Source organism: Lissotriton helveticus, chromosome 9, assembly GCF_964261635.1.
Source record: "Lissotriton helveticus chromosome 9, aLisHel1.1, whole genome shotgun sequence".
In the NCBI taxonomy this organism is placed as follows: Eukaryota; Metazoa; Chordata; class Amphibia; order Caudata; family Salamandridae; genus Lissotriton; species Lissotriton helveticus.
Genome location: NC_136070.1, coordinates 775449964 through 775594142, shown reverse-complemented (window position 1 = coordinate 775594142; position 144179 = coordinate 775449964). Strand labels below are relative to the sequence as shown.

The window sequence follows — 144179 nt, the reverse complement described above, 5'->3', positions numbered from 1 at the left end:
TTCACTGTATTACTGTGTATATTCACAAATGCTTAACACACTGCCTCTGAGATAAGCCTGTCTGCTCGTGCCAAGCTACCAAGGGGGTGAGCAGGGGTTATCCGGTAGTGTAATCCCCTTGTCCTGACTTAGAAGCAAGGGTCCCTATTTCGGCAAAGGTGAATACCATTGCCACTAGAGACCCCCAGATCTAACAATATGACACTGTAATGCAAGGAAAATGTGTGACTTTAGTCATATTTTGAGGTTTTCAGGCCATTGTGGGTAATAACAATATCTAGAATTGGTAGATTTTTCCTAGAGACAATGTACACCTTGTCAGAGAAATACAGAAAAGATAAATGTCTCTGCCTATCTATATATTCCTCAACTACACACTACATACTGGTTGGATTTGGCAAGAGGGTGAGTGAAAGGTTCAAAATGTATATTTTATTACAAAGAAATTTCACAAAAATGAAATACACTGTTAATAACTGAAATTTGAAAAAACTGAACCAATGACTCACAGCTCATGAGCTGTAAATCCGCATCAAGGCACTAACCACTTTACAGACCATTCACACACCTTTCACACGTGACACACATAAGACCATTCACACTCCAGCTGCAGGACCAAGACATTACAACACTCACATCAACTTACAATGTAGAGACAATGTACACCGGGCAGAGCAAGACAGAGAAGACAAATATTACTTCACAACCATCTATTCCTCAAGTACGAACACATACTGGTTGGATTTGGCACAAGAGTGAGTAAAGGTTCAGAACATAACATTTTATTAACAAGAGATTTTACAAAAATGAAATGCACTGTAAATAATTTAAAGGTCAAAAACCTGAACCAATGACTCACAGCTTGTGAGCTGTGAAGCTGTAAGAAGCACCAACTGCTTTACAAGTCTTTTGCACACCTTTCATACGGGACACACAGAAGACCATTCACACTGCCAGCCATGGGCCCAGCTCATTACAACACTCCCATCAACAGATAGCACCATGCAAGGGGCCCATCACTTTCATATGTCCACATGACTGACACAGCAGTCACAGCGGATAATGACTAATGGAGTGTGTGCACTGGTGTTTTGCTAGCAGTGTGTGTAGTGACCAGCAGCAAGTCACTACTTACACACCACTGGCCAAGTGCCAGCTCACACACACTGCCAGCCAAATGCCAGCTCACACACACCACCAGCCAAATTTCAGTCCACACAAACTACCAGCCAGACACCAGTCCATTCACACCGCTATCCAGACGCTAGTCCACACACACTGCCAGCCAAAAGCCAGTCTATGCAAACTGCCAGCCAAATGCCAGTCCATGCACACTGCCATCACATTTTTTTCAACAAAAAAGAAAACACAAACCAATTGAAAGTAGATACAAAACTATAGCTACAAACACAACAGTTCTAACTGAATACTTCACACTAATGACAATCAAGAAATCTGAACAAAAAATATAAAATGATACGGACCAGTTAGTTTGCTTTTACGCTCACGGTTGTAACCAAAAACTCTTTTGGGTGTGGTACAATTTAAAACATGTGGGCACACACAGCCCAGGATTGGTAGGACAATTGTGGCAGTACATACGACTCTCCTTTAGGGGTAGGCGGTGGACTCTGGTCCACCGGTGGACTTTGCAGAGTTTTGCTACTCTGCACTTCGCGCTCTATTGAAGAGTTCAGCAAAAACTCTGACTCCGCAGCATGGCAGTGTTTACTGGCGCCCACGGCCCCTCTAATTTGAATCTGGGTTTTCACAATTCCTTCCTCTGCAACAACAGCAAACAAGCATTGGCATAGCCAATAGGTCTCGCCTTTGGGACCTTATCAGTGTTTAGCCATGCAACAGTTTATGTTGTTGCACCAAGGATATTATGCTGCATAACTAGATACTTATTAGGTCCCAAAAGCGAGACCTATTGGCTATGCCAATGCTTGTTTTGGTGTTTGAGTTCAGGAATAGCCAGGCGGTTGTACATTAAGAAGAATTTCCCTTTATGTTTAACATTTTTGCTCTTTCTGAAGTTGGAATACATTCTGTATGTTTTAGGCAAATATAAAGCTCATTATGCAAAGTTCCGCGTTGCTTGTGCACACAGATCTCAATGTTTGTGCTTTCCCTATGAAAACAGCAGCCTCGTATGAGATCAGCCGTGGAAGTTTCAGCTAACTCCTGTGGCCTTCAGGAGCTAAGAAATATGGCATTCATTGTCTTTTTACAACCGTACCTTTTGTGAGTCTTACTGAGACACCAATCCTCGAGGAAGGAAAACCAGGGCCAAAGAATCTCCTCCTTATTCAGCCCTTTTGAAAAGCAGCAATTTTTTCTAATTAATATGTTGAACTTTCAACATTTGACAGCCTTTAAGCAGAAGCAGGTCCGGCTACATTGTCCCTTTCCTCCTTTCTACGTGGGCGAGGATTCAATAGCCCCTTCTTAGAGTTTGAACGTGCTTGGAAGAGTAGCATCTATTGAAAATAAATAAATTTCATGGTGCCGAATGAGGCCGCCGAGCGTGCAGATTTGGTGCAGGGGCAGCTGGGGTGGCACGTGGCCTTGTGGACTCAATTTGTGTGTGACCCTGCAAGCATAAACACATTTGCTGTTAATGGTCAACTCAGTCTGAAAACACTATATTGAAAATATGCACCAGTGAGCACAAGATATTTAAGCATCCACGACTAAAAAGAAGGATTTGGTACCATGGAGAAACTTTTCTATTGCTACATTTACTCTTGTTCGAATCACGGCGTACCCATGGTCTGGGTCTGAGTAAAGAAAGGAGGCCAATGAAAGACAATAAACAGGTTTGTTACACATTCTTTCTGGCCGGGTGCTTATAAGGCAGCAATAAGTGCTGGCATCATGCGCTGTAATTGAAACGGAGCAGATAGAGATAAATAAAAGTAACTGCGCCCCTAACTGTGACATGTGATCTCGTCTTTGTATGAACAGCAAATGCCATGAGATAAGAATTACAGCCCTGTTTACTCAAAGTTCAAAGGAGTGAAACCACAGCGGCTCACTCCCGTGAACGGCTATTTGACACTGAAAAAAGCCTTGTGCTAAAAGTGGGAGGGGTGGGGGGAGTGTGGCCCAGAGCACACAAATCGTTTCCCTTGCGGGAGCCAGCCAGGGGCAATATGTGTTTGTAAGCTAATTACAAACATATGGTGTCAAGCTCGCTCCCGCAAGTGAATCGCCAAACGTGCATGCGTTGCCTTTAAAGGCAATGGAATGCGTGCACGTTTGTAGGGCAAAAACTGCATCGATGGCTAAAGGTCTTTTTCCAACAGCGCATGCGCGCTGCTAGGCGAGACCTAAAAAGTTGATGGGATGAAAGCAGCAAGCCCCAGCGGTCACCGCTGTGTGGAGAATGAGCTACAATAAATCTAGGCAGCCGATTATTTCATCCAGAATTATACGTCATTCAGATTAATTTGGCACATACAATACCTCACACAAGAGCTATCAGTGCAGGGAGAGCATGGAACTCACAGAGCTGTGCAAGAGACCTTATGAGCGCCCACTGATCACCTTCTTAAAGTGTGATTATACAAGTCAGTGCCCCTGTTACACATGCAGATGTAGGAGGTTAAAACGTGCAGCGATGCACATCATTATTTTTTCCAAGGAAACCCCCAAATACAATAGATTATCAAACCCAAATCTATGTGGTCAAGAAACGGAACATTACGCTCATTTGTGCTCCTACCTATTTTTAAAGAGGGCGACAGGACTAGTTGTGTGTGCTATTTCCTAATATCTTTGCTTGATTCTACAATTAAAATCATTGGTAGGGTTATCCTAAACAGGTTGCACCTATGGGCAGAGCAGCACAAGATTATTAGCGACCTACAATATGGTTTTAGAGAAGGAGTTGGGACCATAGATCAATGTCTCAATCTTTTTATTCTCCTCGAGAAATATACTAAGGCTAAGGGAGGCCGGATGTATTTAACCTTTATGGATTTGACATCCGCCTTTGATTGTGTTACTCACAGCAAATTGTGGCTAATTTTAGTTTGGTTGGGTGTTGACGACAACATTATTCAATACCTTAGAGAGTTGTACAATGGTGCCAGGGCCACGATTAGATACAGCAAAAAAGGGGAATGCACTAGAATATTCAACATTGCGAGGGGAGTGAGACAAGGATGTGTCCTTGCCCATTTTTTATTTAACATCTATATTAATGATCTGGAGAAAACCTTGCTGCAGGACTATCAAGATATGCCTATTGCATCAAATCGTCAAATTCCAGCACTTATTTATGCAGGCGATGCTGTCCTGATGGCAAGGACCCCTGTAGCAATGCAAACTATGATTTCATCTTTTTCCACTTTCATGACTAACCTGGACCTGAAGGTTAACAGTGTTAAAACCTTTTGTATGAACTGTGGCAGAGGAGCAAACCAGAAAAGTAGAACCATGTTTATTGGCTCCAAACCTTTAGATCATACCTCAACTTTCCCTTATTTGGGAATACTGTTTGATAGCTCAGGACAGTGGGGTAGTGCAGTGAAAAGTAGAAACCTGTTATTTGCCAAGTCAATTATGGCCCTCAAATTATTTAGCAAAAAGCTGGGGAAGAAACCAGTCAAGGAACTTTTGTGCATATATAAAGCTAGTTGTTTTGCGGTCGCAACTATGGGGCGGGAATTTGGGGGGATGCAAATGTCTCAACCCTACAGCTAACCGAAAATGGCTTCTTGCGATATCTTTTATCTATTCCTGAGAGCATGTCCACCCATAATTGTCACACTGAACTCGGCTTGTCCTATTTAGAAGATGTCATCAAGGTACAGCCTGTGCTTTTGTGGCATAGGTTTTGGACAACTGATGAATGTCATTTGAACCGGCTCATTCTGGGGGATGCCCTGAAATTGGACTGTGTCCCTCGGGTGAAGTGGTTGAGATATATTAAGTCATTTTTTGTTAACATCGATCATCTTGACTATTATGATGACCCCCTATCAATGATTCATTACCAGAGAAAAGTGCTGAAAAGGCTATGCATACCGTATTTAGAGAACCGCAGGGAAAATACTGAGTTCACTAAAAAATCGGTGATCGCCCATCAGTTGATACTAACACCGCCGGTTATTCAACCTTACCTAACCCTGCAGATGAAAGACCATGCTAGGTTTCTACTTATTAGATTTAGATTCGGGATTTTATTTAGGCTACTAAGCTTTCCCGTTACTAATGACTGGTCAAGTGGTATTAGCAAAGGCCCCTGTGATGATTTGTCCACCCAATCTGATATACAAATTTTATTCTTTTGTAAATTTTATTTAATACCAATGAAAAGGTGGAGTATACCCATATTAAGGTGTTTGAACCTTAGACAGTGCCGACCAGCCTTTATAGCAATACAGAAGCTTGATGATATATTTTCTGTGGCGTCTGTCTCAGCTTTTCTTAATAATGTTTTTTATTCACGAAAATCCATAACCATTTAAACTTTTTTACTTGTACTGAATCAAATATGCTTATTTGCTTGTTTTTATCTGTATTAATTGTGTAATTATCTTGAATGTTATATATGCTGTGATTATATGAACTTTTATGGTTATTTATTTGACATAACCGAATAAAGTCTTTTGAGCTTGAAGTCAATCTTAAGTACATTATTGTGGATTTTTGTCGTTTGTGGTCTTGTGTTAAGTCTATATAAAGAATACTTATTTTTAAAAAAACCTGTGTGGTGTCCATTTGTAGTGTTTTCACTGTATTACTGTGTATATTCACAAATGCTTAACACACTGCCTCTGAGAGAAGCCTGTCTGCTCGTGCCAAGCTACCAAGGGGGTGAGCAGGGGTTATCCTATAGTGTAATCCCCTTATCCTGACTTAGAAGCAAGGGTCCCTATTTCGGCAAAGGTGAATACCATTGCCACTAGAGTCCCCCAGATCTAACAATATGACACTGTAATGCAAGGAAAATGTGTGACTTTAGTCATATTTTGAGGTTTTCAGGCCATTGTGGGTAATAACAATATCTAGAATTGGTAGATTTTTCCTAGAGACAATGTACACCTTGTCAGAGAAATACAGAAAAGATAAATGTCTCTGCCTATCTATATATTCCTCAACTACACACTACATACTGGTTGGATTTGGCAAGAGGGTGAGTGAAAGGTTCAAAATGTATATTTTATTACAAAGAAATTTCACAAAAATGAAATACACTGTTAATAACTGAAATTTGAAAAAACTGAACCAATGACTCACAGCTCATGAGCTGTAAATCTGCATCAAGGCACTAACCACTTTACAGACCATTCACACACCTTTCATACATGACACACATAAGACCATTCACACTCCAGCTGCAGGACCAAGACATTACAACACTCACATCAACTTACAATGTAGAGACAATGTACACCCGGGCAGAGCAAGACAGAGAAGACAATATTACTTCACAACCATCTATTCCTCAAGTACGAACACATACTGGTTGGATTTAGCACAAGAGTGAGTAAAGGTTCAGAACATAACATTTTATTAACAAGAGATTTTACAAAAATGAAATGCACTGTAAATAATTTAAAGGTCAAAAACCTGAACCAATGACTCACAGCTTGTGAGCTGTGAAGCTGTAAGAAGCACCAACTGCTTTACAAGTCTTTTGCACACCTTTCATACGGGACACACAGAAGACCATTCACACTGCCAGCCATGGGCCCAGCTCATTACAACACTCCCATCAACAGATAGCACCATGCAAGGGGCCCATCACTTTCATATGTACACATGACTGACACAGCAGTCACAGCGGATAATGACTAATGGAGTGTGTGCACTGGTGTTTTGCTAGCAGTGTGTGTAGTGACCAGCAGCAAGTCACTACTTACACACCACTGGCCAAGTGCCAGCTCACACACACTGCCAGCCAAATGCCAGCTCACACACACCACCAGCCAAATTTCAGTCCACACAAACTACCAGCCAGACACCAGTCCATTCACACCGCTATCCAGACGCTAGTCCACACACACTGCCAGCCAAAAGCCAGTCTATGCAAACTGCCAGCCAAATGCCAGTCCATGCACACTGCCATCACATTTTTTTCAACAAAAAAGAAAACACAAACCAATTGGAAGTAGATACAAAACTATAGCTACAAACACAACAGTTCTAACTGAATACTTCACACTAATGACAATCAAGAAATCTGAACAAAAAATATAAAATGAAACGGACCAGTTAGTTTGCTTTTACGCTCACGGTTGTAACCAAAAACTCTTTTGGGTGTGGTACAATTTAAAACATGTGGGCACACACAGCCCAGGATTGGTAGGACAATTGTGGCAGTACTTACGACTCTCCTTTAGGGGTAGGCGGTGGACTCTGGTCCACCGGTGGACTTTGCAGAGTTTTGCTACTCTGCACTTCGCGCTCTATTGAAGAGTTCAGCAAAAACTCTGACTCCGCAGCATGGCAGTGTTTACTGGCGCCCACGGCCCCTCTAATTTGAATCTGGGTATTCACAATTCCTTCCTCTGCAACAACATAAAACAAGCATTGGCATAGCCAATAGGTCTCGCCTTTGGGACCTTATCAGTGTTTAGCCATGCAACAGTTTATGTTGTTGCACCAAGGATATTATGCTGCATAACTAGATACTTATTAGGTCCCAAAAGCGAGACCTACTGGCTATGCCAATGCTTGTTTTGGTGTTTGAGTTCAGGAATAGCCAGGCGGTTGTACATTAAGAAGAATTTCCCTTTATGTTTAACATTTTTGCTCTTTCTGAAGTTGGAATACATTCTGTATGTTTTAGGCAAATATAAAGCTCATTATGCAAAGTTCCGCGTTGCTTGTGCACACAGATCTCAATGTTTGTGTTTTCCCTATGAAAACAGCAGCCTCGTATGAGATCAGCCGTGGAAGTTTCAGCTAACTCCTGTGGCCTTCAGGAGCTAAGAAATATGGCATTCATTGTCTTTTTACAACCGTACCTTTTGTGAGTCTTACTGAGACACCAATCCTCGAGGAAGGAAAACCAGGGCCAAAGAATCTCCTCCTTATTCAGCCCTTTTGAAAAGCAGCAATTGTTTCTAATTAATATGTTGAACTTTCAACATTTGACAGCCTTTAAGCAGAAGCAGGTCCGGCTACATTGTCCCTTTCCTGCTTTCTACGTGGGCGAGGATTCAATAGCCCCTTCTTAGAGTTTGAACGTGCTTGGAAGAGTAGCATCTATTGAAAATAAATAAATTTCATGGTGCCGAATGAGGCCGCCGAGCGTGCAGATTTGGTGCAGGGGCAGCTGGGGTGGCACGTGGCCTTGTGGACTCAATTTGTGTGTGACCCTGCAAGCATAAACACATTTGCTGTTAATGGTCAACTCAGTCTGAAGACACTATAATGAAAACATGCACCAGTGAGCACAAGATATTTAAGCATCCACGACTAAAAAGAAGGATTTGGTACCATGGAGAAACTTTTCTATTGCTACATTTACTCTTGTTCGCATCACGGCGTACCCATGGTCTGGGTCTGAGTAAAGAAAGGAGGCCCATGAAAGACAATAAACAGGTTTGTTACACATTCTTTCTGGCAGGGTGCTTATAAGGCAGCAATAAGTGCTGGCATCATGCGCTGTAATTGAAACGGAGCAGATAGAGATAAATAAAAGTAACTGCGCCCCTAACTGTGACATGTGATCTCGTCTTTGTATGAACAGCAAATGCCATGAGATAAGAATTACAGCCCTGCTTACTCAAAGTTCAAAGGAGTGAAACCACAGCGGCTCACTCCCGTGAACGGCTATTTGACACTGAAAAAAGCCTTGTGCTAAAAGTGGGAGGGGTGGGGGGAGTGTGGCCCAGAGCACACAAATCGTTTCCCTTGTGGGAGCCAGCCAGGGGCAATATGTGTTTGTAAGCTAATTACAAACATATGGTGTCAAGCTCGATCCCGCAAGTGAATCGCCAAAAGTGCATGCGTTGCCTTTAAAGGCAATGGAACGCGTGCACGTTTGTAGGGCAAAAACTGCATCGATGGCTAAAGGTCTTTTTCCAACAGCGCATGCGCGCTGCTAGGCGAGACCTAAAAAGTTGATGGGATGAAAGCAGCAAGCCCCAGCGGTCACCGCTGTGTGGAAAATGAGCTACAATACATCTAGGCAGCCGATTATTTCATCCAGAATTATACGTCATTCAGATTAATTTGGCACATACAATACCTCACACCAGAGCTATCAGTGCAGGGAGAGCATGGAACTCACAGAGCTGTGCAAGAGACCTTATGAGCGCCCACTGATCACCTTCTTAAAGTGTGATTATACAAGTCAGTGCCCCTGTTACACATGCAGATGTAGGAGGTTAAAACGTGCAGCGATGCACATCATTACTTTCCAAGGAAACCCCCAAATACAATAGATAATCAAACCCAAATCTATGTGGTCAAGAAACAGAACATTACGCTCATTTGTGCTCCTCACTGTGGAAATACACGTGTGCCACTGAAAACTGCTCTATTTCTCCACCTGAATGATATGCACCCACTGTTGTGGGCCCAATTAGAAGGCATAATAAGTCAATCATGCTGAAGCAATCCAAAAAGCCGAAGTTGTGTGATACCAGAAAATATCTAATTTATATGAGGGATACCAAGCGAGTCCTGTAGACGCTGACATTACGTTTCCCAGCATTCTTCCATGATTGCGCTGAGGATATTTTCAGCAAGCATTTGCAGGGCCTCACATAAGTAGGGGCACACAGGGGGAGCCGCTGTCCTTGGTTCTTGGTGACTTGGTGAGCAGCAGACTTCACAAGGGCCACAGACAGCACAAGTAAGTGCCAGACTTCCACATAATATTTTACACTTTCCGCGTCTGGGTTGGGGGTGGGGTACAGAAGGATGCAGACAGAGCTGGTGTTATTGTGGCAGCAGTCTCGGCATGAGGAAGCGAGGAGTGAACATTCAGGCAGCTTGCAGTGCCAAAACAGTACATCTCACAAGTTTGTACCCTAACTCAGGGCTCGAGTCGGGGAACCACGCGGGTGGACTGCGTCCCCCCACTTATTTTACTGGGGGGATGCCATCCCCCCTGCCAAACAGTTGGGCTTCGCTCTTTGGCCTCTCTGGGACGAGGAGCTCGGCACCTTTCGTGAGGTCACTTCCTGTCACGACGTCACTTCCGGTGACAGCGTCCCCCCACTTCTTTTTTTACGACTAGTGCCCTGCCCTAACTCGTAACTGTGGGACATTGTAAACAGTATACACACCTATTTAATTAGGGAACACAGACGATTGATACAACTCCGCCCGCTCACAGAACTCCACAAAATTTGCTTGAGTTTTTCAGTAACTCTGCCAAATGCCGTGGAGTGAAACTCTGCGAGCTCACCCCATGCCTACTCTCCTTCCGCATAACTCTTCGGGCACAAACTCTACATTTCTTAGCAGGAAAGTTAACCAATCAATATATTATTTATTCCATTTTAAGAATAAAATTATAAAAGACAAGCACAGTTTAAAACAGAGCACAAAAATCAGAATGGGCACAAGTTAAAAAGTATGCATGCTTTAAAACCCTAGAAAGATAACGTGAAAGAAAAAAACACACTGTGGGTGTGTTTAAAAACTGTAAATGCAATAGTGCTAGTCTAACCTGGGTAAAATTCATGGGCTTTAAGAGTGGGTGTATAAATTTAAATCGCAAATGATTAAATTTCATACAAATCATGAAAATATGTAAAGTGTCATTGACTGAAACATCATCACAATCACACGGGGTCACCATTGAATCCTTGAAACACACATGATTGAAAGGCAATAATCGCTGAAATCAATTGAGCCTAAAACATGTCAATAAACGTCGCTGATGGCGAGACAAGTACCAGGTCAAATTGGGTTCCAGACCGCTGACAGTTTTCACTAGTTTCGCGTGTCGCACTGAATGTTTGGGTAGTGCTATGTCCTCGCGCACAACTGGCATCTTGTCTCTGAATGCTTCAATGACCCATCTGGAGTCGGGTTTAGCTAAGCTACTAGGATTGGTATAGAGTTCAGGTCTCCCTAAAGATTCCATATTAAAGGAGATATAAGCCAAACAAGGAATCAAGGAAGGCGTATCCATATTTATGCAGTCTTGTATGATTAATGTTAAGACCAAGGGCGTCCGCAGGGGGGGGGGCAAGGAGGGGCGCTTGCCCCCCCCTGGAGCGTCTCTCCTTGCCCACCCCGCGCAAGTCCATCTGTACAAATGCATCCAGGAGCGAGGCCTGACGCCGGGGCTTTTAAGCATTGCAGGGAACAGAGCTGTTCCCCTGCAAAAGGCCTCAGCTCCCTGATGGGGCGCCTCGCACTCCTCTGAGCACAAGAGCAGCCCCACCCCGCCCATTATCATTCTGCGTGGGGCTGATTGCCACATACAGAATGACAATGGGTCAGTCTGGGATGGCACATCATGTGGTGGCCTGATCCAGCCTCGGTCCAGGGCAGGGCATTCTGTCACATGAAAGTGCAAAAACGCCCATGCTGCTGCTAGGTGAGAATCCAGTTAGCCAAAGGAAGGCGGTGAAAGAAGTTGAAAGGAAAGGATTATAGTTTTAGTACAGCAACCATGGCCATGGTTGCTGCTTTTTTATTTTATTCAACTAATAACCATTGACAAAGCCAATAGTTCTGGCTTGTTGTAGGTGTAACGTTACTTGTTCTAAGTGTAACGTTACTTGTATAATATATCTGGATGCAATGACAGAAACAACAAAAATACCAGTCAGGCGGCACATTATATTAAGCACAGAATTTTAGCTTATGTGTTTTAAGGCACGCATTTTGTTACATCAAACACCCTTTTGAAGAGACCCCCTAGTTTTCTCATCCCACTTAAAGCTCTGGAAACAACACCATGTCACAGTCGCCCCACGTCAAGGCCCTGCGCATCATGCATGACTCATGCCTTCCACTTTTTCAGATTGCCTATGTGCAGGGGCATAGTGAACCCTGCTCCACCCCACCCCTTACTTTAGGAACTACAGCGAGGGTGGAGTCCTTGATGGGTCTCATAATTAACCCCTTGCACGCTCATGACGAGCTCAGCTTGTCATGAGTTACGCCTGTCGTACGCTCATGACGAGCTGAGCTCGTCATGAACCGCGGCTTTTCGCAAAAGTCAGCGCACAGCGGGAAAACCCGCAGCGCGCATGGGGTTAATGTGAAAAGGTGAGTGAGTAAGTAAGTTAAGGGATGAGTGGATGGATGGATGGCTGGATAGATGAGTGAAATGATGGATGGATGGATGAGTGAAAGGGTGGATGACGGGCGAGTGAATGGGTGGATGGATGAGTGAAATGATGGATGGATTGATGAATTGATAAGTGAAAAGGTGGATTAATGAATTGATAAGTGAAAAGGTGAATGGATGGACGGATGAGTGAAAGGGTGGTGTAAGAATGGATGAGTGAGTGAAAGGGCGGGTAGATGGACAAAAGGATGGATAGATGAGTGAAGGAGTGAAAGGGTGGATGGATGAGAGAAAGGATAGATGAATGATAGGTTCAATGGATGGGTTCATGAGTGGATGAGTAGATGGATGGGTGGGTGGATGGAAGGATGGATGGCTAAGTGAAAGGGGAATTGAAAGAGGAAGGGGGATGTGAAAATGGATGACTGAACAGGTGAATGGCTGGATGGATGAGTTAATGGATGGATGTGTGGAAGAGTGGATGGATAGTGTACAGATGGATGGAAGGAAACGTGATGGATAGGTTTGTAAATGGATGAATATGGACATGGATCGGCACACATATGGAAGGACAGAATGAATCGTGAAAGACTGAATGATGGATGAAAGTATGATTACACATTGTAAGCCCCATTATCTTAAGCAACATTTCCTATATATTGACTTTCTCATTTATATGAGTGATTGTCTCTATATAATATGTGTGTGTTGTAACACACTCCAAAACTCTGCCCCACATATTTGGGATGAGTAGCACTATACAAGAAGTTAAATACACATGAGAGAGGGTCTATGTGAAGATGAGGGGCATCAGGCGTTTTCTCTGGGAGCTGGAAAGGTGGGGCCGGTTTTGTTACCATAAAAAGACCTGCACATTTGCTTAAAGCTGCGCGTATACTGACAAACCATGAAGTGCACAATTGTCTCCACCTAATATAAACTTATTTTCACTTGTACTTTAGTGGTTGTCTATTTACTTACTTATATACTATTGCGCAACCTTCTCTGATGTGTCTTTAAACCTTACCTTTTGTCCTGAATTTTGACCTCCTGTCTTGAATTTTTGTCCTGAATTTTGACCCTTTGTCCTGAATTTTTACACTCACTCTCCTGAATTTGCACCCATGCCAGTTGGTCACTCTAGGCATCACAGCGACCCCTCCAGGTGCCGGTGGTTGGGGGGGCGGTGATCCTTGGCTTTCAGATGGAGGGGGCTACCAATGACAGAGGCGACAAGTGCAGGCGCCCTGCAGCCCACTCATCTCCACCACATGAAGGAAGAAAATAACCCGATCAGCTCGTCGACCCAACTTCCTGAAAAAAACTTTCAGTCACCATGGAAAGGCAGCAGCATTTGCTGTCTGCCAGTATGTCAAATTAGATTTGTACAATAAACCTATTTGTAAAGGAAACTGCATTAAATGTCTGCCCCATCACGGTCACCACTCAGTGTCTTCAATCCCTTGTTCACCCCTCTTTTAAACCTCACGTCAACTCCTCTCCCTCAAATTTCGGGAGGGGGGGGCTAATTCATCCAGCCAAAGCCCTGTGCAGAGTGGAAATGCAGGGGCTCTAAGTAGGGATGAAAACACAACAAAGCCTCATTACCAAGTAAATGGTCTTTTAAAGACCTGTGTGAAATACTTGGGTGCGTCTGTGTGTGTGTGTGGTGTGCCGGGAAGCTGTCTCAGCCGGGCACACACATTCTTATAACATTCACACCCCTCAGAATGACAAATCACCACTTCTAGCTGCCTGGTCATGGCGTGGGAGTGGGAAGATGTGCACAGCAAGGGGAAAGGGATGGTGACGCTTTTCTTTTGTATAGGAATTTCTGCTGGCATCATAGCCCAGGGTTTGCTGTCTATGCACTTGTATAGGTGTGTATCCATACAAGTGCACAGACAGCAAACCATGGGCTATGACGCCAGCAGGAATGACTTTACAAAGGAAAGCGTCACCTGCACTGCCATCCCTTTCTCCCTGATGTCTGTGCACTTGTATGGAATACACATCCATGGTGCTGCTCACCAGATAAATGGTGAACAGGGCCATGGATCTGTCACTTTTTGCATCCAAGGGCATAGACGAAGAAGCAGAGGAGGCCCAGGCAAGGAGAATCCAGGAGACATTTGACCGACACCTATCTAGAAAGTGAGACCTTCGGGAGGGGCTGGATGCCAGGATGACAGTGCCGCTGATCAGCCCGACTCCACCGAATAGTATCAGAAGAGCAGGCAGCAGTTTTTAAGTAAGTTCCAGTAACTTTAATGCATTCTGCAGCATCACCAGCATTACCTACTGGCTGCATATCTAGGTTACAGTGTTTTAGACTTACATGCATGGAAACCTCAAGGAGGACAGTCCCCTCCGAATATGCGAATGTAGTGTAAGCTTGTAGGGGTAGATTTACAAGCCCCTTGGGCCACTTTTGCGACACTTTTCCCATGTTAATAGTGACGCAAAAGTGGCGCAGGGGCTTGTAAATCTGCCCCATAGCGTTCAGCTTTTGGCATGCCAGTGGGGTAATTTTAGGGTTTAGGGTGGGTATGGGTTTTGGGAGTGGCAGGGATAATTTTAGGGTTCAAGGTGGGTATGAGTTTTGTGGTGCCAGGGATAATTTGAGGGTTCAGGTCGAGTATGGGGTTTGGGGTGCTAGGGGAAATGTTAGGGTTCAGGGTGGATATGGGTTTTGGGGTGCCAGGGGTAATGTTAGGGTTCAGGGCAGGTATGAGTTTTGGGGGGGCATGGGTAATTTTAGGGTTCAGGGTGGGTATGGGTTTTGGGGTACCAGGGGGTAATTTTAGGGTTCAGGGTGGGTATGGGTTTTGGGTTGCAAGGGGGAACATTTTAGGGTTCAGGGCGGGTATAGGTTTTGGGGTACCAGGAGGACAATTTTAGGGGTCAGGGCGGGTATGGGTTATGGGTTTTGGGGTGCCAGGTGGATAATTTCAGGGATTAGGGAATGTATGAGATCTAAGGGGGCAGGGTGTAATATTAGGGTTCATATGTGTGCTCTAATTGTTGTCCAGTTTCAAATGCAGAATTCACCACTTTTTTTTTCTCAGCTTGGCCTGAGCATTACCCGATCCTGATTGTCTGCCATTTTAGCCCCGACCCTATTGATTAACATTAGCCACGCCCCTTCATTTGCAAGGTTAGCGCCCCCCCCTGGAAAAATTTCTGCGGATGCCCATGCTCCTCCTTTGTCCAAATTGAAAGCCATAGTTTTACCAGACAGAGTCAGAACTGGTCGGTGATACCAGGACCAACTCTTCATGCATGATTTCACACGGTACTCTTTGTGGCACTCCTAATAGCCCCCGAAGAAATGTGTTTTCAGCTATTTGAATTGGAGTTACAGGCCCATAACCCCAAATGCCACATCCATAGCTGGCTATTGGGATGCACTTGGCATTGAACATTTCCAAGGCTGATTTTATGTGGGTGCGCCCAAGTCGACGTGAGAAATTACATATACTAAACATAGCTCTATTAAATGCTGTGCAATATGTCTAAAGACATTGACAAAGCCAATAGGCGTTGCCACTGCTTGTTTTTCAACGTGAGGAATATTCCTGAGTCCAATTGTCACACTGGGTATTGATGGAGCGAGATAGAAAACAAAATTTTGTTTAAACTCGTGAAGTCACATTTCCATAACATGAATAATAATATTAATGATTTGTGATATGTTGTTCTAATACAACTTAGATTAAACTTTACACATGGGGGGACTAACATGTGTGCTCATAAACGTGCATAATTGTTGCATCTTTTTGTTCGTGCAAAATAATAAAATAAATTATTGTTTTCGTTTTTGTCATTACTAACTGCTGCAAACTTAAAAGAAGCATGTGCTTGATTTGCTTTTCCTTGTCTGTGTGATGTCATTTCCACTATTCTAGGTGCATATAAGTCTCATGGATTATCGGAGACTGGTAGATATAAACGCTGCTTTATTTGTTTGCATTGGCTAGGTAACATTTGATTAATCGGGTGGGTTAATTAATTAGTAAATCTTGGGGTGGATACAGAATCTACATTATTTCTTACATTAATACTTTTCTTGTGTTTGTTTTATACTAGAAAGCATAAGTTGCCTGCTTTTGGGCCTAGCCTGCTCGAGCTACAAAAAAGTTGAATTTTATTTCTGCAAAAGTCACGAGACGCCCATTCTGAAATAAAATGTTCGTCAAAAGCTGCGTTCACAAAGCAAAAGCTGACGTGCTATCATCATTCTGTCGGACATGGCCAAGGTCGAAAAAGAACATTTTGTCAGTCCTTAACTTGGCATCCGCGGAAGTCAATTGGAAGCAATGAGACATTTGTAGCAAACCTAGGAAGCTCCTGGTTGCACACAGAAAAGACAATGGTCCTTAAGAAAAGTGACCTAATGGAACATTTGAAATGTGGGTGACATGTCACTTGTCACTCTCAGCCAATGGGACGTCGAAGATTTCTGAAAACTTTCCTTTGCGTAGTTTAGTTAGCGTAGAAAGGTATAAAAAGTCATGCCCCTAGGGATGGGCTGGCTGCTGCTTTCTGACTTTCCGATGAGGGCGAAGTGCTGTCGGACTTTGCGTGGAGCACGTAAGAATCCTCAAAGAACTTTACTTTAATTTCTATTATTTTAGCTCAGCTAGAGACATAGGTTTTAGAAATGCTAAACTTTTAATAATTCTCTTAAACTTTGATTTAAATGCATAAACTGCCTTTTTATGATTCCTTGCAAACATGCTTGCTTTATTGCTAATAAAATTCATTTATAAAACTATCAACTTATATACCATAATTTAGTAAATAAAATCTTACTTTTGACAAAAAAAAAAAAAACAAAAAAAAAAAACTGTTTAGTTGAAGAAAACTTATGTATGACATAAGGTCGAAGAAATCTTGTTTAGGGTTTTAAAAAAAAAAAAAAAAAAAAAAATATATATTTTAAAAGGGGGGTGTAAATATAATTTAGAATTTTAAAATTTATTTTTATTTTTTTTGAGGCTAAAATCAAAAATGCCTTATGTTAAGGAGAGCACTTCAAAGTGTTCTGTTTTTAAAAGATGCTGTAAGATGACTCTGGTGTGTCTGCTCATTTTAATTCTGCTCTGGTTGATTCTAGCTGGGATTATCCCTTTAGAGATGAATAGAGAATTACACAAAATTAACATAACAAGCAAAGCTCTGGTTAGCCAAACTAAACATAGTGCGTCCGCAAAAGTTATTGATCATCAGCCTAACATTCATCAAGATAAATCAATTAGTGATTTTTCAAGTAATACATTCACAAAGCTATTGAGTGAATATGTTAAGGTAATGGATGCAAAAGACTGCTACGTCTGCGTTAAGTTACCTGCTTCTGTTTCTGAGGGAGTAACATATAATATGCTTCCTCTCACTTATGCTGTAACATGTAGTGTGTTAACTAGTTTATTTTATCAAACTGGACGTTTAGAATATTACTATTCAAATTATGATGAAACTTTTGCAAATATTAAGATTGAAAATGCTTTAAATAAGCATAAGAAAGCAAAACAAATGAGAGAATTTTTCCTTGTTACTAACGAACTTACTTATGAGTATGCTTATAAAAATAATCTAACTTGCAAATTAAGTGCTGAAGGAAAGAAATTTTTGAATATGGTTGAGGAGAGAAGAGCAATTTATAAGAGGAATGAATTAGTCAAGCAGACTAAGTCAAGCTTCTGGCAGAAAGAGGATGAGAAGTTAAATGGCAAAATGCTTGAAAATATTGCAATTCACATAGACAAACCAGTTAGTGGAAAGCTTTGCATTAGAAGAGATAATACACTTTTTGATAATTACTTTGTAGGTGCAAGTAACTGTGAAGATACTTATCAGATTTTGGGAGGTTGGGGATTCAAAGGTGGAAAGGATCCAATCTTTCCTGGGATTTATTTTGTTTGTGGTGACAAAGCCTACTACAACCTTCCAGACCACTGGTATGGAACTTGTTATGTGGGAATTGTTTTTCCTAAAGTGTTTCATGTTGACAGAGATTCAGAAGGATTGTTTAAAATTCATAATTATGTAAATAGAGTTAAAAGAGAAACTTTTACTGAAGTTCTGGGAGATATTTTTCAAGCAGTAATACCTTTTGTTGGTATAACCTTAAACGCAGGGAGAATAAGAAAATTATCCACTATAGTTGATAGATTATCAACTGACACAGCTGATGGGTTTCAATTAGTGAATGTTGAAGTTATTGCAATTAGATCCATGGTAATTCAAGATCGCCTTGCTTTAGACATAATCCTAGCAAAAGAGGGAGGAGTCTGTGGCATTTTACATGTACAACATTGTTGTACATATATACCTGACGAAAGTAAGAATATTGAAATGTACATTAAGAATATTACACAAATGCATTCAGAGATAATTCCTTTAGAAGAAGATGATTTTACAGGGAAACTTTCAAAAAGGTTTCAAGCAATTAAAAACTGGTTTCATGATATCGGAAGTTCAATTCTTGTCAAGATTTTGGCACCTTTGATTGTAATAATATTCATTTTTATTTTGACCAAAATAGGTTGTTTGTTACATAAGAGAAAGAAACAGTTGAAAGAAAAGAAAAGAATCTATAAACTTAGAAAAGAAGAAGAAAGGGAGATTGAATTACAGGAGTTACATAGAGAGCGTTATGCTAATTCCAAAGATTATGCAGAAACAGACTTTTAGGTTTACTGATACAAATGAATTTGAATCGATTTCTTAGAAATTTAATTTACCAAAATTTTGAGTGCTGGTGTGGTGATTTGTTAATCACCAGATGAGGGAGTTGATGGAGCGAGATAGAAAACAAAATTTTGTTTAAACTCGTGAAGTCACATTTCCATAACATGAATAATAATATTAATGATTTGTGATATGTTGTTCTAATACAACTTAGATTAAACTTTACACATGGGGGGACTAACATGTGTGCTCATAAACGTGCATAATTGTTGCATCTTTTTGTTCGTGCAAAATAATAAAATAAATTATTGTTTTCGTTTTTGTCATTACTAACTGCTGCAAACTTAAAAGAAGCATGTGCTTGTTTTGCTTTTCCTTGTCTGTGTGATGTCATTTCCACTATTCTAGGTGCATATAAGTCTCATGGATTATCGGAGACTGGTAGATATAAACGCTGCTTTATTTGTTTGCATTGGCTAGGTAACATTTGATTAATCGGGTGGGTTAATTAATTAGTAAATCTTGGGGTGGATACAGAATCTACATTATTTCTTACATTAATACTTTTCTTGTGTTTGTTTTATACTAGAAAGCATAAGTTGCCTGCTTTTGGGCCTAGCCTGCTCGAGCTACAAAAAAGTTGAATTTTATTTCTGCAAAAGTCACGAGACGCCCATTCTGAAATAAAATGTTCGTCAAAAGCTGCGTTCACAAAGCAAAAGCTGACGTGCTATCATCATTCTGTCGGACATGGCCAAGGTCGAAAAAGAACATTTTGTCAGTCCTTAACTTGGCATCCGCGGAAGTCAATTGGAAGCAATGAGACATTTGTAGCAAACCTAGGAAGCTCCTGGTTGCACACAGAAAAGACAATGGTCCTTAAGAAAAGTGACCTAATGGAACATTTGAAATGTGGGTGACATGTCACTTGTCACTCTCAGCCAATGGGACGTCGAAGATTTCTGAAAACTTTCCTTTGCGTAGTTTAGTTAGCGTAGAAAGGTATAAAAAGTCATGCCCCTAGGGATGGGCTGGCTGCTGCTTTCTGACTTTCCGATGAGGGCGAAGTGCTGTCGGACTTTGCGTGGAGCACGTAAGAATCCTCAAAGAACTTTACTTTAATTTCTATTATTTTAGCTCAGCTAGAGACATAGGTTTTAGAAATGCTAAACTTTTAATAATTCTCTTAAACTTTGATTTAAATGCATAAACTGCCTTTTTATGATTCCTTGCAAACATGCTTGCTTTATTGCTAATAAAATTCATTTATAAAACTATCAACTTATATACCATAATTTAGTAAATAAAATCTTACTTTTGACAAACAAGCTGGTCTTGGTTATTCAGAAGTGTGGGTTACTATTAGCTAGATCACGTCGCCAATGGTGGTTGTTTAAATGGTTAGGTTTTATTCTAATGACAATATTCTTTCCGCAGATGTATAAAATTGTATATATTTTGTAGATAATGTGTATATAGATTTAATCTGACCACCTGATTCAGTAGGCCCAAATTATGTCAGGTTTATAAATGGGTCCATATTTAGTATAGAATTTTGTTTATAGGTTATGAAGTTGGGTAGCGTTGTTTATGATATATTTTCTATAGGCCGCTGGATCAGTATCAGTAAGTTTAGTTTTCAAAATTTCGCTTAATTTCATGAAAAAAATTGTTTCTGGTCTGTGATTGTTTCAGGACTAACAGCTAGGGAAATTGAAACTGTAGGCAGTGACTAAGTATCCTTTCAAACGTTGCTAAGTTTACTATCTGTTTTGACATGTATGATGACTCTGCTTAGCATCACACAGGACAGTTGTTTTGTTTGTAGTCCCTGTAACCACAAAACACATTTCTTTTTAGAAGTATCTTCCCCTTCAAACTGCATGTGTTGTCTTAACTACGCATGCGTTTGAATGCGGGAGCCCAGGCTTCAAGTTAGTGCAACTGAAGTAATCTTTTTAAGAAATAGTCAACGGATGATCTCACAGTTTGTGCAAGTAACCCCCCCCCCCCTCCTTTTCTTGGGAAAATAATTGTTCAGTTATTAATGCCAAACGCGGGTGAAAACTAGACTCTAACATATCACTCTTAAAAAAAGTACAAGTAATAATACAGATTTAAACCATCAAAATAGTGCAAAACTCCTTCCAGCAGCTAAAGCTCCTATGTCCCTTTTGCCTATGAATACTAGAGAATAAATAGTTCAAGTGCTCTGTAAAGCGAAGCTTAATGTTTTAAAAACGAAAGCTCTAAAGCCCTTTCTGGCAAATAATACTAGAGAAGTAATAGCTCCGGTGCTCTTGCGTGCGAGGCTTAATGCTTTCAACTCAACATATTTGGGGTTCCTGAAGGCCACCTTTAACACTTTTTATTTTCCTAGAATGACGGAGCTTTGTCAAACTAGTTCGCATAGAACAAATGTGTCTTTGTAGTTGGTTAAGAACCAATATTTTCTCTTTTTTTCAGTTGACAGATCAGTTACCCAGTATTTAGTTATTGAAGTAATTCCTGTTTCATTTAATTTGATAATAATCCCTTTTACCATAACATCACCTTCCCTACTTCTGATAATAGTAAATATGGAGAGTGTTTTTTTTATTTGAGTTTCTTCAGAAAATTGTGCAGTACCAGCACAGGGCATGGACTGCTTCTTACAATAGGAGATGGAAATATACAATTTAATGAGGCGTGGCTATCAACGTTTAGTGGAGAACAAGAAAGTTCAATAAGAATCAATATTTATTAATTATCCAATTTATTTTAGAGGCCAGCACTGAGCTTATGAAGGCCAACAAGATTACAGCACTGATCTCCTAAATGCTTATTGTGAATATCATAGGCTTCCTTGAGCGAACTTGAACAACCAAATGCAATTAGAGTGACTGAAGATTAAAAACAAGCATTTGGAATGCAATCGGTCTCGCCTTTGGGACCTAATATGTATTTACCAATGCAGCCCATTAGCCTGGTTGCTGAAATATCTACTGTTCTTTAACATGGAGGGAAAGTAAGCACCAAACTGCGCGACATGCCAGGTATGGGAACACTTGGAGAGAAATATTGCCTTTCAGCAGGAAATGGTGTAGTCCAAAGCTCTGTTTTTAATATAAAATTTGGGCCTTCGGTTTGAAAACAATATTATTGTCTACGGGTGCTCCTGGAAGACAATTTCTATGGACTAGAATCTAGAGAATGCTAAAGTGATTCTGGTATTTTACTGACCTCTGCTGGTCGTTTTCTATCAAGAAAGTTAAATAGAGGCAGTTGCCAGACAAATTAACAAAAGAAAATCCCTCAGCAGAAAGCAATTCTGGTATTTCACTGACCTCTACTGGTCATTTTATATCAAGACCGTTAAATAGAAGCAGTTGAACAGATAAAAAAGTCCCTAAGAATTTCTCGTGAGAAATGCGCATGCGCGGGCGCCAATCATGCGCATTTCGATGGTAGAAGTCGGCGCAAAATAGAAGAGGGATCCCCGGGACGCCGTGGACCAGGTAAGTGCTTTTATTTACTTTTACTGCACTTAATACATAAATTTATGTCTGTAAAGGAGGGCGGGAGGGAGGGGGGAGGCGCGTAGTGGGGCTACGCGAAGCGCGTGAGCGGGCGTAGCATCATGCCCACTTCACGTAGCTTTGCGTAGCTTTGCGTAGCTTCGCGTAGCCCCACTACGCCTACTACGCCCAGGCTTACACAGAACCATCTATTGTTAAATACTCTCAAAATAGAATTCATTCTGATTGCCCCCCGCAACCACTCTGCACCTACCCTGGACTGGCTTAAACAACTTAACAACTTACTGCTCTTAACTGCACCCCTCCTGTTGTTGACTTTGCTAAATCTTTAGGTATAACCTTGGACAAACACCTTAATATGCAAGATCACATCAGTGCAACTATTAGGGGAGCCAAACGTCAGCTCAACACCCCTAGGAAAATTAAGCCCTACCTTCCGCCTGAGGACATCCAGCCTGCACTACAATCCTTAGTTCTCTCACATACAGAATATGGATTGGTGACCCTTGCTGGGCTACCTAAAGCTGGTTTGGCTCCACTCAAAACTCTTCTGCTAGACTCATCACAGGCTCCAGAAAACATGAAGACATCATGCCAGACCTAATTCAACTAAACTGGCTGACTATCGAAGCTACTATATGATTCAAGATAGCTTGCCTGACGCATAAAGCTATTCATTACAACACCCCTGTTTACCTGGCAAAGAAACTTGAGCTATCTGCTCGCGTCAGAACTTAGTAAACTCTTCCACTCTACAATTAAAACCTCCAAAATTCAATAAGAAAAGAACTTACAATTGTGCTCTCTCTGGTTTTGTTCTAAGAATATGGAACGCTTTTCCTCCCAAAATCAGATCTAAGCCATCTACTGCCTCTTTCAAAAACATGCCAAATGGCTAATCTTGAATGACCATCAACAGCATTAACCCTGTTACTTTCTCAATCTACCTCTTTCTCTGGTTGTGTTACTCTTTTAAACTGTTTGTTCAAATCATAATATGTTTTCTTTTCAGGTGTCCTTTTGATCTATTGACCTGCTGAAACTTCACAGGTCCCTGTAGACTGGCTGACTCCACGTGTCCCCTTTTACCTTGTGTGTTTCCTCTTTTTGACTACCTCATTTGTTCCATTTTGTCACTAAGGGTCACGTACGCACTATATAAAACTTTTCAAATAAATAAATAAAATAAATAGGAGCTAGATACATGTTGAAAAAGCTGATTGAAGATTTTAAGAGGAATTAGTAGCCTATTGTGTTATGGCTAATACAGCTGTCCGAATATGATTTCAATGTACAATTTTGCAGTTTTGTCTCTAAAACGTATCTCAGTGCAAGATACAAAAATAAGCAAAAGAAAGAATTGATGGACGGAATGCTGGACAATGCAAACACTGACCCCCAGTCACAAGGATCTGGGTAAATCCATCATTCTTTTGCTCACCACAGCACCCCAGTTTGGACCCAGCCATATACAAATCAGTCTTGACCCAGTTCCGTGTGGGAACAGTCCAGCCCGAACTGCCAAGCCAGGACCTCCCTGGACCGGAAACAAGCATCCTGGGACCGGTTTCAAAGCATCACCCTTCATCAGCCAAGCTAGCTTGAATCCAGTGGTGTAGTGAGCACAGGACCCAGGTCTGGGCATACCCTTCACACCAAGGTCGGCATATGCAAAATAAACAATTGATAGACGGAATACTGGACAATGTAAACATTAGTCCCCAGTCACAAGGATCTGGGTTAAATCCATCATTCTTTTGCTCACCACACCACCCCAATTTAATACCCAGCCATATGCAAATCAGTCTTGACCCTGTTCCTTGTGGACACAGTCCAGCCCGAACTGCCAAACCAGGTCCTCCCTGGACCAGAAAAAAGCATCCTGGGACCGGTTTCAGGGCATCACCCTTCATCAGCCAGGCTAGCTGGAATCCTGTGGTGTAGTCAGCCCGGGACCCACGTCTGGGCATACCCTTTCCACCAAGGGTGACATATGCAAAAGAAACAATTGATGGACGGAATGCTGGACAAAGCAAACATTAACCCCCAGTCACAAGGATCTGGGTTAAATCCATTATTCTTTTGCTCACTACACTACCCCAATTTGGACCCAGCCATGTGCAAATCAGTCTTGACCCTGTTCTTTTTGGGAACAGTCCAACCCAAACTGCCAAGCCAGGTCCTCCCTGGACTGGAAACAAGCATATCACCTTATATAGTGGCCTTTGAAGTCCTATTAAGGTCTAGCCATTGTTACTTGATCCACGCTGCTTTTTACAAATTGCTTAACAATGGCACTGTGGAATCTTCCATTCGAAACCCCCCCCGGCGCCTTCGCGTGTGATGGAGCTGCTCGCGGTGACATCACTTAGAATGTCACCGCGACCAGCGTTCCAAGGCGAGCGCCGGGGACAGTGCGAGAAGAGGCCCTGAGAACGCGAGGCTGTGGCTGAGGTCGCAGTAGTTAAGTCTTGTGAATAAAGACTTCTGTTTAATCGTCTTCCTGTCTTGGGTCTTCTTTGGTGATTACCACACTGGCGACGAGGGAAAAAGCCTTCCTGCGACCTCAACACGCCCGGAACACGAAGAGGAGAACAGCTGATTTGATGAAACGGAGGCGGACGTCTGCTGGAAGTATCCGGAAGCACCGCGGCAAGGAACAGTGACAGTCCTGAGGTGTAGTGAGTAAGGCGCAGTAGTGGAAATAAACTTAACGAGGGTAACTGCGTGACGGAGAGAGCTTGCCATCCGACTGCTCCTGATTTGAAGTAAGGTGACCCCTGCCGGCAAACACTGCGCGCATAACGACAGTCCTTTGACTCAATGACCTACGCAGTGCTGTCATTTGTTGATCGCTATTGGTTCAAGACGTAGGGCTGTGCCTCAGGCTGGCAATCGGGGGAAGATTTTCACCGAACATTTAAAATTGTAGGCTCGAGCTCCGCTCTTTCCGCTCACCTCAGGCATATCGCGGTGGCTGGTTACAAGCTGTCACGAGCACTGACATTGCAGTTTTGGCCGTGTCGTCCCGAGAGACAAATAACGCGCACCAGGGCAGCGCTGAGTGATAGCATCGTAGGAGAGTGCGATTTGAGACCCATCCACCCTCCTCAGAGACTCTTGCTCCATGTAATGCGTGACAGCATTCACGTTTGTTTTCAGGGAGGTGCGCACAGGGCAGCTTGTGGGGAATTACACGCCTGGCACTGGAATCTGAGCAATACATCCTCCCCATAGCCTGTGTCTGTGGTTCATGCGTGACGTGAAGTTCCCAGCTGTGTGGAATTTATGGAGTAAAGCGTGAGAGGCGCAGGCAGCAGTTTTTTCTGACTCGTCCGTCTGCCAGTCTATCTCAGAGAAGTACAAGCGTTGCCAGTATATGGAAAAAATACGGGCCAGCGTTCTACCAATGACTGATGCACAGAAGGGCCATTGAACTCTTTTGCCTCTCCGCCACAGGCGTGGTTAAAGTCAGACTGAACTGGCAGGAATAAACGTGGAGCGTGGTGTGGTGGATCAGGAGAACGTAGCAGTAAAAGTCAGCACTGTTCTTCGCTAAAAGTTCTATGTACTGTGTTTTCCCAAAGGACCGTGCAAGCATCTCTCTCTCTCTCTGATTGTTCCCATTTAAAGTTGGTTCGGGAACTTGTGGTAAAAGAATGTATGCTCTTTCTGGTGTATGCTAACATACCTGTTCTTTTCCAGTGCCACAGTGGTCCAGTGAGTGTGTGCATTCTTCTGGGTGCAAGCACAGGAAGATTTAACGTCCAGTATGCAAAGTGTGACCCCTCCACCTTTTTTCTTAACCACCCCAGGTGATCCAAATATCCAGTGGAAAAAATGGAAAAAAGTGTTTTTAAATTACGCCACTGTTTGTGGGCCAAACCTGGGTTTAGAAAGAAAGGTTGCATTATTGGCCTATTATCTAGGTGCAGAAGGTGAAGAGGTTCTGGATCATCTCCCAGATTTAGGGGCCCAGGAGGCAAGGGGTCTAAACGAGTTCGAAGTGAGCCTCAAGAAATTAGATTTACACTACCTCCCCAAGACTAGCACGATCATGGAGAGGTACCACTTTGGGAAAAGAGCACAAAAAGAGGGAGAATCGATAGAAGATTTTGTGTCCGACTTGAGGAAGTTAGCCGCCACTTGCAAATTTGGTGGGGCAAGTGAGGAAAGAATTAGGGACCAATTTGTTCTGGCTTGTAGGATGGAGCGGGTGCGTGAAGAGTTATGGCTCAAGGACGACCCACCGCTGAGGGAGGTGCTCATTATAGCCAAGCAGGTGGAGCATATGCTTCAGTGTGTCAAGGAAATAAAGCAAGACGCAGGGGAAAAGAAAATTGATGAAAGGGCTAATGTCTGTGAAGTTGTGACCGAGTGTGAGGCAGTGTCTGTAGTCAAAGGCCAGAAGTTAGCGGGCAAGGAACAGAAAGAGGGCAGGTTGGGGGGATCATTCAAAGGCACTTGCTATAGTGTGATGTATTCCTATAGGTTCTGAATCGATCCCCCTATTCCTGACCCTATTCTGGTTAAACAAACCAACAAGTTAACTAGCAGTCAGCCCATGAGGCAGAAAACCCCCATGATGCAGATACCGTTATCTGACGCAGTCACACTACGGCACAGGAACGTGTTATCTGATTAGGTCATAACGCTTGCGATCTAATTAGACAAGCGATATTCCTCCAGCCCCTGATAAGGCATACGGAGTTCTCATAACAAATCAAACCTATGACAACCTGGGCAAAACCCTGCGGCCATTGTTTTGATTTCACCGAGAACTTCAGCCAAAGAATGTGCTAACGAGCAAGTCGTATGACATTCTTATTGACGTATCTATGTCCATCCTTACGTCAATCTCGGCACCTTAAAGGTATAAATATTACCGATATTGCCCTATGCAAACACACGCGGTGGTGACGAGACGGAGCAGCCATACTTGCCGAAGCCCAGAGCAGAGCAGACCCCGCTGGCGCAGCCCCGCCTTCCTGACGCGCTGAGAACGAGACGCGCTGCTTTCTCCTGCCGAGAAATCCAGCACCGGCGCTTCTGGGTAGCCCTCGCAGGCAGCCTGGAATATCGAGACCAGAGAGAGAGATACCATCCCTCATTCATCCTTAATTCCAGGTACAGAACTGAATAACCCCTCGCAGAGAATTCTTTAGTTATTCACTTGGCAAAAACAAACTTAACTTAAACTGTAACTTTCTATTCCCGCCCACGTATTAGGCTTAGGTCAGGTACACAGGGTAGGCGTATTTAGAAACACCAGTTGAGTACGTTTAGTCAAATGTATATGTGTATATAATATATTTTATTCATTTTAAAACATCTTATGGCTTAGAAACCATATCAATGTTTTTACAGTATTATTTTATACTTCTGCTTTTAATGTATGCACTTTACTTAACTATAAGTATTGCAATAATATCGATCCATTTCTCTTGTATGAGAAAAGAGACTGATCAATAAATAACACCTTTTTATTGAACACGCCCGTCTCTTCCTTTTCTCTACATTCTGATGAGACTAAGAATGCACGTACTGACTGAGTAAAATAAATTGCCTTTTGTTCACACGACTCTCGAGATACACTCTTGGTTAGGGGAGAGCAAAGTTGTCATGTTCTATGGTTGTCAGAAACTAAATCCCTTCTTGTCTAATCAGGGAAGTTAATTCCTTCCTGAACATTCGAGAAAGTTTCTAGTGAACTCTGAGCTAGCTGGCAAACCCAAAACTTTAAGTCTAATATCGTCAGTAGTAGACCTAGTTAACGTCTGGTCTAGGCCTTTACTATTGAAGGTATTATTCCAATGCGCAGAGCCTATTGGGATAATAGGAACTACACTACATGGCGCCCAACGCGTTTGGAAAGGGCGATAAAACTAACGTAAGACATTTAAAGTAACTCAGTCGTGCTTTCTCACTCAGACCCCTTTCTCCCATAATACTCCAAAGACGTCTGGAGTGGGTAAAAGGTTACATCCGCCAGACCTCGCAGGAGGGAACTCCTATGTATGGTTCTTGGTATAGTCAACGTTGAAGGATACACTGTTCCAAAATATTGTGCATCTAATCTTTGTTTCCATAAGAAACCTGATCTGCAAACAAACAAAATAACCATCCTGTCGGTAAAATGGTAGACAGTGATGAAGAAAGAGAGGCAGTTAGATTAGCAACTGAACTCGCAGCAGCTGATGCTACCATGCAGGAAGCAGACCAGGATATAATACTCATCCCGGTCATTAAAAGGAAATCTATAACCATAAAACTTATAGAAAATGGACTGACACCTAGAGGTGGTACAGTCATATTCGTAATTGAGGCACACGAATATCGGCAGACAGAGGTATACTATTCATGGATAAATTTTCCAGCAGCAAATCCTGTAACAAAGTACTTCCACTATTACAAAATAGAGGAACCTCCTGAAACATACACTCCTTTCGAGGAGGTGGAATTACCACTCAAATTTCAAGAGCATTTGCTCTTATTTGATGGCGCCCTAAAACATAATAATCACATCACCAGGCTCGGTCCTTTAGGTAGACCAGGAGCAACGTGGCCGGTCCTAGCCGGATACACACCACATCCAGACATCGACGGGATGTCTGCAGCTAACCTGTTAACACAGCTAAAACAATTAATAAAAATACATAGACAATTAGTCCAGTATGTGATGCGGACTTCAACAATTCAGCCAGCGATTAAACTCCCACAGCTGACCCCTCACCAGGGGAACACAAATAAAATTACACCACAGAACATCCAGTCCTGCCTAGGTAAAGTACCGGCTAAACGGGAACAAATACCATTCTGGCTAGCGCAGAAAATCACCCAAATAGAGGCGGTGTTTCCAGACACCACCCCGCTAGAAAAGCACAGGATTCTGACTATCTGTCTTCCAATGGGAATCGCACCACACATTGAGGACTGTGACACTTGGGGTACAGTCTTTGCTTCCATCTACACAAAAACGCACGGTGTTCCATCCATTTCGGTAATACCAGATGTGCTAAAACAAATTCAAGACGAATACGGTCCAGAACCCGCTTTAACTCTTGGTATGAAATTACTAAAAGACTTCAAGCAGGTCTCGGCTATATTATTAGCCAACATAAAGGGAGAAGCAGCAAACGTGGCGATCCGCCAGAGGTTAAAGGAAACAGATATAGCAGACCAACCAGCTGAAATTGCCAGAATCATAGAAAAATCCTATGAGGAACTAGGTAGAGATAGTTTAGGTGGAATACCAGTAAAACCACAACTAATTGAAAGTCCTGAAAAAATATTTTTTAATAATAATTCAACATCACAGAAAAAGAGCTGGGATGGAAACAAACAATCCAATCCCAAAGAAAAGAAATTCCAGTCCAGAGGAAGGTCTCCTAGGCGAAGAGAGAAATCTCCGAACCAAAGACACAGGTCACCCCAGAGTGACCCCTCTGGGAAAAGATATAACCTTAGAAATAGGGATAATATAAAAAAGCCTGATAGATATCAAGATATTGATACACGTCCCTCTCAATCTTTTCAGACTTCCTCGCAGAAATCGGAAAGAAGAGGACGATCAGAACAAAGAGAAGAGCACGCCAAGTCCAAAGACAAGGAACCTGCTCAGCTAAAAAAGAAATTACAATTTCCAAAGAAGAAGGTAGCCAGCATTAAAATAGTTAACAATGCCGAGAATTCTGAGGACACAACTGAAAAACGGGGAATGGGCTCAGACAATGCTAGACAGCGCAGCAGAAGTGAGCATAGCTCACAAAGTCCTTATGAATCATCTGGAGACAGTGGACACGAATGAATATCTTCAAGTGGAAACTGCAGACACCAGAGTTAGCAAACCTCACAAAATATATGAAATAACATTACGTATAGAGGGTGATAAGACTAGAAAAATAAGGGGACTATTTTGGGATAATCTCTCCAAGGGCTATGATATCCTTCTAGCTGAAAAAGACTGGCCACCAGAGTTTGTCAGGGATTGCCCTCATGGCGAAGAAGTAATTATGCCTGCCTTCTCAAATCATATCCCAATTCATAAAAAATACACACTTGCTAGAAAGTGGGCAGTGGCTCTAGCTCCTGCTTTATATAAAAATCACGTGGGATGGGATGAGGACTCTCCTCCTCACAAAATCCAGTTAAAATCACAACCTACTGCACAAAGGCAGTACCCAATTAAGCAAGAAGCTAAAAAACAGGTAAAAGAAATACTAGATCAGCTAGAATACCAGGGGGTGATTGAAACTTGCACCTCACAAATGAACAACCCTTTGTTTCCGGTCTCCAAACCAGACAATTCATATCGTCTAGTTTTGGATTACCGACACCTTAACACATGTTGCAAAACTTTTGCAGTGCAAAATTCGCATAGTGCTGCACTAATGAATAACATAGTGCGCAAAAAATACAAAACATTAGACATCTCTAATGGATTCTTTTGTCAAAACATAGCACCAGAGAGCAGATATTTGTCTGCGTTCTCAATAAATGGCACTCAAAAACAATTCTGTCGGTTAGCCCAGGGGTACAAGAACAGCCCGGGAGTATTCTCAGCGAGAGTAACAGAATTATTACAAATATATGATGATGAAGCATTATCTTATGTCGACGACATTTACTTAACAGATGATGACTTGGAGACTCACTTGAAGAGAGTGAACACCATAATACTTGGGTTCGCAGCAGAGGGTTACAAATTCAACTTTAAAAAATCCAGAATTGCCCATCTGACAGTCCTGTTCTTAGGATATGAATTATCAAGTATAGCCTGGCTGACAATTTTCTAGAAAAATGTGCCGTACTCCAAGCAACTAGAAGAATTAAAAAATCTAGAATATGAAAGAACATTCCCTCTGCCAATCGACATTCTGCCTTTACGACATTACGCCTGTGTAATTTATACAGACGGACATGCTCAACCCCCCGTTTGGGGAGAACAGGCATACAACCCCACATATGGGATTACAAAAGAAGTGTGGCGCGGAGGTAAACTAAAACCTCTATTAACAAAAACACACTCAGTAGAAACTAATTCAGAACAACAAACTGAAATACTAGCATTGAAAATGGCGCTAGATAATGCGGATCGCGAATTCCCGACACTTATAGTGTCAGATTCATATTACTGCGTCAAATCATATAATAAGGATTTGCAGACATGGATTCAGAACGGTTACAAAGATGACACAGATGCACCAATAAAGCAGAAACTGCTCTGGGAACAAATAGCTCTTTTACAAAAAGAGCTACCAAAGACTCACGTGACACACTCACTGAGTCATCAGCGTGATGGCGTTCACGTTGCAGGGAATTCATTGGCTGACACAGCCGCAGCGGCAGCCACTAAATCGACTCCCGTAGTTCGAAAAAAGCATACATTAAAATACATTGACGGTGAAACAGTGCTGGCGGTGAAAACGTCATCAAAAGGCGACTGCTCAGCGCTACCGATCAACTATCCACTCAATTATACATACATAATCGATGCAAACTCCGTCCCTTTTGCTCGAATCCCTGGAGTGGGGGATAGAGTGATTCCAAACATGGACAGGAGAAACTTGTTAATTGCAGACGCACATATGGGCGAGGGTCTCAGACACCTCAAACTAAAAGATTCTCTGGAAGAATTACAATCACGGTACTGGTGGCCAGGCATGAGCCTGCGTCACACCATGTTTGTAAAAAACTGCCCAAACTGCAACAGAGATCGCAGTGGGGAGAGAAACAGTTTAATACCTCGTCGTTTTACTCCAGAAAAAATCAAGAGTAAAAATGAAGGCTTGCGATTAACATATACAGGCTAGTTTCCACTTATAATGTAGATCACCAGCACTCGGCTGACGTCTGGACTGTTATACAAAGATTTGCGAGTCTAAATGGCATATACGCTAAGAGCATGCTACGTTTGACCATTGTTTTCACTCTAGCCCTCCAGCCTGATGGGAAACATGGCCAAATGAGCATAGCACAGCGGGAATCTTCTCACTTCCTTCCTGAGGGATACGGGATGGTGTAAAGAAAAAACCAAGGCATAAAGCAATCTATAACGGAAAGGATATTAGGTTCGGGAGCTGGGTGGGTCAAACATCTAATAAGTGTCCAACGTAGTCTAAATAACTTGCCAAGAAATTCTCTGAAGGGATTCAGTGCGTACGAATTATTATTTGGAACTAGGATGTTGATCTCTGACATTGATAGTCAGACTTCAGTGGTGAAAGAAAAAAGCTTTGATATCAAAGACCGTTTGGCTATTTTGCAGGACTTAAACAAAACAAGAAAAGACCTGAGCAACATAAAGTTTAAACAACAGCCAACAACCACTGAAGAACCACCACCTGTCCCAGCAAGACCTGTCTGGATTCCAAAAGTCGGGGATCTAGTCAGGGAAAAGATCGCGGTAAAGAAGGAATTTGGGCCTTCTTACAGAAAAGCAGTTCCTGTCTTGTCTATCAACGGGACAAGATCAGTTGTACTACCTCCACTTGCTGGTAAAAAGGAGAACCGAGTTGTATCCATTGACCTGGTAAAACCACAAACATGTGGCCGATAACAAACAGTAGGCCAAGTGGACTCCCAATAAGTAGCCGAACACCAAGGTTTGCTACCAGTACAGAGGTCCTAACGAAGAGGCTCATCACATTCGAAACGCCTACAGAAGAACAACAAGGACTATGCAACAATGCAATAGAACTCAGACCTCTGAAAACCCAAATAAAAACTTTTAGCAGAGACACACCAATCTACAATGAAGTACCAAGTGCAAATGCAAGAAACAGTGATCCTGAACCAATTGGAACAATTGACAGAACTGCATCCGGCTACTTCATAAACTTCGATGATTCCTCTGAAGGCTTCAGTGAATCAAAGACACAGACATCATCAAAAACCTTTAAAGATAAAGCTAAAAAACTTTTGAAACAACTGAAAGAAACATATCTGATTTCTCCATGGATCGAATTTTGGGTGGGTTTTGGTGCATTTATCCTCATACTTTGGCTCATCATGGTACTTACTTTGGGACGCTTCATTGAGGGAAAATATGCTAAAATGGACACAGCAAGTCAGAAAATCAACTTGATCCTCAAACCACACACATCGTCACACGTCGAGAAAAGAGAACTTTCTTCAGTCAACTTCACAGCCAATCCTATACCGGGTGGGGTAGCATGGGACAACACAGACTATGAAATTTATGGTCCGGTCGAAATCCTGAAATATCCACACCAAATTAAGATCTCATTGAGTGACTTTGTAAAACCAAGCTCATTTGCTGATGATTGGGACTTCGAAAGCATTAATAATATGATGTCTGACTTAGTAATGTCTGCTAAATTTACCAAACATGATTATTTGCAGGGTTCTACAAATTATGATAGTATGTACTGTTATAACCACTATGGTAACAATTTTTTACATAGATCTGCACAACCTAGAAATGTTTTAAATTATAATCAATGGGAACATTGTGCAACCCCTCCAAAAGGGAGCTCAAGAACCGTTTACGACAAATATTCATACTTTTCAGGTTTTAACATAAGTAATGCTGAAACGTTTTATTTCAAATTGTCAAATAAGACAGGGACAAAGACCATGATAACAAACACAAAATTGATATATTCGGACTCATTCTTTGAAAAAATGAATACTTTTGGTTTTGATTATTGGGACAAAAATGTTGAATTGAAAAGTGTTTGGGGTACAAAAGAATGGCAAGTACAGGGTATAGAATCTTTGTTTAGAGCCTGCATGATCCCAGAACAAATGATATTTTTAAATGACACTGTTCAACAAACTACCTGTCTTGGCCTAGCCAAAATTAAAGACTTAAATAAACCGTCTATTCCAAAACCAACAATGTACAGCAATAGCTCTATAGATGAAGAGATATACGTAAATGATGTATTAAACCAAAACAGAACACATCCAGATTGGAAACAGTGGTTGATCTGGCCCACAGATACTAATAACTGTCAAGACAGATTCCTGAACAAAACACAGGGGTTCAAAATGACCAGGCCAGACCCTAGATATCCTCAAAGACATCACCCAGGGATAATAACCACCTACAGTGTGGGCAAATTATGCCTTCAATGGCTACAAACTTCCACACTGACAGAAATTAAGCAACACCTAACTTTACTTACTGATGGTGCTGACTTGCGTGATTTCACTATGGGACCACGCAAACAGCGTCACAAGCGATTCATAGCAGCCTCTGTATATGCAGCATACAATGAGGCCTGGAAGGTTACTCAAATTGAAACAGCATAGAGAATACGGGAAATTGACCGTATTAATTGGGAAAAATCACTTTCTGTAGTGGACAATGGGTTAATGACTCTGTCCTCCAGAATTTTTTCTTTGGACAGCATTGTGTCTTCAGCAATCAACATATTATCGCAAGACTTACTGTTATTACAACACGGTCAGTCTCAATTGCGTTCTATTGTACAGCTTGGCTGGACGTTACAAAATCTGCGTTCAGGCTATGTGCCTTGGCGTTTAATCAACACAACGTCACTATTCCAAATCTTTAACCTTACTGATAGACAAATCAGTATGGCACAAAAGGGTGCTGATTATACAATCTTGAGCATTGAAAAACTCGAAAGATTACCAGTGACAATGTCAGAACGACCTGTCAGTGAATGGATAATACATGGGATAATAAATATTCCAATCTCAACCTTCAGGTTTCAATACTGCCAAAAATATATACAGGCTGGCATGTACGAGAAATTGGGAAAGGGGTACATCAAAACAACATGGAACCTGCCCTATTCACATGCATGTGTCAGTAATAAAGGACAGAAAGTGTTTCTTAGTGGCAATAATTGTGCGATGTCACTAAGCGGCACGCTTCTGTGTAACGGAATTAGTTTGCATGGAGCCTGTGAAGGGAATTCATACAACCTTTCATGTTACCAGCAAGGCGCACCTGCAACAGAGATAGAACCATTCTTTCAAAGACTCTATAATGGGAGTTACATTCTAATTGTAGATCGCAGATGTTGTAGTCTTATGCCCGGGACACCTTATCTCGTAACTACGACTGCGAAGGTCAAGTGCTGTGGACGCTCATTGTTCCCCAGCTCCTTTCCAGACAGGGAGGCAAGGGCATGGCCCAATTTGAAAATTACTTCTATTCGAATAGATACTTTAAGCAGAATGAAAACAGTGCTTCTTCAGACGCCTACAAGGCTCACGTCATCAAAAGAAACGTATGATCTACAAGTCGCAAGGACGACTGCAGAGATACATTCATTGTTATCAACTAATTCCCCCATACATTTCGCAGAAATCCTGAATGAAATCTTAAATATTTCTGATACCAATGGGGTCTCAAAGGTATTTAAGACAGTATTTTCGATGGCATTAACACCATTCAAAGCCATACTGGGTATTTTTCCAGATTTCGTCCATTCGATTTTTGGCGGACTTCCCCTGATCTTGGGACTAATTGCAGGAATCCTATTCTTAGTCCTTATTTTTCGTTATGGCAACCCATGTCACAGACAAAACTCTTGCGACAAGGGAAGAAACAATCCTAGCCATTGGATACCGGGACCGGATATCAAAAATCCTGGGACTCTCCCGGCTTAGAGACCTGAACATGACTTGGTTTCTATCATTTCGACCAATGTGGCAAAGATGTGTTTTACCTGTATTAAGGTGTCTGCTATGCGGAGAAGAATGCGTGTTAGACACCTGTCTAACGCTACAATCGGATGCGCCAATGGATGCAGAAACATTGTTGAGCCCGATCAAGGTTCACGCTTTGTGCTGCCCTCAAAGGCTACCAATCCTGATGACGGCATTCGTGGAAGCTTCACCACTACGATTAAGGGGTAGTGAAGTTCAAGATGAAAGCAGCATCGAACAGGTACGACCTTCTGTCAGCAGTGCGAATCAGAATGTCAATGGAGAAAATCATGCGCACGAATGCATGGTTACACCTTTTTCCGAGTTAGTGGAACTTTCCCAGGAAGCTGTTGACAGTTTTTTCGAAAGCCTAAATGATATGATGTTCTCACCAGAGCAGAAATAGAGACTTTTGAGCAAGCTCGCACACGGCGTTCCCTGAATTCGGCCTTCAACTTTAAAAATAAAGTCACATGAACAATTTTACCTCCAGTTCACGGACAGCAATTTTTCAGCAGCCCCAAAATATTTTTACATATTTTTCGGGACACTATCTTCTGCTTAAAGTAAGAACTATTCTTAGAGAACTAAGGTTTCTAAATTTTAGATAGCTTATAGACATTAGCTGCCCGCTGATATGTTCATAAATATTTTATTGTGTGATGGAATGGTCTCGAACTTTTTTTCTGTATTAAGAGCCATTTCATGTGTAAATTCTCATATACCAAATAGCAATAATGTATACAAATGCGTGATTACTTTGGCATTATTCTACAGCTTGAGTGCATACAATACATATGATTGCAATTCTTCCGTATATTTGAAAAATTTCAAAATGCATTTATGTATTTTGGGGTGGTAAGGTATACACTATACTCTATAGTATGTTTTACTATGCATAGATTAGTAAATATGTCCATAGTTAGCGTGGAGTGGGTGTGATGTATTCCTATAGGTTCTGAATCGATCCCCCTATTCCTGACCCTATTCTGGTTAAACAAACCAACAAGTTAACTAGCAGTCAGCCCATGAGGCAGAAAACCCCCATGATGCAGATACCGTTATCTGACGCAGTCACACTACGGCACAGGAACGTGTTATCTGATTAGGTCATAACGCTTGCGATCTAATTAGACAAGCGATATTCCTCCAGCCCCTGATAAGGCATACGGAGTTCTCATAACAAATCAAACCTATGACAACCTGGGCAAAACCCTGCGGCCATTGTTTTGATTTCACCGAGAACTTCAGCCAAAGAATGTGCTAACGAGCAAGTCGTATGACATCCTTATTGACGTATCTATGTCCATGCTTACGTCAATCTCGGCACCTTAAAGGTATAAATATTACCGATATTGCCCTATGCAAACACACGCGGTGGTGACGAGACGGAGCAGCCATACTTGCCGAAGCCCAGAGCAGAGCAGACCCCGCTGGCGCAGCCCCGCCTTCCTGACGCGCTGAGAACGAGACGCGCTGCTTTCTCCTGCCGAGAAATCCAGCACCGGTGCTTCTGGGTAGCCCTCGCAGGCAGCCTGGAATATCGAGACCAGAGAGAGAGATACCATCCCTCATTCATCCTTAATTCCAGGTACAGAACTGAATAACCCCTCGCAGAGAATTCTTTAGTTATTCACTTGGCAAAAACAAACTTAACTTAAACTGTAACTTTCTATTCCTGCCCACGTATTAGGCTTAGGTCAGGTACACGGGGTAGGCGTATTTAGAAACACCAGTTGAGTACGTTTAGTCAAATGTATATGTGTATATAATATATTTTATTCATTTTAAAACATCTTATGGCTTAGAAACCATATCAATGTTTTTACAGTATTATTTTATACTTCTGCTTTTAATGTATGCACTTTACTTAACTATAAGTATTGCAATAATATCGATCCATTTCTCTTGTATGAGAAAAAAGACTGATCAATAAATAACACCTTTTTATTGAACACGCCCGTCTCTTCCTTTTCTCTACATTCTGATGAGACTAAGAATGCACGTACTGACTGAGTAAAATAAATTGCCTTTTGTTCACACGACTCTCGAGATACACTCTTGGTTAGGGGAGAGCAAAGTTGTCATGTTCTATGGTTGTCAGAAACTAAATCCCTTCTTGTCTAATCAGGGAAGTTAATTCCTTCCTGAACATTCGAGAAAGTTTCTAGTGAACTCTGAGCTAGCTGGCAAACCCAAAACTTTAAGTCTAATATCGTCAGTAGTAGACCTAGTTAACGTCTGGTCTAGGCCTTTACTATTGAAGGTATTATTCCAATGCGCAGAGCCTATTGGGATAATAGGAACTACACTTCAATAGGTGTGGCAAGCAGGGGCACCTAGCCAACGACAGAGAATGCCCGCCCTCAGATTCACGTGTAACAAGTGTGGGAAGAAAGGACATTTCAAGCAATACTGCAAGAGTGGGCAGGGAGTCAATAGACAGAGTAGAGACAGGACGAATGTAGTGTGTGACGAGATTGTGGTGCAAGTACAAGAGTTACTAGTCCCAAGTCCCAGCAACTCCGTGTGTGCGGAAATAGTGGTGCAGGTTGAGGGGGGACAAGTCAACAGCCCCAAGGACACCATAAAAGTAGGGGAGGTTGAGTTGGAAGCATTATTTGACTCCTGTTCCAGAATTACCATTATCAAAGCAAAGGAGTTCTCACGAGTGTCTAAGGGAAGGATAACTTTGAAAAGAATGGATTTAAGGCCAGGGGGGTATGCTGGTCGCCCCATCTCTATGAAAGGGTATTTCCTAGGGAAAATTGAATACAGCAACAGAACAACGGTCTCCAAGGTGTATGTGTCCACGGTGGGAGACAACCTCTTGGGTTGGCAGGCACAAAAGGAGCTGGGGGTCTCTTTGAATCCTAACAGTAATCCCCAGATCTTGATACAAGAGATTCTTGAACACAAAGCTGACGTTGTAACGGAGTTCAAAGAGGTGTTTAAAGAAGAACTAGGATGCCTAAAAAACTACTGTCACAAAATAAGATTGAAGGAGAACGCCAGACCAGTCGTGGCTAAAGTTAGGAAGCTCCCCATTGCCATCCAGGAGGAGGTGAAGTCTGAACTGGAGAAACTGTGCAAGGCCGGAGTCATCGAACCGGTGGAACCGACAGAATGGTTGGCCCCCATTGTGGCAGCAAAGAAGAAGGATGGGTCGGTCGGCTCTGCATAGACTTAAGGGCATTGAACAAGGAGGTCGTGGTTGACCGATACCCCTTACCCAACATCACCCAAATGATGAGCATGCTAGAAGGCGCCAAGGTATTTTCCACCCTCGACCTCACCTCAGCCTATTTCCAAATAAAACTACACGAGGAGTCTCAGGAACTCACAGCATTTGTGACACCTATGGGCGCATACAAGTTCAAAAGAATGCCGTTTGGGCTAGTCTCGGCGGCCGCCGTGTTTCAGAGAATCATGGGCAACATCTTGAAGGGCATCCCAGGCGTCATGTGCTACCAGGATGACGTGCTCATTTTCGCCAAGAACCATGAGGAGCACGATGGTAGACTGAGATGCGTGCTTGAGAGGTTTCAGTCACAAGGCCTTACTGTGAAAAAAGACAAGTGTGTATTTGGTTGTGCGGAATTAGACTTCCTGGGGCACAAAGTAACGACAGAAGGTATATGTCCCAAAGCCGAACTGCAAAACACCATTGTGAACCTGACACCCCCCAAGGGCAAGGACGAGATCAAGTCATTCATGGGGATGTTGGAGTTCTACGGGAAGTTCATGAGAAACCTGGCGGGAAGGACATACGCCATCAGGTTACTGTTGAAAAAGGAGAATGAATTCCAGTGGAGTCAGGAGTGCCAGAGGGAGTTTGAGGACGTAAAGCGGGCACTCGCTGAGGCCCCCAGCTTGAAGTCATATATACCCAACCGGACAACAGTAGTCACCACCGATGCGAGCGCAAAAGGTTTGGGAGCTGTCCTCACCCAAGTTGGAGAAGAAGGAGAAGAAACCATAGCCTTTGCCTCAAGGTCACTCCAGAAGTCCGAGAACAACTACTCGGTAATCGAGAAAGAGGCCTTGGCAGTATCCTGGGCAGTAGGAAAGTTCAGAGACTTCCTCTGGGGAACTCAGTTCACCCTCCGTACTGACCACAAGCCGTTAGTGGAAGTATTCAGTAAGAAGGGTTTGGATGCCATCTCCAGCAGGATAAGGCGGTGGGTGGTCAGCCTTCAAGAATACACTTTTGATGTCGAGTACGTTCCCGGGACGCAAAACCTCGCAGCTGACTGTCTGTCCAGACTCGTCAGTGATGAAGAAGCGAGAGAGAAGCAAGAGAAGACGGATGAAGAAGAGGAGGATCTTCAGATGGAGGATGTCTGCACCATCCAGAAGGCGTTGGGAGAAGAAACATGGAGAGAGGCGTTGGAAGAGGACAAAATTCTGGAGGAGATCTACATGAGAGTAAAAGGCGGATGGAAGCACGGTGACAAACAGGATGAAAACCTGCGGCCATACCTGGCCATTAAGGACGAGTTGTCCGTAGTAGACGGATGTCTATTCAGGGGTACGAGACTGGTACCTCCTGCAACAGTGAGAGACAACCTGGTCGAGATAGCCCACGAAGGGCATTTGGGCAACACCAAGACCAAACAGAGACTCAGGGAGAGCTATTGGTGGCCGAACATGGATCTAGTTACAGAAAGGAGAATCAGAGAGTGCATTCCGTGCAGCAACAGCGACAAGGTCCTGAGACAACAGACGCCCCCTATGGTGTGTAGGCCGCCCCCGTCAGGACCGTGGGATGAGTTGGCATTAGACATCGTGGGCCCCATGTCTGGGGAACTGCGGACGCCCTACATCTTGGTGCTCGTGGATTTATATTCTAGGTGGCCAGAGATAAAGTTTGTCAGTGAAGTCACGACCAAAACGGTCATCTGTTTCCTAGAGGAGGTGTTCATCCGGGAAGGGCTGCCCAGCAACATCCTCACGGATAACGGAGTACAACTATGTTCGAAGGAGATGGAAGACTTCCTGGAAGAAAGAGGCATCAGACACAAGCGTTGCGCCTTATACCACCCCGAAACCAATGGCATGGTCGAACGTTTTAACAAAACCCTCAAAGAGAGCATCCAGTTGGCCAAGGCCTGTGGCATAAGCTGGAAAGAAGAGGCGTGGAGACGGTTAGAAGCTTACAGGTTCACACCGCATCAGACGACTGGCGCCACACCGTTCGAACTGCTCCGCGCCAGGATACCCAACACCAAGCTAACCCCAGGATGGATGGAGTGGCACAAGGGGTGGTCAGACCGAACTAAAGAAGCGAAAAGCTTGAAGAAACAAGAGGAAGCCATGGTCAAAAGAAAAGAAGGATATGACCGGCACAAGGCCACACAGAAGGTTGAATACAAAGTAGGAGACAGCATCAAAATCAGGGCTCCCACAGGAAGGGAAAGTTGGTCAGAGTACACCAGTCCCACCAAAATCACCAAACTATTCAAGAATGCAGTCAAGACACAGGAAGGGAAAATATGGAACCTAGGGAGAGTTGTAAAATACCATCCGCCAGAGAAAGACCCTGAGAGTTCAAGGGGGTGGGTGGGAGACTCTAGGCAGGACCTTAGTTCCACCACTAAGAGGCAGTCTGTGGTCCCTCACCCAAGCAATAGGCCCAACAGGAGAGTGACCAGACCACCTAGACATTTTGATCAGTATGTTATGTGGTAATCTATACCACCCTGCCTACCATAAGTCATGTACTTCCACCAGGCCAAGGTCTTTTGTTGTTATACACCCCCGTTGGGTGTCTTTCTGTCACCTGGTGCGTTCTGCAGTTCATGTTGTACTTTCATGTTTTCTTTCCGCAGGGAAGGGGGATGTGTGGAATCTTCCATTCGAAACCCCCCCCGGCGCCTTCGCGTGTGATGGAGCTGCTCGCGGTGACATCACTTAGAATGTCACCGCGACCAGCGTTCCAAGGCGAGCGCCGGGGACAGTGCGAGAAGAGGCCCTTAGAACGCGAGGCTGTGGCTGAGGTCGCAGTAGTTAAGTCTTGTGAATAAAGACTTCTGTTTAATCGTCTTCCTGTCTTGGGTCTTCTTTGGTGATTACCACAGGCACCCTCTTCCTATTTGTTACTAGCTCTTGGTGAGAGCATGCTCTCCATGACACTTTCCCCTTTAATGTACATCAGCCATGTCTACCATTGCTGGCATGATTGTTAGAAAGTACAACTCACTTGCTCAGAAGTCAAAGTTCTAATATGGAGTTGATTTGACCCATCTCTGACTCTCACAATCACCTGTCCTTTACAATGTTTGCCTGTCTTGCTGGTCAATGTCTGACAACGGTCTCCTTTTGTACAACACCTTCCACACAATCTTCCTGTTACTATGAGGGGCGAATGCCAATGTCGGAGCTTGCTTCAGGCTCATGCAAGTTTTGACTGGTGCTTTTGATCAAATGTAATTGAACTATCCATTATTTGCTGCATCCTTACAGTGAAATTCAGTATGTAATCTTCCTAACCTCCCTTGTAAAATGACATTTAAATGTTATTTAGTTGTCACCATTGTTGCAGCCCTAAAGTGTTTAAAACATACTATACTGCACTGATTCCCCAAAATGTATTTGACGGATATTCTCCAAGCTGAGCTAAATTAAACTTCACTTACAAAGTTGGCCAGAATTAGGAAACTCCACTCTTTACAAAGCAGATAAAGTTTCCTACACTTACTTGAGGTACAGTTCATCCCTTCTGGCTTTCCAGTTGTGAAGATTTTCTCATGCACATCACCCCAGGTAAGATATCCTGTAGCATAAAAATGGCGAGCATGAAGGCTGGACATCCACCTCCTCAGGTAACAAGCAAGGGAAGAAGGGCTCTGAGGAAAGGCCAGCTTATTTTTTTTAAAGAACCTCATAAGCTTTGCATTTCACAAAGATTGGACAGTTTTGAAAAAAAGACAAAGTTGCAAGTCAGTTGACTTTACAACTTCACACTTCTCTACTTTGAATTCCACCTAATTCATAGGATTTAAAGTTGAACTTTGAAAAGTTGGTGAGTGTGCTTTACTATATACCTTAAAAAAAATCATGCATTCTTTCACAGAGAATCACACAGTGTGTCCCTGAATATCAAAGCCAGAATATTGATAACACACAATGTTGAGGACAGAATTTTAAAATCAAAATTTCAACAGGTAAGCAAGTATAGATGTTTTTACGCCTTGCTCCACATATATGTATCTCTTCAATGTATATGTTCCTTCAAAGTATGTAGATGTGGAGTTTGGTATAGTAAATCTATACTTTCTTTTTTGCACTAACCTTTAGATTTTCTGTCCTTGATATTCTTACAGCAAATATTCTGGGGGTTGATATTTATTAGTCTAAACAATCACACTAAAATTTAAAAAAACACTGAATGCCTTAAACCTTGCATATTGAACCTTTCTCCCCCGCCAGGTATTTGGGAAAGAACAGACCTATAGTGCACAGCTACAATGTTTGGCCATAGCTGAGTGCCATGCCCCCTAAAAATGTACTCCTGGCTATAGGCCACTAATTTAAAAAGTAGCTTATGCAGAAATAGTACATTAAGAATGCTATCATCCAGTACGAAAACACAAATCTCCTTAAAACATTACCAGACATGCTCTTTCGAGCAATGAATGTACTAAATGAAGCCTACCACCCTGAAAACATTAGAATTAACACAAATCTCAGTGAAAGTGCTAAATCTTGCCCTGACATGTCCTTCCACCATGCACGTCTGCAAACTGCTGAATTATGACATGATGGACAACCTTAAGATTTGTCGTCCAACTGAACTTAGTGATAAGCGATACTGAAATCCAGAGTAATAAAGATATTAGTTTGGTTTAATCTTATCACCATTTTGTTTATCAAAGGTAACAGCTGACTGTCTGCCACTGCCTAGCAGTTAAGTTGGTGAACATCAATGCATAAGCGAATTGAGCTATTCTTTTTCTTGACAATGATTACAAGTGAAAGCCATTCCAAAGCATTGATAGTTTCTATTATTCCACTGTCACACCAACCCTTTAGTATAGCTTTTGCTTCAGTGCAGGCTGATGAAGATATGTTCCTGACATGTTGCTTGTCTGTATGTGAGTTTATTTTTAAAATTATTTAATGCTTGAAATCTCTTAAGCATCCTAGTTTCTCACAAAACATGTCTGCGTATTCATCGAGGATGGTATCCAAACTGTCTTCTTCAATACCGAACACATAACGTGGTAGACACAGGTTTAACATCAGTCTCAGCTTGTGTAATTCTAGCCATCCTAGAATGTTAATATTGCAATCCACACTTGGGCAGGAGCAGAAATACTTCCCATTTACAAAAAAGGGGATCGCTCTCAACCAGGGAATTATAGGCCCATAAGCCTCATTGATTGTATACAAAAGGTATCAGCAAGGTTGGTACTAAGCAGAATTCAGACTTGGATGGAGGAATGTGACATCCTGTCCCACTTCCAGGCAGGGTTTCAGTATTGTACTAGTACCATTGACCAGGTGTTCAGGTTTATTCTTATATACTTGCGTACCATAGTACTAGGGAGAGTACCATCTATGCAACCTTCGTCGACCTTAAGTCGGCTTTCGACTTCGTTCCCCGTACCAAGATGTGGCGCATATTTCTGAAGTTAGGTATGCCGTTGGACATTCTGGCACTTCTGGTCAAGTTACATGCCGCTAACTACATGCATGTGAGATGGGATGCGCAGGGAAGTACCACCAAAAAGTTTCCTGTTTAGAAGGGGGTCAGACAGGGCTGCGTTTTAGCACCCACCCTCTTCTCACTATACATTAACGGGGTGGTGCGATATTTTGAGAACTTTCCTACGGATGCGCCGTCACTAGCAGGGTCCAAGATCCCGTTACTCATGTTTGCAGATGACACCCTCATTCTCTCCAAGACAAGAAAGCGCCTTCAATGCGCCCTCTTGAGATTCGAGGAGTTTTGTGAGGACCACTATCTTATTGTTAATGTGGATAAAACAAAATATATGGTCCTACACAAATACAAGAACATTGTGGGTAGAGTCGAAATGAAGGGAGGTATTCCGGAACAAACCGAGATTTTTTCATATCTAGGGGTAACAATATTATAAAAAATTAAGCTGGAAGCCCCAAATAGAATTGCTCACTGTCAAGCACGCCCAACTCTCGAGTGCTCTGCTGAAGGAGCAGAGATTATGATACACCAAACCAATTGCTCCCGCACTACAAATCTATCATACCAAAATTGGCGCCTCGATCTTATACGGGGCAGAGCTGTGGGGTTATGCCAATTTGGACCCTCTGGTGATAGCACAAAATAAATTCCTGAGGTCCATAATTGGCTTCCCTCAGTCCACCCCATTTTTACCTTTATATTCAGATCTGGTGTGCCATTCGATCAAGGATGTGGCACACTATAGGCCAGTTGCTTACTGGAGAAGGCTATAGGTGACCCCGGAGCTTTCACACTATGCCCTGGCTCTATTAGAAGTTAGAGAGGCTGATGTCACAAGCAACATTTTTTGGTTAAGGCGTGTTCAAACCACACTCTGTCAGATGGGGATGAGCCGCTTATGGACATCTCCTGCTGACAGTGTATTTCCAACCAAAACCGAGCTCAAGGTAGCGTATTGGAACATGTTAATTATGAGGTGGTTTGCAGCTTTAACTGGCCCTTCTCTGTCCAGAGCCTTCCTTGAGAGCAAGCATGAAGTAAAATATGAAGGTTATTAGGATCTAATTACCACCCCCAAAGATAGGAAACTGTATCACCAGTTTAGGGTGGGCTCGCTCCCTACTAATGCATTTACCAGTAAATGGTGTAGCTCGAATACCACCAATTGCCCATTTTGCCCTGATTCGAATGAATCAGTGGTACATATTTTCTTTGCCTGCCCAGCGTACAGTAAATCTAGGTCCAGATGTCTGAAACCCATATGTTCAATTTTGGGGACCAGGTCTAGCAGCGAGGCATTTAGGATTCTAAAAACATCTATGGAAGAGTCCATTGTGATCGCTGTTGCAAAGTTCCAGGGATGGGTGTAGGTGATTCGTTGGAAAGAAAGGAGTCTCAGGTAAAGCAGGTAAATGTTTATGCTCTGTAGTTTTAGATGAACAATTTAGCACTATGCACTTTAATGTACCGATATTGTATTACTAAAAATTGATCTGTAAACTGAAATAATGAAGGCCGGCTCCCCAGGCAGCAGTATTGCCGGGTGAATTTTTAGTGTTTTTAAGCTATTTATTGTATAATTATGAAATTTCATGGTGGTTGTTCCAATTTTAGACGATTTATTTTAAGATGCAAATTGGATATATTTTACCCTCACCTCTATGTGGATTCTGTATCAACTTTTGTGATTTTTTTTAAATCAAAATAAAGTTCATGACTGACTGACTGGCAATACACTACAAAGACAAAGACTTTTGTAAAAATACATTTCTCTTTAAAAGCCAGATATGCCTCAAACGCTCCTTCAAGTTTAAAACTGTGGCCTTCGTAGGCTCCTGGAATGCTTCTGCTGGCTGCAAGTGGTGCTTTGCATTCAAGTTCATTATAAGTGTCCTTTAAGATTACTATACTTCTTGATCCAGTGTCTACAAGAACTCCAACATATTTTCCATTAACTTTACACAACATTTAAGTTGATACTGTCTCTCTTCCTTATTGGTGATGGCCGAGTAACACCAAATTTTCAATTACCTCATTTAGCAGAATCTTCCTCTAGTTCAGGTACATTCACTGTGTACACTTTTGGGGAAAGTAAATCCAGAACGATAACACACTGGTTTAGCATTACAAAGATGTGAGTCCCTGTTTTTATTACTTCTGTTCAATGGATTATTAGAGGCTTCTCCTTCTCTATGAATTAGATTAACATCAGTCTGATGATGATTAGGTTTACGCAACAATTTCTCACCCTTGGTAGACCTTTCTATACTTTTATGGTTGAAATCACTTTCTCAAGGCAGGGTTTTGTGACACAAAAGCTGGTACCGGTAATAAAAATGATACCTTTCCATTATGACACTCATAGTTGTGTCAAATCAATTTTTCATTCCAGTGTTTGCTTCAATGAAGACATCCCATTCAACAAGAACTACATGGTCAAAAAGTCTCCTACCTTCTACTCCCAAGCAGTTGTACATCATTGCTTGTTTTCTTGTTGGCTGTAATTAGTTCCATCAATTGCCTCTTCTTTTCAATGCACCATTGGGTCCAACTTTTAGCAGGAAGTCCTAGAACTTTTAGGAAGGTGAGAGGCATAGCCGCTGCATTTATTACTCCTGCCATGGCAATATCATTCCACAGTAGTTATATATGTGGATGAGAAGAACATCTTTTGCTTTAAATTAACAAGTCACATGAGAGAACAATTCAAATTTGTTTAAAATTAGTATTGTACATGTAGATCAGAGGTAAAGAAAACTGACTAATTTAAATAAAATGGTTTTAAAGACTTGGCTTTCTGTGATGGCCACAGTGAGTAATACACTTTTGGGAATTAAGGAGGATGAGCTCTCACACTCACCGTACTGTTCGTTAGTGTAGAGTTCTCTCTCTTAGAATGTACATGGGTTGCTAGGCAAGCTGGAATGTTATGTTTGAAGCACTTGAGAGAGAGCTGAGAACTGGTAGGAGATGAAGCTGAAGGTATACCTGCTCTTAACTCTAATTAAAGGACTTTTCTTGGACACATTGCCTGGACTTCCTCTTTACATTGGCGACGAGGGAACCCAAGATCATCTGTGCAAGGGGCAGATTAGCAGTGTACCTTCACCCTTGAATGAAATTTTTTTAATATGGTAATCATACCTACAATGTGAGTAATCTCCAATTTAAAATTGATTAAATTTGATTGCCCATCAAGATTAACAGTGGAGGCTGTGAGCTGTGACTGTTTTATTTGGAGAAACTTAAAAGAAGTGAACTGTTTTATTTTGAACAAACTTGATGGAAGTGAACTATTTTAACTAATGTCTCAGGTGCCCTGTTATGCTTCAATGCGTTTACTATCTCCTAATTTATCGACATTCTGAAGATTTCAACTACATACTGTTTTGTACTGCTGCATTATCAAGGATTGTGCACTGTGCAAACTGTCAACTGCCACGTTGTTTTGCTTTGCAGTCCAGTAAGAGACTGATTTGCTGTTTCTTTGGAGGCTCAGTTGTCATACTTCAAAAGAGTTTGTGTTGCAGTTTGACAAAGATCTCAGATGTCGCATTAAAAAAAAAAAAATACCCACATTTCATCTTAAATATCGCTAACGTGTAATATCTTCCTAGTAAACAGCTAAATCGTTGGAAAAAAGCAGCGTTTCCATGTTGGATGTACATCGATGCAATATTTTGTCATTGCTGAAAAAGGATCGTTTTATTTCAAAGATGCTTTATTCATCACCTGGCATTTAAGAATTGAAAATAAACTCAGAATCTAATCAGAATCTTACCGATCGACTTTGAAAGCCGCGCCGAGCTCGTCGCACGTTCCGACTTGGATTTTCATTGCTTCATTGCTGGCTGGAGTATCGTGCCCAATCTCCTATAGAAAGCTGACTAACGTGACGCTGCGTGTCGGCCATTTTAGGAGATTGGGAAGGTTTAAATTCATATACATTCTTTACAAGGTTATCACAATTTGAAAAAACGCAATTTTTGAAGAACACAACGATGTTGTAACGCAAGGATTGAAACACTGGGACAAGGATTGATATTTGGCACTGACTGAAGTCATCATGAAGGAGGTTTTTATTTTAATTTATTATCTTACTTTATTTTTTTATAACTAACAAAATATTTCATTTACAGGTGGACTCATTCAAAGTAAAGGCTGAGGAGATTGTTATTGATGATATTTATCATTTAAGTTTATTTAACAATTCAATAATCAATATTTGTTTACTATGTCTGATCAAGGGTTATCTGCACCCCCTTCTTTTCTGCCGACCCCTGGAGAGCCTGTTATACCGTGGAAAGAATGGAAAAAAATATTTTTAACATACATTTTAGCTACGGGAGCAGACAAATATGGGCCAGTATGAAAATAAGCTATATTACTACACAATTTAGGAGTAGAGGGGCGCCGCTTATATGAAAATCTCCCTGAAGTTTTCCTTGGGGTAGGTGATGGTCAACCTAGTAATTTATATGATATGAGCATGCAGATGTTGGATTCAAGGTTTATTACTAAAATAAATGTAGTTCTTGAAAGGCACAAGTTTTTCTGTAGGGTTCAAAAAAATGGATGAATATATAGCAACTTATGTAGCTGCTTTAAGAGGTTTACCATCAACTTGTCAGTTTGAAAAATTAGCGGATTCACTTATACGTGATCAAATAGTAAGATGTACCAATAATGGAAGAGTACGTGAGAAATTACTCATAAGGGATTCCACTTTAGAGGAAGCCATACAAATAGCTAAAGGGCTAGAACACACAGATATGTGGATTAAAGAAATGGATAAATGTACTAATTCATTGGTAGTTAAAGAATCTGATTCTAAATCTGTATCCTCCAAAAGTTCTGAAATTCATGCATCTATTGATGAAACCAAAATAAGCAAGCCTAATGTCAAATCTCAGCCTAAATCTTTGAACAAAACTGCTGATCAGGGAAATAATTATTTTCAAGTCAATAAGTTCTCTCCTAATGTGGGAAGCCGTCCTATCAAGTGTTATCGCTGTGGTGCTCCAGGTCACATTGCCTCCGGCACCAAATGGATGGGTAGGAATGCATCTGTAGATTATGCGGGAGGAGCGGTCATCTTGCTAAAGCTTGCAGGACAAAAATGCCCTTTGTGCAAAACGTTGATGATTCATGTGGAGATATTCACAAATTGATACTGTGTATTGATAACATTGTTATTTCTCAAATTTGCTCTAACTCTAATGAGATTATGAACACAGGCATTGACAATATTAATTCAGAAGGCACTGACAAGTTAGAGCAGCCTCATAGCATCATCAATTTAGATTCAAAAGGTGTAAGGATGTTGATTGACTCTGAAAGCCTGTATATACTATTATCTAAAGAAATGTATTTCAAAACTTGGGGTGCATTGAGTGATGAAAAGGCTTGGGACATTCCAGATATTAAAGCAGTAGGGTATGGTGGTAAAACCATTGATATATTAGGTCTTAAGTGGATGGTGATTGAGTTTGAAAGTAACAAGGTTTATGGACATGTATATTTAACAAAGCAAGATTCGAACTTGTTGGGGTGGCGTCACCAAAAAGATCTGGGGATTACACTGAATCCTAACTCCCTTGAGCCTGTAAAATCTATTACTGTGCATGATGTTGACAATTATGATTCATCAATAATTGGAAAAGTATTCTGATGTTTTTTCAGATGAATTAGGAAAACTTAAGAACTTTTATCACAAGATCATACTCAAAAGTAATGCAATACCTGTTGTACATAAGGTGAGGTCTGTACCTCATCTTATGAGGGGACCTTTGCAGGAAGAGCTTGATAAGGTGTTGAAGATGAATATAATTGAACCAATTGAGGCTTCCGAGTGGTTGGCGCCCATTGTCGTCGTGCCAAAAGATGGTGGGAAGAAGATTCGCTTATGCATCGATTTACGGGATTTGAATAGGAACATTTGGGTTGATCTCCAACCACTGCCAAACATTTTGGAAATGTTGACTGCCATGGGTGGGGGTAGTGTGTTTAGCATAATTGACATGTCTGCGGCCTACCACCAAATAGATCTCAGTGAAGAATCGAGGCTTCTCACATCATTTTTAACACCGCTGGGGGCATTTCTCTATCGCAGAATGCCGTTTGGGCTGGCATCTGCCTCAGCGGTGTTTCAAAGGGCAATGCAAAAGGTTCTCCTAGGGATAAAGGATGTCTTGTGTTTTCAAGATGATGTGCAGATTGTAGGTAGAGACAATGTACATCATGACAAAGTAATGGATGAAGTTTTATGGGGCATGCGGGAACACGGATTGACTATAAAGAAGGAAAAATGTAAATTAAGAAAAAGTTGTGTGAACTATCTAGGGCATGTGATTTCTAAGGATGGGATCAAGCCAAAGAAGAGTATTGTATATGCAATTAAAGATGCTCCCACTCCCACAAATAAAGAACAACTTAAAAGTTTATTGGGACTGGCGGAGTATTGCTCCAAATTCGCGAGGGGATTTACCGAAATTGTGGAGCCATTACGTGTATTAATGAAGTCGGCCGTGACTTTTGTGTGGTGTGATGCATGTGCCACTGGAGTCAAGCTATCCTGGCTGATGATGGCTGATAGCCAGAAACCGTTCCTAGGATGCTTGATTCCGGTCCAGGGAAGACATGGCTTGGCAGTTCGGGCTGGAATGTTCCCATGAGGCACAGGGTCAAGACTGATTTGCATATGGCCATGTATGAACTGGGGTGGCTTGGTGAGCAACATAACGATGGATTAAACCCAGATCTGTGACTGGGGCGAATGTTTTGCCATTGTGCAACATTCCGTCCATCATCTTGTGTGTTTTGCTGTTCAGCCTATGTGAAAAGGGTATGCCCAGACTTGGGTCCCGTGCTCACAAGGCCACCGGATTCAAGCTATCCTGGCTGATGACGGCTGATAGCCAGAAACCGGTCCTAGGATGCTTGATTCCGTTCCAGGGAAGACATGGCTTGGCGGTTCGGGCTGGACTGTTCCCATGAGGCACAGGGTCAAGACTGATTTGCATATGGCCATGTCTTAACTGGGGTGGCTTGGTGAGCAAAATAACGATGGATTAAACCCAGATCTGTGACTGGGGGTGAATGTTTTGCCATTGTGCAACATTCCGTCCATCATCTTGTGTGTTTTGCTGTTCACCGCATGTGACAGGACATTCAAGAAACTCAAGGATGGTATCTTGTGTGCACCTAGTCTTGGACATTTTGATGTCAAAGATAAAACTTTTATCACTACTGATGCCAGTGCAGTTGGGATTGGGGCTGTTTTGATACAAGTAAATAATAATGAAGAGAAAATTATTGGATTTGCATCCAGGAGGTTACAAGGAGCTGAGACATCATATTCCATAATAGAGAAGGAAGCTCTAGCGTGCTGTTGGGGGATTAAACATTTCAGGTACTTTGTTTGGGGCCTGCAGTTTAAACTTCGTACTGACCACAAACCTCTTATACATTTGTTTAAAGAAGGTAGGGGACTCGAAGTGTTCTCCCTTGTTCCTGGTCCGATCATTCCTTGGTTTCTTTCTCCCTTGACCTTGGGGCTACCAACAAGCCCCCCCCACCCAAGAATGTTTGGGCTCTAAATTGGAATCGTGTAGACCTGGGCGCACTCCGTTCTTCCCTGGCAGCCTCGCCCCCCTGTATGGTCGATGTCCCACTTGACCTCCAGGTGGCCACCATCAACAGCTGGCTCTCTGCCTCCTGTGATTCTGTTGCCCCTTTCAAACAGGTTAGAAAGTGCCGCTCTCATGAGGCCAACAGGTGGTTCACCAATGACCTAAAAGTCCTTAAACTGACACTTAGACAGGCGGAACGGCGCTGGAGGCGCAGTTACTGCTCTATTCTGAAGGCTCAATACTCGGCCCTTCTTCGTGACTACAAAAAAGCCATTTTGTTAGTCAAAACTGAATACTTTTCCCGGAAGATTCTCCTTGCGGCAAACAAGCCCATTGTACACAACCTAGCTGCATCCGATAGAGTCAATTCTAAACCTGCTCCTTCTCAATCTCTCTGTAATTCCCTCAACGGCTATTTCATTGAGAAGATTGCCACCATCAAGAGCAATATTCCCTTGCCATCCTTCTCCTTCTCTTCTCTCCCTCTGCCTCCTACGTCCATCTGTCTTGATCATCTCCCCCTGATCTCCAAGGAGGCCTTTCTTACTCTGCTAAAGAAGGTTAAGTCAGGTTCCCCCTCCGACTGCGGTCCGGCTCACATACTGAGGGAAATATTCTCTAGCTGTCCCTTAACCCTTTTCAATACTTCCATCATCCAGGGAATGGTTCCAGTACCCCTTAAATCAACTACAGTCATCCCCATTTTAAAAAAACCAGGGGCTGATCCGACTCTTCTGGCTAACTTCAGGCCTATCTCCTTGCTCCCTTTCTTGGGTAAGATCCTTGAGAGCCATGTAACCACCTGCCTCTCTGCTTTCATCAAGGACAACCATCTTCTGGCCTCCCACCAAGCCGGCTTTCGAACAGCCCACTCGACGGAATCTTTGGTCCTTTCTGTCCTAGATGAGCTCAGGAGAAGTGCCGACACCAATGCTCCTCGATTTGTCTGCTGCTTTCGACACGGTCGACCATTCCATTCTATTCGACCGTGTTGAAGCAGCGGGCATCCGGGGGACTGCACTGGCCTGGCTTGCCTCTTTTCTTCAGGGCCGGACGCAGGCGGTCCAACTGGATGGCTTAACTGCCCCCACTTGTTCGGTTTCCTGCGGGGTTCCTCAGGGCTCTTCCCTCTCTCCCCTCCTATTTAATCTTTATATCTACCCCCTCATAGTTTCTTTGCAAAACATGGAGGTCGCCGTCTTCAACTACGCCGACGATCTCCAGCTCGTCTTTAATCTCTCCTCTTCCCCTGACTCCATCCTCAAATTCCAGACTACTCTTGACTTTATCTATGACTGAATGAACTATAACCATCTAAAACTTAATCCTGACAAGACGGAGTTGGTCCTAACTTGCGGCCCTTCTAACCCTTGGAACCCCGCCTTTTGGCCACCTGCCCTTGGCCCCCCACCGGCACCGTCCACTTCTGTCAAAGCCCTGGGCATTAAAATCAGTCCAGACCTCTCCATGCGCCCCCAGATCAACTCTGTCGTTTCAACCTGTTTCCTGTCCCTCAGAGTCATACGAAAGATCTCCCGCTTCTTTTCCCATGATGCCCTTAAACTTATCATCCTGGCCATGATCACTTCTCGCCTGGATTATGGAAATGGTCTGTATGTAGGCATTCCGAGCTATGAACTCCGGCGCCTACAATCAATACAGAACCAAGCTGCACGTCTCATCTACTGGATTCCCATGTTCCATCGCACTACTCCCCTGCTTAAGTCTCTTCATTGGCTTCCCATCCTGCAGAGATCTCTATTTAAGATGGGTTGCCTGACTTTCATGGCTCTTGCCGGCTCGGCCCCAGTTTTCATTAACTCCATGATTTCCCCCTATGTCCCAAGCCGCACCCTTCGCTCCTCTACTCAGGCTCTTCCTAATGTTCCTCGCTTTCGGAGGTCTAAGCTGGGTGGCATGAGGTTCTCCTTCCTTGCCCCTCGCTTTTGGAACACCCTTCCTCCTTTTATTAGGTCCATGACAGTTTACCCGGACTTTCGCAATGCCCTAAAAACTTATCTCTTCACTCAAGCCTACCCAGTGTAATAACTTTCCAGTAGGTGCTCCCCCCGTTTTGTCAACCCATAGCGCCAAGAAACCGTTTGGTGGCCGAGCGCTTTACAAATCATTTCAACTTCAACTTCAAGGGAGTGTAACTCCAAGAATTTCAAGATGGATTCTATCAGTATTGGAATATAATTTTGAGGTTGAATATATGAAAGGTCTCAAGAATATTTTAGCAGATTGGTTGTCTAGGATGCCTATAATGGTGAGTGAGGAAGAAAGTGAAATTGAAGTTGACGATATAAAGTATAATGAGGAAAAGGCTTTTGATAAGGAGGAATAGAATACAGCGATGCTGAATGACGAGGTGTTACAAAAGGTAATGCAAGGTGTATCTGGTAGTTGGGGTGACAATTTTGTTCAAGACTAATGCTTCAAAGGTTACAATAATGTTGAGTCAGAATTGAGTGTAAGAAAAGGCAAGTTATGGAGAAGAAACAAATTGGTTCCACCGTCAGAGCTTAGGTCTAAGATTTTCAACATTGCTCACGAAGGACATCTGGGTAGGAACATGACTAAAAGACGTGTACGTCAATCGTTTTGGTGGCCTGGGTTAGATAAAGATGTTGAAGAAGCTGTTAAAGATTGTTATGCATGCGCTACTAGCGATAATACTAAAATTGTACGTCAACCTCCTCTTGCATGTGTAAAATTTCCGCTACGTTCCTGGGAAAGAGTAGCATTAGATTTCCTTGGTCCTATTTCCAGATTGGGTTCAAATTGTAAGTTTCTAATGGTTTGGATCGATTACCATTCCAAATGGTTTGTTGTAGAAACTACTGACAGCATTGTAACAGAAAAAGTCATTAAGTTTCTGGATAGAGTCTTTATGAATGAGGGAATTCTTAAAATTTTTGTGTCAGAGAATGGGCCTCAGATAGTGTCAAGAAGAATGCAAGATTATCTATGTAAAATGGGTGTAAAACATGAGAGAGTTGCTATGTTCAGGCCTCAAGCCAATGGTTTGGTGGAAAGGACTAATCGTTTAATTATGGAGAATTTACAACTTTCAATTACCAATGGGCTATCGTGGTCAGATGAGCTAAAAAAGTTGATTTGGTCTTATAGAGTAACACCACATTCTGTGACCGGAGTGTCACCTTTTGTGTCCCTTAAGGGGCGTGAACCAGGAGGGATAGAAGTGTCAGGGTGGTTGAAAGACAAAGATTGTGTGTGGGTAGACCGTGAGAGGATTGAGAAGGATGTCACTAATCAACAAGCTGGATCTGCTAATCGTTATAATTGTATGAGAGGAGTAAAATCTTCCAATATACAAGCTGGTGACTGGGTAGTGGTTAAACGCAGTGGGGTGGTGGCAAAAGGTGATAGCAAATTCTCAAAACCCACTCAAGAGAGAAGTGTGAAGAAACATGTGGTGATGTTGGGAGATGGTTCAGTATCGAGTTTTGGTAATATTTCGAAATGTTGTGCTCCGCTGTTTCTGATGACTGATTAATTTCTTCCTTGAATTAATTACCCTCTGATGACAGAATAATTTGTTCCTTGAATTTTGTAAAATATGAACATTATTTTGTGTTTATGTATTTATTGGTATCCTTTGTATTATGGTATTTCTTTGCACTATTGCATTATATAAATATGTAAAGGGGAAATATGTGTAGATTTCTCTCTCTTAGAATGTACATGGGTTGCTAGGCAAGCTGGAATGTTATGCTTGAAGCACTTGAGAGAGAGCTGAGAACTGGTAGGAGATGACGCTGAAGGTACCTGCTCTTAACTCTAATTAAAGGACTTTTCTTGGACACATTGCCTGGACTTCTTCTTTACAGTTAGCTCCTCTGTAGGGTCGGCCTTAGGCTGAGACACAGTGCTGCAGGTGCCGATAGGAAGTGTGAGGCAGGCCATATACAGGAGTTAAATGCAGCAGCAGGAGCTGGAAGGCAAAGGCTAATCAAGGCGTTCCTCCCACCTCTTCAATCACCTGAGGAGCCTTGCAGATCGGAAGGAGCGGCCTATGTGGTCAGCTGAGGCTCGCCTCAAATGATTCTGGCAACACAGCCAGAGATAAGTGGCTTTGAATAGAACATTGTGTGAGGGATCCAGCACATGTCGCCAGATTTTGCCTCGCATAATGGTGAGAAAGGAGGTAATTTTAATGTCCTGTATGCAGGCAAATCCAGTGACTAACTACTGTTAACTCTCTACGCGCCCCCCATGAACCCTCAACATTCTGGAACCACATGAGGCAACTCCCGTGCGCACATTCACATTAGGAAGGAAGGACAAGAAAAGGCGGGCAAGAGAATAAGCCATGAAGACAAAATACAGGGCACTGCAGCGTATTACAATATTCAACAATATATCATAAAATATTTGCATATATTTCAGAAGGCATTTCTTCAGGTGGACTAGAACCATGTTTTCTTGAGGAAAATCTATTGAAATACATTTAATATCAGAGAAGCCGTACTCTCCCGATGTTTACTAGCAGTCTGTGACGGTTTTTTAAGACAGGTTTGCTGTTTTTCCCCAGTTTCAGCAACAAGAAAATGCACAGCCTTTGCTATGACACAATAATTGGCATTTTCAAAGTAGGAGAATTTTAGAACAAACATTTCGATTGTTATAGCAAATGTGTACTGTCATGTGCTTTACACACCTTGCACCGTATTATTAATTGTCCAGTAAAATATGCCCTTTATGTATTGTTTACTTTAGGAACGCTCCCCTTATTTCCTTTGGGACATGCAAGCTGCATGCTTCTTAGCAGGAAACATGCCCCACAGCTGTTTTTTTAAATGTATTCTGATGTATGCTTGGCTGTCCATTTCTCGTGCCCTTCTTTAAAAAGCTACTTGAAAATGTATCTGTTTTTATGTTTTTAAACTGTAAATTGACAATGTTTTTTACTTTTTGTACACTTTGATGGTTTTGTACAAATAAACCGAATAAAGTTATTTGAAATACACCTTGCACCTTCTATCTTTTCAACTGCACTCTTGACCCACCAAAGCCACTCTTTCGATCTTTAATGGGTTTTATTGGCTTTTGAAATAGTCAAGGCAGAAATGAGCAAATGTAGTAACATAAATGGGAATAAATTGTCACGCACCTTGCATAAATAATTCGCCTTTTCCCACTGAATGTTAAAGGAATATCAGATGGCACACCAATTGAGCAGATGCAACTGTACGTATTATAAAAAAGCCTTTCAAACTTCCTGATGCACATACATAGCAAGTAGTAAGTTGTCTATTAACAAAAATGCAGGGTATGCTCTTTATTTTATCACAGATATGGTTGAAAATATACACACGAGGAAAATATGCCAGGGAAGAGTAGAGGCATGAGAATACGCCGCACACATATTAATAAGAAAACAAATCACCTACAAATCTGAATGTTATAAATTAAAATCAAATCAGTGAGTCATTATATATAGCTGGAAATATGGCACAAACAATCAATGGGGCTAGAAGTTCAAGCGAAATGAACTAAAGTGGGTATGTGTACCTCTCCTTCATTTATTTTCAAAAGCCAACTACAAATAAAGCTATTCCCAAGATGATTTGGATCACAGTGTTCCCATGGGTACCTCCAGACATTAGCGCCTGCTGAGCTATATCCTCTGAATGGCAGCTCATATTGGCAGTGATGTGCTTGGGGTTCTTGGATACCCACGTGAGCAGGTAACTGATGTCCCTGCAGGTACAGTCCCATGGGTTCCCTGATAGATTAGCTGAGCGCAGGTTGATCATAGGCTCCAAAATGTCTTTGGGGAGGCAGTGGAGCTTGTTGAAACTAATGGACAAGGTTTTGAGCTGATCCAGTCTCTGAAATACATTGGAAGACAAGGTGGCTAGTTGGTTACTGTCCAAATAAAGCTCTCTTAGGCTTTTCTGTGACAAGAATACATTGGCTGGCAGATTCGTTAGTGCATTGTGTTGTAGCAACAACTTGCTGATGTTCAAGAGTCCTGCAAATAATGTGGAAGGTAAGAAGGATACCTGGTTGAAGCCCAGATCCAAGTATCGAAGACCATGCAAGAATGTGAATGTATTATCTTCTAAACTTGAAAGTTTGTTATTACTTATGTAAAGTACCTTGAGATTTTTTAGGTTTCTGAAGATCCCTTGTGGCAGATACACTATTCGGTTAGCATGTAAGTACAATTCCACCAGGTTCTGTAGATTCCGGAAGACACTGGATGAAAGAGTTTTAATTTGGTTGTGATTAAGCCAAAGAACGCGCAGCTCCTTCAGCTGGTGGAATGCACCTTCAGACATGTTGTTAATCCTGTTCTCTTCCAGATGCAGTATTCTGAGCTTCTCTACGAAGCAGAAAGAGGCAGTCTGCAGGGTAACCAAATGGTTGTTATTTAAACGCAGCACTCTAATTCTCCCAAGATTCCTAAAAGGTCCTGCTAGGAGCCTGCAGCCAGCACTATTGTTCATGTGCAATTCTTTCACCGCCATTTGGGTGTCGCCAAAATCATTATGGAGATAGGTTAGGTTGTTATGATTTAGTTCTATCTCCTGGAGGTTCACCAAGTTATGTAAAATCTGTTCAGTTAATTCTTGCAAATTGTTGTAGCTAAGGCCCAGTCTAGTAAGGCGGATGAGGCTCACAAAGACTTCATTAGGAAGGGTTGTGAGCAGGTTGAAGCTCAGATCCAGTTGCTCAAGATTAGCCAGATCTCTGAGGGCATCTTTTGAGACAACGCTAATGAGGTTATGGCTAATGTCGAGTATTTGAAGGGATGAAAGTCTGGAGAAGGCATCATCTGGGAGAAATGTCATCTTGTTGGTATGTAAAATTAGGTGCTTGAGCAGTGGGAGTTTGGCAAGTGCATTTGCCGGAAATAAGGTGAAATGGTTGTAGCTCAGATCCAGTAAGGAGAGTTGACTTGTACCTGAGAAACTGTTATTTGGCAGAACTGAAAGATGGTTATGCTGGAGGTACATCTTCTTCAGGTCTTTTAAGTTGCTGAACACTCCTGGTGCAATTTGCGAGAGCTCATTAGAATTTAGGTACAGAGTGTGTACTTGTTCTAGTCCATCCATTGCACCAAGTAGAAGAACATGGATATGATTTGCATTAAGAAGGAGGCTTGTCAGTTTCGTTAGTCCCAAGAATGCCCCAGGAGAAATAGTAGAGATGCTGTTGGCACTGAGGTCTAAGGCTCTCATGTTTTCTAGGTTTCTAAACTGGTTTTCTTGTATGTGGTGGATTTTGTTTCCTCTAAGGTTCAATTCGAGTAGACTGCTGGCACCTTGCAAAGCTGCTGATGGGACAGTATCGAGCATGTTATTACTGAGATCAATCACCTGAAGATGCTCCAAGACTGAGCTGTCTTTACTCAAGGACTTTGCTTTGAAATCTTCTCTGTGGAGCATCGTGATGTTGTTATTCTGGAAGTAAAGTTCGAGAATACCATCTGGCAATAGACTTGGGAACTTCTGTAGCTGTTTACCACTGCACCAGACAGTGCTTTCAGTCTGGCACTGACATGGTACCGGGCAATCAGTTTTTAAACTTTGTATCCTAGACAAGTTCATTAAAAGGAGACAGCTGATGACGGGAAGTGACTGCATTTTCTGTCTCTAACAAGACGTGACCAACTGAAAAATAAAACCATATGTTAGTTCAAGAGGAATTTGAGAAGTCACTAATCATTCTAAAAAGCAGTCCCCCTGTATCATATGGATGTGCTAGCTTGGTGTGTTGCTGTATAATTCCCCTGACCTTTGCCTTTCTTCTTCTCGGTTGATTCCAATATTAAGCAGATACCATTTTCTACAGGTGGGGCATATCATTCATTGAGAAAATAAATACTGTAACTATCATGAAAGGAAATTACGGGGCATATGATCAAGCACGGCGTTTACATTATCGCTGTTTTAGCGGCAGAAAACTGCCGCTAAAGCAGCGATAATGGGTTTGATAATATGTCGTAGAGTATTCCCATAGAAGCCCATGTTCACACCAGAACATGGGCTTCTATGGGAAATCACAAGGGCGTATTATCAGTAGTAGCTAGTGCACATTTACTGCAATTTAATTGCAAGATGAAAGTTTGACTCGCAGCACAGTGGATGAGGTTTCCCTTCTACGTGGGGGTTTTTAGGGCCTCATTTATGGGGTTTTGGCATAGGGCAGTGCAGCAAGTGACCTTGCTGCGGTGCCTTAGTCAAGTGAAAAGGCAGGAATGCAGTCTATTTCTCCAATATGGTGCATACCTGTCCTTTCCCCCAGCGCTGGTGCTGTTTCGGCAGCCTAGTGCCAATGCTGGCCTCCTTTCACCATGGTGCACAGGGGTCTGTGTTGTTGGCGGGATTGTTTTTGTGCAGTAAGGAGCACCTTCCTGCACAAAACAATCCTGAGAGGCGTTTTCCTCTTTCTATGTGTGCTGCAGAATAAAGTTAATTCTCCTCTTTATGCCTTGCTTCAGGAGGAGTAAGGTTTTGGTGCATCCCCAGGTTTACATGGTTTTGTAAATCTGGGAAAGCGTAAAAATTCATGGGTGTTGCATGGGAACACCCACCGCAACGCCTATGGACCGCCTCCCAAGCACAGAGTAAAGCAATGCAGGGCTGCCTTGCATTACTCCATATCTATGAGGCCATTCAAAGCCGCGCAAAGTGTCTTTGCATGGCCTCATTGATATGATTTGAAAATTGTGCAGCCGGAATGTCACAAAAATTGAGGCTCCTGCAGCGCAAGGGGCTCAAAAAAATGCCTCTTAGTCTCTCTTGTAACAGGCAGGGGAGAGTCAATCTGATTCACAGGTGTGGACTTTCGATGTGTATTTTTGAGGTTTACATTTGTAAATCTGGCATTTAGTCTAAAGAACAAATCATTGGTGACATGGGTGGCCCAACAGGCAACAGATTAGATGATGCCAGTGATGGAGCAGATTTCATCTGCAGTCAGGCATTGTTTTATTTTCTGTGCTTCAGACAGATTGCATTTAAATTGCCACGTACATTTTGGTGCAAGTTAAAAACATGGCACATGAAAAACATGAAAGTGAGGCCTATTCAGTCGGAAATGCTTTTGCTGAATTAACATGTGTTTTTTTGCAATGTAGAGAAAAGTGGCCTTTTTAGCTTTGAAGATTAATAGAATGTGTTTCTCTCTTCCAAGCTCATCCCTTGCCAATCTAAATTTAATATTCCTGTCTTAATAGACTTTGACTTGTTGCATATTTTGATAAATATTTTCAGTTAATAACACCTCTTTGTATAATGTGTGTGAATGAATAATGCACAAACACTACACAGGGGGCTAAATGCTTTTTTGCATGAAAAGCTATCTAAAACACTAAAGCATGTTGCTGTGTGTGTTGTATTAACTGTGTGCGCTGTATTAAATATGTGTGCTTTTAAATTTTACACTAAAGCATGAAAATGCTATGTTGCACATTTCACATTTATTTTGCATGTTGTCATAAATAATAGAAAAGCTGCTTTTCACTAATAGCTTGGCTAGGTAAACATTTATAAGGGGTATTAATTAGTATGAGGGAGGGAAACATAATGGGCTGATTTACATGAAATTAATATTATCTTTGTGTTTGTTTTATTTTTGGGGCCTACACAAAACATGGCTGCCTGTGAATCCATCAAGGCTATGGCTTGCAATTTAATGAGAAGGGAGCATGCGCAGACTGTGGCAGCTTTCCTCATTACAAGAAGTGAAGGACATCTTCAACTGTACATTCTTGTGATTCTGCCAATGTACCAGTGTTAGTTAAAAGTGCCCATCTGACTGCGCTGTGGAAGGAAGAGAATTAGAATGAAACATTTATCTTAGTAAATGTTGCAAATGTTTATAAATGTAGTTATTCATGTATGCTTCTTTTGTTAAAACTGGTAAAGTCAGGATTTTAGAATGAGTCAGGGTATTGAGAACTCATGCCATCATGACTGACCAATCACGTACAGGTTTTCCTGAAAGATGCTACATCTTTGTGTAGTCTGCCAATAATTAGGGTATAAAATAATGTCCTCTCTGGATGGGGGCTGGCTTTTTCTCAGCTCAGCTGGCTTCTATGGGTTAGGTACGAGAAACGTCCCGGGAGATTGCTGAAGGGGAGGTGCGTCCGAGGAGATTCAGGGGGAGGTTTCTTGCTTCCACGTCATATCTTGGCACTGGAGGCCACATTCCTTTGAGGTCTGGTGAAGGGCGGGCTGTCTCCCTCCTTTTTGCTCTTTAGACACAGAGATGCACATGAGCAGCAACAGATAGAAAGGCTCTTTAGATTTAGATGCTAAACTTTAAGTTTATGTTTTGACTAATTAATTAGGTCTAAAAAGATTTATTTGTTTTATGCATTTATTTCTCTTAATGGGAGATTTTTGCCAACTATTTAATTATTGATTAGCTTTGCAAGACTATTTTTCTTAGAAACTCTTTAAGAATTTTGACTGATATTTTGCGCCACATTTTCTTCCCTACATGTTATGCTTATATGCAGACTGTAATGTGTTCTGTATTATTGATATTTTTCCTGTTTTCCAAATTCTGTAACCTGATTGATATTTTACTAATGAATAAAGGGTCAGAGAAAAACTTAACTTTTGACTAGAAAATAAAACCCTTTAAAATACTCAACAACTCTCTTTATTGGCTTGAATAATAAATTGCATTTTTACTGTTCAGGTTTATTTAAAGTCTCCTGAAGGTAATACATGGTGTGAAGGGCCCAACACCTTTTGAGCGGTAAATTAGAGGTAGCATGAGGGTTTTACATTGAGAAACTACCAGAAGAAATTACCGCCCCATCAGTTTTTGGTAAGCAGAGGATGGTCATTGTTGATTAGTTTAGTGATTAATGATTATTGAATTCACCATCAACTATTCAACTAATGGATCATTGACCTTAGTAGGGGAGTAAAATAATTGCCCAAGTTAGATAAAACAAGTCCTGATTCCTGACTCCAATGCTCAGAACCTGAAGCCTGGCAAAGCAGTATTGGAAGGTGATGCAAGAAGTGGTGTGAGTATGAATAGGGCTGTGAAATGTTTTTAATGTGCTAGGATGTATATTTTGAAGTGTTGAAAAGATTAAGTTTTTTTTACTGTTGGTGACATTTTGCTCATTTTGAATTGATGGTGTTATTGATTATATTGGTAATTTCATAGGACATACTTTTTTGGTTATTGATTACATGTTTTAACTCTTCATGTTAAGTTAGTGTCTTGTTCTATGTTGTCTGGAACACGCAGGTATGCACACCTGTGGAATCCCGGGAAGGAATAGCGGGTGGTAAATGGAAGCCACACTGCACTGAGGTTACTCGTCTGTTGGAATAACACTGAGAAGCTTGGTAGGGCTGGCAGTGTTAAATTAGGGACTATTTTCTGTGTGAGTGATTGATAGCAAAGAGTTCGCTGGTGAAACTTTGGTCTGATATCACCTAGAAAGGGTCACACCAAAGGAGTAGCAGGTTCTTCTGAGCTTGATTGACAGCAAAAGGGTTCGCTGGTGAAACTTTGGACTAAGATATATCCTGAAGGATAAGTCCAAAGGAGTAGCAGGTTCTTCTGAGCTTGAGTGAAAGGTAAGCGGAAGGGATTTACCTGTAGTGTTTGAAGAGTAAACGGAAAGTCTTACTTTGTGAAGGGTAAGCGGAATGTGTTACTCGCAGTGAATATAAATCTATCCTTTATTTAGCACAACAGACAGAGTAGCGAATGTATTTATGTTGTAACTAACAGAGTTATTGATTAAGAAAATATTGCAGTAAGAGTTTGTGGAGGGTCAGTGGTAGGAGTAAAACTGACTAAAATTGAGACTGACAGCTTTGGAAAAAAGAAATTGCATTGAACTATTGCAAAAATGAAAATGTTTGAAGGTTTAAAGAAGCTGTTAGGAGGTAAAGTGAAAAATTCGTTTTTTATTGGTGATGCTCCTGAAGGAACACCTGTGCATTTTATGTCTACCAATTTGGGACAAAATACATGTATGTGGGTTCACCAATGGTGCAAGATTACTGAAAAAGAGGGTGCTTTGAGGTTTCCAAAAGATGGTACTTTTGAATTGCAAATTATTGACAAATTAAGGGAAGTGTTATGTGAAATAAAGACACAATCTAAAGCTGCACAATTTGAGGCCATAAGCATGTGGGAAAAAGCAGCAAGAGAAAAAGCAAGTGAGGATAAAAAGGTAAAGCACCAAATTCAGGAGAAGGGAATTAATGCTGACAAAGAGCTTCAAATAAATAATAATTCAGGGAATGAAATAATGGATGAATTGTTAACTGAGTGTCCATCACTTTATGTGGTTCCCATGAAAAATACTGAAAATAGTGCACCAGTATGTAGTACAGTGGTTACTGCTTCTGTTGAACAGAGAGAAATACAGACTGAGAGAACTGTGCAGACATTTTATATTGACCCATTACCTGTTGATTCAGTACTGACAGTGATACCTCCAGGTGTTACTGCTTCAAAAGTGCCTGATTCAGTCCAAGAATTACAAACCGCAGATGCACAGATAATGCCTAGAAAAATTAAGACTGTCCCAATTAATATGGTCCCTACTGAAAAGGTTCAAAGAGCTGCAAAATCAGTGATTTTGCAAGAGTTTATTACAGAAACTCAGAATACACAGATTATTGAACAGAAATTACCCCAAGCACTGAAAGATGAGGGAAAATTGGTATTTACAACTTCTGCAGCCCAGGATAAAATAAATATATTTGAAAATGGGATTTTTCAAACCTGCTTTAAGGAAGCAGCAGTAATTAAAAAGATAGAGAACATGGGAGAACATATTAACACAGGCCCTGAAAAAGAGAAACAGCTTAGTTTTTTAAATTCAGCATTTGAACATGGGGAAAATAACAGTCCTTGCTGTTTGAATAATGAAAATGTGAACCAGTGTCAGGAAAAATAATTAATTTCCCTGAGCAAGGAAACAGCTGCATGTGCATTAACTACACATAATGGACTGACAGATTTGGCTCAAAAATATGAAACTGATGTTTCAGGAAGTTTTCTATTTCAGAAAGATTTCAGGGTACACATGGATAATGAGGCAAATGAGAAAATGTGTTCTTCAGGAATGCATTTGCACATTGCAGAAATAAAATATATGTTTAAATGCAATGGGTTTGAGAAATTAGGAGACAAGTGGGCAAGAAAACATGAGAAGAAAAAGAAACCACCTGACTTAGCAAGGAAACTGGATAAGGAAAAGAAGCAACCAGATAGAATTGAGAAAAATAATAAACAGAAAGAGGGAGAAGCTTTTGCTTACTCATTGAGAGAAAAGGTGGGAGAAAGGTATGTGCATATGCCACAGAATAAAAATGAACTTGCAGCATTTCTGAACACATTCCCACAATTGAGAGACAAACTTATGCTGTGGTACCCACAAGTTGATGGATTTGATGAAATATTGAAAGAGTTGTGCATTAATTTGGAAATGTTATTTTATATTGCCATGCTGACTAAATTGTGGTTTGAATCTAAAGTTGTTGTTCAAGGGCCAGGTGAGGAGACAGTGAAAAGGGTTTGCATGAATGCACCATCATTTTCTGGTGTTATGGAGGAAAATATAGCAGTGATTTATTTCATAAAGGGCAGAGTGCCAGCAAAGGATGTTGATTGGGTACAGATTAAAAGAACACAGGATGGAGGTACAGGTGTTTTGGTTTGTGAAAATTCAGGTATGGATGTTGTACTGCTGGAAAATGTGTCCTTTTGCCATCTTTATAACAGATTTGAGCATTGGAAGAAGAAAAATAAATTTAAACATGATGCACAAAAACATGGAGAAATGCAGATGCAAAATATGCCAGCTAAGCAAATGTCAGTTCAGAAACAGGTACCAATGGCAGACATTTTCCAAGCAAAGATGGTCCTACAAAATATGGAAAATGCTAAAATTAATTTAAATAAGTTGTCCAGAGCAAATGTGAATTAGTTCAAGAGACAAAATCAGAACCCAGTCCAACAGGTTGCTATGTTTGAAAATGAGAGTTTTAACACTAACAATTCTGGATTTACCAATTCCATTGTGAAGACAGTGGAAGGTCCAGATTTAGTTGCAGGAGTTTTAAACAGAGAAATTACAAACCCAGTTTTAAAAGAATGTGGACCAAAATTAGGCCCATTTGAGGAAAATTGCAAAACTGTTGTCTGTGACTCAGGCCTAGCAGGAAAACAATTATTTTGCAAATTAAGCAGCACAGATTACTGTACACCAGATAATGTTATTTTTCAGATTCCTGATGAGGATGTACATTTTAAAATGGCCCAACAAAAGACAGTTGTAGCATTGTTTTCAGAAAAGACAGTTGAAAAATTACCTTCTGCTTTGGAAACAATAATAAACACAGAAATAAGAGAGTTCACAGAGAAGGATGCCAGATTAATAAAATGTGCAGAACATGTCTTATTAAAATTTGAACCAGGTGACATGTATTCAGGAAAACAATCAGTTGCAGGAATGTTATCAATAAAAAGATTTTTGATGGAATTGATTAGAAGTTTGTGTAACTTTCTGATCATAGGTTCACAGAAAATAAATGAAAAGAACAGAATAGTGCAGGAGATTAAAAGCATATTTTTTCCATGCTGTCCTGTGGTACCGAATCCAGCCAATATATTTTTTCACATTCCATGTGGTGAAGAATGGCTTATTTTTATTGATTTTTGCCAAGTTCATGTCACAGTGCCATTGGATGAGAATAGTCAGGAGTACTGTCAAAAAGTAGATGAATACCTGGGACACTAAATTGGAAAGGGAGGTAGAAAGGTGTCACCAGAGAAGGTGGAAATAATTTCCAAGATGAATGCACCTCAAATTCAGAAAGAAGTCAGGAAATTTTTGGGAATGGTTAGCTGCTGTAGAAAGTGGTTACGAAACCTTTCCCTAGTGGCTAAGCCTTTACTGAGGCTGACACACTCAGGTGTGTCTGATCCACTTCCATTGGACAACAACTGCACAAAAGCATTCCTAGAGTTGAAAGAGAAAAAATGTTGCGCCCCAGCACTAGGAATGAAGGTTTATTTAAAAGAAAATACACTAATTTGCAGTGAGAGCGAGGGCTGCGCTCTCTCATTGCCTATTGAAAAAGATGAATGTGTTCAAAGGTCTGTGATGTATTGCCCAATGACCCAAACTTCACAGAAATGTCAGCAAATGAATTGAATTATGATGAAACTGAATATGAGTGTCTAAATATCATGAAAATATGCATATAGCCAAATTCAGACTTTAATGATGAACGTCTGAGTCAGCCCAACAATGTCAATTTTGTAGATGGCCCATGTTTAAAAGGTGACTGTTAGAACCTGGGATGTCAGGTCACCTAGGGTAGCCTGGCCTAGGGGTAAGACATGCAAATCTAGAGGCACAAGTGTGAAGGTTGCAGACCACCCAGCAGTAAATCCACGCAAGACACTTAAAAAGGACACTACACCAATTCGTTAGGAAAATATGAGCTGTTTTATAAAAATAAGATTCTCTCTGTTTTAGCTCTAGTATTCACAAGTGAAGTTTTTACACATAGATCAGAAGAGATGGTAACGTTTTCCTGGCTGTGGAAATAACATTACAACTCAATACATCCAACCTGTAAATATCCTTAGTCTTTCACAGTTAATAACTCAACATCTTACGCAGACTTCCTTTTAGAGATGATAGCTCAATACAATATAGTCAGACAATTGATACAGTCCCTGCAGAAATGCTAACTCAAATCATCAATTTCACATCACTAGTACATTTACTCAGATTCTAACATTTAATTAGGCGTGGTTATGATGTAGGGCTCTAAACCTTTAACCACTACAAGGGCGCACACCCAGTGAGAAGTGTAGAAATTACACAAGCTGTATGATACCACTTGTGTGCTGTATGAGGAACTTAATACTTCCCTCAACCCAAAAGTATTTCAACACCACGTTAGCAATACCCCTTCTTATAACCACTGTTGAATAGTTTCTTCACTTGACCCCCTCTGTAAAGGAAGCAGGCATCATATTCAACAATATTACCAGGATTGCTGACTTGACAACTTGCCCTGCCCCAATGACCAGTGAGGCTCTCTTATGCAAGGCTTAAGTACTTTGGGTGAATTTCCCAGTCTCAATAACGGAGTTTAGTCAATCCTGCCCCTGGAACCACACTAGGGTCTTGTGTGAGGTATTCTCTGTAGGACCTTCCTGTACCGTGGTCCAGTCCTTACCAACCCAGATCCCCACCTTACTTGTGGCACGTTGTGGGTGTTGCTTCAGCTGTCGGGGAGAGTTGTAGGCAGCGGCAGCTCACCGCCGATCTCCTTCCTGTCAGCGTCGCCTCTGTGCTGAGGAGAGGTCGCGCTGATCGGCTCCCGCTGTTAGGAGCTCTCGCCGGTGTCCCACTGCTTCTCCGTAAAAAGGGGGGGGGGCTCTGGGGGTAATAGGCGCCTGCACCACGGGGCAACGCAGGGGTTAACAGCTCTGAGAAAGCGCCGCCTTTGCTCGAACCTTCCGCCCGCTCACGGGCAAGCGCGGGGGATCAGCGGCTCTGAGGAAGCGCCGCCTCGCTCTCGGACCTTCCGCTCACGGAACATGCGCGGGGAACCAGCGGCTCCACAACTCTTCAGCTGCTGACTCCAAGTCGCTAAAACGGCCGGGCGCTCTCTTCCCTCTTCAACAGGAAGTTCGAACACCCCCTGACTGCACTACCGGGACGAGGGCAGCGAGTCCGGCGGCTCTCTCAAGGCGTCCACGTCACCTTCCTCCTGCACCTCACGAGGATGAAGCGAGCTCCTGCCAGCAATTGCAGGTGAGGGCAGATAGTGAAATGGGACGGCAAAGAGAGAGAAAGGGTGATCAAATCCCTCTGGCACACACCAACCCCTGGGGGGCGGCTAGCAGTCCTGGAGCAGTTACCAGTCCCTGGACAGAGGCTGAGGACAGGGGGGCACACTTCTCAAAAGTCTCTCCAACTGGGCAGAGGACTGCGCTCCGCAGTGCTGCAGTCTCCTTCTCCTGAATTCTTCCCCTATATGATTTAGACAAGGGGCAAGCTAGGCGCCCAGGGTCTCCAGTAACCCTCAACAGCGGGGTCAGGACAAGTAACCCAAAGGGGGCAGTGTGGTGAGTCAGTAAGGCAGCTTCCCAGTCCAGGAGGTCAACCCTATGTCTAGCCTCTTCCCACCCTTGGCTACAGCCTGTCCTCCAGCTGACTCTCTCAGGTAGACAAAATGGCTGCCCCGCATTCCGCCTTATATAGGCTGCCCCTCAGTGGTCCAGAATGGACCAAAAGGTTCTGGAACGCCCTATACTGGTCTATGGGCAAGTTCTGGGTTTGGCAGTTAAGGCAGTTGGTAACCACCATTTTGTGTGGTTCCAACTTTTCCTGTCAGAACAGGCCTCTGGGCCTGAGGTGAAAAACTATGAGGGACAAAAGAACACCTATCCCCTTGGCCAACACCTATAAAAACTAGTGGACACAAAAATTATCAAGGGTATGAGGGGCAAAAAGGGGACAAAATAAATAATAAATTGGAGGGACTACGCAAAAAGCCAGACAGGTCTAACACGCGTCCCCCCCAGCTGAAAGTGGGGAGAACTACCCAACCCCTTGGGAGTCCTCATAACTAAGGCGGAAATACCTGGAGAGACCGTCTGCATTGGCGTGGTCCACTCCAGGCCGATGTTCCACCCGGAAGTCCATTCCCTGTAGGGAGATGGACCACCTCAACAGCTTGGGATTTTCCCCCTTCATTTGCATCAGCCAACGAAGGGGTCGGTGGTCAGTCTGAACCAGGAAGTGCGAGCCAAAGAGGTATGGCCGCAGCTTCTTCAGAGCCCACACCACCGCAAAAGCTTCCCTCTCAATGGCACTCCACTTCTGTTCCCGGGGAAGCAGTCTCCTGGATAAGAAGACTACAGGCTGATCCAGGCCCTCTTCATTTAGTTGCGATAACACTGCCCCAATGCCATGTTCTGATGCATCTGTTTGGACAATGAACTCCTTGGAGAAGTCTGGGGCCCTCAGGACCGGTGCTACACACATTGCCTGCTTCAACTTTTCAAAGGCTTGCTGGCAAGCCTTCGTCCAAACTACCCGTCGAGGTTGTTTCTTGGAGGTGAGCTCCGTGAGGGGCGCTACTATAGTGCCATACCCTTTCACAAAGCGACGGTAGTAGCCTGTGAGGCCCAGGAAAGCTCGGACCTCAGTCTGTGTCTTGGGGGGTTCCCAGGCCATGATTGCCTCAATCTTTGCCTGCAGGGGCTGCACTGACCCCCTACCCACCAAGTGTCCAAGGTACACAACCGACCCTTGCCCAATCTGGCATTTACTGGCTTTGATGGTCAATCCAGCTTGTTTCAGGGCCTGGAGAACTGCTTGCAAATGTTGCAAATGGTCCTCCCAACTGCTACTGAAGATAGCAATGTCATCCAAGTAAGCAGCAGAGAAACTCTCCATTCCAGAGAGGACCTGGTTCACCAGCCGCTGAAATGTGGCAGGGGCATTTTTGAGCCCAAAGGGCATCACACAAAATTGGAAGTGTCCCTCAGGCGTGGAGAAGGCTGACCTTTCCTTTGCTCCATCTGTCAAGAAGATCTGCCAGTACCCTGAAGTGAGGTCAAAGGTACTTAGGTATTGGGCAGCTCCTAGCCGGTCAATTAACTCATCCGCCCTAGGGATCGGATGAGCATCAGTCTTTGTAACTGAGTTCAGTCCTCGGTAATCCACACAGAATCTCAGTTCTGGTGTGGTGCCTGGTGGGGCGGCTTTTGGCACTAGCACCACCGGACTGGACCAAGGGCTGTTGGAAGGTTCTATCACTCCTAGCCCTAGCATCTTGGCAACCTCTCCATGGATGCTAGCCTTCACCTTGTCTGACAGCCTGTAGGTTTTTGACTTCACTGGGGGGCTGTCTCCTGTGTCTACATCATGGGTACACAGGTGGGTTCTTCCCGGGACAAGGGAGAACAACGAAGAGTACTGCTCCAATACCTGGCGGCAATCCTCTCGTTGCTCAGGAGTTAGGGATGGGGAGAGAATCACTCCCTCCACCGACCCATCCTTCTCTTGGGATGAAAAGAGATCCGGGAGAGGCTCGCTTTCTGCTTCCTCGGCACCATCAGTCACCATCATCAGGATGACCTCTGGCCTCTCATGGTGGGGTTTGAGGCGATTGGCATGCAGCACCCGTAGGGGCTGTCGCGGGGTCTTAAGATCCACCAAGTAAGTGGCCTTACCCTTCTTTTCCAACACCTCAAATGGGCCTGTCCAACGATCTTGAAGGGCACTTAGCTCTCCAGGTTCCATCACCCATACTTTTTGGCCAGGCTCCAACTCCACCGGGTGAGCATTTTGGTCGTACCATTCCTTCATTACTGCCTGGCTGGGCTCCAAGTTATCAGAAGCCTGCTTCCACAACTTGGCCATCTGGCTCCTAAAGGCCAGCATGTAGCTCACCACATCCTGAGGAGGTTTCCTGGGAGACTTTTCCCATCCATCCTTCACCAGGCTGAGAGGTCCACGCACAGGGTGCCCGTACAACAATTCAAAAGGGCTGAAGCCCACTCCCTTCTGCGGCACCTCTCTGTAGGAGAACAGCAAGCAAGGCAGGAGGACGTCCCATTTCCTCCGTAGGCTCTCAGGCAGACTTCTTATCATGCCCTTCAGGGTCTTATTGAACCTCTCTACCAATCCATTCGACTGGGGGTGATAAGGAGTGGTGAACCGGTAAGTCACTCCACACTCCTTCCACATCGCCCGCATGTAAGCTGACAGAAAGTTGGTCCCCCTGTCAGACACAACTTCCTTGGGGAATCCTACTCGGGTAAAGATTCCCATCAGGGCCCTAGCCACCACAGGTGCAGTAACAGTCCTCAGAGGAATGGCCTCTGGATAACGTGTGGCATGATCCACCAGAACCAGGATAAACCTGTGACCAGCTGTTGTTGGTGGATCCAATGGCCCTACAATGTCGATGCCCACCCTTTCAAAGGGGGTGCTAACGACTGGAAGTGGTTCCAGGGGAGCTTTCAGCTTCACTCCTGTTTTCCCACTGGCCTGGCAGGATACACAGGTCCGACAGTAAGTGTTGGACGCCACTTTCATCTGAGGCCAGTAAAAGTGGAGGACAAGCCGAGCAAAGGTCTTGTCCTGGCCTAAGTGTCCTGCCAAGGGTATTGCATGAGCCAATTCCAGCAGAAAGGCTCGGTATTGCTGCGGGACCACCAAGGCCCTTGATGAGCCAGGTAGGGGTACCTTGGGTTCACTGTAGAGGAGTCCATCCTCCCAGTAAATATGGTGGTGTCCCGTAGCATCACCTGCTGCCTGGGCTTCAGCCTGACGCCTCAGTCCCTCAAGGGTAGGGCACTCCCTCTGCCCCTTACAGAATTCCTCTCTGGTAGGTCCTCCCTCCACATGCCACTCAGCAGGGATGGGTAAGTCCTCCAGAGAGTCTACTTCCCCCTCCATGGACTCCTGGCCCACCACCGCAGGTGGCCGATCTGTCACATGGGGCGTGGAAGCCGAAGCAGGCTCTTCCTGTCTCCGGGTCTGTCCCTTTTTGGCAGCGGGTTGGGCCATTGTTCCAGGCCCCAACCCAGGCGAACTCCCTCTCCGGGCAGTCGCAGACCGTGTACTTGCACAGGCCCAGTCAGGTGTACCCAGCATCGCAGAATGCATCCGGTATTCCACCTCTCTCCAAGTGTTGTGCTCCATGTCATTCCCCAACAAACAATCGACTGGCACGGCAGGGCTTACGGCAACTCGAAGTGAACCTGCAACCCCCTCCCACTCAAAGGGAACCTCAGCCACTGGATAGTGGCCCATTCTGCCGTCAGCCATCGCGGCGGGGTGGAGTACATTGGGAACCACCTGCTCTGGAGACACCAGTTGACTTCTCACCATAGTCATACTGGCTCCTGTATCTCTCAGAGCCTCCCCTCTCTGGCCATTGATGGTGACCCATTGCCCATACTTTGTAGTATTTTTTTTGGGGCACCTGGATCTTTGGAACCATCTCCCGCTCTCCCAGGGACACTAAGGTGACACCCGCCCACTCACCCCCCTTATCTAAGGGCAACTCCTCCCCGAGCGCTACACTAGCTACTCCCGGTGACTTTCCTCCGGTGGGAGGGAGTGGTCTCTTTGGGCATCTGACATCTCCCTTATAATGTCCAACACCACCACATTCAAAACAGTGGAGAACCCTTGGCTGCTGGCTTTGGCCAGGATTAGGGTTTCTGGGCGGGTTTGCCTTAGGGGTGAAACCTGCTCCCTTACCTTGGAAATTATTTTGGGGACCTTTGGAGAACTCCTTCTTTTTATCTCCCCCCTCCTTCTTCTGGGGGGCACCCTGTCTGGCTTTTTGAGAATCCCCTCCAGTCCCCTTTGAGGACACCCGGGTACTCGCCCACGTGTCCGCCTCCTCTGCAAGCTTCCGGGGATTGGTCAGCTTGCTGTCCACCAGGTGTTGGCGCAACTCGGGAAAACATTTCTCGAGGAGGTGTTCTTTCAAAAATAGATTATACAGCCCCTCATAATCCTTCACCTCGCTGCCCTTGACCCAACCCTCCAAAGCTTTCTTGGCGTAGTCTAAGAAGTCTACCCAATTCTGGGTACTCAGTTTGTGACTTCCCCTGAATTTCTGTCTGTACCTTTCAGGGGTAAGTCCAAACTTCTTCACCAGTGCCACCTTCATTGTAGGGTAGTGGGTTTGCTCATCCTGCTCCAGAGCCAACAAGGTGTCTCTGCCAGCAGGTGGCATGTATTTATACAGCCCACCCCCCCAGTGAGTTGCTAAGATCCCGTGAGCCCTTAAAGAAACCTCGTATGCGGCTAACCATTTGGCAATGTCATCGCCTGTGGTGTAACTGGCAATGACATCCTTGGGTAGATAGGGTCTGGGTTCCCTGGTATTCATCTTATTTTCGCTGCCACCATTATCTGGATTGGGAGACCCTCGTATTAAGGCTTGTAGGTCCATCTCCTTGATGGTTCGCTCATGGGCTAACCTCCTGTCCTCCCTTTCGATTTCCATCCTAGCTAATTCCAACTTCATTCTCCTCTCCTCCCTCCTATCTTCTAGCTCGGCGTCAGTTAAACCCCTCTCTGAGACGCTGCTGCTCGCCCTCGAAGGTGTCCTGGGACCTGTCAGCAGATTCCCCCTTCCAGCTTGGTTCAACATTGCAATCTCAAGGACAGTGTCCCCGTCACTCTCTTCGGTATCTGGTTCTTCCACTAAATGAGCTTCCACCCATGCCCTTATGCTTGTCAGCAACTCGCCTTTCCTGGCACCTTTGTTAAAGAATACCCCTTGTTGCTGACACCATTCCTTGAGTTGGGTCACAGTGTGAGATTCTAGCTCTTTAAAATTCAATTCCATCTTTCACTATGGAATAAAATTAACACACAGGAGAAAACCAAGAAGTGACCTGAGGTTAACCTCCACCCACCACCAGAAATACATTTGGAACAAGCATTGGAAATGCAATAGGTCTCGCAGCATTAGAGTTAGTGCTTTTAGAATTGTTTATGGGTTTTTTTGTAAATCTTTAGCATTTTTGTTTCCTGTAGCCAATGCTAAAGAATTAAAAAAAAAAGCCATAAACATTTCTAAAAGCTCTAACTCAAATGCTCCGAGACCTATTGCACTGTGTGAGGGTGAGGGGTTGAGGGTGAGTGAGGGTGAGTGAGGGGTTGAGGGTGGGTGAGTGAGGGGTTGAGGGTGGGTGAGGGGTTGAGGGTGAGTGAGAGTGAGTGAGAGTGAGTGAGGGTGAGTGAGGGTGAGTGAGGGTGAGTGAGGGTGAGTGAGGGTGAGGGTGAGTGAGGGTGAGTGAGGGTGAGTGAGGGTGAGTGAGGGTGAGTGAGGGTGAGTGAGGGTGAGTGAGGGTGAGTGAGGGTGAGTGAGGGTGAGTGTGAGGGTGAGTGAGAGTGAGGGTGAGGTATTGAGGGTGAGTGAGAGTGAGGGTGAGGTATTGAGGGTGAGTGAGGGTAGAGGGTGAGAGAGGGTGAGGGTGAGTGAGTGTGAGGTGTTGAGGGTGAGTGAGGGTGAGGCGTTGAGGGTGAGTGAGGGTGAGTGAGGGTGAGGTGTTGAAGGTGAGTGAGGGTGAGGGTGGGTGAGGGAGGGTGAGGGGTTTAAAATGTTACTCAACAAGTGATTAAATTGCATCCTAAAGTACGTAACAGCTTTTTACTAACAGAGCCCCTTCTATCACTCAGAGTAAAATATTTATTGAAAAATAGCAATTTGCACTTAGCACAAAAAAGTCTATGTGCACACTTATAATAAAAGGTGCCCCTCTTTTATTATGTGCATTCCGGTGATGATAAGGTTTTTGTTTTAAGCACAGCAGTGAACTGAAAGAATTTGCTGCAGTGGTGTGTTTACCAAAACATATGGTAATAGCATGCGAGATAGTTTGTTTAAACCCTCTCTCCAAATATTTGTAGGTGAAAGGTATAAATCCATACAGGGCCTGCCTAGCATTCCATCCTTTTGAAGTAGACAAACAAGAACCACGGCGTTGGCTAACAAGCCAGTATATAAGTAAAAAGCGCTTGTGTTTTTTTGCAGTGCTGTAACAATGGAAACGATTATTCCACATTACATTCGTACAGAATTCCACCCTAACAATTGTCAAGCAAAAGCTTAGATTATGGAGTGGCGTGTGTAAAATCATCTGTAATCAGGCTTATTACAATACGGAAGTTAAGCTCTTTCTTTCGAAAATGTAGCCTACTTTAAAGCTGTTAAAAAAACACCATGGATTATTCCACTGCAAAACATTTAAGAAATAGTCAGCAGGAGTTTCCCCCTGGGTTTCTGTTAAGCGCCACAGACGGTGTCAACATGGTTTCTATCCTTAATTAAAAGGACTGATCTATTCTGGCCAGTTGGTTCTGTTTGCACAATTTCTCAATATCTCCCGATCTCCAAACTTCACAGCAATCTTAAAAGTCTTCATGCGAATTAAAATAAAAAAAGTGCCAACGTAAATCAAACAAGACAGCTTCCCCGATAAGAGCCCAAATTGTAGTTTTGCTTCTCTCTTGACAAACGCTGTACTGCAATCTCGTCATTTCAAAGAAGTAATATAAAGAGGCTCGAGAAACTATTAATTCCCAGAAATCATTGCAGCACTGTAGCGCGCTGAAATAATAGCCTAGGAAGCGCAAGAGGTGGTGGGTTGGATGGAATGGACATAACTGCTAATCCGAGTTTGAGGGTGGAGATGAGAGCGACCAGTGCTTAAAGGTGGGCGAGCTGACCTTTGACCCCATAAGAGGCTCCGTCCGTGGTGGCGGGCACACGCCCAGTCGCCCACAGTCGTCATTAGTTTACACACAGCAGCTCCCTAATTTCACTCCTCCGTAGTTAGGTAGGTGTCAATCAAAGACTCTGTGTGCTTTGGGGTGCCCCCGCGCCCTTAACAGGGGTCCCATCTGTTTGTACAGTGGGCATGGAGCGAATAGGTCGGCTCGAGCCCCCTCCAGTCTCCAAACAAACTTCCAGGGCCTGCGTGGGCTTGTGTTTGGAAACAGTGTTGATGTCATTATCGAAGGGACCATCAGGGGGCAGCTGTGACCAGACATGAGAGCGGCTTCAGAAAGCGAGGAGGAAATCCGCGAAAAGAGGCCGAGAAATACAGCAGCGCATAACGGAGCAGGGATAGCGAAACAGAAGTACACACCCGACTTCACAGGGGAGGAGACGGCGGGAGGGACGCGAAAAGCGCACATTTCAAAGGAGACCGCAGAGCAAGTAGCAACGCCACATGTGGGGAACGGCGACGACAGTCAATTATTATTAATGTGTTTAATATCTAAATAAATGAAAGGTCAATGATTAAAGAAGATTTTGAAAAAGTAGGACGTTAAAAGGAAGAGTGTTTTTTTGTGTGAGCTAAAGTTACAAGCCGTTTGGACTCGGGGAACGTTTTGTGACCGTTGATTTACCTTTTTAAACAAAGCTCGGAATTCTAAGGCTGGATTCGTTGTTATCAATGATGACTAATGTTATGACGGGCACAATGTACACTCTATATTAGAAATCGAATGTGCCATAATACGAGAATACACCGCTTAAGGGGTACCTACAAGACACACCATAATGCCATAAACCAAGCTCTCGGCATTGTGTGGCGGGAGGGGGCGGGGGGAACGTCGAGGGCAGGCAGGATGACTCAGGGGAGGGGGCGGAGCGGGGCAGAGCGGCATGTGGGTGTGAAGAAGCCGGGCCTTTGAAGTGAAGCTAAGCTTCACTTCAAAGGTGTCGGAGGAATGCGGGCGGCTGTGCACGCGCTTTTAAGCTCAATGCACATGCGCATTGAGCTTAAAAGTCACGGGCACTGCAAGGAATCGCCACGATTCCTTGCAAGTTAGATAAAGAGTCGATGAGCCCCTATAGTCTCGCTTGCTCGATGCGCATGCGCATCGACAGGCGAGACCTAAAAAACAAAATTCAAAATAGGAGGGCCGCAAGGAGAAAACTCCTGGTGTAGGTCAGTGTATTGCGTTGAATCACTAATGAGTAGCTGCAACCAAGTCAGAATCCCACCGCTAGGCACCAAATGTTAGAACCTGGGATTTCAGGTCACCTAGGGTAGCCTGGCCTGGGGGTAAGACATGCAAATCTAGAGGCACAAGTGTGAAGGTTGCAGACCACCCAGCAGTAAATCCATGCAAGACACTTAAAAAGGACACTACACCAATTCGTTAGGAAAATATGAGCTGTTTTATAAAAATAAGATTCTCTCTGTTTTAGCTCTAGTATTCACAAGTGACGTTTTTACACATAGATCAGAAGAGATGGTAACGTTTTCCTGGCTGTGGAAATAACATTACAACTCAATACATCCAACCTGTAAATATCCTTAGTCTTTCACAGTTAATAACTCAACATCTTACGCAGACTTGCTTTTACAGATGATAGCTCAATACAATATAGTCAGACAATCGATACAGTCCCTGCAGAAATGCTAACTCAAATCATCAATTTCACATCACTAGTACATTTACTCAGATTCTAACATTTAATTAGGCGTGGTTATGATGTAGGGCTCTAAACCTTTAACCACTACAAGGGCGCACACCCAGTGAGAAGTGTAGAAATTACACAAGCTGTATGATACCACTTGTGTGCTGTATGAGGAACTTAATACTTCCCTCAACCCAAAAGTATTTCAACACCACGTTAGCAATACCCCTTCTTATAACCACTGTTGAATAGTTTCTTCACTTGACCCCCTCTGTAAAGGAAGCAGGCATCATATTCAACAATATTACCAGGATTGCTGACTTGACAACTTGCCCTGCCCCAATGACCAGTGAGGCTCTCTTATGCAAGGCTTAAGTACTTTGGGTGAATTTCCCAGTCTCAATAACGGAGTTTAGTCAATCCTGCCCCTGGAACCACACTAGGGTCTTGTGTGAGGTATTCTCTGTAGGACCTTCCTGTACCGTGGTCCAGTCCTTACCAACCCAGATCCCCACCTTACTTGTGGCACGTTGTGGGTGTTGCTTCAGCTGTCGGGGAGAGTTGTAGGCAGCGGGAGCTCACCGCCGATCTCCTTCCTGTCAGCGTCACCTCTGTGCTGAGGAGAGGTCGCGCTGATCGGCTCCCGCTGTTAGGAGCTCTCGCCGGTGTCCCACTGCTTCTCCGTAAAAAGGGTGGGTGCTCTGGGGGTAATAGGCGCCTGCACCACGGGGCAACGCAGGGGTTAACAGCTCTGAGAAAGCGCCGCCTCTGCTCGAACCTTCCGCCCGCTCACGGGCAAGCGCGGGGGATCAGCGGCTCTGAGGAAGCGCCGCCTCGCTCTCGGACCTTCCGCTCACGGAGCATGCGCGGGGAACCAGCGGCTCCACAACTCTTCAGCTGCTGACTCCAAGTCGCTAAAACGTCCGGGCGCTCTCTTCCCTCTTCAACAGGAAGTTCGAACACCCCCTGACTGCACTACCGGGACGAGGGCTGCGAGTCCGGCGGCTCTCTCAAGGCGTCCACGTCACCTTCCTCCTGCACCTCACGAGGATGAAGCGAGCTCCTGCCAGCAATTGCAGGTGAGGGCAGATAGTGAAATGGGACGGCAAAGAGAGAGAAAGGGTGATCAAATCCCTCTGGCACACACCAACCCCTGGGGGGCGGCTAGCAGTCCTGGAGCAGTTACCAGTCCCTGGACAGAGGCTGAGGACAGGGGGGCACACTTCTCAAAAGTCTCTCCAACTGGGCAGAGGACTGCGCTCCGCAGTGCTGCAGTCTCCTTCTCCTGAATTCTTCCCCTATATGATTTAGACAAGGGGCAAGCTAGGCGCCCAGGGTCTCCAGTAACCCTCAACAGCGGGGTCAGGACAAGTAACCCAAAGGGGGCAGTGTGGTGAGTCAGTAAGGCAGCATCCCAGTCCAGGAGGTCAAGCCTATGTCTAGCCTCTTCCAACCCTTGGCTACAGCCTGTCCTCCAGCTGACTCTCTCAGGTAGACAAAATGGCTGCCCCGCATTCCGCCTTATATAGGCTGCCCCTCAGTGGTCCAGAATGGACCAGAAGGTTCTGGAACGCCCTATACTGGTCGATGGGCAAGTTCTGGGTTTGGCAGTTAAGGCAGTTGGTAACCACCATTTTGTGTGGTTCCAACGTTTCCTGTCAGAACAGGCCTCTGGGCCTGAGATGAAAAACTATGAGGGACAAAAGAACACCTATCCCCTTGGCCAACACCTATAAAAACTAGTGGACACAAAAATTATCAAGGGTATGAGGGGCAAAAAGGGGACAAAATAAATAATAAATTGGAGGGACTACGCAAAAAGCCAGACAGGTCTAACAGTGACACATTAAAAGCAGCACATGCTGTGCTCCTTATACATTATGTTGTCAAAGCTTCATGGCTTTCAGTAGTTACCCCAGCCCAAAATTCGAAATTGATTGCCCTTGCCATAACATGCAGTATATCTGCTCAATTAGGAGTCACTGTTGTCATGGGAGACAGAAATGCTAATTCAGTTGCACAAAATTGTGTTCTGTTAGCATATACATTCAATGGAATCTTCACAGTTGAGTTAAAAGAGGCTCAAGAAAATGTTTTTGAAGCAGAACAACAGGGTTGTATCAGAACTGTTTTTGAGAAAAATGACAACTGCAAAGTGACAAATGTGTTATTGCAAAAACTGATGCCCAGGTATAGATTGCCAGTTTCTCTGAAATCAGATCATAATGTGGGCTTAAAGATAATGAGTGCAGAACAACAGATTGGACATGGAATGGATTGTATCTATCTGCCTGAAGTGTCAAGCATAATAAAGCAACACAATGGCAGCACAGAGTTACCTTTTGCAAAAGACTGTTTTTCAGCATCATTAAAGTGGCTTGAAAATGCATATGCAAATGCACTTGTGGAAAACACTGAGGAGAACACCAGCCATTGCTGTGTAGGTCTGGTTGATGTACAGTGTGCAGTTTCTCACCAGATTGCAGCTGCTACACAAGATCTGCATAATGGATGGTGCAACAGCTTTGATCTGAGAGATGCTGTGGTGAAACATCTGAATCTGATCAAAGTGAAAATAAGAGTGAAAGGCCTTGGTTGAAAAAGTGCCAAAGGATTGATGGTGCTCTGTCAGAGTTTCTCAGCACCTAAGTAGTCTAATTTGCATGGAAAAAGTACAGAATGCCACACTGTATGAGCCATTCTGATGGCAAGCTGAAGATAAAGAGCAAAGAAATGCTGAAACTGTCCTGTTGAATTCTCCTTTTTTATTATTGTAGTTACTTGTTTTAAAGAAGACTAACTGTTCCAAGAAGCTACTTACAGATCTCTGCTCTAAAACATTTGAGCTTGGCTATATATGATCTGATTACAGACCAAACTTGTGTTTGCCTTAGAAATAGAAGTAACATTGTTATATGCTCAGCTTTTGCAATTAAAAAAATATATATATTGTCACTTGTGAAATGAAATATGTGTGATGAATTATAAATCATTTTATTATGATTTGAATCATCAGAAGGGTGGATTGATGGAGCAGATTTCATCTGCAGTCAGGCATTGTTTTATTTTCTGTGCTTCAAACAGATTGCATTTAAATTGCCACGTACATTTTGGTGCAAGTTAAAAACATGGCACATGAAAAACATGAAAGTGAGGCCTATTCAGTCTGAAATGCTTTTGCTGAATTAACATGTGTTTTTTTGCAATGTAGAGAAAAGTGGCCTTTTTAGCTTTGAAGATTAATAGAATGTGTTTCTCTCTTCCCAGCTCATCCCTTGCCAATCTAAATGTAATATTCCTGTCTTAATAGACTTTGACTTGTTGCATATTTTGATAAATATTTTCAGTTAATAACACCTCTTTTTATAATGTGTGTGAATTAATAATGCACAAATACTACACAGGGGGCTAAATGCTTTTTTGCATGAAAAGCTATCTAAAACACTAAAGCATGTTGCTGTGTGTGTTGTATTAACTGTGTGCGCTGTATTAACTATGTGTGCATTTAAATTTTACACTAAAGCATGAAAATTGGCTAGGTAAACATTTATAAGGGGTATTAGTATGAGGGAGGGAAACATAATGGGCTGATTTACATGAAATTAATATTATCGTTGTGTTTGTTTTATTTTTGGGGCCTACACAAAACATGGCTGCCTGTGAATCCATCAAGGCTATGGCTTGCAATTTAATGAGAAGGGAGCATGCGCAGACTGTGGCAGCTTTCCTCATGACAAGAAGTGAAGGACATCTTCAACTGTACATTCTTGTGATTCTGCCAATGTACCAGTGTTAGTTAAAAGTGCCCATCTGACTGCGCTGTGGAAGGAAGAGAATTAGAATGAAACATTTATCTTAGTAAATGTTGCAAATGTTTATAAATGTAGTTATTCATGTATGCTTCTTTTGTTAAAACTGGTAAAGTCAGGATTTTAGAATGAGTCAGGGTATTGAGAACTCATGCCATCATGACTGACCAATCACGTACAGGTTTTCCTGAAAGATGCTACATCTTTGTGTAGTCTGCCAATAATTAGGGTATAAAATAATGTCCTCTCTGGATGGGGGCTGGCTTTTTCTCAGCTCAGCTGGCTTCTATGGGTTAGGTACGAGAAACGTCCCGGGAGATTGCTGAAGGGGAGGTGCGTCCGAGGAGATTCAGGGGGAGGTTTCTTGCTTCCACGTCATATCTTGGCACTGGAGGCCACATTCCTTTGAGGTCTGGTGAAGGGCGGGCTGTCTCCCTCCTTTTTTCTCTTTAGAAACAGAGATGCACATGAGCAGCAACAGATAGAAAGGCTCTTTAGATTTAGATGCTAAACTTTAAGTTTATGTTTTGACTAATTAATTAGGTCTAAAAAGATTTATTTGTTTTATGCATTTATTTCTCTTAATGGGAGATTTTTGCCAACTATTTAATTATTGATTAGCTTTGCAAGACTATTTTTCTTAGAAACTCTTTAAGAATTTTGACTGATATTTTGCGCCACATTTTCTTCCCTACATGTTATGCTTATATGCAGACTGTAATGTGTTCTGTATTATTGATATTTTTCCTGTTTTCCAAATTCTGTAACCTGATTGATATTTTACTAATGAATAAAGGGTCAGAGAAAAACTTAACTTTTGACTAGAAAATAAAACCCTTTAAAATACTCAACAACTCTCTTTATTGGCTTGAATAATAAATTGCATTTTTACTGTTCAGGTTTATTTAAAGTCTCCTGAAGGTAATACATGGTGTGAAGGGCCCAACACCTTTTGAGCGGTAAATTAGAGGTAGCATGAGGGTTTTACATTGAGAAACTACCAGAAGAAATTACCGCCCCATCAGTTTTTGGTAAGCAGAGGATGGTCATTGTTGATTAGTTTGGTGATTAATGATTATTGAATTCACCATCAACTATTCAACTAATGGATCATTGACCTTAGTAGGGGAGTAAAATAATTGCCCAAGTTAGATAAAACAAGTCCTGATTCCTGACTCCAATGCTCAGAACCTGAAGCCTGGCAAAGCAGTATTGGAAGGTGATGCAAGAAGTGGTGTGAGTATGAATAGGGCTGTGAAATGTTTTTAATGTGCTAGGATGTATATTTTGAAGTGTTGAAAATATTAATTGCATTTTTACTGTTCAGGTTTATTTAAAGTCTCCTGAAGGTAATACATGGTGTGAAGGGCCCAACACCTTTTGAGCGGTAAATTAGAGGTAGCATGAGGGTTTTACATTGAGAAACTACCAGAAGAAATTACCGCTCCATCACCAGCACATTGGCAAAATACATGGGTACTCTAATAACATCTCTAATAACATGCATTCACATGCTGGCAAGTCACACCATTAATGCAGGCAAGATGTGCCTATTGTGGTGCCTCAACAGGCTATTTCTGTGAACCAGCTTAAGAGGGTAATACAAAATTAGCTTTCCTTTGAGTGAGATCCCTGTGAACCACTTACCTCATAATTCTCACACACGGTCCGTCTAATGGTGTTGCATTCCATCAGGTGATTCAACTAACAGGCTCTTCGACCTTTTTTTTAGGAATATAGGGCCAAAATGAAGTATTTCCTCTTCGACTCTGTTGTACAGGTATTTCAAGTGTCATAATTTGTATTAGTGTGATATATATGACATAAACACCTAGCACAGATTTGGGGAAGCATATGCATGCCGTTGGCAGCTCCTTTCCAACTAAAAAATTACAGTGGCTGAGAGTGCAGGTGGAGTGACTCTATACAAATAAGGAGGGAAGGATGTTGAATGCTGTATGTCATGTGATGTGCCAGGAGGAGTGATGATGTGTTTAAGTGAAAGGCATACCTTGATAGGACAGATTATGGTGTAGGTCAGTGGTGGAAAAGTAAGATGTACAGGTTGGTAAAGGTCCAAACTTGTCATAATCCTTCTGTAGTCTCCATTTGGACATGCACTTGCCATGAATACTGTACGGGACATTTTTTAACTTAGATATAGGAAGTATAGTGGTTACCTCTGACCAATCTCAGACATCATGATCACTTCCCAGTGCTCATCCAGCCTGGTGAGCCACTGAAGTGCAGAATTTCACAAGCATTACTTCTAGAATGGTGCTCCGACAGAGAAGGTTTGACCAGGATTTTTTAAATTCCAAGGCACTATCTTGCTACTTTATCTTTTGCCATTTTCATTTATTTTCATCCATATATTTAATCTGCCAGATTGGAGTCAGAATCATGCATAAACCACACAGATATACTTGATTAAAAAAAAAAGTAAAACAATTAAAAAACAGGACTACAGCTCACAATTTAACTCGCGACACACTTTTTCATTTCCAGTACATAACATATATTTGGGGTGGACTTAGAACCAGCCCCCAGCTCATGCTTGTATGGATATTTTGTCTGATGCATTTTTTGCGCTTGATTCGATGGCTTTCCTTATTCTTCTGTATTTACGTTCCAGGAGCATCTTATCTCGAACTGTTCTGATTGGATGAGTCATCTCCTTCCGCTGCTAATTTGCTAGGACTCTTTTCTGTACTTTGCAGTGCGCACTCCATGCTTTGCAAGTATTTCCTCTCTCCTCTGCTTGGTCCTCTGCCGCTCCCATATCTCGATCTTTGATAATCCCTTTCCCGCTTTATAGTTTCATTTTTTAATCTACTTTTTATATAATGGCCTAGAAGCTGTGAAGTGCTACCAGGCCACTTACTTCCTTTTAAGTGTTGATGTGCACTTGTGTTTCACTTTTTAAGTTTCAGTTTGCTGTTCGGAGCCCTGGCCCAATGGGGGCCCGGGCCAAACGCCGCCCGGAGGCAGGAAGCCTCCCCTAACAGGGCGCAAGCCCAGGAAAAGGGGGCGACCGCGATTGGTTGCCCTAAGTTTAAATCGGCCTCTCCCAATCAGGGGTGCGGGCCGCAAGCCGCAGAGGGGCTTCTGAAGGGAGCAAGCAGCCCCATCAAGCATTCAATCTGACAGCCTAGAGGAAAAAGGAATCAACCAGAACTGGAGCAGCAGCAGCAGAGGACTACAACTCTGGACCCACCATCAGGGTCGGATTGGGATTGAAAATCGGCCCGGGCACACAAAAAAAATCGGCCCCATTTGCATAATGCCTTTACTCAAATTACTGCTTAAAAAGGAGGGGGGGGCTTAAAAAATGCACACATTAGTATACACTAATGAAACACACCTGTAAACAAGTGAGGTCACTTCTACTGAGGCCCCCTGCCCCGCTCAGTATGCACACATTAATGGGCCGGCCAGCAAGACAAAGGGAGTGATACCGCTGCCTGTTGCTAAACCGGGGGTGTGGGACCGGCGGTGTTGGGTGGGGGAGTGGGGGGGGGTAATGAGTGCCCATCTGCTTGCGGAAAGGCCATTTAGACACCCACTAGGCCACTGGCTGTACTCCGAAAATAGAGACACCGCCCAAATCGGCACCAGACTGCTCAAAAAAGCAGCCCACAGCAGGCACTCAGACACCGGCCCCTCGGGCATTGCCCGAGTGCCCGTGTTGCCAATCCGAGGCTGTCCACCATCAACCAAAATTCAGATTTCTCGCCGAGCAGTTGAGGTGCTTTTCGGGAGAAGTGGGAGTCGCTTTGGGGCGGACACAAGGACGGTGCCCTGCAACCACAGCGATGCGAGCACTCAAAGTGCAAGGATTCAAGTTACCTGTGGCCCTGCGGCAAAGTTGCCTGCCGCTTGCATCGCCGCCTCTCCTACTTCAGAGTGGTTTCCTCGGCCTCAGGAAGCCGGTTCTGGGGACCCTGGTTGCCGGCTGTCCAGATCAACGCTTGACTGTTTCGGCCCCAGGGCTCCAGAAGCGGTTTTCTTGCCCTTGGATCTCTGGAAACGGCCTCTGAGGACCTGGTCTGCTCTCTTTCTACCATCCCTGGTGTGGCCAGAGGGCGGGACTCGGCTTTGAGGTCCCGGCCTGCCTGCCTGCCTGCCTCGTATCCCGCCCTGCCCGCTTGCCACGAATGGTGCAATGAGACCTCGGGACAGAGGAGAGCTCCCTGAGCCTTTGTGAGTCGCCGCCCGCCCTCAGCACCAGCAGGCGGAGATGGCCGGGCCAAGCCCACATGCAGGAAATTGAAAGGGCAGGACCCGGGAGGCAGGAAGATCGCCAGCAGGCGCCGTAAAGGGGAAGGAGCCCTTGTGATGCCACGGAAACAAGGTCCGGGAGTTTGCTTACATGGGGAATAGCGAGACTGATTGTTTTTGTACTTTGGGCACCACGCACAGCCACAAACAATGATGGATAAGCAACACAAGGTAGCAGGCAACTTGGGTTATTGTGGAGAAGGATTGTTGTGCCAGGTGGGGAGGAACAACCCCACTATTGTTTGACCCACCATCTCGGCAGCAGACTACAGCCGGCCAGACCGCGGCGGGATGGCCAGCAAACGCTGGGCAGCTGGCAGGGCAGCACGGCTTCCTGCTCACTTCAGGAACACTGAAGGCGAGGCAGAGAATCTGCAGAAGGGGCAGAAGAGGCGAAGGGGTGGCAACGGCCCGGAGCTGTAGGAGGATATACAGGCAATGCTGGGCAGAGACAGGGCATTGGTGGCCCTCAGAGGGGAATCGTGGGTGGACCAACAAATCAAAGAGGGAGCCCATGGGAGAGTGAAGAAACAGAGACAGGCATCCCCGCCGGCGCCACCCACCAAGAAACACAGCACAAGGGGGCATGTAGCCAGAATGGCGGCCCCGCAAAGAACCCAGAGCCAATGGTCAAGGTCCTGGGAGCCAGGAATGCAGTACAGGGCAGCCACATGGGTGCACGAACCAGGAGCAGGAGGGCGGCATCCCCTGAGATAGTGTCCAGCTCCAATGCTGAGGAGAGCAGCAAAGAGGAGGGGTCTGTAGCCAGCACGGCCGCCTCTCGGGACTCATGCAGCAACCGGATCAGTGCGGACAAGGGTGAGCGCTGCAAAGGTAGCAGTGGGAGGGCACATGGGCAGGCACAAAGTGAGAGCCTAGTGAAAAGGGCCCCAGGGCAAATGGTAAACCTGGGCACACAACAGGGTGCAAATAATTGTGCAATCCTAGGGCCCTGGCCCAATCGGCCCCCTTGACAGCCAGGGTAGGGGGGCCACCAGGGTTTCCAAGGGGAGGCTTGGGGTCCACTGGCTTGGATGCCATGGTGGAAGTGGGCAGGGGCAGGATACCTCTTTAGGGTAGGTTCACCATGAGCCGCAGGAAGCCAGAGAGGCAGCAAGGAGCCAGGTCGAGAGCCAGACATAAGGGAAGGCACGCAAAGGGCAGCAGGCAAAGGTAAACAGAACCCTCAACTAGTGCAACAGGATGAAGCAGCACCACCATAGGAGGGGGCACAAGGGGGCTAGTGGCCTCTGGGGCCAGCAAGGCAGGTGATGGTGGTGTGACAGGCGAGAGTGTAGACCCCAAAGGGAAGCCGGCCAGTGCATACCTGCGGCCTTCCCCAAGCGATCCCCCCACAACCACAAAGCTCCTAGGTTTGGCCAATGTCATCCCGCTAGCCTTGAAAGAAAGGATATGGAGGAAGGAGTTTATAGACATCTTCTCCCTCCTAGAAGTACGCCAGGCAGGCTTAGACATGAGGCTGCAGGACATGAAAGACGAGGATAGGAGGGAGAGGTGCAAACCCAGGGTGTAGAGAACAATTGAGAATTGGTTAAAAGCATTCAGGAGCCTGACTTGCATCTTTGTGGAGAAATTCCCCCAGAGTGCAGCGGCACTCATTTTGTATGAGCAGAAGGTGCATGAGGCACAGTTGAAGTATCAGGGGGACGCATGGCTGAAATACGATGAGGGTTCCAGGGAAAAGGTGCAAACATGGCCAGTAATTGAGTGGGACTGGCAAGACATGGAGAGTTTCTTTACACACATGGTGGCTGCCAGGGAAGGAGTGAGCTCCAGGGACAGCAAGTTTTTGCCCCTACAGGAGTAAGGGAAATATGAGGCCAGGGTTTCAAAGGGGAGAACCAGAGAACCACCAAATCTGGGAAACCATGCTGGAAATTTAACAAAGATGACTGTAAATGGGAGCAGCATGCAGGTTCAAACAGGCATGTGGGTCTTGCGGGGCAAACCACCCCGCAGTCCGCTGCACACAAGACCAAGGGGCAGGAGCCGATAAAGAAAAAACCAACACAAGGAAGGAGCGAGTGGGCTCCCACTGTCAGGGGGCCAGGGACCAAGGCAGGAGACAGCTGCTATCAACCCCAATCATAACCAGCAGGCTGGTTTATCTGTTAGGCCAGTATCCTAAGGCAGCAAACAGACAAAAATTGGCAGAGGGCTTCACCCAAGGTTTCATAATACCATACAAGGTCCCCAAGGGCACGGGAGAGCCATAACCTGAAATCGGTAATAGAAAACATAGTATAGAAAGAGACAAGGTAGCCAAGGAAATCCAGCTGGGGCTCGTGGCTGGCCCTTTCAACTCCTCCCGCTGAAGAACTTGATGGTCTCCCCTCTAGGAGTTTGTACCCAAGAAGGAGGAAGGGAAGTTCAGACCGATACACCACCTGTCCAACCTGCAGGGGTAGTCCATCAACGACTGGCTGGAACAGGATGCCTGCTCAGTAACCTAAGCGTCAGTAGACGACGCGGTGGTCCTGATATGGCAGGAAGGAAGGGGAGCCCTACTAGCCAAGACAGACATTGAGTCAGCTTTCTGACTCCTGCCGGTACACCCAGACAGTTACCACTTTGTAGGTTTCCAGCTAGACAGGAAATACTACCACGATAAATGCTTGCCATGGGGTGCTCATTATCATGTGCATACTTCGAGGCTTTTAGCAGTTTCCTAGAGTATGAATTAGGGAGACGGGCCCCGCAAGGGGGTCAGGTCTATTACTTAGACGACTTCCTTTTTGTTGGCAAGACAAGCTCAGGCGATTGTGCCCTCTTCTTGCAGAGTTCCACAGCACTGGCACAGGAACTAGGGATACCGCTAGCACAAGACAAGACAAAGGGCCAAACCACGAAACTGTCCTTCCTAGGAATAGAGCTAGACACAATTGCAGGGACATACATATTACCATCCAACAAGGTAGCGGATCTCAAGGAGATCATGGGTAGACTGAGGCTACAAAGGAAGGCCACGCTAGGCGAGGTGCAACAGTTGCTGGGGAAACTGAACTTTGCAACAATGGTGATCCCGGCGGGGCGGGCATTTGCAAGAATGCTGGCATGGCTGACCAGGGGCATGACTCAAAAACACCAGAGGATCCTCCTAACACAAGGGGTAAAAGCAGATCTAGAGCAATGGGAATCCTTCCTGTCCAATTTCAATGGCACCCTCATGTGGCGCGAGCCATGGGTACCAGCGAATCAGCTTGAGCCGCACACGGATGCAGCAGGGGGCCTCGGTTTCGGGGCCATCCTAGGGACAGCATGGATGACAGAGGCTTGGCCAGAATCCTGGAAACAGGCGGAGGTAACAGAGAACATTTCACTGCTGGAGCTGCTCCCCTTAATAGTGGCTTTTCACATCTGGGCAGAGCAGCTAGCAAATAGGCAGATAACACTGTGATCTGACAACCACACAGTGGTACAGGCAATCAACACAGGGACGGCTAAATGCGCATCTGTTGTTGGCCTGTTACGAAGGTTGGTCCAATGCCAACTGAGGGCGAATATAGTGCTGAGGGCAAGACACTTCCCAGGTATAGACAATTGAATTGCATTTTCCCACTTTCAGTGGCAAGATTCCGAGAGCTCGCACCAAATGCGGACCAAGGGATGACCCCGGTACCGGAAGGGGTATAGCATGGGTACAGCTGGCCTAGAATTGGGGGGAGCTCCCTCCGATCAGTAAGACCGTAGGTAGCATGGCGGAAAGACAACCTAGGGAGATAGGAAAGGAAGAGGAATTGATAGAAGTAGATGGAAGGCTCACGCAGTATCCTTGAGATGCCTCACCGCAGGGATACGTAGAGAGAAAGCAGTGGAAAGTAGCCACAGAAAGAGTAGATGGAAGGCAGGGGTACCAAAGGACGAACTGTAGAACCCAGCCACAGGCTGGATAGATGAGGTGCTCACATGGGGTCCTTGGGTTGCCACACGGCAGGGACCCTGAAGAGCAGCGGGGGGCCAAGATGGCACTGAAGGCAAGTGGGACGGTACTTGCGGCCCGAGCAAGTCCGGATGGACACCCACCAAATTCGTAGCAAATTGAAGCCTAACCCCTTGGCAATAGTGGCCTTGGTTTGGCGACCCCCTCCCGAAGGTAATCTATCTGAGAGCAGAGAACAACCAAAGAATGGACTAAAGGAGCCACTCTGACAAGTCACTAAGTGAAGAACAAATGTTATGTATAACTATGAGAATCAATTGTATAAATGTTGATAATAAACTGCAACCTTTTTTGGCACCAAGCAAGTTGTCCATGATGTGTTGAAAGGTCTAAGGGGGCGCAGTTGGAAAGTGTGAGAGAGGGGTAGGCAACTCGCCCCCTGGGAGGGGTTTGACCTGTGAATGCGAAGGTGAAAGGCAGCTTGAAGGTGAAGATCCAATACTAATGGATTATGATCGTTATGCTGACTCGGGCCATTTGCATTCTCCAGGCAAAAATGGGTACGTGCGGTGATAGAGTGATTATCAGTAGGTACAATGCCTTGCCTGCCCAGGTTTAATTGGGGGCAGGGCAGAGTTGATCTAGTGTCACATGTGGGCTGCTTATAGAGGTGATGGCCCTAACAGTAGGGGGTTGAAATCCAGGTGGAACGTGAGTTGATGTGCTTGTTATACTCGTTGTTACACCCTTAGTGCCCCAACCTCCTCCCTTGGTAGTAGTACACCATTGTACATACCCTGCTTGGTGACCAGCCCCCCGATAATTAAAGCCAAGTTATCTATACAAGCCGTAAGAGGGGCAAGTTTTTCCTCCAAAAGTTAATTAACTTGTTTGTACACTAGTGCGGCCACAGCATCCCCACAGCTCTCCATACAGGGTATTTCCTTGGTCTGAGTGCTAATTGAGCAACTCAGCTTTGTTGTCAGTGTTGTCACAGGAGAGTCCGAGACTTCTAAGTTATCATTGTCATTAATTAGACATGGTTGTATCCAAGCAGAAAGACAGGTTTGTTTGGGGGTGGTGCGAGAGGGCTGCTTCCTTTTATTAATAACGGGTTTCCCAGCCTTTCTCTTCCGTTTGGCCGCAGGGTTTCCTACAGATGTGGTAGTATTAATGACCGGGTGGAATTCAGCAGTTGTGTCCGGCCCGCTAGTGCTCCCACTTGCAGTAGGGGATTTGTGAGTTCTATTTCGCCTGAGACAATACTGACAGGCCACTGAAGCATACTGTCGATACTGACAGTTAATGGGTGTGCTGGTGGTAGCATGGTGCGTTTTCCCATTTCCATAAGGGACCCATGCCTATATCATCTGAAAAAAACAATTCAGCACACCATGTTCTGCAATGGTCGGCCACAACTCGTTACCTGACGCAGGTCGGGGCTTCTGAAGCTTAGGTTGAAGGGACCCTTCTGCTGCAGACACCCAGAAACCTCCCCGGGTAGTTAATTAACACCAGCAACCTCTCAGAGAGTAGAAAGCCTAGTGTGGATGGAGGGAAACAACGAAAAAATCCTAATGGGAAGAGATGGGACCGTAGTGGTCATTATTCGATAAACATTTGCTCAGAGGCGCAAGTAAGAGAATCAACCCCCGCCTGTACACGAGGAATAAGGAATCTAATTATAATCACTGAAAAAAATTAAAACATTTAGGAGATGTTTTAAAATGTGTTGGTTCAATGTTTAAATATATATGATTTAATCAATACATTAATATTAGCCAGTTAAATTAAATATTGTAAAGTTTAAAAAATACATTTATTGTCAATATTCATTTAAAAGCATAACTTTTAAAATGAATAAATAGGAGTACTTTCAATTTGAATGTTTTAACATTTATTTTAAAGTTGAATGAGTTATACATGTATGTTTAGATTATATTTAGTGTAGTCTTGTTTGTACATATAATATTTACAAATTCTTAGGCAGTATACCTTGATAGAATTAGTGAAGAGAGGGCATAGCAAGTGTAGGCTCTTTAACTTACACCTTCTCCAAAATACTGTAGATTGGAATAGTAAATGTCACCCTTTTAATGTCCAAAACCTTCTCCAATGCAGTGTAATATGGAGTGGGAATAGTAAATGTAATCTCTTTAATGTCCAACAACTTTCGCAACATAGGGTACTTTGGAGTGGGAATAGTTCATCTAACCCTTTTTATGTCCAACACTTTCACAAAGTAGGGTATATTGGAGTGGAAATAGTAAATGTTACTCCTTCATTGGACAACACTGTTTTCAACATACTGTAATTTGGAATGGGAATAGTAAATATAACGCCTTCAATATCCAACACCTTCCACAAAGTAGCGTAGATTGGAATGGGAATAGCAAATCTAATCCCTTTACTGGTGAAGACCATTCCTGAAACTTCCTCAGATTGGTGTAGGAATAGTGAATGCAACCCATTTTATGTCTAACACTTTCCCAATGTAGTGTACGTTGGATTGGGAATTTTAAATCTAACCCCTGTGATGGCCAACATCTTCTCCAATGGAACATATATCGGAGTTTAAATTGTAAGTCCAACACCTTCCACAAAGTAGTACAGTTTGGAGTGGTTGTGGTAAATCTAAATCCTACCTGACCTCTGCAGTCTGACTGCCTGCATTGAAATGTGGCGGTCAGACTGATGGCCTGTCTATCGGGCAGCCCGCCACTGATTGCCTGTCGTGGCGGTACACCGGACATTGTTCTCAGGCCCTAAATTGGTTATATTTTCACCAAAATTACTTTGAATTTTTTGTTTTTAGAATTTCTAGTAGGTAATAACTTTATTTCGGCAACCAAAAGCCATCAAAAGTCTTTACAACCACATAAATACAGGTACAAATATGGATACGAATGTAAAATAGATTAAAAAGTTAAGTGAAACCAACCTGTAAAATAGAGCTAAAAAGCCACTGCAAATAGTGGTCATTTCCCTATATTGGGGCAATTTTCAACTAAAAGTCAGGTTGTCTTTCGAGCGATCAAGAACGCTGAAGGGTCCTCTTAATGCTCCACATGTGCCCCAAGAATTTAGCCTCAGCAGAAGCATGCAGGGTGGGTGGATCAGATCTCAAAATCGTTAGAGGAATTAGATGGCTCCTTGTGGCCAGACCTCTACATACTGGTTTCAGCCATTTTTCCAGAGGAGTCCTGTAGGCTGGGCATACAAACATTATATGGGCAACAGACTCTCTCATGTCTAGACTACAGGGGCAGCAGCTGGATGTAGGGGTGGGGCTGGACCACCTACTCATAAACACATTAAGAGGAAGAGTAATCAACCTGAACTGTATATATAATGTCCTTTCATTTGGGACCATAATGGTGTCAAGGTGGCCCTCAAATGCACAATCAGAATTGAAATCCAAGAAGTCATTCGTCAAGCGACCACCTGTTGTCAGTTTGAACTCAAGATGCCTATCCCATTCCCAGTATTGAGCTTTCACCAGGTATTTTGGGGGCAAGCTGTCTATTAAAATATAATCCTAAATCTCCGGTAGTCTAATATCAGCCAGTAATGGTTTTACATTCCATGCAAGTTTTTTGGTTTTATCAAGGGTGCTAACCTCTTGGAGTGTGAGGCCATAGAAAGATGATTCAGGCGTATCCCTAATTCATCTCCGATACAGCAAGGGATGCATTCTAGCCTTGTCTCCAATTGATCTCCTGCCCATGTCCAACTTCAAGGGAAGTCACGGGGTGCTGGGAGAGACATGCACCAAGTTCCTCAGGAATTTGTGTTTCAAGTTCATCACATTTCTCTAGCCCCCATAATTCCACCCCATAAAGTTCACCACCCAATGCTTTCAAATCATAGATTTGGAGGATCGGGAAACAAGTTTGCTAGTTGAAGATTGATGCTCTTTGTGGAGTACCCCAACTGTTTGCTTGAGTTTAGGGAACATCTTAGTTATATGAGGTTTCTGGGACATCCTTTCTGACAGCGTAATACCTAAATATTGAATTGTATCAACCCTCTCAAGGGGAACCCAACCCAAGGCAGGCCTCCCCTTATATGCGTTATGAGGCTGATTGACATAAAATTTGTGTTTAATGAATTTATCTCAAGGCCACGTGAGTCACAAAAAATATTACAAACTGATTCAATAGCAATTAGAATCCACCCGGGGTTTTTGACACCAGAAGAGTGTTGTCAGAAAATAAGAGTGTAGTAATTTTCTCCCCGTTTGGCGATAGAGCATCTGCAGGTTTTGTAGCAAGAAAATGGACAACATCGTTCAAATGGAGAGAAAAAAGAGTGAATCCAAAACGCATCGCTGGCGAACACCCTTAGACACACTAAAAGGTTCTGTAAGTTGACCCCGGTTAACCCACCTTACTCTAGCACAGTTGTCTTTGTGGATACATGCCACGAGTGTTAGAATCCCCAGGGTCATGCCCATATCGCGCAGCACATGCCAAAGATTGACTCTGGGCAGTAAATCAAATGCAGATTTTAAATCGATGAAAGCAACATAAAGTCTCCCTTTTCCTGTGGCCACAGCTTTTCAGAATGAGAGGAAAAAATGAAATACCTGGTCAATAGTACTTATCCTCCGCCTAAAGCCAACTTGGAGAGGTGGCAATATATTCTGCTCATCTATCCGGTCCTGGATCTTCAACAGCAAGGCCCAGGAGAAGACCTTCTGGGCTGAAAGAAAGAGACTGATGGGCCTGTAGTTCTTGGGTTATTCGTGTCACCTTTCCTATATATTGGTATCACCTCTGCCTCTTTCGAAGACCCCATAATTGGGGCAACGCCAGCTATGGCATTGAAAAGTATCCCTATATATTCCACCTAGCTGTCCCTTTCAAGTAAAAATAGGTCACCAGGGATACCATCAGGCGCTGGTGCATAGTGGCACACAATTGCATTGATAGAGGAGCAAATATCTCCTAGATAAATAATCATCATATACTGGTTGGAATGGGAATATATGAGAGGTGATGGTGGCCATAGAGTAAAGAGATGAAAAGTAGGCATGCCACTCCTCTGCTGCTATATCATTTTTGATTGCTAATTCAACTCTGGAACTACCCTGTGAGACCAAGGACCAAAATGTATTAGGGACCATATCTTTACAGGCTTCTTTTAAAAGACACCACATTTCTTCATCCCACTCCTTCTTTGCCTTTGGCTGCATCTGCTTAAAGAGGTTCCTTAGCAATCTTACTAAAGATACATAATTTGACTTAATAGCCTGGAAAAGGCGTGCTCATACTAATCTGCATTCTCTATTGAACCAGGTGTTAGTGGTCATTTGGGTGTTTCAATGGTTTGGCTCTAGCCACAGGTGCCATAAATTGATGTAGCAGCCAGGCAAAGAAATTAGAATTTGCATGAACGACCAAGCCTAGGCCCCCTTCCTCCTTAATCAAAGCTAGAATTTCTGTGAAAGTTTTTATCAAACCTTTTTTTATAGTCTGTAGGATCGCAACCCGTGTCAGTATATGATGCCACTCTAGTTGTGTTTATCACTGGACAGGGTCATATCTTGGCATAGTGCATTCTGCCTTGCTTGGTTGGGCAAAGAAGTCCATGGAGGCAACAAGCTTAAACATAATGGATTATGGTCACTTTCGATTCTTACCCTTTATTCCATATCATCAACTAGGTGCCACAGCCTTAGGTCTAGTAAAAATGTAGTCTATACGGCTTGAGCTATTAATCCTGCTAAAAGTGTGTGCCCCTGCTTATCAGACTTGGTTCTGTCATTGAGGGCTCTGACCCCATGCTCAAGGGACATAGATGGCTTTAATATGAGTAGCTACTTATGTCCACTTTTGGACAAGAGATAGCACTAGTCTCAATATATGCCACATTTCATCTTCCTCAGCTGCCCGACAAACATCATCCCCAGTCGGGGTTAAAAGGTGACATTGAAGTCGCCTGCTAAAATCAAATAGTTCAAAGGATCTCTTCTATCCAATAACTCTTCTAACTTCTGCAAGGTGTCTGATTGTCTACCCCCCTGTGTTCCTCACACGGAGATATTATAAATATCAATGATGGTATTAGAATTTGCTTGCCCTATAATTTGAATTCGCAGAATGTCAATGCTGCCAGTCTGAAGCTGACTAACACCATATTTTAGCGTCATCCTCACCCAAATTAGCAATCCCCTAGCAGGACCCCAAACTTATTTGATGTGACAGGTATGTGGACACTTAAAAACCCATTCATATGCATGGGCTTAACACTCCAAGTTTCCTATAAAATGCAAATGTCTGCAAGTTCCACAAACAAATTCCAGTGGGGTGTAGCCGTTTTTGTTTTAATTCCAGCTATATTCTATGAAACCAGGGAGATTTTGGGGGGTGCCTTTACAATGGGTAACTGTGAAGCTCACGAGATATCAATGTGATCTAGGAGAGGATGGGTATTGGGGCTTACCAGATTTGTGAGCGGAGTCAGGTTTGGACTTAGACTGCCTTGCCCTACTAGTTGTCCTGTGTGCATATCACTGTTGCTGATCTGTCCATTAAGCAGTTGTCCCCTGAGCGCTTTAATAGTTTGTTTACCCTCTTTTTAACCATCCCCCTCCCCAACATCTAGTGCTTTACTCTTGCCCATTTGCTAAAGAAAAAAGAAAAAAACAAAACAAAACGGGAGAAGTATTATCAACCTCTAGTATGGGGGAAAAATAAAAGAGTCCACTGTGACTGGATGAGACCCAGCAGATAACCGACAGTCAATATGGCTGTCTTTAGAAAGTCCAGGAATTAAACCACTGATTGAAGTTCCTATAATTTGGAACAAGGTTCAAATAAAAGTTTTGTAAGGCATAGTATTTTCCAGGAGATCAAATGGCGATCCGGTGACACGAATTAGAGGGGTGGCCCAGCCTAGTCTTCTCCTGGTGCCGTCGGGTGCAGGTCGAGCCAGCCCTTGGCCTGGGTTTTGCACGGGCACATCCCACACTGCGGGAAGTGCAAAAGTATGGGTAAAACAGGATTAGACCTTCCTGCTGCCAGAAGACAAGGGAATGATGGGACAATCAGTCCCCAGGTGCCGGTGAGTGCTGAGCGTCTCATGCCACAGGAGGTGAAGAATTGAATTATGCGCATGGTGCGGTGAAACAGGATCAGCCCCTCCTGCTGCCAGAAGACCAAGGAATTCTGGGACAACGAGTCCCCTGGAGCCGGCATCGAATTTCTAGTAATTAGTGGAGGGTGAGATGGCTCAGTCTAGTGTGGCATGGAATGTGTTGTTTGTTTTGGCATGTTGGCCTATCATGCCGTCATATACATTCCACTATGGTGTTTGATACTTGGATTGGTATCTGTGGCTAGAATGTTACAGTCTGCCAACCCAATTATCTTAAAAAAAGTCCATTAGAGGACCTAGTTTCTGTTTGTGTGTTTGGCTGTAAGTTAACTTCATGGTATCATGGTAGCTTTTAGGTGCTGCAGTGGTTCCTGTTGCAGCCTATCTAGTTTGTGCTATTACTCTTTTAAACTTGGGATCCCTGGAAGTGGTCCTGTGGTGTAGTCAAGAACGTTTGGGAGTATAATATTTAGAATGATACCTGTAGGTTATTAGGAAGTAGTACTTTCCTATCTAAGGACTTGCAAAACATTTCTCACTTCTATTTCAGTCACATTTAGGGAGTGATTGTGCTTTGTAACGTTAATTGCAACATTATTTTCGGTAGTAGCCCTTCCATAAAAAGCAATAGCATAACAGTGCATACTTTTCCAATGTATATTTTCTGAGCTTGTGCTCGCTTGACTATAAGTGTATCCCATTTTTTTTAGTTTGTTTAGATGAGGGATAGCTGGCAATGTTGTGCCTATTGGGAAAAAAAATAATGTTTTGAAATTTGAAAAAATTATTCTTATTAATTTAGGATCACTTTTGACTTCCTTTGATTTTTAATGGTTATGGGGATTTAGCTTTGAAATATTGAATAGCGTTTACTTTCTTTAGGATGTTTATTTGTTGACTTTGGCATTTGGAAGATGAGATTTCTGTTTTGCAAGTTTGTATTTCTTTCGCTGGATTTGTTTTTTAAACTACAGTTTGGAGATATATTGATAGAGAGGATTTGAAAGGTTATGTTTACATTCAAAGTGTAGTCGTTAATTTAATGTAGTTTTAAAAGAGTGTGTTTATTTTACTTTCTTTTTTAAATGGTGTGCGTTTTTTTCCAGGAAGTTATATCTTTGGTTCTTCTGCCTGCAATCTGGTAGAGTGTCGGTTTGTTGTAAGGTTGGTACTTTTGACCTAATTTTATTCTGCTTATTTAATTGGTAAAGTGATTTGATTGGTAATTCTGTTTGTAGTAAAATGTTAGTGGTTGTTTTGTGTGCTGTCTGAATTCTAGTTTATGTTTTAATGTTATGGACATTTTTAGTTCTAACGTGTTAATTTTAAATTCTGTGTAAACATTTTTAATGTCTTATTATGATTTTTCTTTTATTTGTGATTTATTGGTTTACTGACATGATTGGTTGTGTGATATATGTTTATGTGGTGTATATTATTTAACAATTTATTACAACTCTATCTATATTGCTTTAACATTAATATTTTCAGTTTTCTGTGGTATTTCATATTAGTTTAATTTTTGTATATTTAAAAATGTATTCAGTTTTTTTCTGATTTTTAGAAGTGATTTTTTTTAGTATTGCAGTATTGTTTTACTTACTTTAAACAATATTGTTGTAGATTATATTTTTTTATCAATACTTTGGTAGTGTTCTATAGTTTTAATGGTGTTACAATATTTTGTATTTCCTATATTTATAACATAACAGTACTTAGATAATAACAGCAATATTTTGCTGTTGATATAAGTGTTTTTCCTACTTAGGTATAGGGTGGCACTATTTTTATAAACAATATTTAATTGGCTATATTTGTGCGAATCCATATTGTATTCTACCATACAACCATTATTCTGTTTCAACAAATAAGAGTCCCAAATTCACGATTTATTAAGCTCTAACGACTAGTTGATGTTTGGTGCTAGTTAAAAGGCTCAGAACATGTACAGAGGTTTTACTCATGTCCTCGTAAAAATAATCTTGAATATTTTCATCCTTGAAGCAACTACTCTCACATGCCCAAAAATATCAAATATCTCCAAATCTCTACAGACCATAAGCCCTTGTGAATAAGCAATCCTGGTTGACTCTGCTTCTTTTTAAATGATGGGCAACTGAGTTTATGAAACCATGCTAATTAATGATAGGTCTGAAACTCTCCAGGTAATATGGGACACCCTGAAGGCTAGATTTCAAATGCCACGTTTAGTTACCCTATTACAAAAGTGACAATTAGATGGAAAGCAGTTTAACACAGATATCAGCTACTACCAAATAATAAATTTAGACATGCTTAGGCAACTTATCTAAAAGATCCTTTGGAACCTCTTAATACGTAAGCAGTAGATGGTAGCCAGAGCCACCATTTGCAGTAACAGTGAGAAGGTCGCTGAGGCGGTATTACAAGTGACGTTATTAAAGAAGTCATCAATGATATCATTTAACATGTCAAGAGTAATGTAATATGTGTGGTCATAGGTAGTGCATGCTAGGGCCGCAAATTGTAGTCAGCTCAGTACTATGACTGGTGAATTTCAGGCTTTTTTTGTTTTAAAACAATAGGTTTTATATTATTACAAGCCCTAACTGTAACATTACTTTAACATTGTTTTTAAGTGAATTTCTAGGTTTTATTTAAATGCAAACTAAAATCTTAATACATTTCACAACTAATTTTAGCATTTGGTCTTTTCAGTCTATTTCAGTAGTTTTATTAACTACCTAATATAACCAACTATAACGTCACTTTAACCAGTGTTTTTTTCAGTGGATTTCTGAGTTTATTCCGTCATTTTCACCCAACTCCCTCATTGAGCATACCTTCTGTCCAGGCATAGTAAGGGGTTACGGTCAAGTCTTGCATCCAAAAGCCACAGGTGGCAAAAAAGGCATTCTGTGGTGTGGGGTTGACTGCTAGACCTCCGGCCAGTCCTTTGCTTAACCCCTCAGACAGCAGTCAACTCCCAACCATGCATGCCTTTTGGCCTGCCAGGCCCTGCTCTCAATCCTCCCATGGAAGGTCAATTTCCACAGTGACTGGCCAAAAGTCGTGAGCAGCGTGAGGTTGCCTGCAGGGTCTGGCCTGTAGTCAGGCCCTGCACTCATCCTCTCACAAGGAATTAACCACCAGCCACTCATGGCCTTTGGCCAAAGCCCCAGTGCTGACAGATGCCCCAACAACCCACAGCTGTGCCACAACCCATGGACACCCATCCCACATTTTCAATTTTTTTATTTTTGTGTAGCATTACTGTACTTCTGCAGGGCTACTGAACAACCGCATATCCACGGTTCATTGGCACTGTGCAAGCTTAACTTTCTAGCACCTGCACTGTCCCACGGTATTCCAGAGGGACCACACAAGAGGCCTGCACAGATTCCCGCAGGATCTCACTGAATGGCTCGGGACCCTATGAACAATAGTATTTTTTTTTATTTTTTTGGGCTCTGGGACGGTCTCTCTGGGAAATGCCCCACAAGGGGCAGTGGGTCAGGGTACCCTATTCTGCCCCTTGTCTATTATATTTTTTAATAAACTCTTGACACAGAGACTGAGTCCCCAAGTTCTGAAATGGTGGCCTTAACAATTCTGCTGATGTTGCTCCTGCCAATAAGATCCTTAAGTCTCACAGAACAGGTACATTTCCAACAGGACCACAGTGACTGATGGGTAAAAAAGGTCCTCTCTGCCAATCGGAGTGATTTGTTTCTTTAATTGGAGGTACTTTGAGAGTCTTGTGGTAACAAACACCCAGATATCACCATATTCTGACGTTTAGTTTCTCCAAAAAGGCTAAACAGATGTGCATGAAATCAAAGGAAAAGCATGATTTCAGAGTAAAGATCTAGCTTTCTGCCAATTTTGGTGTAATTCGGTTCTGACATTTTTCTGTATCACCCCAAAATTCCTGTTTGCTATAGCAACTGGTCATCATAATTCACTGTAAATGATCCTGCTCAATACAGAAAGGCTTTTTGTTAGAGTTTCTTGGTACTTCCGCTATATACAATGACAAGGATGGGATTTGGTTTCCGCTTTATTACTTAAGTCAAAGTATTATACCACGTGCCTGTAGCAAAAATATTGATGATGGAGAAAACTTCATGTTGCATACAGATAAGCAGAGGAACTCACCAGGGATGACCCTGCCTTTTACTTAGAGTCATATTTGAGCCACTTGGTTACTTCCAGATAGTTACCAATAGATGGTAATGAAAGTAGTGGCATATGCCAATGACATCATGATTTTTACCCCAGCTGCCTACCCTACTGTAGCCACCAGTGAAGCGGATACCTTAGTATTTGGAATGTTTTCGGGTTATAAACTAGGGGGGAATTTATCAAAACGTCACACAACACAAAAGAGCTAGGCAACTTGCTGCACTGCATTGCATGACAGGGAGAGAGAAGAAACAAATAAGCCATGTCTTCTGAGATATGACACATTCCTGCACTCTCTCTGTGCTGGAGCACTGAGTGTTGCCTTGTGTCAATGCAGGACTCCGTGCGCCATGGTGTAAGGGTTCCTGCATTACAGGCAAGATTATTTTTGTGCAGGAAAATCTTCCTGCATGAAACCGATCCTCGGTATGTCTCTCTTGGAAAGGCGTACCACTTTGACACAATCCCAGGTTTACTAGCTTTAATAAATCTGGGAATGCATTAGAATCCATAGGTGAATGCATGAGTACCCCCATGCTCCACTCATGGAATGTCCTCCCAATGCAGAGTAACGCAAGGCAGTGATTTGTGCTACCTTGAGTTACTCTGGATTTACTAAGCCACACAGAGCGATGCAAGGTTGCTTTGCGTGGCTTAGTAAATACCACTTAAGAGCTTGCAGTATCTTGTGTCACCTTGCATGACGCAAGGGCAACACAGGCCCTTTGTACATCTGAGCCTAAGGGTAGAACATGGCACCCAAGCCCACCTATTTACAGGTTTGTACTTCTGCAAATCAAGACATTTCCTTCTAAAAAAAAATACACCCCACCCCCCTAATTCAAAGTGTAAAAGCAAATCTGAGGGGTTTACAACATATATTAATCAGATTCATTCGGCATGACAATATAATAAAGATGTCACTATTGCCCAAATCTTTATATTTATTCTGTGCAATCCCTTATTTGTTCCTCCTATATTCTTTTATACACCAGGCTAGGTGATCTGTAGCTTCCTTACGGGGCAATAGTAGGTTGAGATGTGCCATAAGCTAACAAAAACTGCTGTTATGAAAGTCTGGCCAATACATACCAGAGATTTAACTATAGCATTTGGCAGCAAAAGCCAAATACTTATCTATCTTTTTTAGGTGTAAACCAGGAGGGGTTTATAATGTCACTGTCCTAACCCTGTATGTATAAACTTAGGGCCCAATTAGGAGTTTAGCGGTCTGACCGCCTGACCCCCGTACCGCCGTTGCGGTGGTTAGAGAATGCTGCCAAGCCAGCAGCATCCCGACCTCCATATTTCAAACTTACCACTGGGCTGGCGGTGTTGCAGCGGTGGTGCACGGCAGCAGCATGCCTCGGCTCACAGAAAGAGCCTGACTGACATGCCACTGCAGTGCAGCTCCTTCCCTACCTTTCCACTGACCTTTTCATGGTTGGGTCCCCGCCATGAAAAGTTTGGCGGTAAGGCAGGTCGTGATCAGCACGGCGGTACCGTCATCGGCATTGACACCTTAGAGCACCACTTTCCTCACTGCCACCACTGTGGAATCCAAGATCCTGCTGGTTGCGGCAGTCTTGTGGCGGTATGACCGCCCACCTCGCAATCAGGTGGTTGGACTGCTGAGGAGGTGGCAGTTGGACCACCACCAACAGTACGGCGGTCTCAAGACCACCATACTCATAATCCGCCCCTTATTTTGCCAAGAAGCTGTGTGCTGCTTTTTTCTTTTACTAAAATAAGGTGCTACCAGAAAGTGTGCTTCAAGACTACAACTACAACAAATGGGTTTTGTCTAGCATAGCAATGACATTGAATGACACCAGGTGGAAATAAATAAACTCTACTTTGGTGCTGCCAGTCTTTGACATATATATTTCATGTTCACAGCTCTAATAAGTGGAAAAATTCAGGGATCGACCAATTAGGACAACTCTTTCAAGACTGCAATAGTAGTTTTGCTTACAGGTAATCGCTTTTTTCAAATCCGAGATTATCTCAGAGCAAGCGGATAGTCAATTCTTATTCTGATAAAGTCCTGCTGATGGAGTATTTAATTAGGGGCACGCCCTTTTCAATGAACATTGGCCTTCCGCCTTGAAATAACAGGCAGTTACAACCTAAATACTGCGGTGACCAGTAATATGATTTACCAGTCTCTGGTATGAGGTACATAATTCTCAATTTCCTAAATACTGAAAATACAGCAGTATAATAGACTATTTACATTTTATTATACACTGTTTATGTTATATACATGGGGGTGGGGAAAACAGCAGATCAAAAGGACATGTTTTCCTCATGGCCTACCCTCAATGAATCTGTAGTGGAAAGTATTTAACAAATTAAGCACTCAGAGTATCCCCTCTGGTTACACAATCATGCTGGGGTGAATAGATACACTCCACTAAGCACTCTTATTTTGTTGCAATTGTAATTGCGTGCATTTATGTGCTGCCACATAGTGAACTAACTCTGACCCTCTTAACTTTTGACAGTACTGGCCACTATGTTGATTGCTTTTACTCCAGCTCAGTACCCAAGGTCCTAATTTAAAGTTTTGCGGACGGATTGCTCCCTCACAAAATATCAGACACGCTTGTGATGGAGTGCCAGTCCACCAAACTCTACATTGGCCCCTAAGATGTTATCCTAATGAAACACATCCTGCTGCTGTAGGAAGGCACTAAGGAGTTCAAAGAGGAGCACAACAAACACTCTCAGGAAGCCAGGCAAAGAGCAACCCAGTAGTAGATCTGGAATGATCTTTGGAAACTGTTTGCGGTGTCTGTAAAACACTTGCACCATTTAATGAAAAGCTCATTAATTGATTAACATCGTTCAGTTTCTCTTTTGTGCAGGTTAGAGTGACAGAGAAGCATTTATGTTTGACTACACAGTTTACACTTTTGAAGTTTTCTGAGCTTAGGGAGAGAGGCTGGGTTGGAACACAAGCATATAGCTTTGATCTAAGATTGGTGGCCGCAGCTAACATGTCCATGGTTGCCAGTGAGGTGTGACAGGTTGCCACTGTCATTCCCTGATACCACAACGCTGCTAGCCAGTAAGTTGGGCTCAGAGAAAGGAGTTATTTTAAACTGTACACATCTCTGAGTAAAGTAAGCCTATAAAAGTATTGTGAAGACCCACCAGAAGACAGACTTGAAATTTCCATTATTTGTTTAGACTCTTCCCTTTAGTTGTTAGCCTTGGCTGCGGTAAGACCTCCCACCCCCTTGGAAAAGTTAGTAAGCTCCTTTAAGACCACAAAAGGGTTCATCTCTTGAACTTATCAATTGATCTAAGAATCCAAACTAGTGGCTAAACACCCATTACAAGTTCATTGAGAAAACGATCTAGAGCCGACAATTTCAGATAAGCAATGGGAGTATTTGTGGAGAGATATGCCCGAAACACATAGGAGCATCCCACATGGCAAGTCGACCTATAAGGTAATGTACCAATGATACCTGTGTTGCTTGAATATGAAATACCTTGAAAAACCAAAAGACAAGAGGTGTTTGACAAAACAGGAACCGTTTGTTTAAATAAAAAATGAGGCTAGGAGAACAGTTACAATCATAGGATCTGAGGACTGTCTCAACTGACAATTGATCTGAAATGTGTTTATATACAATCCACTGAATGCCATAAATGGTGCCTACGATTCTAGTATGGTGAGGAATGTGAGTTGCTACCTTTGGAGTCTTAACTTAATTTATTTGATGGAGAATCCAGGAGGGCCTTGACTTTGCATTGACACAATGCGGCCAGTGGGTAACATGTCCAGATGTCTGGCATGGGAGCATGTGACCACTGCTTGTACTGTGTGTGCTGTGTTCTTATTGGCTATATGTTCCTAACTTACGTGGCATCTGAATTTATGGTGTTTTGGGGAGCGTGTGCACCCCTTCAGCCATATGTGCTTTATTAGGGCCAATCTCCCTGGAACATTTGATGTCACTGAGTCAATCTGTGGGATTTGAACTGGGATTTCCTGTTTGTGTGTTTGTCTGCTGGCTATGTGCCATCCCACCTGTGATCTGTCAATCAATAACCTCGGGCCTAGGTGTCAGTGCTTGCCTGACCATGTATTTCTGAGTCAGGATTGACACATATAGTTCACAACGGGCGAATTTGTTAATGAAAATGCGATTTTGTTCTTTTACATTAATGTATTTTTCTTCATATTAACATCTACTTTCTCAATATTAACACCTGACTCCAATGAGGTCAGCAAGGATGTATCCCACGGTGTCCATGACATGCTGGCGATGTAACCAGGTGACTGGAGACTTTATACATATTTGGTGGTCCTGTATGGTCATGCCGTCATTCTGGAAAGAGGGCCGAGAGCATAACAAAGGGACACGATGTCGCCCCATGCTGGCAAGCTCTTACACTGCAATTCTGGATATTAGACCACTTGAAATTAAAGGCACGATACACATGGGTTGGGCTTTGATATGACATTTGTTGGAAGCTGCTAAGCAACTTATCGCTCTCCATTGGAAAACATTGGATCCCCCCCCTCCAATAGCTGCATTACTACATAAGTTATGAGTATCCCTTGTATGGAATAGATAACTGACAGACTCTCCCAAGTAGAAAAGAAACACACAGCCCGATGGCAATCTCTAAACGACTCCATTCCTAAATTGGAATTTCTTTGTATTATGCCTCTGAGACAGAGAGGGCTCCATCTCTTTGATTGAGGAGGATATGCTCCCTGTAAAGGGTGAACGGGGAGCTGACCTTGTGCCATGTCTCCTCCCTTCCTCATTCCATCCCGGAAAGCTCAGCATCTACCAAGCACTGCCTCTTTGGGGCTTTATTTGGTTTGTGCATTCCTATTTTTCCATTTGTTCCCCCATGAATACACTTTCCTCCCTTCCTGACTGATGACAAAATATTGAAATGCCACCCTACCTTCCCTTCTCTTTCTTAGATGTTGACCCCCCTCCCCCAGTTTATTGATGGGTTGAAAGATGAGTATATTTCTTTTTTCTTTACATTACTTACATGAATTCAGTTGTTTTCCCATCTTTGCTATCCGGATTATGCTGGACTATCTTTAGTTCCTGGCTGCTCTAGTCGTAAACTCCATGAAGATCGCTTGGGTTGCCCAGCTGTGTAACTTTATTAGATGATATTGCAGTTGTTGTCTTATTCTAATCTTGAAACAGTCCAATAAAAAGATTTTGGAAAAAAACAGATAGGTTGTCCTCTCTTAACCAATTCATATTAATCGTTAATCTTGTAATGAAGATAAGATTAGACATTAACATTTGGCTGATTTGTTCATGTTATTTATGGCTTGATTTGTACCAACATTATCAAATACATATCTGGTTCACTAGAGTCCTGTATCAAGACTGAAATATGAAAAAAATACAGTTGACTAGAATCTAAAATGGTTTCCGAATGATTCGTGCAAGTGGTTGCCACCCATAAAATAATATTCAGAGCAGCGGAAATCATTCTCGAAGCTTGTAGAAAATCTGACAAATACAGAGATGTTGTCATCTCAGTTTCAAACGCCTTTGAGCTGATAAATCGGGGAACTACTCGGTTCTACATCTTCATATCTCTCAAAAACCATTGTTCAACTCACGTCTCAATGTGGTGCTACCATCTTCTTCCACTTCTTGAACAAGGAGTAAGTTGAAGAAGTGATTTGTATTGTTTATTGGACTGGCAACAGTTGTTCTCAGAAGCCTTTACTTTTTTAGATGCAAATTTAAGATCTGACCTTAAGTGAAACAGAAGCCATTTTTTATCAGAACGGTGACTAAATTGAGAAATTGGTTTCCGCCTATGCCATTTGCAGTATCCTTTTTATTCACAGTTGAGGGTATTTTATTCCTTATCAAACATGGTTCGTGACCACTGTCGGCTATGAAAGAGGTGGGGGTGCACAATTAATCCTAAAGCGCATATGGGTGAATAGAGAGCCACTGCATCATCATCATCATCAAATTACTTTATTCGGTATACAACAATACCATAAAAGTACAATACAATTAAAAAACACAAGAAATAAAACCTGCTACTGGGTACCTAAACAGTTGATACAAAATATTAGCAAATAACGGTACAATTCATTGTGGATAATAAAGTTAAAATTGTGCTAAAAATTAGAAAGTCTAAAACTCCTGGGCAGATTACATTCAAAAAGGGCCAATTACGAAACAAGGGAGATATGAAACCAACATATTAAAAAGGGGGGCCCCCCTAATATAAAATTCATCTATATGAAAAACAAGGAAAAGGACATCATAAGTATTAGTACCAAAGAGAAAAAGGAAAATTTAACAACCAGTGCCATCATCCCCAATCTTTAGTGTTTCTCAATCTTGCGGCCATCCTTAAAAAGTTAACAGTGCAAAAAAGTATTAAGGCCTCCTCGGACAATTTCAAGAACAGCAGCGCCACCTTTGCATGTTTGAACCTAGCATTCTTTAAAATGCTTTTTAAAAACAACTTCCTGGGGTGAGCGTAATAGGGGCACAGCAAAACAAAATGGAGCGTGTCCTGTGGAGACTTATAGAGAGCCACTGATTAATGCTCAGGTATGTTGCATATCCTGCCTGTCCCTCCAGGTCCAGCAAAACCCCTGTACGAGACACCCTTCCTTTGTGTCCCAGGATGTTACCTCTGCAGCTAGGGTCAAGGCAGGAAAAAAACACCATGTTTCTCTATGACCCGGATTTAGTGGCAAGTGCACAAAACAAAAACCCTTTAGGCAGGAAAACACCTTGAGTTTCTTTTCAGCATGACTTGCCAGAGCCTGGCAGACTGTTACACGAAAGCAGTGGCAGCTGGCATCTACGGTGAGGAGGGCAGGCTAATGGAAAAGAAAAAGAAATTAAAAAAATAATTACCTTACATGGCCTCCTCACTCCGGACCTCAGACCTCTTCTTCCATCGACTGCAGAGCGGTTCACACTACCTTGACCTATCCGGCGCTGCTCAAATGCTGTTAGCCAGCATGGGAGCTACACCCTTTTTAGAGGGAGAGGTCACTCTCGGCACTCCCCGGTGCACAGGAGGACACCAATTGTTCAACCCTGAACAGGCAGCCTTATGCCCACCACTCCTCCCTGCTACCACTCAGCAGGCCCTGACCCGTCCTGACACTCGGTTAAGGACAGGATGATGAAAAATAAAATGTTAATTAATTACCATTTTATTTTCAACCCTGGGGTTTGGGGGACTTTAATTGGGGAAACTCATGGAGAAGCTGCCCCTGCACAAAAGCCATCTGATCCACTTTTCTTTGACTGTGAAATTGCTGAAAGAAGGCTAGGGTACTGTGTGGCAAGTGAGACTAACCATCAAACAATGGGTGAGGGGATACTGTTTGTCCTTTAGCCGCCTGACCACCACCGCTCATTCTATGGTCTGCTCATCAGTGGGGAGAAACTGAAGTCAATGGCCAACAAGGGGGTCGTTCATAAAGCAGATTAAACTTAGTCCAGATCTTTAGGCATCTATAATATATGACGCATTGAATCAAATCATAAGAATTAAATGCAATCAAGTTTTGAACCGTATTAAAGTAAATACACAAATCAATTGAACTGAGCAATCAAAATCAGTGAAAAAATAAATGAAAAACAGGCGTAAAAAACTAAAACTATTACATTCACTTCATGTACATTACAAAGAAACAAACAGGATTCAGAGAAAAACAATCAGACACACATATGTCCATTGTGCAGTTTGTCCATGTTGTTAAATATAATCACATGTGAGGCACATGTGTGTCAATTCCACACTGAAAAAACAATCAAAAGAACATATCCTTGAGCTGTTGAATTGTTTCTAAATTACAAAAGAGTAATGTTTTGGTCTCTATCGTGTTAAGTACATGAGACCATACTCAGGACTATTTGTATGTGTGTAATCTGAGCCCCCCTAAGATGCCTCATTCCATGTGGGGACAGGACAATTTATCAGATATGATTTATTAACACTGGTTAAATATGCCCAATCAATGGCAGAATCCTAGGTTTTAGTTTGGCCAGAAGAAGGAGAGCTGCCTTGTTTGAGTCACGCTGACTACAGGTGCGAGTTCAACCACACCATACTAGAGTTAAAGCCTGGCCAAAATACAGCCTGCTACTCCTGTTTTTCATTCATTTTTTCATTAATTTTGTTACCAGTGACTAATTTTTTTATCCAATTAAAATGATTTATGTACTTGCTTTAAAACGGTTAAGAACTTGATTGTTATGTTTCGACTCAATGCATCATATATCATAGATGCCTAAATATGTGGACTAATTATACTCTGTTTAATGAATGAACCCCTTGTGGGCCATTGACTTCAGCTGACTGTTACCCAAGCTTGGAAGGGGTTATTGGGTTGCCCTTTTTAGGTCTCGCCTTGGCAGCGCAGGCGCTGAATGCGCTGGCTCAGAGAGACATAAAGTAATCTGTATGTTGGGTTAAATTTAATGTAATCTGTCTATCCGCTTGCTATTGGCTTAGTTGCGGTAGGGTTGTTGTTATCTCCCTTTCTGTTGGCTGATGGTGATTTGCTAACTTCCGTGTAGTCCTGATACAGCGGTGCCTAACTACAGTGTTATTTCACTCTGCTTGCACTTCTTTGAATTGAAGTGCAGTGTGCCATCTGTTTTGCATACTGTAGCCTGCCTTTGTAATTGGAGACTCCCTCCCCCCCCCCAATCAGTCACGGGGCTCCAGCCGCCTCACAGCAGAGCCAGGCTTCAGAGCAGGGGCCACTGCTGTCTGTGCCTGCCCTGCTCCTCGCAGCTGTTGTGGCCGTGGACTGGCATTTGTGTTGATACTGGAATGAATTGGTGTTTTGTTTTTTAAGTACTAATGAAAAAGCTTTGTAAAAATGCATTCCATGTACCGATATGAAATACATTTTTACAAAGCATTTTCATTTGTATTTAAAAAGCAAAACAGCAGAATGTAAACCGCCATTTGACAGATACGCATGAAAGGCTCTTAATAAGAGGTCCGGTGCAATCTTTCACTCCTCACCAGCTGAACCAACACAATTAAACCTGCAGAGTAGCAGCCCTCCCAGACTCTGAGACAGAGCAGTCTTGCTTTTTTTTCCCCCATCAAGCGCACACCACTCGTTCACTTTCTTGTTGTTAGGTTCTTGTTTCTCTCTTATTTTATCCAGTTTATACCTGGCGGCGAATCATGATTTACACAGTAATATTTTTAGTGTTCGGTTTTAGTATTTACAATATACTTGCTGCCTTTGGTCTAAGCATGGGCGGATTTTGCGAATTGGCAATCCGCGAACTTGCGTATTTACGGATTCGCAATCCGCAAAATTCGCAAACTCTCACGAATTTGCCCAGTTTTTTTTTGTGTTCGCAAGGGTTTCTGCCAGTTTGCGAGGGTTGTGTACCAGTTCGCAATTGCAAACTTACTTGTCGGCTCGCAACGGCCGCGACTATGTTGTTTCTACGTCTGGTTCATCATCACAGGTTCACAGCACCCTCTGTTTCATCACTGCCACCCTCTGGTACACCCATGCCACCCTCTGGTACATCACTGCCACCCTCTGGTTGGTTTATCACTGTAGATTATGGGGGTAAAAAAAGCAAGCACACCTGCCCTGCTTCAACTGACATGAATTAATTTGGGGTTGATTAAGGTGTCACTGAATTTAAACTTCCAGTCTGGCTGGCACCTGCTTCCTTATCTGTAATTTGCTTTCTGTTGCAGTGCAATTTTTTTTCACAGGACCTTTGTGGCCTACTTGTAGCTATTCTCTGAGCCTGCTGTGAGGGTCAGAGCAGGGTCATCGAATAGTTGCAAGTAGGCAACTGAACTCTGAAGGGGCCCCTCAGGAAGCACTACAGGGAAAGGTTACTAATGATAAGATTGAACTTTTGCACCTGCTGAGTGCTTTCAGTTTTGCAAAAATCCAAATATCCAGCAGCATCCACAAAAAGTAACCCTTCCAGGTCAAGATCCAAATCAAAGTGACCAGCACATGAAGAAAGCACTGGGAGGAGCCTGCTGGACAGGAACAGGAAGTTGGAGACTGTGGGGCATTCCTTCCTCCCACCCCCCCCCCCCCAAATGGACTCCTTGCAAAGAAAAAGTGCAGGCAAATGTCAACCTGAGGAGTTATTCTGATAAAAATCATAATTTTCAAGGTTTATGCTGCCTGCTGGTGGATTTCTTGTGCGAAATTGCAAATTTAGCAATCTCGCAATTGCGAGATTGTCGCTGCCCGCCGCATCTACGTGTTCGCAAGTGTTTACTCCCGCGAAATTGTATAGTATTCTAGTTGGCAAGTGCGACCAAGCAAAAAATCCGCTTCGCACGGATTTTACGAATTTTCGGCAAGTTCGCGAGAGTTCGCGGATTGCGAATTTGCCGAAAATCTGCAAAATCCGCGAGCGGAACGGATTTTACGCCCATGCTTACTTTGGTCACGATGACCCAATTAAGGACTTTTACGTGGCATTGTTCTAGAATTTGTAAGTCTTGAAGTTTGTAATTAGAAGCTTGTTTTGGATTTGTATTTGTTTTTGCTTTCTGTGACTAGTTTGAAACTATAGTTCCAGCAATAGATCGTGACCTAAGAATGGTGCGCACAAAGTGCAAATTTGTTTATTAACCTATTCAATATGACAGCACTTTTGGATTTTTAATAAAAACATGCTGAAACTAGCCCTCAGGAAACCCTCTAAGTGGCAGATGCAAATGCAACGTTTTTTCGTCCAACTACATGATACAGACACATATGTTACAGATCAGTAAGGGGACTGAAAATAATGATTCGCGCAGGACTAAACTACTGGGAATGCATCCAGTAATTCCAGGTCTTCTATTACATTCCACTTGCTCTGACTCCGGACATATAGAGTGAGGCACTTTGTGCAAAGTAAACATCCTCAGAGTGAAAGCAGTTCAGAGCAGTGCCTGGGGCAGGCCCTAGGAAGACGCTGGCCCGCGGTGTCCCTGTGTATTCATCTGTCACGGCTGGGTGAGTGGCCAGGTCGAACCTCCATTAGGCATCAGACAAAAAGCTCAAATGAGTTCTCTAATTCAGACACAGTCAAATGTTGACATTTACGAAGGCCAGAAAAATATGGCTGGGGTGGTGAAAAAGTGGAAGTCACTCTAACCTCTCTGGACAATTGACAGTGCCATGACCCTAAAACGCCACAAAAACAAAGCTGAGAGGCGCTTTTTAAATTAACATGTACTTGCTATGCAGGGAGGTATCCAGTGTCGGCTGCCCTACAATTGAGGATTAACACAAGTAAGGCCCTTTCCCTCCACAAAACGTCAAGGTCCATCTTAACTCCGCAGTACGACCACAACTATCGCTGCTTTGCTGTAGTCATGAGTTTTCACGCTAGTTCCCCTTTTTTCCAGAAATAATTCTAAATAGCAAAGTCACAATTTCAAACCTGAGCAACGGTTGCAAATATAAATGTTCATATTAATCAAAAACTCTCTTCCTTACGCGGATGCAAGACACGCGCTATTGGTTGCTGCTTTGTTTAAACTCAGGTCCGAACTCAGTATACCTGTACCAGGATTTTGGACATCGTACAAAGGTTATATTCCGCTTGGCCTCTCATATATTGTGAAGCGGTGCTTTGGATTTGTAGGTACATGTCCATTCATTAAAATATTGTGACACACATAAGTTTGGGAAGACTTTACGTACTACGTTCGGTGCTGGTCTTTTAAGGAATTTGTTTAGCCTGGACGTATGGTTCATGGATCGACCTTCGTAATTTTCTTTCATTATTAAAAATATGTACCTTTTCAATTGGCGTAAATGCCTTACGAAACACGTGTTGACAAGAACTCTTGGTTATTCTGTGGCTGAGGAATTTCTAAATAAGAACTGTGGAAATAATTCTTTCGTTTACCCTGTGGTTGGAGAATATCCTAATAAGAATTGTAATTTCAGAAGATATCATTGAAATGGAAAAATAAAGAGAAGAAAAGAAAGTTAATACTAATGAAGAGAGTTTTTGGATTAATATGAAGACTTATATTTGCAACCGTTGCTCAGGTGAAATTGTGACTTTGCATTTAGGGTGGACTTTGTCTATCTCTTTGCAACTGCTGTCAGTGGTTGTATTCTTACCTTGAGCATTTGTTTGCCTTAACATACTTTAATTGAGAGATATTTTGCACTGTTTTGCGCATTTATCCCCTACTGCCAACCCTTGTTTGAAAGATTCTAAATAGCCTTTGGTGACCAAAGGAAGGGGGGGGGGGTAAAATTAGAGGCTACGAATTTCGGAGCCACATACGTGACCTTAAATCATCACTGCAGCTTCTTTCCACAGCGCTACTGCAGTGGAAGGACAAGTTGATCTGTTATTCTACTCAGCCTTCGCCTGCCTGTGTTAACAGCTCAGTGTGTGAACCCCGTGCTGCCTGCCCTACACATTTTTCACAGAGGTCCGTCAGGAGGAGCACCTTGTGGGCGTTGTAGCGGAGCGCATTTGTCTCTGCATGCAGTGGCACATGATGTGACCTGCATAGTAAAGCTCTAACCGAAAGGCCAAGCTTCGCGCGCTACTGGTGTTGATATGCTTGCAGCCTTACACTAGCCCCTTGTCATTCTCAGAACCCTTCCAACTTAGTTTCTGACAGTTTGAATTCATTAATATTTTTTTGTTGAAGGAGTGGCCCAGTGATGCAGCGCTATAGAAAAAAAAACTCCGAAATAAACATGTTTGCACTGTTTGTTTAAATGATACTCTTTTAATATTCCGTGAGTGAAGGATCGTTTTTTTTATGGCACCCGAATAAAGAGACTAGCATAAAATACAAATGAGTCCACACATATTTGGCTAAGATGTGGAAGTTTAAATTCCACAAAAAATGTTTTATTATGGCTCCCATGCATCCATGACTGGTTGTTATCCAAAGTTTCTGGTGATTAAAACTGTTTTTGCACACCTCTGGGTTCTTGTCCAAGTTAATATTTCTAAGCAGCAGACATGACAGATGGTTACAATTGTAAAATTGTTCCTCATGCAGAGCAATGTAAACATTGGAGTGGTCTCGCATTTACGCAAGTTTGAGCTGTTGGCATTGTAAATGGCAATGCCTTTCATTTATGTTTTGGTTTTTGAAACATCAATAAAACGCATTGCCATTCACTATTCCAATAGGTTGAACTTGCGTAAATGCGAGACCTATTGCATTGCAAATGCTTGATTTTTGTTATACTTCAGTGGAGAGAGGCGGCAGAAGGAGGCACAGTGCGCGAGCTCAAGTTATTGCGACCCGTCTACTCATCTGATTTTGGAAAGAACATTGCTTCCGGTGTTTGGTAGGACTCCCACGCTCTTGGGGTATCCCAACAGATGGTTAAGTGAAACCCTAATACCGGCGAATAGCGACAACATTTTGTAATTCTAGGTCTGGTCTGATTGTAGACTATTCCTGCAATCATAAAATAAATTGTAGGTATTTGTACATACGTTAAGTTAAAGAATGAATACAATGATTATTCTTATTATTAGTATTGTTATTGTTGTTGGTATTGTTACTTCTGGCTTTCGGACTGAAAGAAAAAGAGGAGTGTTAGTTGTGTGAGAGTGAAAGGAACGATTAGACTTGAGGAATTCGACTGCGATGAGTTGACCTATCTGTAGTATTTACTGTTGGCTCACATGTTTTTTAGACAGTGTGATGTAAATAGAATGGAAAGGGAAGTTAAATTATGCCTACACTTTTTAAATAGGAAATTTTGTGATTTTACTGCGATTTTATTGATTTTTAAATTGTGAGTCTCTATGCTATTTGATTTGGGGTTTTAATTACTGTCTTTTTATAGTGATGTGTATATGTTTTTTAACCTAAATAACCTGCATTGATTGAATAATAATAATAATAATAAGGGGAAAAATAATAACATTATTGTGTTTATTAAATAGAGATTTCTTTTGCACAAAACCCCTCCCGTGAAGTTGGCCCCAGAGTGCATTGGAATCCGTGTTTAATTTGTGAAAGAGTGAGTCTCGGTCGGTGTCCGAATCCCTGCCTCTACTCCGAAGCCCGAGGCCTGTGCATTAAATGTCAGTGCGCTGAATTCTACGTCTGCATAGGCTAAAATTCACCCTATGCCTCTTTAATCCACTGCCAGAAACTCTATGCACTTTAGCTCACTTTCGCATGTTCCTGCGTTCTCCCTTTGTGACTGGTTTCCCTTCCTTGTCCTCCGTCTTTCGTATGTATGTGTTTTTTCTACTCTTGCTCTCAGTAAATATCTGATGCAGGATAATAAGGGTCGTTGGCCCCACCGACTAAAATAAAGCACTGATTCGAATGTTAAAGACCATGGGCCTCATTTATGAGGCCTTGCGTGAGTTTTGCGCTTCCGATGCGTCACTTTTTGTGACGCATCGGCGGCGTAAAACATGCTTCCTGATGCGCACTATTTACAAAGTGACGCATCTAAGCAGATGCGTCACTTTGTAAACCCCTGCGCTACATTATACCTGCATCAGGTGTAATGTATGCAGAGGAGGCGTTCACCCGCAAAAAGCCTCGTAATAGTGACGCATTGAAATCTATGAGATTTCACTGCGTCACTTTTAGGACGCTGTTGCGTCAAAATCTTGCGCCTGCCTCACAGCAGGCGTAAGACTGACGCAAGCCCTTTCACATGGGGCTTTCCCCATGTGAAAGGAAGCATTGCTGGAGTTGCGTCACTTTTGTGACACACTCCAGCAATGCATCACTTTTGCGCCTACAGATACGTCAGAAATACTGACGTATCTGTAACTCCTTGCGACATGATGCGTCATATTATAAATATGACGCATCAATCATGTCGCAGGGAGAGCACAGTGAAAAGTGACGCATCGCTGTTTTCACGCAGCGATGCGTCACTTTTCATAAATGAGGCCCTATCTTTTTTAGTGTGCAATACAATTGAGAACTTTTGTTTGCATGATTTCTTACATTGGAATATTGTTTAATTAAATGATACAGTGCACGTAACCCAGCATGCGAAACAAAATACAATAAAAGGTGGGTTACCAGAGGGTTTCCATTAGGGACAAGTCCGGTTTCACATTGTAATCCTTGGTTTAAAAGAATATGTGGCTGACTTGAGAGCGGGTGAGTTTTAATACCTCTAAGGACTTTGGCTGAGGTGCGATGGCCATAAAGCGTGGCGGTGGTTCATGAAAAGGAGCACTTTAGTTTTTAAAAGAAGGAGACGTTGTCTTAGAGAGTGACTTCTTAGCCTGCAAAAGGGTTCCAGGCGATGGGAAGTTTGCCGAAAAGGACTGGTGAGGTGGTCTTCAGTTTTGTGGAAGTCTGGATTCGTTTTACAGTGCAATAATAATAATAATAACAATAACACTAGTAGTAGCAGTAGTACACCAAGTACAACTGCTAAAACGGCTACTATTGCTACTACTAGTATTGTGAGTAATGACTATTGATATGTCATTTGCCAGCACCATCCACCTTATGGCCCTTCTCAAAGGTGTAAGGTTGGGATGGGTCTGCTATAATACAAAGCTTCGACTAGATATCCTGGCGGTCGATTCAGCTGATCAGTTACAGATTCATGCAGCATCCACTTGGAGACATTTGGATTTCTGGGCTGAACTGCTGTGGAGAAAATTCCAATTGATTCCAGTTGAATCACTGAACTCCTTAATGGTTTCCGATCAGGTCTACTGGCTTCTGTTCCTATTTTCAATTTAAATAGAACTAGTTCCATTGCTTTATCTGCTAGACATTCAAAGTTCACAAAGCATACACTATAACTAAATCCAGTAAGATCATTCGTAATGGACATATTTTTAAAGTTTTTATTAGATGCTCTATGCAGTAAGATCCTTCACCCAAATATGGAGTACTTGAGGCCCAACCTTCGATCTTGGGCACATTGTGCACTATAGAAAATTCAGTGAACAAAATCATCACTAATTAGTATTGATCCAGAAATATTCATGTAATCAAGTACATTTTGATGATTCCGTTATACTCACATTGGGCTCGGCAGTCAGTCTTCCACAAGACGAATCAGGCTTCCCTGGACAGACTCCTGTTCTTCGAGTTCCTCAGCATCACTTTGAACTCGGGGGGAATCCGTGTGAAGGTTTTGAGGTAGTTCAGTTTCTTTTCTTGCTTTGCCTGAAGTCGAGACTCGTACCTAGAAGCTCAGGATGTGGTTAAGGTGGTTTCTGAATGCATTTAGTTTCTTGTTTTGAATGTTTCGTGTTTTTTTTTCTCACACGGCCATCCAAGCCTGATTTCCAAACTCTCTGCCGATTATTCACTATTCTGATTACTGGCTGGCTGGCTGGCAAAATAATTTCATGTCATCACCACATTGACCAACCAAGTGGCACAGGCACAATTAATCGTTTGCTTGTGATTTGAAGACCTTTTTTTCACGAAAATGTAGGGAAAATCAGAATTTCATTGTACAATTTCTCAAATATATTGGCTAAAAGGCTAATGTATATAACGTAAGTTATTTGGAAATTGTTATTATTCACAAAACCTCGTCCCTACAGAGGCGCAGTAATAGCTCTACTTCTACTATTGTATTTGTCCAGCATGCCATCGCCATGATATTGAACAATCGGAAGCTAATTATCAAGCCGTAAATGAGGGCATGTGCAAGGGAATAGACCCACATATGGGAAATTTCTCCTCAAAACCGGGTGCGGCAAAAGGAAAATGAAAGAAGCGGCACTTGGAGGACAATTCAAATCCTCTGATACACCTACAACAAGCATTTACAATGCAATGGCCTCGGCAATATTATAGGTAGAGCTATTGGTATTGCTCATTATTTTTTTTATCTTTTTTGTATCCCTAAATAAATGGCATTGTCATTTCTATTGGCATTAGCTTTTTTTTGCATATGTGATGCCTATTGCATTAGCAGAGAGAGAGTGAGGTAGTGAGATAGAGAGAGAGTGAGGTAGTGAGAGAGTGGGGTAGATAGAGAGTGAGGTAGTGAGATAGAGAGTGAGGTAGTGAGGGAGAGGGATGTTGTGAGGTAGTGAGATATAAGCATAGAGTGATGTGATGTAGTGAGATAGAGAGAGAGGTAGTGAAAGAGTGAAAGTGAGTTAGTGAGATAGAGAGTGATTGAGGTAGTGAGTTAGAGAGAGAGTAAAGTTGTGAGCTAGAGAGTGAAGTAGGTAAAGTTTGCGCTATATCAACTCAATTCAATTCAAAAGTGCTTTATTCGAGTATTACTCATAAAAGCAGACAAACAAACACATAATAAAATACAATTAAATTACAAAGTCAAATATGACTTAAGCACAATACACGTTAAAAAGACATTTAAAATTACATTTCATCCTGTTATTTACAGACAAAGGTGCAAAGTTCATATGATAAAAAAATCAAATTTTAAAAGCAATCCAGTATCACTATTCAAAATCAGTACCAAATATTCATTCATCAAATAACACCTCGCATGGGAACAGAGAATAGATAAACTAGCAGTCTCTGTTCAACTAAGCAGAGAGTAGTCACCCTACTAGCAATCTCTGCCTAATTACCCACGCCCACCCCAGGTACTTTGCAGTCGCTATAATAATCCAGTTTAAGGAGGTAGATTTGACAATGCTTAGAGCTACCATACTGCTTTTAGTACCCAGGTTTCTACACATTGGAGCCAACCAAACACGTCTAGGAGCAGAATATGCATTACAGGCAAACAAGAAATGACCCAACGTTTCCTTTCCCTCCCCACAAATTGGGCAAATAGCTGGACCTCCATTTCTCCATTTTGATGTTAAATTACTCAGAGGTAGGGAGCCAGCCCTCATTTGGAAAAACAGTTTCCTGTCCATGGGTTTAGTAATAAGATCCCAGTACATTTCAAACATGGGAAACAGTTTAGCTTCAAGAAAAGCAGTCGTCATAGACCCATTACTGTTACTAAGGAAGCTCCTGTTTTCGACCTGTTCCCAGAAAAGATTTTTTATGAACAATTTGGATGGGAAGGATGACCCAGTTGGATCGGACCACAATTCAATTAACCCTAGTTCACTTAATGCTATTTTTAGTGATCTAAACCATCTGATTTTATGAAATCGGTCTGCTTTGATGACGTCAGCAAACCCTGCTGCATATTGTGACAACTCAGGGGTGGTCCAGATTCTACGCCAATATAATATCGGACGGAGTTTGCACATTGCCGAGATTTCCTTCCTACCAAGGTCATATCTGAGAGGCAAAATGGGGCTGCTCTGTGGGGTTCCAGTTAGTTTCCACAGGAAGTTATTCTCTGATGTCTGTAACTCCTGGAGATTTTCTTGCCCCCACTGTTGAGGAGTCCTGTGAGACTCTTCTGACGTTTCCTCTCGAGCTGCAAACTCCCAACTCCCTCAAGGATCTACCAACCCAATCAGGACTTAGACACTGACTGGATTGACTTCTCCCTCAGGGAAAGGGGAAGTGGACAGAGAGACTCACAACAAATTATACAAGGTTAAATCTTCGGTTGAGTCTCTCTCAAGAAAGTGCTCCAGGCCGAGAATCTTCTCTCAAAGATGTTCTGCGCTGCCTTCACGCTACGCTGTGGTGCAACATTAACAGCAATTACTCAGTTGACAACTTCTTAACTAATTTCTATATTCAACTAAACATTGTGCTTACTGACCATTAATCCGTCTGACCCTTGTTCGCACTTTTACTGAAGTTTTAGCACTGACTCAGAATCTTGACACCTTCAAATAAACATAACATGTCAGAATCACTTAACACTTTAACTAGGAAGACAGGCTAATTAGATTAGTTGGGTTAGTTTTAACTGAACTCGAAACCTTCATGCAGGATCATACCTGAGTCTTTAGTTATTTCTTTCGATAGGAGATTCTGCAGTAGGAAGACAGAGAAATACAGCCTATCTAATTCTCTCTACTATCTTAGATTATTATTCCTGACCCTACTTGTAAATATGCGAACCTTTTATATATATATATATATATATCTCTGTAATAAGGTCTACATATCACAACTGTACACATTAGTTCTGTTTGACTATGTTATACATTTGTCTTTACCAAGGCTTGTTATTCTTGGCCCAACTTGTAAATATGCGACCCTTTTAAAAATACCTCAGTAATTTAATCAACATATCACAAATTGTACACATTTGTCCTATTTGCCTGTTAATTTGCCTATTTTACACATTTGCCTTAACCAAGGCTTGTTTACTCTGCAATCCGCCTTTTGCGCGACTAAATCAAATCACTGTTTGTCTCAGTTCAAAGGCAGACGATAATCTCTTTCTGTACTTGTTGGAAACACTTCGTGTAACTAGCGTTTCACATTGTATATATAATTCCTGCTCACTGCACAGAGTCTTTAGCCTTTGTCAAGGTTTGATCTTAGCTCAGCTCTACTCGACGTGCTAAACCTTTAAAACGTCTTGAGCGGAGTATTGTCTCTTAATACACCTTTGCCACTTTACTTAAAGGTAAAATTGTTCGTGGCCTCTTAGAAGTTAAATTATAACTCTTACTGTCCTTCTTTCAGGATTTCTGCCAATTACTCGCTGTCAGGCTGACAGGAGACTCGAACAGCCGACCGGCAGAGGGAAGCGGGTAAACAAACCTCCCGGCTGTCATAAGAAATACCGGAGCTCAGCCACGCCGTCGCGCATGCAGCAAAATCAGCGTCAATAGCAGGCGGGGGTTTCAGGATCTCGCCGACAGGTTTTCTCAAAGGAATTAAAGGATTTTACTGGAAGTAAAGGGAAGAGGCGGTTTCAAGGCCAGAGGAGTTACAACACGGGGACAGAAGCTCTCGCAGGGAACAACGAGAGACGAAGCGTTTGGCAGTTGGCTGAGGCTTGTATTTATAGCCTCAGCCACGAGACCAGCGCGAGGCTCTCTCTTCAACTCACCAAGCGCGAGGACAGACACGAGCCTGTCTCACATGAGCGCACAATCTAAGAAGTGGCACAAACTGAATAAAATAACAAACAAGCATTGCTAAATGCAATTGCTACAGGTTATACATCTAAAAGGATTTTTAATTAAAAATATACATTAAATAATACTCTAAACGAAATCACTAAACTACATCTACCCATTGGACTCATGATATATACACTGCGTCAATACTGAATCAGAACCTATTTAAGACGACCAGTAACACCCCTAACAGTTCCTCCCCCCAAAGGTTGTCTTACAGGTCTAGGTTTATCAGGATGCAGAGCATGAAAAGATCTAACAAGTCTAGGAGCATGAACATTTTTCTCAGGTTCCCAAGATCGCTCAGAAAGATCATAACCCTTCCAATCAACCAAATAAAACAAGGCACCCCGAATCCTTTTGGAATCTAGAATGGATTTAACCTCGTACTCAACATGGTCACCGACAATTACTGGCGGTGGTGGGTTATCAGCACGAGTAGAAGGTTCAAAAGGTTTCAACAGAGAAACATGAAAAACAGGGTGAATAGCATATTCCTCAGGTAAAACTAATTTCACAGATACAGGGTTCAAAACTTTCTTAACTTCAAAAGGCCCAATATATCTAGGCTTCAACTTCCTGGGACCCTCCAACTGAATGTTCCTGGTGGATAACCATACCAACTGACCTTCCTTATACAAAGGAGCAGCTTTACGATGAGAATCAGCAGTCTTTTTCATAGATAACTTACTTTTGACCCATTGTTTTCTAGCCTTATCTTGGATATCCAACAGATGAGTCAACCTATCAGTAACTGCTGGCATAGACAATTGTTCATCAGGTAAAAGTATAGGAATAGATCTTGGATGTTGACCAGTGAGAAAATAAAAAGGAGAACAACCCAAAGCTGAATGAGTGGTGTTATTATAGGAAAATTCAGCCCACGGTAACACTTCATCCCAAGGGTGAGAGGAGGTAGTTAACAAACATCTTAAACCCTGTTCAACATGCTGATTCAATCTCTCCGTCTGACCATCCGTCTGTGGGTGAAAAGAAGAAGACAGAGCCAACTCGATTCCCAAAAGTTTGCTGAGTTGTGACCAGAATTTAGAAATAAACTGAGGGCCTCTATCCGAAATAATCTTTGAAGGCAGACCATGAAGTTTCACAATATTAGATAAAAATACAGCACTGAATTCAGTTGCCGAGGGAATCTTGTGTAACGGAATAAAATGTCCCATTTTGGATAACAGATCCACCACCACAAGAACTGTAGTAAAACCATTAGACTTAGGGAGATCAGTAATAAAATCTAAACTGATTGTATGCCAAGGGTGAGGAGGAATAGTCATAGGACGAAGTAAACCCATTGGAACCTCATGTAAAGCCTTTTGACGAGAACAAACTGGACAGGCTTTCACGAATTGTTGAATAATAGAAATAATTTTTTCCCACCAAAAATGACGTTGACACAAATCCAGGGTTTTGTTAATACCTGGATGTGCAGCAATCGCCAAATCATGATTCCATTGCATGACCTTATCCTGTAAATCTCTTGTGGGAATAAACAATTTATCATTGTGATAGAAAAACCCATCTCTAATGGAATTACCTTTTTTTAATAACCACTCATGAACATCAAAGTTCTTTAATTCCTTCTTTACGGAATCCAAGAAACTTTCTGAATGGATTTCAGCAGCAATTTTTTCTAAAGGCAAAATACTGGGAGGATCCTTCATAGAATTTAAATCTTTTTCACAAACTAAACGTGAAAGTGTATCAGACAACAGCTGCTTCTTCCCTGGTCGATACATAATCAAAAAATCAAATTCGCTAAAAAATTGTAACCACCTCATTTGTCTAGGAGTAAAAGCCTTAACGGTGGAATAAAATTGTAAATTTTTATGGTCAGAATAAACAGTAATAGTGTGTTTAGCCCCCAACAGATGATGCCTCCATTCTTGAAACACATCTTTAATGGCTAACAATTCACGTTCCGCAATCGTATAATTTTGCTCAGCTAAAAGCAATTTCCTAGAGAAAAAAGCGATAGGATGGAAGTGACCAGTATTTGCATCCTTTTGAAGCAACACCCCACCAATAGCAGTCTGTGAAGCATCTGCTTCCACAAAGAAAGGCCTATCAGGATCAGGATGAACCAAAATGGGAGCAGAAGTAAAAGCCTTCTTCAACAATGAAAATGCTTGATCAGCTTCTTCAGTCCAAGAGAAGACCTTTCCTTTTTTCAATAACTGGGTAATGGGAGTAACAATATCAGAAAACTTAGAAATGAATCGCCTATAAAAATTAGCAAATCCAAGAATTCTCTGCGTGTCTTTAATTGAAGTAGGAATTGGCCAGGTTAGAATTGCTTCGACTTTCTTTGGATCCATATGAATCCCCTCAGGTGATAAACAATAGCCGAGAAATTCCACTTGAGAAGCATTGAAAACACATTTTTCCAATTTAGCATATAGAGAATGATCTCTTAATTTCTGTAACACTAACTGAACATGTTGTACATGTTCTTCCATATTTTTAGAATAAATTAAAATGTCATCAATATAAACGATGCAACAGACATCCAACAGATCATGCAAGACCTCATTAATAAAATATTGAAAGGCCGCTGGAGCGTTGCAAAGACCAAATGGCATAACCGTATACTCAAAAAGACCAAATTTCGTACGAAAAGCGGTCTTCCACTCATCACCTTCTTTGACTCTAATCAAATGATATGCTCCTCTAAGATCCAGTTTGGTGTAAACACTAGAACCCTTAATTTGATTAAGAAGCACTGGAATCAAAGGCAATGGATACCTATTCTTAATGGTTGCTTTATTAACCTTTCTGTAATCAATACAAGCCCTCAGATCCCCAGACTTCTTCGAAACGAAGAAAAGAGGAGACGAAACAGGAGAAGTAGAATGTCGAATGAAACCTAACTCCAAAAGCTCATCCAAATAGTTCCTTAAATAAACATTTTCAGGTTCGGTTAAGGCATAAATTCTACTACATGGTAGAATAGCACCAGGAACTAAATCAATTCTGCAATCAAAAATTCTGTGCGGTGGTAATTTGGTTGCTTCAACAGGATCAAAAACCTTAGAAAAATTTCTATACTCAATTGGAAGCCTATTATCTTCCGCAGTTAGAGCAGCACAAAAAAGGGGCATCACCGGATCTTTGGTTTCTTGATAACAGTGTAACTTACAAAAAGAAGACTCTAAAGTAACAGTCCTTTTAATCCAATCAATACTTGGATTATGTAATTCCAACCAAGGAATGCCTAAAATGACACCAAAACTAGGTGCATCAATAAGATCAAAAACCACTTTCTCAGTATGACCATTATCTGCTACCAAAGTCAATGGTTCGGTGTTAAATTGAATCATACCAGAAGACAAAACCGAACCATCAACAGCTCTCACAGACTCAGGTTCCTCCTTAGTAACAAATTTCAGATTCAGTTTATGGGCAAACCCAATATCGAAAAAATTCCCAGTAGCCCCAGAATCCAAAAGTACAGGAATGCTATGTCTTTGAAGAGTAGTTAAGATAAAGACCATCCGAATAGTAAAATGTTTGGGAATATGTGTAGTTACATTAGTGACAAATTTGGAGATCTTAGAAGAAATTTTGCTCGAGGAAACGATCTCTGCTTTCCTCGAGAACTTCAGTTTTCCGACGGCTTAATGGGAAGAGTTTCAACAACTAAAACTTTCTTTTTGGCGGGTTTCACAGAACAATCCTTGGCAAAATGCCCAGGTTTGCCACAGTATAAACATAAATTTCCCTTACGCCTCCGTTCTTTTTCTTCAGGAGTTAAAGGCCCTTTGAAACCACCCGATAAAACAGGTTCAACAAAAACATTCTTAGCTTCTGACTCTTTTTTCTCAACTTTAACTAGAGCACTTCTAAACTCACTCCTAGTTTTTTCATTTCTACGTTCACCCAATCTGTGATCAAGTCTAATCACTAGATCCTGAAATTCCTTAAACCCATCAGGTAAATTCACTATGTGTGCAAGGGAATCTTTTAAATCATCTTTTAGACCTCTATAAAATAAAGAAATCCTCTTCTCCTCTGGCCAATGAGTTTCAGACAGAAGTCTATTAAAGGTAGTTATATAGGATACAAGGTCCTTGGTCCCTTGACGAAGACTCAATAACTCATTGTCAGAAGATTGAATTAAGGTATGTTTGGCGAATAGACTGGACATGGCCAATTTAAAATTCTGCAAATTGTGAAGCAAAGGGTCATTATTATCTACTAAAGGCATGGCCCAATTAGCAGCCACCCCTCCCAGATAAGAAATTATAAATGCTACCTTAGCAGAATCAGAAGAAAAAATTTGAGGTTTACACATGAAGTGCAATTGACATTGACTAAAAAATGTTGCAAATCTGGTATTATCTCCAGTAAACCTTTCAGGGTTAGCCAAAGGGACAGGTGTAGGAGTAACAACAGTAACTTGAACTGGTTGTTTTTCTGACTGAACTTCTGAGGTATGAGGCTGATTAACATCAATTCCAAATCTAGCTGGTGCTAAAACCGGTTTCTTCTCCTTAGAAGAATCCCTCCAAGACGAGAATCCAACCCTAGTCTCATCTAGCTCCTGACGAAGCGATTGATTCTCTAAACGTAGATTTTCCATCTCCACTGTCATCTTCTGGACTAACTGTGACAACTGTGAAACATCCATGAGGGTGAGTTTGCAGACTTGAAAGGAAACGATTTTAAAATAGGGAAGATAGGCTTCGTCTACTGTTGGGGAGTCCTGTGAGACTCTTCTGACGTTTCCTCTCGAGCTGCAAACTCCCAACTCCCTCAAGGATCTACCAACCCAATCAGGACTTAGACACTGACTGGATTGACTTCTCCCTCAGGGAAAGGGGAAGTGGACAGAGAGACTCACAACAAATTATACAAGGTTAAATCTTCGGTTGAGTCTCTCTCAAGAAAGTGCTCCAGGCCGAGAATCTTCTCTCAAAGATGTTCTGCGCTGCCTTCACGCTACGCTGTGGTGCAACATTAACAGCAATTACTCAGTTGACAACTTCTTAACTAATTTCTATATTCAACTAAACATTGTGCTTACTGACCATTAATCCGTCTGACCCTTGTTCGCACTTTTACTGAAGTTTTAGCACTGACTCAGAATCTTGACACCTTCAAATAAACATAACATGTCAGAATCACTTAACACTTTAACTAGGAAGACAGGCTAATTAGATTAGTTGGGTTAGTTTTAACTGAACTCGAAACCTTCATGCAGGATCATACCTGAGTCTTTAGTTATTTCTTTCGATAGGAGATTCTGCAGTAGGAAGACAGAGAAATACAGCCTATCTAATTCTCTCTACTATCTTAGATTATTATTCCTGACCCTACTTGTAAATATGCGAACCTTTTATATATATATATATATATATCTCTGTAATAAGGTCTACATATCACAACTGTACACATTAGTTCTGTTTGACTATGTTATACATTTGTCTTTACCAAGGCTTGTTATTCTTGGCCCAACTTGTAAATATGCGACCCTTTTAAAAATACCTCAGTAATTTAATCAACATATCACAAATTGTACACATTTGTCCTATTTGCCTGTTAATTTGCCTATTTTACACATTTGCCTTAACCAAGGCTTGTTTACTCTGCAATCCGCCTTTTGCGCGACTAAATCAAATCACTGTTTGTCTCAGTTCAAAGGCAGACGATAATCTCTTTCTGTACTTGTTGGAAACACTTCGTGTAACTAGCGTTTCACATTGTATATATAATTCCTGCTCACTGCACAGAGTCTTTAGCCTTTGTCAAGGTTTGATCTTAGCTCAGCTCTACTCGACGTGCTAAACCTTTAAAACGTCTTGAGCGGAGTATTGTCTCTTAATACACCTTTGCCACTTTACTTAAAGGTAAAATTGTTCGTGGCCTCTTAGAAGTTAAATTATAACTCTTACTGTCCTTCTTTCAGGATTTCTGCCAATTACTCGCTGTCAGGCTGACAGGAGACTCGAACAGCCGACCGGCAGATGGAAGCGGGTAAACAAACCTCCCGGCTGTCATAAGAAATACCGGAGCTCAGCCACGCCGTCGCGCATGCAGCAAAATCAGCGTCAATAGCAGGCGGGGGTTTCAGGATCTCGCCGACAGGTTTTCTCAAAGGAATTAAAGGATTTTACTGGAAGTAAAGGGAAGAGGCGGTTTCAAGGCCAGAGGAGTTACAACACGGGGACAGAAGCTCTCGCAGGGAACAACGAGAGACGAAGCGTTTGGCAGTTGGCTGAGGCTTGTATTTATAGCCTCAGCCACGAGACCAGCGCGAGGCTCTCTCTTCAACTCACCAAGCGCGAGGACAGACACGAGCCTGTCTCACATGAGCGCACAATCTAAGAAGTGGCACAAACTGAATAAAATAACAAACAAGCATTGCTAAATGCAATTGCTACAGGTTATACATCTAAAAGGATTTTTAATTAAAAATATACATTAAATAATACTCTAAAAGAAATCACTAAACTACATCTACCCATTGGACTCATGATATATACACTGCGTCAATACTGAATCAGAACCTATTTAAGACGACCAGTAACACCCCTAACACCCACATCTCTGCCCCATACAATGCTGATCCTATTGCCTTGGCCTCATATATGATCAGGGGAGGTTTGATTGGTTTGGTCAAAGATTTACTGTGCTCCTTGATGATGGTACCAGCCAGTTGTTTGTGCCTTAGTACTGCAATATTTAAATGATGGTTCCATCTATTATCATTTGAAATGTGGATCCCCAGGTAAGTAAAGGAATTTACTACTATAAAAACGCATAAAATAAATAAAAATAAAATACACCGACCTTTCACATTGTCACACCTCTCACTGCCCTCTCTGCGGTTTCTTCTTTCGTCCTTTCGCTACCCGTCTCTCCCCCCACACATTCTTAAATGTTCTGTCTCTCGTGCAAAGCCCACTCTGACGTCTCTCTTCTCCAATGTCTTGGCTCTCGCTCCTCCTATCTGCAGCTTTTCACCTCTCTAACGGTACCCCTCGTCTGTCTCTTGCTCTGTGCTTGCTCTCACGTCTCTTCTCTGAACTCGGTGTCTCACGCTCCCTCTCCATGACCTTTCACCTCTCCTCCTGTATTTCAAGTCGGCCAGTCTCTCGTTCACCTGCTCGACTTCAGTGTAACTTCTGGCATGCATTTTTAGGCCGACTCTTTCCTTCTGTCAGAATTAGCCCCCCCCCCTCCCCCACCCGCGGTGGCCTTGCTCTCTTTTGTCTCTCTGCAATGCCCCCCACCCCCTATCTGCTACAGACTCGGGTTCCCTGCAGTTTCTCTCCCAACCTGTTTTTCTTCTCCTCATATACGTCCGGTGACTATCCTGCTCTCCTATCTGGCTTTTCTTTGACCTCCTTGCTCCAGCCGACCCCCACTGTGGTCAGTTTGCTCTCCCTGGCCACTACCCCCTCTTGCTACCCTCACTGTTGTTTCCCGACCTCTCTTCTCCCGTGTGTGGGGGAGGGGCGCGCCCGCGGCCCTCCCCAGCTGTGTCGGAAAATGTCTCCTGCACAAGTTAAGCATGTTCCCAAAGGGACAAACTTCTTGGCAGTGGAGACGGCGTCCACGCTGTTAATATAGTAGGTATCAGATCAGTTCCTTTTGTGAAGCGCTCTGACACCTTCAGGTAAAGTCTGCGTGTTGTGATCATAGTAATATTCACCAGGGACATCAAGAAGTACAAAGAAGCTTTATTTCAATAGCACAGCACCAGCGTGCCTGTTCTCTCCGCCAGCGAAGCCTCACTGACTCGAGAACCGGCGGCGCTCACATTAGAACGTTCAGCATCAGGGACATTCCACTGTGGCGCGGGGGTGCGACCACAGTGAAGTCATAACATACCCCCCTTTCCTCTACACGCAGGTAGGGAATTGAACGGTAAACAATGAAAGTACAGAATTAGTGGGAGAAGGGGACAGGGAAATAAGGAACATTTCAGCCAACAAGGAAATCATTCAAATGTGGGGGAAGTCTCCTGATCCGTAAGGGTCTCTGATGGGCTTGAGTCCGATGAAGGTTCTGTAATGCATCATTTGAGTTGGTTGCCCTTTGATCAGTGCCCAAATTATCCCCACCGGGGCCTGGTGCCCTCGTCTCCGTACCCGTGCGGGCACCGTCAAGCAATTGGCGATCCTGAGCTAGCATATACCCTGAGCATGTGTCTTTGGTGATGGCATTTCTATTAAAGGTTTCAGAAGAGTGGTCTCTAGAGCTGTACTTTGCCACTCTGCGCAAGTTCCATTTATCTCCTTTCTCCAATACCACATAGGAGGGATGCGCTTCTTTCACCTTGAATGGTCCTTTAAACTTACACATACCTCTGATCCAACGTCCAGACCGGACTATGACACAATCACCAACCAAAATGTTAGATGAGTTTTTCCCCATACCTTGAACCTTCCTGGAACCATGTGTGGGAATTCTCACATCACACTCAGAGCCATTCTTTCCTTCCACCAACTCTCGGATCCATGGAGGCACTAGTTTTGAGGTGGGTTTTCTGCCCCGCATGGCTACAAAGGGAACCGCACCGGTTGTGGTATTTTCTGTCGTGCGATAAGCCCACACCAACTCGTCAAGGGTTTTTTCGATGTCAAGATTATTACTGAGTGCCAGACTTATGGCGCCCTTGATCATTCGATTGGCTCTCTCTACAATCCCGTTGGATTGTGGGTTGTACAAAGTGGTGAACACATGTTTCATTCCACATTCACTCAGGAATCCCTTCATCTCATTTGAGGACAATTGAGTCCCGTTGTCCGTGATAAGGACCGCGGGATACCCTTCCTCCTTAAAAATCGTGCGTAAGACTTTAATAGTAATGCGGGTAGTTATCTCTGGAAGGAGATAAGCAATGAGCCATCGAGTATGAACATCCATTACTATTAGGCCAAATCTCTTGCTGGGGTGGACACCGGGCATGGGTCCAATAAAGTCCAGGCATATACTATGCCACACCACACCTGGATCCTGGATGGAACTGGGGGTGGATTGGGGTCCCACTTTAAGCCGGTTTTCAGATTCACAGCATTCACTGCACCTCTCCACCCACCTGACCGCATCACCATCCATTCCAGGCCACCAGAACTCTTTTCTCAGCCTTTTCTTTGTTATGGTCTGTCCTAGATGCCCTTCATGAGCCAAGTCAAAGAGTTTTTTTCTGACATCAACAGGGGGAATTAACTTATCTTCACGCATGATGATTTGATCACCAACGATGGATAGTTCATCAATGACTGCGTTATAGGACCGTACACTGACTGGCAAGGTACTTTCCCTGCGTCTGCCTTTGGAGATGAGATTCTTGACATTCTTCAAAACCTCATCATGCGACATGGCCTCTGCCCACTCTTCCTTGCTGACCGCTCCACAACTCCACAGAACTACGTCATTCACACACGAGATTGCTCCTTCGCACTCCTTCTTAGCCACTCCTGTTCTGTCCACATCCTCCCATTTCAAAGACAGACGTGACATGCAATCGGCCTGAACGTTGCGCCAGCCCGAAATGAACTCCAGATCAAAGTTGTACTCCTGTAATCTCGAGGCTAGCCTGGCTAGCCTGGCTGATCCCTTTCCTGTTCCACCCGGAGAGAGTATCTTTAACAATGGCTTGTGGTCAGTGCGGAGTTTGAACCTGCACCCCCACACATACATTCTGAAATATTCTACGCCCCAAGCAGCTGCCAAGGTCTCTTTTTCTATTACAGAATAGCAACGTTCAGTAGTAGTCAAAGTGCGGGATGCAAACGCTACAGTTTTTTCACTATTCCCATCACTTTGTGACAACACAGCTCCTAAGCCGGTGTCACTTGCATCAACTGTAATGATGGTCTTTTCCTGTACAGCAAACGGAACTAGAATGCCAGCATTGCATATCTCGTGTCTGATTTCATTGAAACATTTCTCTTGTTCATCCCCCAGCTGAATTTTGCACCCTTCCTCAAGAGCACCTTGAGTGGTTCGGTTTTGCTAGCAAAGTTCTTCACGAACTTTGAGTAGTACTCAATAAGCTCAATAAATGAGCGTACCTGGTCCTTATTTATGGGAACAGGAGCCAACTTTATGGAAGCCAAAAGATCTCTCTTTGGTTTGACACCCTCTGACGAGATGGAATGTCCTAGGTACTCCACCTCTGTAGCTAAAAATGAGCATTTCTCCCTGCGTAATGTCAAACCAGATTCTAGAATTCTCGCAAGAGCATTCTTTAAGGCAGCATTGTGGTCACTCACACTCTAACCAAACACTAAAATGTCATCCTGAAAGTAGATAACATTCCTTACGCCTTTGAAAACCTCTGTGACCATACGTTGAAATACACTTGCGGCTGAACATAACCCGAAGGGCATCCAAGTGAATTGAAATATGCCTTCGTGGGTGATGAAAGCTGTCAAGTGTTTGGAAGATTCATGTAAACGTATTTGGTGGTAGGCGTGACGAAGATCAAGTTTAGAAAAATACTTCGCCCCTTTGAGTAAAACCATCATTTCGTTTATATTTGGCAGGGGAAACGTGTCAGGAATCACATTCTGGTTCAAGCTCCTGAGGTCCACACAGAAGCGTAGATTACCATCGTTTTTTTGTGAAATGACGACCGGAGAAATCCATGAAGAACATTCAATAGGCTCTATGACACCACTGGACAGCATCTCATCCAACATCACCTTCACCTCCCCCCTCACTGCAATAGGGACCTTCCTCAGCTTATGTTGTACAGGGACAGTATTGGGTTTAAGCTTAATTTTGTGTACATAACCTTCAAGGTTGCCTAGTTGTTCCCTGAATACACCTTTTCCTCCCTCCAAGATGTCTCCTATTGAGAGGTCATCCACTACCATAATCTGCTCAATTGCACGTGGGTCAATTTTGATGTGGAGATCAAATTGATGATACCATCCTAATATGGGGGGTCCAGACTCTGCCACATACACCTTACCCCTCACAGATCTCCCCTTAAACCAAATACTTGTTTCCAAGTACCCCAAAATGTCTATTTGTTCGCCCTGATACCCACCAGGATTTATGTCTTTTGGCATCAGCCTCGTGTTGGGCCACTCCTGCTTAAAAATTCTCTTGGGAATAATGGTGTACAGTGACCCTGAATCAACCATGAGCTCAACACTCTTTCCATCAATGATAAATCCTGCTTTGGGCCTGTGCTTCCTCCTTGTGTCTGAGTCGTGAGACTTAGTAAAAAGAACCTCTTCACTCCCACTACCATCATATGATGACGGTTCCACACACAAGATTCTGTCTGGTCTGTAAGGAATGACAGGTTCCTCGGATAACAACGCTACCTTGCCTTTGTTAGTATCTCTGCACATCCTAGCAAAATGACCTTTCCGTCCACACTTTAAACACTCTTTGCCAATAGCCCAACATTGTCTTGAGTCGGACGCATGATAAGCACTCCCACACTTTCCACACGTTTTGTTACCAGCTCTATTGGAGAATTTCCTTTCCCCAGGGGTGTTTCTCATGCCTCTAAACCTTGTTGAAGCAGCCACTTCCCCTTCACAACCCTGTACCACAGAAGTCTCACTTTCACTTGACATATTGACCTTAATGTCTCTACGGTCCATTTCTTTCATGCACGAATCAGACTCCTCAATTATTTTAGCAATATCAATTGCATCCTTGAGAGATGGGTCCTTGGCAGCCCATAACCGTTCCTGTGTCTTTCTGCTCCTACACTGAACAATGAGTTGGTCCCTAATCATTTCTTCAGTCATTGGTCCAAACTTGCATTTTAAAGAAAGTTCCCGAAGTCTAGTGACAAACTCATCAATGGACTCGCCCACTCTCTGTGGCTGGGTATAAAACTTATATCTCCTCAGCGCTATATTTATTTCTTTCGCAAACCTCAGTTCTAATCTTTTTCGCGCCTCCTCATAAACGTCTGCAATAGGTTGACCTCTCTCATCGTTAGCTATAGGCAAATATTTAAAGATGTGTTGGCCTTCTTTCCCAAGATTAGTAAGTAAGATTGCTTTCTTTCTGCTACTAGCGTAATCCTGGGCGTCTAAGGCCTCTAAGTAATTGTCGAACATTTCAACCCACTCATCCCATTCTATACTAGGATTCCCTGGCTGGTTTAGGAAATGAGGTGGTGTGGACACAGCAGAGAGATCAAGTGCATTAACATCCATTTTTTTACTGTGACATACACCCCAGGCTGCCAAACTATAGTGACTAATTGCTCTACCCTCACTGTCACCACTATGTAGTGTGAACCCAAACAAAGTTTTGAAATATGGGATAGCTTTGTCACAAGAATAAATACTGCCCTACTTTGTGCATATACTCCTATGGTACTTTCAGAGACCAGAATGCACTATTTTACCCCATAGGATGACAACATCGTTTCATGAAAGAGAACACATTTTCTACATCAGAGCTGACTGTAACATTTTGCCTCTACACAAATTTCCGCTGGAGTTAATGCATAGACTCTGCTCCTAAAAACAACAGATCTAAATGTGCCACAAGTGTCTTTTCATTACATTCACATGCACGTAAATACCGCTTTAAGCCCTTAGGTGGCAGTGTAACATTAAGAACCCCTGCACTTCCCTTGAAAATTCAACTTTATGCTTAGTCTCTCATGGAAACGATCACAGACTGAAAGTGACCAGTTCCTTCTCCAATACTGGTAGTGTAACGTTTTGAGTTCCATACACGAAAATGCTCTTCGCAGTAAACTGTATTTTGCAGAGTGTCTCTCACAGAGGCATTAATTGCTCCCCACGTTCGCCTCGTGGCGCACTTTTCCACACACAATTGCACACTGGAACGCCCCTTGGCTGACTGGGTTGCCGCACTCACTTCGAGCCTCTGTACAACTTCCTTTCACTCATCGATAATAACCAGCTGGCAGTCTTCTCTTCAGCTGTCATCCGGCATATCCCTCAGCGCCGCTCGAGCATCTGACTGACTCAGTAATCAACCTCTAGTCAGCTGGCATTCTGCCCATCAGCTGTCACGCAGCTTTTCTCTTCAGCGCCGCTCCTGCCTTTCAGAAACACTCCGAATGGATTCTTTCATTCGCTCAGTGCTTATCACAGTATTTCTCAGCTGTCATTCAGCGTCTCTCCTCTGTGCCGATCACTTTCTCTCCAAAATGGAATGCGCGCTTCCTCCTGACACATCGACAAGCAGAATCACTCTTTCTTACTTGTAGACAGTATGATGTGTCGAAGATTTTCACCACAGCGCTTCCTTGGCATGCGCGAACTTCTCATTCACTTCGCTTTTCCTTTTTATTGATTCCCTCGCTGTGCGCTGTGCTCTCCGCTGTCGGAAGACCGTCCTCGTCGCCAATTTATGTTGTGATCATAGTAATATTCACCAGGGACATCAAGAAGTACAAAGAAGCTTTATTTCAATAGCCCAGCACCAGCGCGCCTGTTCTCTCCGCCAGCGAAGCCTCACTCACTCGAGAACCGGCGGCGCTCACATTAGAACGTTCAGCATCAGGGACATTCCACTGTGGCGCGGGGGTGCGACCACAGTGAAGTCATAACACTGCGCTATATAGAAAAACGCATAAAATAAATAAAAATAAAGTACACCGACCTTTCACATCATCACACCTCTCACTGCCCTCTGCGGTTTCTTCTTTCGTCCTTTCGCCACCCGTCTCTCCCCCCACACATTCTTATATGTTCTGTCTCTCGTGCAAAGCCCACTCTGAAGTCTCTCTTCTCCAATGTCTTGGCTCTCGCTCCTTCTATCTGCAGCTTTTCACCTCTCTAACGGTACCCCTCGTCTGTCTCTTGTTCTGTGCTTGCTCCCACGTCTCTTCTCTGAACTCGGTGTCTCACGCTCCCTCTACATGACCTTTCATCTCTCCTCCTGTATTTCAAGTCGGCCAGTCTCTCGTTCACCTGTTCGACTTCAGTGTAACTTCTGGCATGCATTTTTAGGCCGACTCTTTCCTTCTGTCAGAATTAGCCCCCCCCCCCCCGGCCCCGCGGTGGCCTCGCTCTCTTCTGTCTCTCTGCAACGCCCCCTATCTGCTACAGTCTCGGGTTCCCTGCAGTTTCTCTCCCAACATGTTTTTCTCCTCCTCATATACGTCCGGTGACTATCCTGCTCTCCTATCTGGCTTTTCTTCGACCTCCTTGCTCCAGCGACCCCCACTGTGGTCGGTCTGCTCTCCCTGGCCACTACCCCCTCTTGCTACCCTCACTGTTGTTTCCCGACCTCTCTTCTCCTGTGCGTGGGGGAGGGGCGCGCCCGCGGCCCTCCCCAGCTGTGTCGGAAAATGTCTCCTGCACAAGTTAAGCATGTTCCCAAAGGGACAAACTTCTTGGCAGTGGAGACGGCGTCCACGCTGTTAATATAGTAGGTATCAGATCTGTTCCTTTTGTGAAGCGCTCTGAAACCTTCGGGTAAAGTCCGCGCTATATAAAAAAATGCATAAAATACACCGATCTTTCACATGCAGCCCTCCCCAGCTGTATGTAAACAGTGATCTCTGCCGTGCAGAATGTTCTCTGAGATCACACCAGGTGTCAAGGCCCGAGCCCGCAGCTCATGCAAAAACACAGGAAACAAACTAATATGGACGCCGAGGAGCGGCGGAATTTTTCACTTTTTAATGAGCAGCATTCAGTTATTTTTGCCTGAACACGATTAGGAAAGCTAACATTCTGCGGGACGAAGGAGAGCTGAGGGAGGGGGGGAGCGGGACGAAAGAGAGCGGAGGGTAGGGGGGGACGAGCAGAGCAGCTCTGGAAACCACCACCGTCTTTCTCCGAGGCAAAACAGAAATGCCTCGGGGAAAGCATGGTAATTTTCGCATTCGGGGGCGTGTTTTGCTGTTCTGAGTGACGGATGACGTCACTGTCTAAAGAACAGCAAAACTTACGCCCCCGAATCCGAAAAAGACGGGGCTAAATCGGAGTGACGGCTCTCTCCTCCAATGGCTGGCCTCCGTTTAGGAAGCCAGCCAATGGAGGGAGAGCCAAAAAGAGGGAGGGATAAAGCAGCCCTCTTACTGACAATAAATCTCGGACTTCCGGTCTGCCGAACCTCGACCTAAAAATCAGGCAGCAGGAAAGGAATTTCACAAAATGAAACACCCACAACTGCTCTAATAGTAATGCAAGCCATGCTGGTTCAGAATTACACCCACATAGCTTCAATGAAATTCACACACCACAAACAGGCCACTCAAAGAAACTGTCTTTAGACTCATACAAAAAATAATAGATACACTCAATCACGGCATAAGTACAAGTAATAGAAATACGTTGAAAAACAAAAGAGCCACTGACCAACGATCGCCAGAGACAGTTCCACAAAAACAGCAAAACATCTACCATACAACCTAAAAGCTGAACATACCACTAAGATGCACGTGAATTAAAATTGTAAAAGTCAAATCAACTGCTTAACAAAAGAATAAGCTACAGTATCAATTGCAACACAAACCGGTTAGTTATCTAGATAGCAAGGTAAACAAGCATTTACAATGCAACGGTTTCGCCTTTGGAAAAGTTAGAGCTATTGGCATTGTAAATGACAAAATTTGTATTTATGAGTTGGTTTTGAAAACAGATAAATAAATGGCATTGTTATTTACATTGCCAATAGCTTAATCTCTCGCAAATGTGAGACCTATTGTACCCTACGGACGAGCTCAGTAGACAGCAATTACTACCACAGACACACACACCCATAGCCACACACACACACACCCAGAGCCAGTCACACACACCCAGAGCCAGCCACACCCAGAGCCGGCCACACACACCCAGAGCCACACACACACACCCAGAGCCCCCCACACACACACACCCAGAGCAGTCACATACACACACCCACTGGAGCAGTCACACACACACACACTGGAGCAGTCACACACACACACTCTGGAGCAGTCACATACACACACACACACACACTGGAGCAGTCACATACACACACTCTGGAGCAGTCATATACACACACACTCTGGAGCAGTCACACACACACACACCCTGGAGCAGTCACATACACACACACCCTGGAGCAGTCACACACACACACACACTCTGGAGCAGTCACATGCACACACACACACTGGAGCAGTCACACATGCACAAACTCTGGAGCAGTCACATACACACACACTGGAGCAGTCACACACACACACTCGGGATCAGTCACATACACACACACACACTGGAGCAGTCACACACGCACACATTCTGGAGCAGTCACATACACACACACATACACACACTGGAGCAGTCACACACACACACACTGGAGCAGTCACACACACGCACTCTGGAGCAGTCACACACACACACACTGGAGCAGTCACACACACAAACACTGGAGCAGTCACATACACACACTCTGGAGCAGTCACATACACACACACACACACACACACACATTGGGGCAGTCACACACACACTCTGGAGCAGTCAGTCACACACACACACACACACACACACTTGAGCAGTCACACACAAACACACACACACTCTGGAGCAGTCACATACACACACACACACTGGAGCAGTCATGGTTTTCAGGTGTTTTAGTCTAATTAGTTCAATGGAAGCAAGACTACAATACCCATAATGCATTAGGTGATGACATAAAGGATGAGGACTGGATACGATGCCCCTAATGACGGAAAGAAGGCAGTCCTGCTATAGAGGTGTGGCACCAGCCTCTCTGTGGGGGTGTGGTCGCACACCTTGTCCCGCCTGGGGTTTGACATTTGAGGCTGTCACAGTGACGGTTTTCAAAGCCTGACCTGTTTTGCGTGACTTTCCACGGTAATACCACCGGCGCCCCAGGGTTGTAGCCGCAGCAAGTGTAAAACCCGGTGTCATCGAACAGAAATGGAGCAGCCCTTGCTTCCATCAAAATATCCATTCTAAATGTTTGTAGACTCTGGGGGTGAGACTACCACTTCCTAATGGCGAGCACAAACTTGCAGCAGGGCCTTATTTTATGTAAAATAGGCTTCGGTGTCATGTTTATTACTGACGGATAATCTCTTATATATGCCTCTTATTGGGCTCTTGGCAGCATGCCTGATTTGCTGTCTTTCTTAGGCCCTGTGCGTCGCTTTCTCTCAACGTCATGGAGGTTTGAGCAGAAATATCCTGTGAGGGCTGTGAAAGCAGATGCTTGCTGCCTCAGCAACGCTCCCCACAACATTCACAGGAACTGGACGGTCCCAAGGTAAAGGTGCGCGAGTTCATTTACGCTCGCAAACGGATGGTGAAAATGGAATCTCTTGAAAGTTCAAATTTACACAAGGACTTAAGTCGTTGTGTAAAACCTGTGGTTCTTGTGGGAATGATGGATGTTGTGTAGGAAAGAAACAAAGCAATGTAATTCCAGCCCAACGTAAATATGTGCATTGGACCGCGTATGTGGTGGACGTTGGAAACTCAACAGGGTTTTGCGGTTTTCCATCAAACTTGTTAGTGTTTGCCATCTCAGCCTCAAGTAATGCTCCTAGGGCGAGGGCTACACGGCGGCTGATAGGTATCCGACCGACAGCAGCCTTTGGCCCATCTCACTCCACCCAGTAACATGGACAGACGCCATACGATTGCCTCCGAGAGCTCATGTACAATGATAGCTTGTTCCTCCTTCTTAGGCGTAGGGAGACCCTATGCTTTCACTCCTACAGCTCAGTCAGCCACTGGACTGGTCACAGCTCCATACACCCCTGTCCTTGTGTGCATCTGGTGGGTTGTTAACAAAAGGTGTGCTGATAACGTCACTACGATATACACTATACTAACAGCATATACTTGAACCCTCCAGCTCACACGCTGGGCTGTTAACACTTTCGAATGTGCTGGTGGCGCGGGGGGCAGCCTTTACAAATCACATAACCGATGTGTTCTGGATTCCCAAATCTATTGTTTACAGTTTACAATGCATCAGCAGTGTTGGGGCACAAACGCACGAGCTCCTTGATCTTTTTATCCCACAGATGCTGCTTAAACCGTCAGTAATTTCTGCCCACCTGATCCCAGCTCTTTTCCCTGGAATGACATCCCCTCCCTCGCCTTCGGTGAGTCCTTGGACAGATACTAGCATGGGGACAGTGAACAATAATTGTATTCTGTTATCTTAAGCTGTCGACAGTCTGGCGAGATACATAACCTTAAGTAATTCAAAGTAAACTATACATTTTCAGGGACGTTCAATAATCAGATCAAACATATATGCCACTGTGTTAAAAGTAAATCAATACCTCCCTGACCCTGTCCAACTCAGCCTACTAGTAAACTCGATGTGACCCATCTGATCACTGGAGGCCCCGCCCCTATCTCGGAATGATGGTACCCCGACCAGATAAAGAAGTAAGTTATGGAGAACATCACTTCCGGCAGATCCGCGCCCTCTCCCCTCCTGGGAGTGAAACATTGGACAGCTTCGTGGGAGATCGCCTTTCTCTGCTTTTAAGGGGAAACCATGAACAGGTCCGTCTGAGACTCCCAGCTACGACCCCACCTTCTTTGATCCTGGACTGAACCATGTAAGAACCCCCCCCCCCTCCCCCTCCATCCGAGACCCTGAACAGATTTATTTATTTTCTTTTTATTTATTTTGTGAGACCCTGGAAAGTCCAGTATGGGCACCCCCCATATGCCCTCCGTTATGAGACCCTTGATAGACCCCACGCCCCCCCCTTCCCGCCGAGTGAAAACCTAATCAGATCTTACAAAGCCCCATCCCACGTCCAGTCCAGACATCAAAGCCCAGTGACCCCAACAAAACAACACAGCCACATCCTAGGCATATGCAAATAAGCCCCACAATCCTCTTCCATTATTAACACCCCCATACTCTTTGGTGCTGTCTCCCAAATCCCTCACATACTCGTAGAAACGGGGGCATTTGTGATTTTAATTAATTAAAAGCATTTTCCTGTGGGAGCGGTAGTCTTAGCCTCCCATCCCCTTCCCTCCCAGTGCCACCTGTGGGAATCCGCCGGGTCGAACTCCTAAGGGAGGGTGCATTTTAGAATTCCTCCAGCTGAGCACACCGCCCCCTGCCGGACGCTGCCTGTAGTACCCCACCAGTGAAGAGGAACAGGCGTCCTACCTGGCGTATCGGCTCTTCTGGAAGTCCAGCCGCCTGGAGAGGAACATCTGAACCGGTCCATGGGGGTCCAGCCACGGCCCGGGTGGTCCCAGGGCCCAGCCCATCAGCACCAATAACGGGGAGCCCCAGTCCTGCGGGAGGGACCCACGGGAGCCTGGGGGGGTCTCCTCCGGCACCCGGGGAGGGAGCGCCCCGCCCGGGGGACTCGCACAACTTCACCCGATCCGGCTTTGTCTGTCACTCAGCACTGGCATGTGGGAGTCAGGCAAGGAGAAGAGGCGGGGGCGTGGGGCGGGAGGTGGCGAGGTGGAGAGAGAGCGATGGGTGCAACAGAGGAGAGGCAGGAATGGAGAAAAGAGGGCTAGACAGAGAGCGGACGGGGGTAGAGATAAAGAGAGGGGGCTAGAAGGGAGGGGAGAAGGAAAGAGGTCAAGGGAGGGAGCGTGGGAGTGAGGGGTGGACTGGTAGGGGAGGTGGAGGAGTGGGGACGAGAGAGAAGAAAATAGAAGCGGGGATGCTGAGGACGAGAGCGCAAGGGGTGGGAAAGCGAGGGACTGAAATGAAATATGTGAAGATAGAGAGAGAAAGATGATGGAGGGGAGGGGGCGCCGATGGGGTGGAGGGCTGGGCCAGCCGGCGCCACCTGTCCTGATTGTCAAAATATAATCCCTACGTTTTGAGAACATTTCGGCGTTTCGCCTGCCGCGACCCTGTTACATTTTTATCATCTCGGTAAGCATGTCCCAGTGACGTTTTCTGCAAGTCCCTGAAAAATGTATTATTCCCCACAGAGCCGCTCAGTAGAGCTTTTTGCAAAAGAGGCAACCCCAAGGAAAGGGGGAGACAGACGGCGAAACGGAGATGTGATCGAGGAAGGAATAGAACTAACGCTGGAGAAGCGGAGAAAAAAAGAAAAGCCTAAGAGGACGGAGAAGAAAAGAAAAGCCTATAGGAGGGTGAGGGGAGAGAAAAAGGGTCTAGAAGCACATCAGGGAAAATCACTTACGCCCACGGATCGCATCAAGCCGCGGACCTCGGCGAGAGAGAGGGTGTGGGGGGCGGGACTTAAAAAAAGACCGAGAAACGCCCCCGAATCGCGTCGTGACGGGGTAAAGAGTGATTGACAACCATCTCTTCCAATGGCTAGCCTCCATTTATGGAGCTAGCCAATGGAAGAGAAGGCGGGACAAAGCCCCACACTGTAGGATCATAAGATTTCGCCCTGCGCAAGCACTGCTGCGCAGTGCTACGGCCAGGGCGAAATCTAAAAACGTTGTCTCCACTGATACTGCTTAAATCATATTTATAATACAAAGGTGATTTCCAAAACATGCATCAACTATACATAAAAGTTCTTACTGCACATATCAACTATACACTAAAATACTTACTGTACGACTAAACAATAAGGAGAGCTCACTGAGAATAGGTGTGCCACACTCCACTCCAGCTGCAATTCACATAGTGACCAACCACACACGTCACCACATTAAGTACATGTTCAAAGTGTTTCACAATGACAGCGCCGTTGTTTGTTGCGCTGCACCTGATGAGAGGACATAGAGACAAGTGATCACACTCATTGAGATGTTTGAGGAAGAGGTGTTCTTGCTTCCGTTAGGGATTACCATGTTGCATAACGGGAGCAGAAGCTAGCTTCACCAACAGCCACCACTCATTTGAAGATGCTGACTGCACTGCACTTTCACGCACTGCATTATTCCAGGAGACCAGCAATGTGCAGACTGTTTGCAGTCCAGGGGCTTCTTCAAAACTGTGAACGCAAGTTTACATGGAGCAACGCTCGACAGCTTCATTGACAGACTGTATAGCAGAAACACACATGAGCTGTGCATTTTCAAGTGGGTGCCTTCTATGATGGTGAATGGCACACCTTACAGTCCAACTCATTATGTACGTTTACAATGTATACAGGAGTTTGTTATCTGTGTGTGTAGGAGAGTAGGGTCTGCTTTCCTATGGTCACCCCAATTTTTGCTTTTTGCTTCACTGGTTTTCGCCTTAATGTGGCTGTGGGCCTGCTAATCAGACCCGCAGCCTGTTGTTCTCTCTCTAAATTCACAGACATGTACTATAGGTACATACCCAATTTGGTACTGGACACCTTATCAGCCCCTGTACAGTGCACTATAGGTGCCCAGGGCATTGATGCATCCAAGGCCACCAGGGGCTGCAGCATATCTTTTGCCACCCCTGGCTGGTCACTTAAATCGACTCAACTGGCTGATCCCTCAGCTGGGGCAAGGTGGTTTACTCACCTAGTCTGCAACGTGGGTTGCACCAGCATCAATCTACCGGCCCGTGAGGGGCATCTAGCGAAGCCGAGGATCCATTTTCCCTGACCTGCTGCCCCGTCGCTTTGGCTGCTGCTTTCCTGCTCCCTCTCCGCCGCCGCAGGCTGTTCCAACTTTCCTGCGGCCGCTGTGTGTGGCGGAGGCTCGTTGACATCCGGGACACTCAGGACTGCAGGTACCAGCCTGCTGGGCGGCCGGAAGCTGACACCTGCTGAACCGCGCCAGGAGGCGCTAGAAAACCGGACTCTTCCTCCGCGTCGCGGGAGCGCGCGGGAGCGTCGCCGGGCTTAGCCCGGGCAAAGGGCGGGCCGTCCGGGGCCGGCAGAGGCCGGCCTGGGCATTCCCATTTTCGCCCCTGGATAGGTCTTCTTGGACGGTATAGGAACCTATAGCTGGTTCACCAATATACTGGCTCCTTTTTGTTATTGCTCTGGTACATTTTTTCCCTTGTGAGTGACTAGTGTTATCCATCTGTATTTAGCTTCCTGTGGTCAATTGATATCTATACATGGCTAAGTTGAATCCTAAAGTTTGTTCAGGGGTTGGGGGTGTAGGGACTCTGGATGCCTATCTTAGAAGGGCTGAGCAAGAGGTGGCCAAAGATATAGCAAATGTTCAAAGGAGAGTATCATTGGACGCTCTAGCTTACCCACCCCCCCAATCGGCGAACACAGAGTCGTTAAGCCCTACTACTACCCCACTTAATTTGACCAATGACTGTGCTATTTCCATCATATCCACTGATCCCATACAGGGGGGAACTTTGCCCCCTAACTTACCATCTGGTGTTACATGTGCTGGTTCTAGTTCATCTCCCTCTCCCCTAGCAGCCCGCACTAGGCACCCGCGGGCATTAGCGTTTGCCAATAATTATATCCCAGGGGGCAAAAGAAAAGCTACTGGTATACCCAAGGGTAGTAGTCATCAAGCTAAACAGCCTAGGAGTAAAAAATCTGCACATGGGCTGGAGCACCATCTGGGTAATCCGGGCAATGCTGTAAACCCGGATCCCGAAGCTAGTGTAACTTTAAGCAATGTAAGAGGGATAGAGTCCAACACATTTAACCAAGAGGGGATTAAGCACAATCTTATGGAACATATTGAGTGTAGGCTTAAGGCACTTATTTCCCCTGTTTTAACTAAACTTGAGGAAATAGGTAATAGACTTTCTGCTGTTGAAATCAAATTGCAGCAGCGGG

General features: G+C 43.4%; 1 protein-coding gene across 2 annotated transcripts; it reads right to left on the bottom strand.

Annotated features, from left to right (window-relative positions):
• Window positions 1-57661: 57661 nt before the first annotated feature.
• On the bottom strand, window positions 57662-117741 carry LOC144782969 (uncharacterized). 2 transcript variants are annotated; one of them, XM_078662189.1, is made up of 3 exons: window positions 117620-117713; window positions 64818-64916; window positions 57662-60029 (listed from the first exon to the last, which is right to left on the bottom strand). In XM_078662189.1, exon 3 carries the CDS (start codon window positions 60000-60002, stop codon window positions 57939-57941), a length of 2064 nt encoding a protein of 687 aa, XP_078518315.1. In that variant the 5' UTR covers window positions 60003-60029; window positions 64818-64916; window positions 117620-117713; the 3' UTR covers window positions 57662-57938. The 2 variants fall into 2 exon arrangements, with proteins under 2 accessions (XP_078518315.1, XP_078518314.1); XM_078662188.1 differs by lacking the exon at window positions 64818-64916 and having other exon boundaries at window positions 117620-117741.
• Window positions 117742-144179: the final 26438 nt, after the last annotated feature.

Excerpts from the sequence above, each read along its gene's own strand:
- LOC144782969 (XM_078662188.1), bottom strand. The coding sequence starts at position 60,002 with ATGCAGTCACTTCCCGTCATCAGCTGTCTCCTTTTAATGAACTTGTCT.